At 46.6% G+C, this 133,118-nt stretch overlaps 2 protein-coding genes across 3 annotated transcripts; both read right to left on the reverse strand.

Annotated features, from left to right (window-relative positions):
- Positions 1-16,656: 16,656 nt before the first annotated feature.
- LOC135373783 (uncharacterized) lies at positions 16,657-19,550 on the reverse strand. Its single transcript, XM_064606858.1, has 2 exons — positions 18,915-19,550; positions 16,657-18,587 (listed from the first exon to the last, which is right to left on the reverse strand). The coding sequence occupies exons 1-2, from the start codon at positions 19,350-19,352 to the stop codon at positions 16,707-16,709; spliced, it is 2,319 nt and encodes a 772-aa protein (XP_064462928.1). The 5' UTR covers positions 19,353-19,550; the 3' UTR covers positions 16,657-16,706.
- Positions 19,551-74,998: 55,448 nt separating this feature from the next.
- Positions 74,999-121,326, reverse strand: LOC135373791 (uncharacterized). 2 transcript variants are annotated; one of them, XM_064606861.1, is made up of 11 exons: positions 121,277-121,326; positions 114,753-114,791; positions 112,148-112,269; positions 111,404-111,472; positions 108,093-108,277; positions 102,510-102,556; positions 101,010-101,121; positions 90,203-90,358; positions 85,940-86,063; positions 79,904-80,008; positions 74,999-75,093 (listed from the first exon to the last, which is right to left on the reverse strand). In XM_064606861.1, the coding sequence occupies exons 1-11, from the start codon at positions 121,317-121,319 to the stop codon at positions 75,034-75,036; spliced, it is 1,062 nt and encodes a 353-aa protein (XP_064462931.1). In that variant the 5' UTR covers positions 121,320-121,326; the 3' UTR covers positions 74,999-75,033. The 2 variants fall into 2 exon arrangements, with proteins under 2 accessions (XP_064462931.1, XP_064462937.1); XM_064606867.1 differs by having other exon boundaries at positions 75,007-75,093; positions 85,972-86,063.
- Between the last annotated feature and the right edge of the window lie 11,792 nt (positions 121,327-133,118).

Here is a 133,118-nt window from a genome sequence, read left to right on the forward strand (position 1 = left end):
AAATTGTATTGTAACTTAGAGGTTCACCATCTCATTAAAGCAGATTCAGTTCATACTTACGTAGTGCACAAAGACGCATCACACCATACATAATGATGCTGGCATTCACAAGTTATGATTTTATGGGGGTGGACTTAAAGTTGCTGAAAGTCATTTTGTCCCCTTTTAAATACTAGCATTGTGATTTCTTTTTTGACCCGTCTACATCAAACTTGCACTGTGATACCACGTTTATGACATAGTTTTATTTGTTTTGTGCGCAGCCAGCATGGGTAGTTTCTCTTATGCGGTTATACTTTGGTGAAATCTTCAGCAAACTTGTGCTGTGATACCACATATACAACAACTTCATTTTTGCTTCTGAGCAGCCACCATCGGCCGTCAATGTAGATTACTTCCTGGCATCCTCTGTTTTCTCTTATGTTTGTGTGTTGTTTGTTGGCTCAAGTAGCGACCTACAAGCTTTTTTATGGTACAAAATATTTTTGTGTTGTGTTCAAAGCGATCAGTCGTTTGCGTGCTCATGAATACGTTCTCCATGCGAGAGGTGTTGCCAATATGTTTTGAAGTATCTTGAACTAGTCTCATGTTTATCCATATACATTGCTAGGAAAAAAGTGTGTCCACTGCTAGAAAAGTCTTCCGTCATTCCAGTGCTATTCTTGAACAAGTGCAATTTTTGTATTTGAAAGTATTTTCATTTATGGAGTAAAGTCATGCTGCAACTAGTCTAATAAATTACATTATTTTTATATGCTGTGTCTCACTGTGTCACGTGTACAAAGCGCAGAAAACATGTATATTTTATAAGTCATATGACACGTTAACGGCATATGTAGCGTTTTTCAACCTAAAGCCTAAATATGTATAGAAAAATAAAAATATTAGTGGGGTATAAAAGAAGGTGCGACACATCCATTGCAAGTCCTGTCTTGCTCTCTATATGATCCCACATGACATCCCTGGAACCTCCATAAAACATACTTCGGAGTTTCACTGGGAGTTAATACGGACTGGTGTCGAACGAAATGATGCAGTCCCAGGGACGTCCGCGCACTCTGAAGACGGACGTCCCAGGGACGTCCCTCGGACAGGCTTGTGTTATCTGGGGAAGTCTTACAACGTAAGGAAACTGAACAACGGAGACATACAAGTCGAAGTGCAAACTAGGCAACAAAGTACAGCGCTCTGTTCACTGAAGACCATTGGAGAAACTCCAGTTTCTGTCACAGTACATCGCAGTGAAAGGGGTCATATCTGCCAGTGAGTTGCTACCATGTTCTGACTCTGAGATGACGGAGGGCTTAAAGGACCATGGGTTAATCAATGCAAAGAGGATCATCATACGCAGAGAAGGAAAAGAAATACCTACACTACATGTCGTTCTCACCTTTGAACTCCATAAGTTGCCTTCCAGTATCAAGGCAGGTTATGTCAGCTGCCCGGTACGCCCGCACGTCCCCAACCCGAGACGCTGCTTTAAGTGTCAACGGTTTAGGCACGGTTCGCAGGTCTGTCGTGGTCAGGCTGTCTGCCCAAAATGTGCAGAAACAAATCACACGTCTGACTCGTGCCAGAATGTCTTAAAGTGTGCAAACAGTCAGGGTGGGCATGCAGTCTACTCCAGGTCATGCCCACGTTGGCAAGAGGGGAAGCAAATCTTGAAAGTAAAGGCAGAACAAAATATAACATACAGGGCGGCAAGGGCACAGGTTGAATTTCAAAGAAAATGTACTTTCTCTGAAGTGGTGCGCAGGGGGTGGCACTACTCAGAGTTTCAGTGGAGACTCAGACGTCTGAGCCTCCACCCCACACCCCCCAACACGAAACGCAGGACACGGAAGTGTCCCTTCCAAGTTCCCTGGCTTGCCAGAGGAGCAGCCAGCAGACTGCCTCAGCTTCCTTTGAAGCTTTCTTTTATGACCACTATTTGCCCTTCACCCATCACTTTTGCTGGGTGATGAGGCTCTCGTTCCCTTTGAAAATGTTTTTAATTTTTTTAGAGAGGTGAATGTAATCAACCAGTTGTGAAGTTTTAGTACACCAGTTTTACCTTCGAATTTACACAGAAGTGTAGTTACACAACTCTCTTTTTAATGATATCACTATACTCTTAACATAACCCATTCATGTATCATCATCGTATTTGGCGCATTATGATCTCAGCTGTCGCTGCGCCATTAAACTCACAATCAATCAATCCTTTGAAGCTGACGGCACGCAGTCTATTTGGGATGGGGCCACACAGGCCTCATCTCAAGGTAAACAACAAAACATGCAGGTGGAGGACGACGACTCTCTGTCACAGAAGTCGTCGAACAGTCTGTCAGGTGTTTCCTCTCTTGGAAAAGAACAAAGAGAGAAAACGGCTAACAGAGGTAGGGGCAAGAAAGTAAAAGAGACATCGAAAATGCCTCCACCGAGAATTACTCCATCCCTAAACTAAACTTTCATGCCCACACACTCCAAGTTACACATCCAAGTTATGACAAAGTTGTTGCTTCTTTTTTCTTCCCTGACCTTCCTAATGGGTGCTGGCACCATACTTCAATGGAATTGCCGAGGTCTTTTTTCTAACTTGGATGACGTAAACGACTTGTTTGAGGAACACAATACAATTTGTTTCTGTCTGTAGGAAACCTACTTAAATCCAGAAAATTTCAACCCCTTTCGTAGGTGCAATATATTTCGAAAAGATCGTGTAGGCAGAGCACGTTCGTCGGGTGGTGTAGCCATTGCCCTTCCCCGCTCTGTACCTGCAATGAATATTCTGCTTACAACAGTTGCTGTCCGTGTGTGTCTTGAACAGACTATAACTCTATGACTGTCTGTTCATTATATCTCAGGGCAGCGCAAAGGTTGATAGCCGTGGGAAAATAGTTGAGAGATTTCTCTTTTCAATATCACTTTGCCTCCTAAACACAGGGTCAACAACCTGCTTAAACTCTGCAACACAATCCTTCTCTGCAATTGACATCTCTTTTTGCAGTTCTTCGCTTTTTTCATCTGTAGATTGGAGAGTGGATCACGACCCGCGCGGTACCGACCACTTCCCAATTGTGACATTTCGTGGCCCCACCAACAACACTGCAACACGCCCGCCTCGGTGGAAACTACAAGAGGCAGACTGGGACCTCTTCACCAAAGAGGCAAATATCTTGACCCAATCTTTTCAACATCTTGATGTTGACAAAGCAAATACTGTAATTACAAATACTATTATATACTCGTCGATACCACCGTCGACTCAACAGTCGATACCACAAAAAAGGGTAACCTTCCAAGACGTCCAAAGCCATGGTGGACGAGTGACTGCGAGGAGACCCGCAAGCAACAAAATCGGGCGTGGGGTATTTTCAGGAGATACCCCAAACGTTTACCCCATCAGTACCGCATCGGTTTTTCTGTCCCTTTACCGCAGGTAAACGGTAGTGTTTGCCAGAACATGGAGGAGCAAGCCAATGTTCTCGGTGAAGACTTTGCAAATGTGTCAAGCTCTTCACATTACGCTGATAACTTCTTGAGAGTTAAACATCATGCCGAAAAACAGAACATTTCAAGTGGTACAGGTGATAGGTGTGCCTATAACCAGCCCTTTACAATGCAAGAATTGCTCAGAGCCTTGTGCTGCCGTAAAGTCACAGCACCTGGCCCTGATCGTATCACTTACTCTATGCTCAGTCATTTATCAACTACCTCTTTAGAAAGCCTTCTTGATTATTTCAATCTTGTCTGGCGAGAAAGCTCCTTGCCTACCAGCTAGAAAATGGCGACCATCATCCCTCTTCTCAAGCCTGGCAAAGAAGCTTCGGATCCAGCGTGTTATAGCCCTATTGCCCTGACCAGCTGCCTTGGAAAAACCTTCGAGCGCATGGTCAATGCCCGGCCTATATACTACCTGGAGGAAAATCAATGCCTTGACCAGTACCAATGTGGGTTCAGATCCTCCCGTTCTACCTCAGATCACCTCCTGCGCTTAGAGACTACCATAAGAGAAGCATTTATTTGGAGGCAACACTGTGTTTCCATATTTTTCGATCTCGAAAAAGCCTACGATACAACCTGGCGATACGGCATTCTAAGAGACCTGCACTCCTTGGGAGTACGCGGCCGGTTGTTCCGTTGTATCTCCAACTTCCTTCAAGGACGAATGTTCAGAGTCCAACTGGGAGTTACACTGTCTCGCCAATTCGTGCAGGAGAAGGGGTCCCACAAGGCTCCGTTCTCAGCGTTACACTGTTTATAGTGAAAGTGAATTCCGTTGCAAGCGTTATTCCGCCAACAATCAAGTATTCCTTGTACGTTGATGATTCGCAAATGTCATGCTCAGTTTCAAGTTGGCTGTTTGTGAGCGACAGGTTCATCTGACTCTTAACATGTTAGACAAGTGGTCATGTCAAAACGGCTTTAAGTTTTTACCGAGCAAGACGGTCTGTATTTATTTTACAAGAATTAGGGGCCTATTCCCAGAACGACACTCAAAATGAGCGGCTGGAATATTGCCGTTCGGGGTGAACACAAGTTCCTGGGAGTGACTTTTGATAGAAAGCTCACCTTCTCAGCACATATAAAAAACTTAAAAGAAAAGGGCCTCAAGTCTTTAAATATCCTGAAAATCCTGTCACACATGTCTTGGGGTGCCGATCGTGAGACCCTTCATCGCATATATACGAGCACTGCGCGCTCCAAGCTAGACCATGCATGCTTTATTTATGGGTCAGCACGGCCTTCTGCCTTAAAATGTCTGGATACAGTGCACCACCTTGGCTTAAGGTTGGTGCTCGGAGCCTTTAGGACGCCCCCAGTTCAAAGTCTCTATATTGAAGCAAATGAGTGGTCTCTAGAATGGCGACGCTTTTATCTTGCAGTGTCGTATGGACTGAGAGTACGAGGATACCCTCAACACCCCGCTTTACCCTGTGGGGAGGGCTACCGTTTTGAACGGTTCTTTATTAACAAGCCCAGTGCTGTTGTACCTTTCAGTCTGCGGTTACAACGCGACATCGAACACTACGCTTTTCTGAGCTATACAACCTGGCTTCCTTGCAATGTAGCAAAATGCTCCCTCCCTGGCAACCTGCTATAGCATGCAATATCTCACTGTTGAAGTTCAACAAATGGGGAAGTCATGCTGTTGAAATACAGCACGAGTTTGAACTTCTCAAGGAGAGCTTCGGTGATCACACTGAAATTTACACCGAAGCGTCCAAGACGAGCTCAACGGTATCATGTGCCATGGTGTCTGGTGACTGCACAAAATCCCATTGTCTTAGCAGTGTCTTGTCCATCTTCAGTGCAGAAATGTACGCTATTGTCGTGACACTCAACCATGTCTTACAAATGCGCCTAATATCTTCTGCTATATATACGGACTCACTTAGTGCCATCCATGCAATTAATACTATTGTCCCTTCTATGTTGTTCCAGCCTCAGAACATCAGTTGTCTCATAATACTATGAAAACTCACAAACACCTTCTTGTGAGGCGTGCACAATACTTAGCGAGTGTCGTACAGGGTAGAGGTTACACCTTAACATTTTGCTGGGTACCTAGCTATGTCGGCATAAGTGGAAACGAGAAAGCTGACCGAGCAGCAGCCTCTCCCCAGGGAAGCGATGTCACACCTTTTGAAGTTCCCTTATGTGATCTAGTCCGTCAGTTAAAGAGAGACATTAATAAAAAATGGCAGGACTTCTGGGAAACACAAACAGTCAACAAGTTGCACACCGTAAAACCGCACATTGAAAAGTGGGTGCAACACTTTCAGAGCCGACTGCACGGAGTTTTGTTTAGTCGGCTGAGATTGGGTCAGACTTTCTTGACCCATAGACATTTGTTACAAGGAGAAGACCCACCAGCGTGCACAGAGTGTGGAGCTGACCTGCCCATTTTGTATTTAGTTATTAGCTGTCCTTTTCTCGAGGTACATCGTCAACGCCATTTTTCTCTCCTCTATGAACGCTGTGTACCTCTCCATCTGGCACTGCTGCTGGGTGATGAGGCTCTCGTTCCTTTTGAGAATGTTTTTAAGTTTTTTAGAGATGTAGGTATCATTAATGAGTTGTAGTGTCACAGTTCTCTTTTTATGTAGAGATTTACACACCCATTAAATATTTGAATACCTTTATCCTTTTAAAACAATCAGTATATTTTTAAATTAAATTTATTTTACACATCAGAGTTTTGGCGCATTATGATCTTTGTCGTCGTTGCGCCACTAAACTCCCAATCATCATCATCAGCACGCAACTAGCCGCCTGAGCGGCTTTGACGTCTTTACGCTACAGCCCGCTGCTTGGTTTAGACAAATATCTTCTGCTAAACAGGGAGAGAACGGAGAGAGGAACAAAAAAAAAAATATTGCATACATGGAATTGTTTGTGCTTCTTTTCAAGTACGGTCACATTCTTTCATCATACGTCAGAAACAAAATACATTTCTGATTGTTTCTAGGCTCCTTTAATGCAGTAACTGTCTCTGTAACTGCTTCCATTAACGAAAGACGCAACTGTTATAACTCAGTTACTATTTTTGCTGGTTAACTGTAACGTAGTTAGATCTGTTATGTAACTTACCCCAGACCTATCGCAAGGCGATCACGCACGATAATTGAAACCGTCGAAACTCCGCTTTCTGATAACATCCAAACGAGTACAATGCATTGAAGGCACGGGGCATAGGGACGGCTGGTGGGTGTGTTATCAGCGCGATGCTCCACCTAGAGTAGGTGTACTAGATAATACAACCTCGGTCTACCGGTCTACCGACATGAACTTACACTATCAATACACACGTGCGAGTGACTTGAGAATTTATGAGCGAAGCGGACGAAGCGCTGCTCCGCCGTCATAACAGGTTCTTGTCTGTCTCAACAGTGCCACAAATTACTTTGTAACAATAATTATGAGAGTTACACTGTACGTTGTTGACGAATAAAACGTAAATGCATAATTTGTTCGCTGTGGTTCTGATGCCAAAATGGATGTCTTGGATCTATTTGTTTCGTTGCAGAAATCTGACGTGCACGGATATACCGATCGAGGTTACATACAAAATCAACGAAACAATTCCATACCCTGGCAAAGACTTGAGTCATGACGCCCAGTGTAAAAGGCTTGACCCCCATTATTCTAAGACTGGGGTAAGTAGAACGTCCACTGTAGAACATTTTGCATTCCATCTGTAATGTAAGTTTCCCTGGAGCTATTCTCAAGGGGAGGGGGTCAAAATATTTTTGGCCGCCTTCACCAACCATCTGGAGCATAGGTAGCCTAGACACCATAGCTAATTTGCTTTGAGCTTCTGGTACCTATGTCGTTGAAATGTAGTACATCATCCCCGACCTTCGTGGTCATGTGCCAGTTTCCGGGCGGGCTAGAAGGGATGCCTATTCCCTAAAGCATATATTAAAAGAGTCAATAAGTGGAGGGGGTAATAATGGCAACGACTTTGGACGTTTTGCCTGCCCTTAACCGTGCGCTGACCCAGGCAGCACACCGATGTTGGGCTGACAGCGGCCCAGTGTTCGTTTGCCGACACCCATCATGTCGGCCCAATATCCGTTTTGAAACATCCCCGAGGTCGGGCTGACATTACAGCTGTACACAGGGCCGATGTCACAATGAGGCCGATGTCAGTTGTGGATGAGCGACCGATGGCGGGGCGATACCTCTGTGATCCTGGCTCTCGGAGGATCCGCCGCCTGTTGCCGCAGTTTGGGACGACACGCGACTAACCAGTGGATAATCATATATACTCTGCACTACGTATAATTTGTGAGATGTACCAGAAGTGTGTGAGCTACCTGTGCTCAAATTGTTTATCCCAAGCAGCACCCCGATGTGCTCTTGCCGACACACCCGATATCGGCCCAACATACACTTTGCAACACCGCCCGGAGTTAGGCAGATATCGGGTCAGGATATTAGTCCGATATCATTTGGACATGTTGCCGATGTCATTTCGACATGCTACCGATTTGTGACCGATGTTGTGCCAACATAATTTTGTATTTGTATTCGTGTGTTGGCGATCGTAACTAAACGTTAGACTGGTTATTTGCGACGAAACTACGTTTTATTTCTGCCATTGTTTCTTACTCGTTTCATTTTCTGATGGTTTCCTTTGTTCCTCGTATTTCCGGCCCGTGGCGGACAATGAGCGCGGCGTTACAGAAAACAAGACGAAAAAAGTTGAAAAGCTCCTAGGACCAACCTTTTTCCATCAACATTGAGCCGACATTGCCAACTTCTGTCGTACATCGGTCACAAGTTGGCAGCGTCGGGGATATGTTGGGCCAACATGCCCAACTTGCTGCTGATATCGGCCCGATGTCGTGTGCTGCCTGGGGAAGGTCTATTTCCCTCACAAAGCCTAGACTCTGGGCATCTGCGGTTGCTGCCGCTTGAACAAATTTTAACTTCAGTTTTCGAACTCCCAAATAATAGGCTATTCTAAAAACCCGGAGTGCCCTAGTCAGATAACTTGGGTGTTTCGGTTACTAATGTCAATGGTGGCGGATGCGTAAAGTGCTGGAGTGTTGGCTCGTGTCGGATGTAGCTAAGCGCGCTTCTTTCAAACGCTGACCGCATCAAAATCAGCGTACTTAACGCCGAGAAGCAAGAAGACGAATGCCACTCTGAATAAGGTTCCCTCTATAAGAGGGTACGCGAACAACTTAAATTTTTCCGCTGGAACAGTTAGGTCTACGCAGCACACCTGAAATCCCCAGCTGACCCATTTTCAAGCCCCCGAGGTCCTCGACAAAATCTCTATTCGCATGGTCAAGATCGTAGCCGGCGGGGAGAACGCGAACAAACAAAATGAGATCAAAACCGGAGCTGCCAAAAAAGATCCGAGGATTAAGGATTAGCAAGCCGGCACTTGCCTGGCTGACATCTCCTTTTTGTGTGAATAAACATATACCCCCACCCCCACCCCACCAGAAATACAGGGCGACAAGTGCAATACATGGCTGTATCTAAAGGAAACACGTTTCGAAACCATTAGTGAGGCCAGGAAATGCGACTTTCAGTGCAAAATGCGCGGACTAAGGGAACTAGGACTTGCAGAAATAACAAATGAAATCAAGGAAAACAAAACATGACAAAGAGCACGCCGAGCAAAAAACGGCCCCTGGAAAAGGTTAACTCTACGCTCGTTGGGTACATAAAAGAACTCCAGGAGGAATGCCTTACACTTCGAACAGGAGGACGTAGTGAAAGATAAGCCAAATGCACAATGCAATGGGCAATGAATGTATGCAGTGAATGCAATAACAACTGCATTTTGATGATGATGAATGGGGAGTTTCATCGCCAGGGGTGATGCTCTACCCCATTGTTGATGGTGATGCATAGAATGAAGTAATGCGCCCCTTCACAATAACGTTTGAAGTCTTTTGGTGTCCAGACATGTGAAAAGAGCTTTGACGGCACAGTGTTGGTGGGCTGGATTTGGCCAGGGACCAAGCAATTTTGGGAGAGAAAGCGAGTGAAACTCCAGCTTGTTAAGAGACCCGGAGAGAGCGTTCGGGAAGTTTGGGAGTGTGGGAAATGAGGGAGAATGTGCTGAAGATCTTCTATGGGCACCGCAATGACAGCATCTGGGAGAGTCTACTTGTCTCAAGCGGTAACTCCACTGAGCAGTAAAAGCCACATCGAGTCGCATTCGATGAATTAATGCAGCATCTTGACGAGAGGTGTTTCGTGGCATGCGGAAAGAAGTGTGGCATCAACTCTTATCAGCATAGATGGGGGAGAATGTCAGTTGTCCATTCCCGGGAAGCAAGGGGTGTCATGAGGCGTCGAAGAATGGAATGACGGTATCCTCTCAGCAGCGCAATACTCGTCTGTCTCCGAAACGAGAGAGCAGCGTCTGCTGCGACTGTCGGCCTGTTCACTCCCCACGACACCACAATGAGCCGGAACCCACTGGAGAACCAGCCTGTGCCCTGCTTCGTACACGAGATGGTAAGCCATTAACAGATCCGTCACTATGGGTGCGGATAAGCCTCATATGCCAGATTTTTCAATAGCTTTCGGTGTAGATCTTGAGTCAGTGAAGACTGCCCATTCCCGCAGGGTAAAATAAAGGATGTGCTGCGTGAAGTAAAGGACGTCATAGAGTTCCGCAGCTGTTGGTGAGGTTGGATGCGAAAGCGGGACACAAAGCATCACTGAGGCCCAATCAGAAGCGTTCCTGGGGACCACCGTTGTAGTCTTTGTCTCGGACTGTTGTAGTAGAGGTAGACTGTAGAAGACTACAACAGCACTGCTGTGACAGGGAACACAAATGAAGCTGTGGCAAGTAAGAACAACAGGAGAGTACTCGACTTAAGAGGACATATCACATACGTCTCAACTCAAAAATGAACTTTTTTCTGCGATAGATGGCGCCACAAGTCGGAGGAGTGAGGAGGGCCCTCACTCCTCCGACTTTGTAAGAAGTCCAAGGCGTCTCTGATTGGAGGACACGACAAGCCCACGTGACAGGCGGAGACCTATGAGCTGGGTTGTGTTTCCTTTATTTTTAGATTTTCTCCTTTCCCCGATTTGCTTTTGCGCGGTGGATTTCGTTGTCTCGCGTTTGCTGTTTACGTTTTACTGGCATTTCTCGAACATGCCGTGTGACTGTCGCGTACCGCCGTTACCACCTCGCTTTCTCGTGGATGAAGATTGCTCTGATCGGTAGCAGCGGGCTAAAGCTTTTCACCCGATACGCAGAGACTGTCCGTGGAGGTGTCTATTCGTGATATAGTAATCGTAGTTTTCAGTTTTCGTGGTGTCACAGGATCACGTGTCCCTGAGAGTATCGGGGGACTCCAGTTGAGCTGAATAGCGATTTTTGTCAGAGGCAGCAGTATCCAGAAAGGACGCGGGGTTGTCGACGGTCATATGACACTGCAACATCCCGTTGCAAAACATCCCTGCTTTTCTTGCCAGTGACACTTACGCTGTTGAACCATGACGTTCGTTGCTGTCGATTGGTGTCGTGAAAGCGCTCCCATTATTTCATAGTAGAACTCAAGGCCGGTGCGCTCGCACAGGACTGCTAGCAAATTTCGATAGGGTTTCGCACTCCCCTTTAGAGCATTGCGCGGGCCTTGTCGGGCCGGGCTTTACGTTTTTCGCACGTGCCCGTGCCAGGTTCGGATTCGACAACACATGGTGCGGCATGTACGTCAACAGACTTCATGAGACTCGACAGCTGAATGTTTGTGTCGGGTCTCGGTTCTTCTTCTACATAGGGGTTAGGAGATGTCAGCCAGATGGCTACGGCTTGCTACTCAAAATTCCACACACATGCACTCACACACGTTGGGGCCCACAGGCGTGGTGGGCGCGTTTGAACAGCAGAAGGAGCGTCCTTCAACAAAGCCAGAGAGGAGCAACCGCGTACACACGACACCGCTCTCTCCGTGAAGCAGAGTGAGACGCTGATCAAGAGGAAAGCCGAAGTGCGGAGTTTTCAGGCGTAGTGCAGGCAGGGTTCTGCACGACACGCTCTATCCTGCGGTGCGGATCCCGGTTTGGAGTTTCCCGCGGGTAGCGGGTCGGTTGCGGGTGATATTATTGACACCCGCGCGGGTAGCGAGACTGTTGCGGGCAGCGTTTTTGGCACAAGCACTGCTGGCGGGTCGGCCACGAACAAGCAACGGCTACAGCAACAACAACGAAGAGAAAAGATCATACCAAATAATAAGTAAACAAAGGCGCCGCAGCCCCTGCTGGTCGGGTCCGGTTGGGTGTGGATTTCATTTTCTGGTAGAGCGCGGGTGGCGGGTCTTGTCAGAGGATTTAGGGGTCGGGTATGGATTTCACCCTCAAATAATGGGTTGCACGTCATACGGTCCAAGTGCCCATTTCGTCGAACTACCAAGTGTCCGTCTGGCTTACGCGAACATTTGGGAAAACAAAATGCGTGATAGCGCTTTTCTATAGAAACGGCTGTCTTGTCCCCCGTCCCGAGTTTCTTCAGCTATCAAACAAACCAAACAGTGCACGTATGCACAGGTCATGCGCATTTTGGCACTGTAGTTGCCTCTTGAGAAGGGGTAGAGCACTGCATGGGCCGGATTTTTAGGCCCGTGCCCTGCCCATACACCAATATTTCTATACTGAGGCCCTATCCAAACCCACCTCTGCTCTAAGTGTTCCCCAGGCTCGCAGCGGGCCCGATGGCCAGTCGCATTTGTCCATTCCAATTTTCTTTCTGTGTTCTCGGGAAGGATAGCTCCATAACATACCCGAAAATCGTGCCAAAATTTTGGCGGCGATTTTGAGTAAATGGCCGCCGGATTTGGCCAATTTCGTGATACAGTGTGCGTGCAGACGGCAGGTATCGATTTGTTACTTCCTTCACTGTATTGTTGTTACTTTTTTATGGGGTTTAATGCTAGCCGGGCCTTCCTCAACCACGATAAAAATTTCATAATTCCAAGATAAAGCAACCTGTCTTCCAGTCTGTTCAGGCTGACGTGTTGAATTGTTTGTCTGAATATTCGATATTTCGGACGCGACTGTTTATCATAGTGTAGTTTGCATCAATTGCGGACTATCCGATTCAAAAATAAAAGAAAGTGTTTATTTCCGCGGCAATCGAACTATGATTTCATTTTCACCGTCAGAGATCGCAGGCGAATTTCCATCCTTTCCGCGGTGCATATACAGTTCATAAAAGGAAGCTTTTGACCGCTCGATAAATAATTTGTTGTTTTTAGTGTTTAAACATATGATCGTCCCACTACAGCGAAGGATTCTTAGGAATACATGCAGAATGCTCATGACAAATAAATCCGGGTTTGGGTAGCGTGCCGCGAAATCTTGTGGCAAACGTCCCCACCCTCACGGTCATCCCACTATATTTGGTTTTGCTGGTCCATAAGGCCCTAAACCAATGTGCAAAACACCACAAACGCATTTGATTTTATTTATATTTTTGCATGCGATGGGTTTGTTGTGTGGGCCCCGTCACATAACATCCGCGTCTGCACGAGCGGGCTGCCAAAGGCTTGGTGGTCGCGTCGACCTCAGCGAGCAGACGACCAGACAGCTGTGGAGAGGAGGACTACGCAACGGCGCCAACTGCGTCTCGCGCACGCCACAGACGCACGCATGGTTCTCCCTTGCAGCTTCTTCGGAGATCAACTGACTTTGCAGTTCGCCGCACAACGCATTGTGATCCCAGAGAAACGTAAACGATGAAAGGCGCGTTGGTTGGCAGTAGCCAGCTGAAGTTTATGACGCGCGACAGGCTGTTCGTAGACTCTGACGTGGAAATCGTCACTTTTAGCTATCCCGGAGCTACAGCGGCCCGTCTGAGAGAAAAAATCCATCGACTGCACCTAGCAGTAGACTGGATCGTCATGTATATCGGTGGCAACGATATCCAGGATGGGAAGAGTGCCGCAGCTGTTTTGCGGGAAGTCTCAGTAAGTACAGATTGCAACGATTTCAATCTCTGTGCTGCTAAAACCCATTTCCTCTGACACGCCAGGGAAGATTCATTTCCATGAATGGTCTTCTTTCACAGGATACCGTTGAGGTGGCGAAAGGCTACGCGGAGCATATATTCCTGTATAAGCTGATGCCACAGACAAGGCGGCCTGAACTTTCTGGCACAATTCAGGGATATAACGCGATGCTGCGCACGATTCCAGCTGTCCGTGCCGGTGACGCTACGGTGTTGAGCATTGACGTGAGTAGTCGCTTCTCGAACGCTAACTCTGGAACTTCCTGGTGGTCATGGCAGGTATTTTATAATGCTCGTTAATTTTGGAAAAACAGTGCGACAAAAAGTAACTGGGGCTACCTTTGTGGTGCTTGAATTGCAAACAGTTGATGGTCTTGATGCGGTACCTGTTTGTAATTCAAGTATCACAAAGCTAGTTTCCAGTTGCTTTTTATCGCGCAATTTTTCCGAAAATAAAATGCGTACGAAGTACTGGCACATGCCTACCAGGAATTCCGGTTTATTTGTATTGCTGTCTTTGTGAAGTGCTGTTTGCAAAAACATTCCGTATATATGTTCAAATATCTTTTCCAGCACAAGGTCTTTACCAGGAACAAGGAGGTGAAAGAGGGGATGCTTTCACGGGATGGCTATCACATTTCGACGGGACGGGGGTTATCGTGCCTAGCAGGCATCCTCCGCACAGCCCTCGTGAAACGCTACGGACCATGGCTGAAAGCACCGGGTCCGCGTCGTGGCATCGTACTCAAGCCAATGGAGTCGTGTGAAGAGTGTCGTGCTAAGGGACACCCCACGAGTGCATGCAGGCCTGTGCGCTCACCGTGGTGAACGCTCACCATTTTAGCCGCCATGTCATGACGACACAGAACGATGTTACCACTGTTACCTGCTGTATTATAACAACCACGTCATCTGATCCCCAATCCTATGCTCACTTCTGTCAGCAGCAGCAACGTAGTCAAAGCTTTTTCTAACCTGTTCCTCCTGCCATCGCATACTTTGTCCCATGATTAGTGTACAAATGGCCCACATCATACACAAGACCTGCCCGATAAAATTTTGTAAACAACTATCATCATTCCGATGGAAATTTTGTAATGGCTTCATGCCGTCTGCCAGCTTCCGGCTGGGCTGTCTGCTCGTTACCCTAGGCACCCTGAGACCAGTAGTTTCCTTAGAAGTTGGTCCAGGGCACATATGCCCCCCTCCCCGTGATATTTCCTGGAGCAGAAACTCTAAACACAGCGAGGTGGTGCATGATAATGCGTGTGAAATTTGAAATTGAAAGACTACTGCATTGCTTGCCACTATGAGTGCGAGTCACTGATGCCCACTGTAGCCTGAATGAGATGGCTGGGTATTTTCCTACGGGTGCAACTCGTGCAATATATTTTGGTTAATAAAATATATTATGCTTCATAGCAAGCTTTTCAAGAGAAAAAATGTATTTCTCCTCAAATTCGTATTGTGGTCCGTACAGATGTGTTTGCAGTGTTCCCCCGGTCTCAAGTTTTTCTTCAGATGAAATCTGGTCAAGGTGACCAATAGCCATTGTTAGTAACCACTGGTTCACAGATTACTGCAAGCAGAAAATCCTAGACAGCCAGCACCCGAAAGATTAAAAAGAAATCAGTAGCACGTGTTCACTATTGGTAGATTGGAGATATTTTATTGAAGAACGCAGCATGTATACATCGTCACGTTTTCTGCATTACTTATGCGTATCAGCTCATGCTTGTAGCCTCAGAATGTTCATTCGTGGATACAGTATCCAACAGCACATTTCATCATTGGCGATGTGGCATACACACATAATGAAGTACCATACAGTCCGCTGCATGTAGGCGCACTTTGACATGAAGGTCTCGCACATACGGCATCAACATATAGCATCCTGGTGGACAGAGCCAGGTTCATAATATGGGAATAGTAAAAACTTGGAACGTGTTACTCAGCAACGAGTTTCCTTTTTGGGCAATGAAGTAGCAACTGATAGTTGCTTTTGCCATGCTTGTCAGTTGGCAGCTAAAGCCTCAGAGTGTGTGTTTATGGAAAAAAAATGTCCAACAGGGCACCATTCATCATTGGCCACATAATGCTGAACCAGGTACAACACTGGCAAGGGCAGGTGCTTCATAATCAGGGAGAGAGTAGGAAATTTTCAAATGACAGGTAAAGACAGTAACACTTAGGAAGTTTGACCTTTGGGCGTCTGGCCATCATATTTGCAGTAGTACTGGATACCTGAATCTGAAAATACAATTTTCATATGTTGAAATGACACCCAAGTAAAGGCAAGATGGCAAGAGGACGTAACGCAGAGCGACATGTTGGGATGTTGCTCGTGCTCAACAATGCGGGGAACTGGCGACAGTTGGGAGACAGCTCTGCACAATGATACTTACCGACCTTGTCAAAATATCAAAATGGATTCATACTCAGGATGTCGACATCTGAACAGGCTGGTGGAGCTTCAAAAGTGCTAGGAATACCATTCATGTTTCTTTCCACAATTTTCATACACTCAAGCAAAGGTAGAATACCGTGATGGCCTCACACATATAGCATCAACGTGTGGACGTGTTTCAACCATGCCTGGGAAGAACGACGGTTTGGGGACAGCTTTGCTATATCTTCATAAACTCAAGCCAAGGCAGAATACCATGATGGCCTCACACATGTAGCATCAACGTGTGGACGTGTTTCAACCATGCCTGGGAAGAACGACGGTTTGGGGACAGCTTTGCTATATCTTCATAAACTCAAGCCAAGGCAGAATACCATGATGGCCTCACACATATAGCATCAACGTGTGGACGTGTTTCAACAATGCCGGGGAAGACGGTTCTACGGTTGGGAGATTGTGCACCATTCTCATACTTAGATCCTCACGTGCTGATGGCTGGATTCAGATTTCACACTCTTACGCCATGTTTAAAATATGACAAGCATCGCACGACTAGTCTGTGGATTTATACATAGAAATATATTAATATAAATATTTAGGAAAATTGAAAAATATGCACAGATATGCACAGTAAAAATGGAAAAAGGTAACTTAAATATGAAACACAAACGTGAAGATATGCAGCCTGAGCCAAAGTCGAAGACATGTATATGGAAAAACATTCAGTAAATTATGAAGCAAAATGGATGAATATGCATTAACAACACTTGGCAAAGGTGGAGCCGCACAAACTAAATGACACGTAAATCCACAGTCTAGCCATAATTACAGAACAGCGGCAGGTGAGTTATCTTTACCAGTCTTCCGTCTCTTTCTGGATGAATCGCCCTGATTGGAAGTTGTTTTGGCGGCATCACAGAGCGAGGCAACCTGATGGTCACTCTTCTTGTTATCTCTGAGCTGCAGCCCACGGGACTGACGAGGGTCAACCAACTCCGGTAGAAGGCTATGCGAGTAGAACAGTTGAAGGTGGCCAATCATTTTGCTCCAGAAGCCATCATTTCTCTCGATCTTCTGGACAAAAATTTCCTCGCCAGAATATACCACAAAAAGACAAAACTGACGTCGAGTGATGTGGAGCTGTCCCTGCACCTGATAGTGGTAGTCATGGTTTTCCTTCAACGAAATATTACCAGAGTTATCAATAGTGCAAAAGGTGATTTTTTTTGCCCGCACTCCCTCCACAGGGGTAAGGGGCCGAGCCGAATAAGGGCACTTCACTTCCACGACAGTGTCATCACCGACAAGCCCATCAGGTGTTGCAGCAAGGTATGCAAACTCCTGATCAACAACAAGGCCGCATGGTGAAACAGTCACCCCTAACTCATCCTGCAGCTTAGCAATTGCAATGGGCTCAGTGTCGCGACCATATCGGAGAGCCTCAGTGTCAAAATGACCATAGAGCAAGGAACGAACAGTACTTGCACTGCTCGTTGCATCTCGCATCTTGCATACCTTGCCAAAATTAGAAGCGGTGAGTCGCTTTCGCCTCTCCTGCATCCACAAAGTTCTCCCTTCTTGACCTCGAGTATCAGCCTCGAGCTGCTCTGCATCTGGTTGGGAGAGCACAAGGGAATCCTTGTACGCCGCAGCAGCTTCAACATAGTCATCGTGGTTCATGTCTGGAGCATCCACTATGGAACCATAGTGGTTGTCGCTGGAAGCACGCTTGCAAGGCGCACCTTCAAGTGAACGCTTACAGCGAGCAGCCCCAGAACTCCGATGCCTTATGCAAGCAGCACGAACAGCTGCTTTACGCTTCAGCATAATTTTTGCATACTTCCCAGGGCTGGTGTTGTACACTGCCTTATGTAGAGCACGATGGTACTGCTTAGAGTTGAAAGACACGACAGCTCCTGAAGCCCGCATTCCGAATGATCCCCTCTGGGAAAAGTTTATTCTTTTACCGCCAGAAAACTTTGCAACGAGAGAATTGAAATGTTCTGCAGCATTATTGTTAACGTCAAGGATCAAGCTGCTACCATTGTTTGCCAAACGACTCATCGCTACAAGGATTTCATTGAAAAGTCCGCATTTCCTGAGCTCTGGGACGTGATTGACTTCCCCTTCTTTTGGACCACTGCAAAAGTAACCCGCACATTTTGCGTGGTCGCCGAACACATGGAGTGGCCCATTACGGATATCAGCCACCAGGTTCCGAATCTGATCTTGTTTGCTGAACTCGGCCTGCTCTTTGCGATAGTGAATAGCCCTAGCAACTCCAACTCTTAGTCGAACAGCATTATCCAGAAGTAGCTTCTTCAACGATGGGGGAATGGGGGTTGTTCTCTTTGCCAAAGCAACATCTCGAAGACGACTTACATAGTTTCGAAGAAGGTGGTTGCGACATTCTACCTTCTGAACTACCTGATGCTGGTACGGTGCAGCTTCAAGAATTGACTTGTATGTGCTCGAATCACCGTCAGCGATCAACTGCAAGTACTTTACCCCGTGCAACTCAATGCTGCGCCTGAAGCCTTCAACGACGATATCCTTCTCCATACTGGTAGAGCTGCTGTCCCAGTTCTTGAAGCACAGATGCTTTTTTGGGCTCGACCCTGCCTTGGAACTTGCGCACAGTGTACAAAATTTGTTCCGGACGCCTAGGAACAGTACTTTCTTTGTGCGGTACCCAACAATTACAGCCTGCAAAAACGAAAAAATGTCAGGATTGTATTCCACAAAACTCTACCCCCAATGACAATGTTTCGAGGAATTATGCATTTGTACGCGTATCATACGAATTAATGCCACAGGATGTATACCACTCTAGAAAGTGTGTTTACCAAAAGACAGCAGTGCCACTAATAGCACCAGAGGGGTCAACTTTTTCCTCCAAATAAATGCTCATAGTGTTCTTTCCACAAATGGTGGGCACAGACTTCCTGTATATCCCGTCTGCCAAGCGGTGTGCAAGATAAATCCTCCTTTTTCGGGCACCTTTATTAAGTGTAGATAAAAATTTTTACTTACCAAGCCAGAAAGAGCGTCGTACTTGTTCTTGTATGAACGTTTGCACCAAGCACCATCGGCAACGACCGTAATTATAGGAAAACCGTCAGCATCGACGTCCCCAGCCTCCCTAGCTAACCGAGCTTCCTCAATGCCTGCTTTTCTTATTTCTTCCCAAGCTGTTTCGTCGATTCCTTTAGCAACAATATCCTGATACTTACTGTACGTGCTACCAGCCATGCCGGGTATGTCCAGAGCACCTAGGAGCTCGCGAAGGCCTGAGAAACCAGAACCTATAGACACGATACCGTTCACTGCTGAGGAATTGACGTCCATGCGTTGTTGAACAAGTTGATCAACTGGTGCCTCTGTTGTGACTACATCTTTCCTCAGACACATCCTGCACTTCAAACTGAAAGAGCTACACAGACCTCGCCGATGTTCTGATACAATTTCCATGTCAGCCAGGCCGCAACCAAACGGACTATGTACCGACAAACTTTGCAAAGACGAGAAGAAGTGATCAATCTCCACTATACGCCGACCATTCACACTGCTTGTGCGCTGACTCTGTGTCTGGTGAACATTGCCAGTATCGAAAGATGAAGATCGACTGGGTGTAACAGCGGCAGTGATTGGAACGGGACTTGCTCTGGAACCGGCAAGCTTGGTCACAACCTGAACTGCAGGGGACTACATTATCTACCTCAGCTGAATCAGCAAATGACGAATTTGAAGGACGAATTTCGCTTGTGCTCGAAGCGAAACAAGCATTCCGACCGGCATCAGTTACAGTTTGAGGAACAACACTACCACCAAAGGTTGAGCCTACAAGGGTATCTGCGCGATGTGGAGTCGTCGAAGTGCAACGATCACTGGGAACAGCACGGCTGGAGCATCCTGCATTACCAAAATCTCTCAAATCCGCAGGCTCCGTCACATGCCTGCCTCTACCACGTAAATTCGCAAAGTCCTTCTTCTTACGTTTCCGTTGTCCGTAGACGTGACTTCGAGCCATAATGGGTAAATACTATGAACACGCAGAAAACACACAAGGACAGAGAGGAAATGAACAGGACAAGAAAGTGAAAAAAACGCGTAACTTAGCCACGAATTGGTCACTTCAGGACGAACCGCCGAAACCACGGACGCCGATCAGCTGCTGCGCAATACGCGGATGGTTACGAGCGGACTACGTTCGGGCGCTGCGAGCGGACGGCGCCACCTTCCGGAATCAGTGGTAAACGCCTTGGATGCATGCCTGTACTCACTTTTAATTCTTTTTCGGAAAAACAGAATGCTAAAAACACACAAAAAACGCGTCATTTGAATCCTGAAACATGTCCCCGGTTAACCTCAGAAGCGGATTGTTTTTATTTGCTTTCATTTATTTATTTGGATTTTTTGAAGCTGTAGCGACAAAATTCATTTCTTTTTCTTTTTTAAAAAAAAATTACAACGCTAGAGCGATATTTCAGTTCCCAGAGTTAAGATGTCTTGACGTCACCTTTCCGATGAAAGTTTCCGCATTCCGATCTGTCTCGTAGTTCAGCCACAAAACCTATGCAAAGTTCACATAGAAAACAGAGGGGTTCCCACCTTCAGGGGTCCGTAAAAAAAAATTACAACGCTAGAGCGATATTTCAGTTCCCAGAGTTAAGAGATCTTGACGTCACCTTTCCAATGAAGGTTTCCGCAATACGATCTGTCTCGTAGTTCAGCCACAAAACCTATGCAAAGTTCACATAGAAAACAGGGGGTGGTATGTCCTCTTAAAGGTGAGACGATCTGATAAATATCTCACCGACCACTGCCCTTGTGGGATCCGTGGCCCACAAACCCGGGGTGGTTCCGTGTCCGACCCGCCGTAACCCCGAAGAACACGAACACAGTAATTAACAAAGAGACATAAGGTTTATTTCTTTAGGACGTACGGATCAACTCGACTGCTCCGCTGCTGCCTCCAGACTACCTCCGCCTCCCTCGCTTCCTTCGTCTTAAATGCGCACTGCCTGCTTCGGGTGATTGATAACGCAGGTGCCGGTGCCACCACGCCCACATGAATCACGACACTTGTGTGACTTGCGATGAGCGTTCCGACAGGGCGATGGCGTCCCACACCCTAAGGACGTAAAGATGATAGCCCTCCCAGGAAAGGCAATCAAAGCTGCGGGAGACATCCTAAGCAAAGAAATGCCCCGGATGAGCCGCAGTGAAGGCCTGTCGATTATCGTGCATGAAACGCCTAGACATGGGAGTCTGGGACGACATCCAAAACAAAATCGAAAAACTGGCACCAGGATATCCAGAAGCTGCATTCAAGGTCTGCACAATACCCTAGGTGACAGACTTTGGCCCAGAAGCCCAAACCATTATCATAACAGCTAGCGAAGCCCTTGAATGCCTTTGCCTGAATAGGATACTCTAATTGGTGGACCTGCGCATAATCCCTTTCCAGGTTGTTTACCCATTTAACTAAGTTTACTACAGCGTAGAGCCGTGCACGGGCCGCCTTTTCCGGTCCCGACTCGGCCCGGGGGCATCGAAAAATGGACCGTCAAATTTTTGTGCGGCCCAGCCCGGTCCGGCCCGGTGGCCCAGGTAGTAGAACCGGGTGCGGCCCGGGCCGGCCCGGTGACTCGGCGAGTTGATCGCGACCTAGTATTTCCAGCTCTGAAGTATGCGTTTCTTGCGGTAATCAATCAAATTTATTACAAAATTTATAAGAAGAGAAGACAAAGCCCCAAACATACAAGTGCTGGCGGTTTAGCACCGTAACAGCACGAGACCAAATTAAATCCAGAACGCACGCGGGCATGGGCGTTATCGTTACACTGTCAAGTTTTTGCGGAGGTAGAGGATGCTGTCGACAAACTCCTTATCCCAGTCCCAACCCCATCTCACCAAGCTTTGTCAACGTGATCGTGAAATACGTGAGGAGTGAGGAGCAATGAGAAGTGGCTTTGAGAATGTTCTAGAGGGTCGAATCATACGCATAATGCAGTGTGTTTTGCTTGTCTTTGCAAATATATGCACAGGAATGACGCAAGCGCGTGATGATATGACGTAATAGTCTTCCATTGTGTGGAATTAGCTGCGTAACCCGGACGAGCCTAATTCTCGGAAACATGTTTGTCGGCCCGGGGACAGCCCAGGCCGCGGTTGTGGCGTATTTTGACGACCCGGCCCGCGGTGCCGGCGTATTTTGTCGGCTCGGGCTCGGCCCGGCCCGGAGCACACAGAACATAACAAGCCCGGCTGGGAAGGCGAGAAAAGGCTTTTTTAGCCAAAAGAAAACGGGTTCCCCCACCGCCCAGGCATACAACGTGACATGACCTCACTATTCCGGCGTACGGTGTACAGGAACAATCGAGGCGGCACAACTGGCGCCCGTGGTGGCGAAGGCAGCCACAGGCAAGGACACACCGGTACAGCTACCGAAGATCCCGCGAAGAAGCAAATTGGAATACGTTACGCAGAGCCGCGGGCAACAACAACGACGCACCAGCCAGAATGAACACAATATGCATCCGCGAGGACGCTTTCAGCAGCAGCAACAACTATACGTCTAAAATCCCTCGACCCACAGACAAGAAAGCCAGAGAACGTCTCCAGGAGAGATGCAACTAGCAGTGGAACCACCAAGCTACTACTACGGTCAAGGGGGGATGCACTACTCAGATACCGCTTTGCACATCCAGCCCAACCAATGGCCAACAACGGTCAATCAGCGCAGAACATCCAAAACGCTCTAGCCGACATGCCGTTTGGCTGACCTTTGCTCTTTTTTTTCTTCTTTTGTTCTAATACCTATATCGCCCCAACCCAACTGGGTGACTTACGCTGAAGGGCAAATGGAAGGTCGAACACAGAAACCTATAGAAAGACACTCCAACTAGGACAGCATAGATTATTAATCGTTGTGTAGGCACCAGCTAATTAAGGCTAAACAGACAAAGAGGCACAAAGAGCATATGTGGGTAGAGTTCGCATTTAAAGCCTCACCATACTTAACTTAGAACATGACTGCTGCGGCCAGAAGATTCAGCATGGGGAAGAGCAACGTAGTGAAGTTCCGGGATGGCACGAACTTACTACGGATCTTGATGCAAAATGCACATGTGGCATACTATACCTCTTACACCTACCTCGCAATAATAATAGAAAATTCGGAACTCTAACTGAAAAGACATGAAATGTCGCTAATACGGAAGCTCAAGAGGAGCAAAGGTCACACATGGCACTTTGGTAGGCATTCCTACTAGCCGTGTCAGGTGGGACGATTACACTGTCAAACAGCCGTCCCAGTGGCGATGTACGCAAATGAAGTAATAAGCCCCAGCAATTTACAGTAGATCAATTAAACCTCCTACAACGAGGAATATAGGGGTGGATACTACAATGATCTTTCGCCACACCCAACCCGGCCACAGAAGGCGAATTGGGATGGTCTTCTTTCTCGTACCGCGGGGCCACCTCGAAGTCATGAGACTTGGGCAGGCTAGTCCACGGACCGAACGAATCATACATCACCCGTTTATTGAGGCACGTTCATTTTGACGAACACGTGCTTATTAGATTCAAATAATCACTCTGATAGAATTTATAGCCAAGACGCAAAACGGTCGTAGCAGCTGCCGTTCACGGCCGTGGTTGATATAGAATATTTTCATTATTTGAGCGACTTTAAACTTCGTATTTCGCAGAGCGAATAGTAGAGAGGTATCTCGCTGTATATCGTTTCATGGTCCCCTTAATCCACCCTCACAAGAAGCAGAATCTCCTGATTCTAAACAAATTGTGAATTGGTTAACATTGAAATACACTAAAGTTAATAATGAAGAGGGTATGTTAACACATGTTAAAGGGACATGTAATGCATACAAGGTGAATGATGCGAAGTTCCGTACTAAGATGAGTGGAAAAATACTTGAACTGACACTATATTCGAAATGTGCACAAAGAAAACGTTGATCTGAAGAGGTCAGTGGAGGAGAAAAGCCAAACGGCAACCATGTAAATGTGTGCGAGTGTGTGAGGTTATGATTGAGCGTGTTGGTTAAGAAGTGTGTGACTAAGTAAGAGAGCTAATTCAAAAACTCAAATCGAAGAGAATATGTATATGACCGCAAAAAAGATGGAAAGGAACGTCACATTGCAGATACTGCACACATTGAAAGAAAGGAAGTACGAAGTACAATGTCATTTATGGACCAGAGCGTGCCCTGTCCGTGAATGAACCACATTCAATAAGGCGTCTCTATGAAACGCGTGTACTTTGCAACGCTTGCACGAAGAGTGAACGAATTCAAATAAGGTCGTAGATACGTACAGGTACGCTTTGTTTGGTAACACGTCCATACCTTGTAGTGTATGGTGGACTAGGATCAGATTCTGAAGAATCGTCTTCATAAATAGAGACATAATCGCCATAATGCAGTGTCGAACGCAAAGGCAAGACGAACCAAGCCGAAACAAGACGTATGGGGCAACACGAAAAACATTAACATATACTTGTATGCGCACAACTTGTGTGTGTGCACAACTTGTGCCACGCGCAACTCGCTACGATCCAGGCCCATATGAACAATATCGGTCTCACCGACGCGGAGGCAAACTCTCTCGAACTACACATTCAACAACTCAACCGCGAGTTAGCTAACAAGGAACACTCAAAACTCGGAAAACCTAATTCCAACAACGACACGGATACCGGACCCACTAACACGACGCACGCACCAGCCGAACAAATAATTTCCAGCACCACAACCACAACTCCTCGCAACATCGCTGAGTCACTCCGAGAAAACGCTGACGCAAGCACCGTAATAGATATATCACGTTCACTAACCAGCGACGAACTACAAGTCCTCTCTAGGGGGTTAACATTCTGCCCTACACTCAATTCTGTTAACGAATACGAAATCCACAAAGACATATCAGACTTTGCGAGACGGCTACGCCTTAGAGCATTCTTCGCTCATACAACACAAGAAAACAACAACGACCTCCGACTACCATCAACCTGGACACCAAATCACGGCCGAGAACCCGCATTAGACCTGTACATTAAACAAGTAAGCAACGACATCCTTCGCGGTATTTCCCAAAGCTCGCGTGGTCACAACCTCACTAAAACACAGCGTGACATCATCAAAGCGCTAGCTGACAGAGATGATATCATTATCAAGCCCGCAGATAAGGGTGGGAGTATCGTCATCTGGCCCACAGATAAATATATTCTGAAGCTCATAGGCAACTCAACAATACGCAACACTACCTCAAACTGGACCATGACCCAACAAAGGAGTACACGGCGCTAATAACCCATACCATACAGGACCTCCACGAACGAAAGCTCATCACACGTGATGACCTCAGATATCTCACCCCATCAAACACAGGCGCAGGTCGTTTCTATTTACTGCCCAAAATCCACAAGGTACGCGCCAACGAGCTCTATACGGCTGACATCCCCGGCAGGCCAATTGTATCTAATAACAACACACCAACAGAAAGACTCTCGAAATTCCTGGACCACTATTTAAACCATATTCCGACAACACTGCCATCGCATGTACAAGACACACCCCACCTCTTCAGAATAATCAGAGATATAAACAACACTCGTACATTTGGTAGGGACACAATACTAGCCACGCTGGATGTGACATCACTGTATACTAAAATCCCACAACGACGGAATCACAGCCCTCTGCAATACACTTTCTACAACAAACACCAGAAAAGACACAGAAACTATACTCGCTCTAATGGACTTGGTCCTTAAACTGAACTACTGCGAGTTCAATGGCGAACACTACCTACAAGTACACGGTAGAAGTATGGGCATGTGGCGGCCCGTGTGTGATGACGAAGACGTGCCTCTGCTGCCACGCGCTACGGCGCTGGCACGGCAGTTCTACCGGCACCGTCCTAGCGTGAGGCCACGACCATCTGCCCGCTGGGACATTCCATCATCGCCGGTCAGGACTCATGTAGAGGGACACCACCTCCTCTACATTTGGTGACCCGAACTATGAACACCATGTTCGGCGTAATTCGGCCCAATACCATCCGAAATTCCTGCAAGCCCACCTCTGAAGTCATCTCCGAAGGTGCGGTGCATCGTTCAACCGAGGAACCGCTAGGCGACGACGCCAATCCACCGCGGCTCTACTCATCGCAACGCCCGGCCGCGAAACACCGTGGTTGTACCCATCTACCCAGCTCACGTCGCAATGGTCCCACACTCCACGTCACGTCGCCACACGCTTCGTGATGGCACTCCTCGGGCTTCCACAAGCGGCACTTTCCCGAGCATCACGCTCCTGTACCGGTCGCGGTACGCCGCTGTCGACCGCCCCACACGCATCTGCTACGCTTGCGGTCCAAGAACCCTGCCCGCCTCGCCTTCCCACCAGGCTTCCATACAAGACACTGGCAGCTCGTCCAGATGCGGTCAAGAGGCTCCGGGACCAACGCTCCACCGGGGACACGCACGGAGGCCACAGTGAGTTTTACTCCCGGTCTCCCCGTGCTTCACGATGGTCCTCCCCGCAGTCTCCTTGACGACAACACTACGAGCCCAGCGCTCACGAACCGGTCGCGGTTCTGTCGCCCCTCTCTGAATTACTTCGACATACCTGCCCTCACACCGCCCCTGGAACCCGCCCGGTCAGCGCTTGCCCGCACCAACCATTCTGCTGCTACTGCGATTTCTGAACAAGTCGTCCCTGTTCCACCTGTCGCCCGTCTTCCTCCTCTTCATGTATCGACGCGGACCCCAACCGCTAGCTCTACACCGCTCCACATCTGAGGGGGGGAGTGATGTGGCGGCCCGTGTGTGATGACGAAGACGTGCCTCTGCTGCCACGCGCTACGGCGCTGGCACGGCAGTTCTACCGGCACCGTCCTAGCGTGAGGCCACGACCATCTGCCCACTGGGACATTCCATCATCGCCGGTCAGGACTCATGTAGAGGGACACCACCTCCTCTACAGGCGCACCTGTTGCACCCACATACGCAAATATCTTCATGGGGTTCTTAGAAAACAAAGTTCTCAGCGCCCTCTCATTGAAACCCACGGTGTACCTTCGATACATCGATGATATACTGATAATATGGGAACACGGGGAACATGAATTTCAAAAGTTCATAGATCTACTGAACACCGCGCATAGCAACATAAAGTTCACATCACAACAGTCAACTCACTTAATTAACTTCCTCGACACCACAATATCACTAGACAACGGCAACCTCATCACAACCCTGTACAAAAAGCCAAAACCTTCACTTCAAGAGTCACCACCCGCGTCACTGTAAGGTTGGAATTCCTAATGGGCAGAGTGTAAGACTACGCAGAATTTGTTCAAACGACACAGATTACGCTGAGAAGCTTGACGAACTCTGCAGTACACTTGCCCAAAGGGACTATCCAGACTCCCTCCTAACCGAATTCCATCGTAAGGCACTCACACTCGATCGAGACGAGGTTCTGGAAAACCGAAAAAATCCTGACGCGTGCCAAATAAGCTTCATCACAAGATATTCCAACGCACTTCCAAACATCAAAGCCATTCTACAGAAGCACGAGCCCCTCCTTCAAAGCAGTGACCGACTTAGCAATATATTCACAAATCCCATACAGGTGACATACCGACGCGCAAAAAACCTGGCAGACTCCTTGGTCAATGCCAAAACCAGCAAAACAAGCACCCCGTACACGGGAACACGACCCTGCAACCTCCCGCGCTGCAAAACATGCAAGCACGTTCAACACGCTAACTCCATCAAAAGCACTGCGAGCAATTACACCCACCCCGTTAACCACGCATTCACATGCACAAGCTCCAATGTCATATACTGCATTGAATGCGGCGACTGCTCATGCAATACATTGGTGAAACCGGCCAACAAATGAACAACCGCATTACCGGACACAGAACCGACACGTCCAACAAACTCCCCAAAGCAGTCGCCGAACACTTTAACGTTCCTGGTCACAATTTTGACAACATTAAACTATATATTCTAGAAACCGGGTTTAGATCCACACGTGACAGACGTGATAGGGAGTCTTATCTCATATACAAGTTCAACGCTCTTCACCCGTCCGGTATCAACAAATCACAAGGCACCCTAGAAACACTTCTGCTAGGGGACTTCAATGCACATCACTCGGCCTGGGGAAGCCGAAGGACGGACAGTAGGCGAAGGAGGTTGTTAGAGGCAATGGAGAATAATAACATGTGCCTGCTGAACAACCGCGAGCCCACTTACACGCGATCCCCAATGTCACTTGATGTATTGGACCTCTCGTGGTCCTCAACCGACATAATTCGCCACTTGTCGTGCGCTACGGACGTCGACACTAGAGGTAGCGATCATTTTCCTCTATATATTTCGCACGACAGACTGCCCCTCTCAGCAACTGCTGGACTGATTTCTTTCACAAACTGGAGACGTTTTCGTGCGGGCCTCAGAACATCTGTGCACACCGGTATGTCCCCAGAGGCTCTCTCTCAAGCAATTACCCGTGGTCTTCAGGACGCGGTGGTCATGTCTAAAAGGGTAACATGCCATATCGGCCATTCCCCCGCTATTAATCACCTTAGAGCATTACGTCGCCGAGCAGAAAGAACGGCTCGTCGGACAGGGCAACTTACGGACATTGTGGAATACCGCCGGATGAAAGCTAAAGTAACACGAGAACTTAAAAACGAGGACAGGAAGCGTTGGCGTAAGTTTTGCCACCACCTTTCACCGTTCGATCCGGCCACGAAGATCTGGCGGACAATCCGATCTCTGAAGGAGGCGCCCCCTCAAAAGAATCCTCTCGCGGCCTTGGCTATCGTTCAGCGTGTAGACGAGAACACGCTTGCGACGGACTTCTGTGTGGTACTAACGACTCCGGTGGCTGCCTCGACCACGCCCCTACACCACAGTTTTGTCCACAGTTTGACGGCTGAACTTCACCACGACTGGCCCCGTCCCCCGGAAGTTATGGACCGCGACTTCACACTAATCGAGCTAAAGGCAGCGTTGAAGCTTGTGAACGCCAGCTCGTCCCCTGGGCCCGATAAAATCACCTATGCCGCCCTACGAAACCTTGACGGGCGGTCACTCCAAGCTCTCCTTCATGTCTATAATACGTCTTGGCAACAAGGATCTTTACCACATACATGGAAGGAGGCCTTGGTTGTTCCCATCCTGAAACCAGGCAAGCCCCCAAATGCCCTATCCTCCTTTCGCCCGGTGAGCCTGACAAGCTGTGTGGGGAAACTGATGGAGAGAATGGTTTTGCATCGCCTCGACTGGTGGCTCGAAAAACGACGTGCGTTCCCTCACGAAATGGCTGGATTTCGTCGCCACCGAAGCTCCATGGATCCAGTTCTCGACCTAGTCTCTACAGTTCAACATGCTCGAGCCCATCGACGGATCGTCCGATCGGTCTTCCTTGACATCAAGCGCGCCTATGATACCGTCTCGCACATTTGTGTGCTGCATGCCTTGCGCTCGTTTGGAGTATCCGGTCGGCTCTTCATCTGGCTCCAAGACTTCCTTACGGACCGAACTGTCGCTGTCCGTACGTCCCAAGGCCAAAGCCCTCAGCATCCTGTTCCCCAAGGAGTCCCCCAAGGAAGCATTCTCAGCCCGACACTCTTTAACGTGGTGATGGCCGGCCTACAATCAGTAATTCCTCGCAAAGTGTCGTTCTCCGTGTATGCAGATGACGTCGCCCTTTGGACAGTAGGAAAATCACGCCCGGCTCTCCAGCGCCGCCTGCAGCTCGCTTTAAACAACATCCATACGTACCTGACGCACCTCGGGATGGACCTTTCACCCGAAAAGTGTGTCGAGCTCCCTTTCACGCGTAAAGCTATGGCCAATTTCCCACTTTGGCTTGGTTTAAAGAAGCTAGAACCAGTACGCTTTCACCGCTTCCTTGGCGTGGTAATCTCGGACTTGCGCTGGGCTCGGCACATTAAACACCTTGAAACTAAAGTGCAGCGATGGCTCCCCGCAATCCAACATCTTTCTGGCCCAGGATGGGGCTGTGATCAGCGTTCCCTGCTCGCGGTTCACGCGGCATTGGTAAGGGCAACTGTGCTTTACAGCCTTCCTATTCTGCACAGGATATCAACAACTTCATTAAATACGCTTCGGTCCCTGTTTGCTCGAAGCCTTCGTCGATGCCTCGGAGTTCCAAGAATGGCTGAAACACGACAAGTACTGGCTGAAGCTGGTGAGCTCCCGATTGAAGTTCTCCGTGAACGGGAAACGGCTCGGCAGTACCTCCGTTTGCGTGCTCACATTCCCCGCCACCCGCTACTCAGGAAAATTCGATACCGCCCTGGAAGCGACTTCTATCGAGTAGCGCAGAGGACACGCCAGACTCTCACTGGCTTCATAACTAAGGACACTATACCGCCGGAAGCCCCCTGGTCTCTACCGGTACCGCCCACTTTTGTACGCCTCCCAAACCTTCTGCAAAGAAGAGATCAGGTCCCCCTCAAGTCCTCCGAGCCCATTTTCATGCTCTGGTAGACGAGAAGTTTTCTACGTTTACGGCAGCATATACTGATGGCGCATCCCGAAACAACAAGTCCGCCTCAGCCTTCGTCATTCCATCCGAAGGCGTCGTGCACGGAAGACGCCTTTCACATCCAACCTCCTCCACAGCTGCGGAACTCTATGCCATCCTTTTCTTTCTACAACACATCGCTGATTTTCCACCCCGGGAATGGGCAGTCTTTACAGACTCCAAATCTGCACTTCAAGCAATTGAAACTTCCGGCATACGAGGCCCATCCGCACCCCTAGTCACAGACGTGTTAATGGCTTACCACACTATCTACGCCGCAGGCCACAGGCTAGTTCTCCAGTGGGTTCCAGCCCATTGTGGTGTCGTGGGGAACGAGCAGGCCGACAGCGCCGCAGAAGCAGCACTCTCGTCTCGGAACCGGACCCGTATTGTTCTGCTTAGAGGAGACCGCCGTTCAATTCTGCGACGTCTAGTGACACCCCTGGCTTCCCGCAAACGGACAACCGACATTCTTCCCCCTCTATGTTGAACAGTGTTGATCCCACGCTCGCTTTCCGCATGCCACGAAACACATCTCGTCAGGATGCTGCATTAATCCACCGCATGCGCCTCGATGTGGCCTTTACAGCTCAGTGGCGTTACCGCTTGAGACAAATTGATTCTCCCACCTGCTGCCACTGTGGTGCTCTTGAGGATCTGGAGCACATTCTTCTTCATTGCCCTCACTACGAACCTTCCCGAACCACACTCTCCGAGTCTCTTCGTCAGCTGGACTCTCGCCCTTTCTCCCTACCGAAATTGCTTGGTCCCTGGCCCAATCCAGCCCAGCAACGCTCTGCGCTCAAAGGTCTTCTGACATTTCTGGACACCATCGGACTTCGATCGTTATTGTAAAGGGGCACGTTATTTTATTCCCCCCATTCCACCAAGCACTGGGGTAGAGTATCGCCTGTTGCGATGAAACTCCCCACTCTCCAAGGCCGAAAATAAAGTTGTTGTTGTTAGAAACACTTCACAAATAAAATATGCTTTTCCCTTCTACCTCCATTATCATCTGTTATGTTCTGCATGGCCACTGCTTTCTACTTTCTTTATTGCATGCCACAACTTTGCATTACAAAAACCAAAAGAAAAAAAACCGTTGCTGGTTCTGGAATTTTCCCCACGTAATCACTAACCTCCTTATCTTTCGCTATGCTTGCCAATTCTTGCCTGTTGTCCCGTTTCGTCCACGTGTTCGTGAACCTTCCATTTTTCTGTAAGCGGTCTGTAGCCTAGATCACTACGTTCACATAATCCCCTCCACACTCTAACAAAGCAGCCATTCACTCCGGCCGTAAAACCCCGTACGGAACCTTTCTTCCCTCCGGGCTGTTGACCCACAATTCGCATGAACCTTTAAAGACGTCACACCTAACCCTTTAAATACCATGCCAATGATGAGGACGGTGCCCAGAAGAAGAACAGTCTCTGTTCGAAATATCGGCGGCTTCTGTCCTGAGGCAACTCCTTCCTACATTCTACCGGTTCGCTGGATTTCTACCCATCTACTTGTATATTCCTGTTTTTCATGTTGCCCATTCTCAGGTTTGTTTCATCATGGGTTTCGTCCACCAGCTAGCCTGCGTTTACGCTATTTTATCAATCGCGGGCGCAAAGTCTTTAGCTCTGATTGATATCTGTGACGCAGGTATTCTATGTTGGGTGCAGCAGAACGAAACAACAGCAACAACTTTATTTTTATGGTGATGGGGAGTTCCATCGCCTGGGGCGATACTCTATCCCATTGCTGACGGTGCTGTGGGAAAGGACAGCAGAACGAAGGCGGCTTTATTTTACCATGTTATTCCTAATAAAATACTCATTTTTTAATTAGGCAAATAGGCATTTGGTGCATTGCTTTCGTACTGGTTGAAGCTGGTGAACTCTCAGTGGAGGCTTTCTGTTAGCGTGACACGGCTGGACACTTCCTACGTTTGCGTGTGCATATTGCCCGTCACCCACTCCTCAGGAAAATTCGATACCGTCCTGAAAGTGATTTCCATCGAGTAGCGCAGAGGACACGCCTAACACACCTACTGGCTTCATAGCTAAGGACATCGCACCGCCGGACTCTGCCTGTGCCACCCACCTTGGTACGTCCTCCGGACCTCCTGGGACGAAGAGATTAGGATGCTACTCAAGTCCTTCGAGTCCATGTTTATGCTCTGGTAGACGCGATTTTTTCTACCGAACTTTTCGACCTCTGCCGCAGCATACACCGATGGCGCATCTCGAAATGGCAAGTCCGCCTCGGCATTCGTCATCCCATCCGAAGCTGTAGTGGAAGGACGCCGCCTTTCGCATCAGACCTCATCCACAGCTGCCGAACTGTATGCCATCCTTTTCTTTCTGCAGGACATCGTTGATTTTACCCCGCGGGAATGGGTAGTCTTCACTGACTCTAAATCAGCGCTCCTCTAAGCAACTGAAAATTCTGGCATCCGAGGTTCATCCGCACCGTTGACGATGGCTGTGTTAATGGTTTACAACCTTGTCTACAAGCTGGTTCTCCAGTGGGTTCCAGCCCATTGAGGTGTCGAAGAGAATGAGCAGGCCGACAGCGCCGCAGAAGCAGCTCTCTCGTCTCGGAGACGGACGCGTATTGCGCTGCGGAGAGGAGATAGTCGTTCCGTACTTCGACGCCTCGTGACAACCCTGTTTCTTCCCTCCAATGGACCGCAGACATTCTCCTCCCAGCTATGCTCAGCAAAGTTGATCCAGCGCTCCCTTTCCGCATGCCTCGACATACCTCTCGTCAAGATGCAGCATTAGTTCATCGAATGCACATCGATGTAGCTTTTACAGCGCAGTGGCGCTACCGCTTGAGACAAGTTGCCTCTCTCCAATGCTGTCACAGCGGTGCTGTAGAAGATTTAGAGCACATTCTTCCCCATTGCCCACACTAACCACCTTCCCGAACCGTACTTTCTCGATCCCTTACGAGCTAGACTCATGCCCCCTCCCCCCCCCCCTCTCACACAAAATTGCTTGGTCCCTGGCCACATCCAGCCAACCAACGCTCTGCCCTCAAAGCTCTCTTGACCTATCTGGATACCATAGGACTTCGATCCTTATTGTGAAGCGGCTGATCATTTCATTGCCCGCATCACCACCAACAATGAGGTAGAGTATCGCCCCTGGCTATGAAACTCCCGATTCACCATCTCACAATAAAGTTGTTGTTGTTGCTTTCGTACCAAGAACAATGACGAACATTGCATATTTTGAGGATTTTCGGTGTATAGTTGCATGAATATTTCGGAAGGTTTTGGTGCTTATTTATCCGCGCTCTAGATCATCACGGATATCAGCACAAAATCAGAGACAGACAGAATAATGAAACACCGACTGCTGCTGCACGGACACAGGTACGGGGTTCTAGAAAGGTGAGGAGCACAGCATTCACCCCATATGGGTGAATGCGGTGCTCTAAAAGCGGGTGCCGTTGTATGGAGCTGTCGTAGCTCCCTCGAACACCAGACGGTGTGGCGGTCGCATTGTCTGAACTCGTTCTCACGCTGGCGGCATCGTCGCGTAAATATGTATTGCATCTGCTTTAAAAGTACACACCATTCTATGTCGTGTGCAGACACATGCAGTTGCAGCGAAGGAATATAACATCAATTTTTACTCTTTCAGAGGATAATTCGTGCCTCAATGGAAATGATTGATGGAGCAGGTCTAAAAGTAGGGTGAAAATGTTAGGTAGTTGGTACTTGATATCATACTATAGATACGCAGTAACGGAGAACACAGGACAAAAGAATCAGACAGCGAAGCAGCCGTCCTGTCTGATTATCTCGTCCTGTTTTCCTCGTTGCTGCATCTCTACAATGTTATGAAGAGATGCAGCTGGTTTTATTTCCGCTGCTAACCTAGAATGTCAGTCTGTGTTAACCAAAAGAAGATGACATCCACAAATAAATACCTCGAGAATTTTTGTTGCACAACCTATTACAATTTAAGGGGGAGTGCTGACACATTCTTCCCCCTTTTGGTGGATAAGAAAGGCTTCATATACCTCTTTATCACGTTGCAGTCGCAGCCTAATTTCTATGGAAGTCTAGCAAACGAAGGCGAGCATCCGCATCTACCATCATCCACAGCACTCCCTCTATCACCCTCACTCCGGAGGCAGTGTGTTATCTAAGAAAATAGGTCGGATGGGTTGGGGGGGGGGGGTGTAGCTGCTCTGGTATTTAAGAGTTTGTGCGGAAGAAGAATGTGCGGGTATGCTTGTGTAAACGCGCGTTGGCATTATGAAAGGCGTCACTATTTTTCTCATATACTTTCAGAGGAAGCAGTACATGTGTTTGCTAGAATGCCACCACAGTCACGTATCAGTCGGAGGAGACTTTACATATCAGATGCTTGACGGACAGCCTTGCCAAGAACCGGTACGGTATTTAGCAGCTGTATCATTTCCTTACGTTCCACATGCCTAGGGAACGCCATCGACTCTAAACAAGGTGTGATCGTCAATCGGCGTGACGTCCCAGTGTCCTCCAGTCCTTACGGCTGACCTCTCTCCATCTGCTCATATCTGTACTCCACTCATAGCCACAGATGCTTCGCGGCGCTAAAGCAGAAATAGAAAAAAAGTGCTATGGCCCAGGACGCATACTAAGCCCCCTGTCCCCCATTCCTTCCTGCTGTCCTCTCTCCATCTGTCCACGTCTGTATGCTGCTCTTAGCCACAGTTGCTTCGCAGCGCTAACACTGAAATAGAAAAAAGAGCTATAACGCGGGACGCATACTAAGCCCCTGTCCCCGATTCCTTCCTGCTGTCGTCTCTCCATCCGTCCACGCCTGTTTGCTGCTCTTAGCTACAGTTGCTTAGCGGCGCTAAGACGGAAACAGAAAAAAGAGCTATGGCCCAGGATGCATACTAAGCCCATGTCCCCGATTCCTTCCTGCTGTCAACTCTCCATCCGTCCACACCTGTATGCTGCTCTTAGCCACAGTTTCTTAGCGGCGCTAAGACAGAAACAGAAAAAAGAGCTATGGCCCAGGACGCATACTAAGCCCATGTCCCCGATTCCTTCCTGCTGTCGCCTCTCCATCCGTCCACGCCTGTATGCTGCTCTTAGCCACAGTTTCTCAGCGGCGCTAAGACGGAAACAGAAAAAAGAGCTATGGCCCAAGACGCATACTAAGCCCATGTCCCCGATTCCTTCCTGCTGTCGCCTCTCCATCCGTCCACGCCTGTATGCTGCTCTTAGCCACAGTTTCTTAGCGGCGCTAAGACGGAAACAGGAAAAAGAGCTATGGCCCAGGACGCATACTAAGCCCATGTCCCCGATTCCTTCCTGCTGTCGTCTCTCCATCCGTCCACGCCTGTTTGCTGCTCTTAGCTACAGTTGCTTAGCGGCGCTAAGACGGAAACAGAAAAAAGAGCTATGGCCCAGGACGCATACTAAGCCCATGTCCCCGATTCCTTCCTGCTGTCGCCTCTCCATCCGTCCACGCCTGTATGCTGCTCTTAGCCACAGTTTCTTAGCGGCGCTAAGACGGAAACAGGAAAAAGAGCTATGGCCCAGGACGCATACTAAGCCCATGTCCCCGATTCCTTCCTGCTGTCAACTCTCCATCCGTCCACACCTGTATGCTGCTCTTAGCCACAGTTTCTTAGCGGCGCTAAGACAGAAACAGAAAAAAGAGCTATGGCCCAGGACGCATACTAAGCCCATGTCCCCGATTCCTTCCTGCTGTCGCCTCTCCATCCGTCCACGCCTGTATGCTGCTCTTAGCCACAGTTTCTCAGCGGCGCTAAGACGGAAACAGAAAAAAGAGCTATGGCCCAAGACGCATACTAAGCCCATGTCCCCGATTCCTTCCTGCTGTCGCCTCTCCATCCGTCCACGCCTGTATGCTGCTCTTAGCCACAGTTTCTTAGCGGCGCTAAGACGGAAACAGAAAAAAGAGCTATGGCCCAGGACGCATACTAAGCCTATGTCCCCGATTCCTTCCTGCTGTCGCCTCTCCATCCGTCCACGCCTGTATGCTGCTCTTAGCCACAGTTTCTTAGCGGCGCTAAGACGGAAACAGAAAAATGAGCTATGGCCCAAGACGCATACTAAGCCCATGTCCCCGATTCCTTCCTGCTGTCGCCTCTCCATCCGTCCACGCCTGTATGCTGCTCTTAGCCACAGTTTCTTAGCGGCGCTAAGACGGAAACAGAAAAAAGAGCTATGGCCCAGGACGCATACTAAGCCCATGTCCCCGATTCCTTCCTGCTGTCGCCTCTCCATCCGTCCACGCCTGTATGCTGCTCTTAGCCACAGTTTCTTAGCGGCGCTAAGACGGAAACAGAAAAAAGAGCTATGGCCCAGGACGCATACTAAGCCCATGTCCCCGATTCCTTCCTGCTGTCGCCTCTCCATCCGTCCACGCCTGTATGCTGCTCTTAGCCACAGTTTCTTAGCGGCGCTAAGACGGAAACAGGAAAAAGAGCTATGGCCCAGGACGCATACTAAGCCCATGTCCCCGATTCTTTCCTGCTGTCGCCTCTCCATCCGTCCACGCCTGTTTGCTGCTCTTAGCCACAGGTTCTTAGCGGCGCTAAGACGGAAACAGAAAAAAGAGCTATGGGCCAGGACGCATACTAAGCCCATGTCCCCGATTCCTTCCTGCTGTCGCCTCTCCATCCGTCCACGCCTGTATGCTGCTCTTAGCCACAGTTTCTTAGCGGCGCTAAGACGGAAACAGGAAAAAGAGCTATGGCCCAGGACGCATACTAAGCCCATGTCCCCGATTCCTTCCTGCTGTCGCCTCTCCATCCGTCCACGCCTGTTTGCTGCTCTTAGCCACAGGTTCTTAGCGCCGCTAAGACGGAAACAGAAAAAAGAGCTATGGTCCAAGACCCATACTAAGCCCATGTCCCCGATTCCTTCCTTCTGTCGCCTCTCCATCCGTCCACCCCTGTAAGCTGCTCAGAGCCACAGTTGCTTCGCGGCGCCTAAACAGAAACAGAAAAAAAGAGCTATGGCCCAGGACGCATATTAAGCCCATGTCCCCGATTCTTTCCTGCTGTCGCCTCTCCATCCGTCCACGCCTGTATGCTGCTCTTAGCCACAGTTGCTTAGCGGCGCTGAGACGGAAACAGAAAAAAGAGCTATGGCCCAAGACCCATACTAAGCCCATGTCCCCGATTCCTTCCTTCTGTCGCCTCTCCATCCGTCCACCCCTGTAAGCTGCTCAGAGCCACAGTTGCTTCGCGGCGCCTAAACGGAAACAGAAAAAAAGAGCTATGGCCCAGGATGCATACTAAGCCCATGTCCCCGATTGTTTCCTGCTGTCGCCTCTCCATCCGTCCACGCCTGTAAGCTGCTCAGAGCCACAGTTGGTTCGCGGCGCCAAAACGGAAACAGAAAAAAAGAGCTATGGCCCAGGATGCATACTAACGTCCCTGTCCCCCATTCCTTCCAGCTGTCCTCTCTCTATCCGTCCACGTCTGTGTGGCGTGTCGCAGAAAAAAGTAGACAGGCAGACAACAAGGAGGCAACAGAATGAGGGTGCACTCGGCTCGCTAAGAACTGGAGCCGGTGAGCGCGCGTCAACGTTTATTTTTGGCGCGTATCTTCCGGTTGGGCCGACCTGCGGCCGGTACATCTGTATCCTGCTAAATAGCCACAGTTGCTTCGCGGCGCTAAAACGGAAACAGAAAAAAAAGTGATATGACCCAGGACGCATACTAAGCCCCATTCCCCAATTCCTTCTTGCTCTCGTCTCTCCGTCGGTCCTCGTCTGTATACTGCTCATAGCCAGAGTTGCTTCGCGGCGCTAAAACGGAAGTAGATAAAATCACTATGGCCCAGGATGCATACTAACCCCCTGTCTCCCATTCCTTCCTGATGCCCTCTCTCCATCCGTCCACGTATGTATGCTGCTAAATAACAACAGTTGCTTCGTGACGCTAAAACGGAAACAGAAAAAAAAAAGAGCTATGGGCCAGGACGCATAATAACCACCCTGTCCCCTATTCCTTCCTGCTGTCGTCTCTCCATCCGTCCACGTCTGCATGCTGTATGCATGAGCATACATTATGAAGCGGCAGGAGCAAGGCGCTCCGAAGCGGTTTTTCGCTGTTTAATGAACGCATGAATTCCATTACGTGCAATATCTGCCGCCACTATTCATCATCGTGTTACCAAAATTAATCGGTGTGCGGTATTTCATAACCGTTGTGATACGATGACAGAAAAAGAAAAGACCCGAGAAAAAAAAATCATAGTGGAAAGTTTAAAACCTTTTCATACGGATTAAGCTTTTTGCTGTCCTTTTAGTTTACCTTACACTGAAAATACCCCTGTGCCATCTTCTAGTTGCGATCTAGTACTCTTTGGCGCATGTTAAAGTCGGTAAAACAGTGCAATAAGACGAGGACTAAAAAACAACGACAAGCACCGCACTTCCAACACCTTATTGCACCGTTTTACCGATTTTAATGATGAGTACCCAACGGGCCCAAGTTGATGCAGTATTGGCACATGTGTTTTAATCTAGCACCGATCTCATGTATCCCAGTGTTCAATAACTTTCTTTTGTTGCATTTTGTTTCTGAACTATAGCGTCACACAGTGCGTGCGACATCTTGCTATTGCTGTCTTTAAATAGAGAGGATAAAACTCCAGTGCAGGGGACACGGACAGACGAAACACAGACGATGCACTGAAAAAAAATAAAATAAAATAAACGGAAAATGAAACACAGACGACAGTGCTTCGTCCGTCCCTGTCCCCTGCACTGGGGTTTTATCGCTTTTAGAATGTACCACCAAACAGCCCGGTTTTTAAAGCTTTTTAGATAGAGCCCAGTATTCAGTACACTACAATGGCAACATAATGTCTGCCTGTGTGTCTCTCGTTTTTTTCAGCAATTCTGCTACGGCGGCCTGTGCAGCGATCACGCACCGGCCGGTCACGAGTAGCACGACTGCGGACCATGCCCGTGTGACAACATGCGGACCATGCCATTTGACCTAATTAACTGTACATTATGCCTAATAAACTTTATAAATTTAGAAGAAGCAGTCTCTCGGTTTCTCTTGCGCATCGTGCCATAGTGCTGGTCCCGCGTAAACAAAATACTATCAAATAAAAAAATATATAAAAGAACAAAATAAAACATATACTAGATTTTCACATGTACTCCGCGAAATTGGCAGAAAATTTGTCCTTTTTATACGCTAGTTAGAAATCATTCAAACAACACAGCCCTAAGCAGTGGCGTTTGCGTTAGTACACCACAGTGCGACAAAACTTACATCGGCGAGACAGGCAGGAAGCGAGTAACATGTTTTAAATAACAGAAGGGACGTTGCCAAGGCCACGAATGCCACACGAATGATGACTGAATTCGATGATGAGTGGAGTGTTGGGTAAGTGGACACGTGTGTGACTTTGATAACGCAAAAAAACGTTGGCACGGGCGGCAGAATGGGGCCCAAGAAAGTTGTTAGAATGCTGGTTTATTAGATGCGACATATCGGCATCTAACAGAAATCGCGGCCTCCTACCTACAGTAGCAAACGAATGGCACACCTAGATATCACTCCTGATATTCGCTGGCGCGTCCCGATCACCCCTCGGATCTGAGACATGTGTACTGCGATAACGCTAAAGACGTGTTCGAGCAGCCGGTTTTGCGTTTGTGTAGTGATATTGGTCATATGTGCTCATCCTTTCTTCTATTCGAGCGCCATTTACCTTCTAGGTTGCGAGGTCCAGTAACGGGGAATTGTGATAGAAATGTTTTGGGCCTTGAGCGTGAGATATACTTATGTAAATTGCAGCTAACCAACGGAAGCGATAGAATCGATGATTACAGTCTGTATATGAGCAGTCTGCAGCAGGAAAAAATCCAGAGGACAAAAAGGACTATTATATAAAGCTACAGGTCATGAATGAAATGAGGCAGGGACGTGACAGCGGAGTAATCCCCACGAAATCAATGCTACAAGGGAGTTAGCAATCCATTTTCTTCCAGGAATGGTGTTACTTGATCATGATGCTACTTGTTTGGAAAAGATGTGCTCTAATAATTCACAGCTGGAAAGAAGAGATAATTCAAAACGAAAGACTGATCTGCTGCCGTACATATTGGTTTTACACGAGGGCATTTCCATACGTTCGGGAGAGTCCCTTCGTCTAGCGATATCTGGAAAATAATTGTGAGGAATTGCACAACCCATACGGCGTACATTCTAAGAAAATCGTTCGGAATATTGTCTAACCCAGTTGACCTCAATAACACGCCCTGTAGTAACCAGTCCCGAATCTTTTCGGACTAGCATCTCCACTTCTTTTCCTTTACCAACCAACTCGCAGTAGACTTCTTTATATTTAGCTTCCTCAGTGGCATAATAAGAAATACAGATGCGAGTACCGATTCAAAGTAATGTAATACTAATACTAACTCGGGGCTTTAAGTCGTAAGACAACGGTGATAGGCCTATGATTAGAGGAGTTCGCCACATTTTCTACAGGGTGTCCCAGAAAACGTGTCATTGAATTATAATAAAAAAACTACGCCACCTAGAATCATGCGGTCAACGGCATTTGTTCTCATGAGGTTTTTGCCACCTTGTAAAGTTAATGTCATGTACCCCAAGTTTAATTATGCAAATATTTGCGAACTGAACTCAGAAATTTGCCAAGGGAAGGTCACTTTTTTACCCCACCAATATGAAGAGCGTGCCGAATTGACTCAAATTCATGATAATTTACAGTGATATTCACGAGCTATACCATCGGAAAAAATAGCCGAATATCATGCTTTTCGGAGCACCAGACCATAACGCGAGATGTCTTTTTGAGCGCAATCGCTCGCAGTCCGACGAAAGGAGATTCCGAAGCCAGCCCACAGAGTGATAGTAGAAAAAGTAGCAGTTCCCAAAATTGGGAGAGGGAAAGCATTATTCCAGCGAAAGTCGGACGTGATAAGCCATGCCTGCGTTATCTCTTTCTGCGATGCCGGGGTGGGCTGGGTTTCCAACCTCCTTTCGTCGGACTGACAAAGATTGCGCTGAAAAATTCATCGTGCGCTATTCTGTGCGACCTCCGTAGAGCATGATGTTCGGCTATTTTTTGCGATGGGATAGCTCCTGAATATCCCTGTCAATTATCATTAATTTGAGTAAATTAGACACTCTCTTCACATTGGTGGGGTAAAAAAGTGACATTTACTAGGCAAATTTCCGACTTAAGCTCGCAAAAATTTACATAATTAAACTTGCGTTACACGGCATTCACATGAGGAGGTGGCAAAAACCCAGTAAGAACAAATGCCGTTGACCGCATGACTCTAGGTGGTGTAGTTTTTTTATTATAATTCAATGACACGTTTTCTGGGACGCCCTGTATATCATCTGTTCTCTGCTGTGCGTCGTTATGTTCCTGTTTTGCCCGAAACTTGAGTAATCATACGCCAAATTTTCTGGGGGTATGCAACAAAGACGTGGCTGTAATATTTATTTTTAGCCTCGATTATTTTCATGCTTTAGAACCTTCGTTAAACCTTTTACCAGGCTTAGTTTACATCGCCGTCTAATTTTGGTGATGCGACGTTTAAGATGCTAAACGTCGCGTGTTATCCATGGTCTCCGAGTGTAAACTTTGTGAGACTTCTTGGGCACGAACTTAATGTCTTATCCACATGTGTACAGTGGCCTTGAAAAATTTTCAGGCCATGTCATCATTTCTCGTGGTGCTACAGATCTGGTTAAAATATACAAGGATATGCCCTAGGAAAACCGTAGAATGTATGCAATTTAGGTCTATGAGGCTTATTTTATACGGTGCACCTCAAAAGAACCATTGTGGTCTGAAAGTCCACCAAGTACTTGGCAGTCCCGTTTCAAGTCAAAGGTGTTAGAAACGAGGAACAGATCAAGCATTGACGCAGAAGATTCTTGAATTCTAGTGTAGCTCTTGACGACCTGGCATAGTTCATAGTGTTACACTATCTATATCCAGTGTTGCATTTCCATCCATGAAGTCTCCAACTCCGGTTAAGGTTTCCTAATTTACACATCAAATCCCCCGCAAGGATAACTTTTTGATGGTGTGTTACTGTCGGAAATCATGTAACCATATAATGTGTTCAAGAAATAAGGCATGTAACTGTTCCCGTAGTCGTTCCACGCTTACGCGGGCAACGTCACGAATATCGCCAGGTGGGACTATATTCTAAAGAATCGAGTCGTGACATTAAACCCTTAACCGTATTCAATAGGTTCAATTTGTAACTACATTATACCCTTTTTAATATAACCTGAGGATGGTGATGATGAGGTAAGAGAAAAAGATGGGGATGTGAGCCACAACAGGGTCGGACTGGCTACCCCAGGACGCCTACAAGCGGAGAAAATGCACACAGATACACATGTGGTGAACGGGTTAGCGTGCAAAATGTAGGACAAAGGTTTCAGATCGAGTGAGGGTAGGATAACAGAAGTCATCTCACTGGGGAGGGGGGGGGGGCACCAAGCAGACATTTAGATCGCTCTTAAGCCGCTCAAACGGTGAATAAAATGCATTTAACATGATGTTCTAGGAACCTTTCTATAGCATCGCTTCAATTCAAGCATTTTCAGGTAATAATACAAGTTGGACACTTTTCTTCTTTTTTATATATAACTCCGTTGTTCTATTGATCAACTGTAATATCATGCGCGCAGAGATAATATTACTGCGGTGCTACAGGCAGAGGTAAGGTCCACGCGTGTCCTGTACACGCGCATGCCACTACAACACAAGTATACAATTTCGTGTTTAATCGCCGATACAGTGTTCGTTTATAGCTATATAAGAAGCAAAGGCAAGGTACACTGTATAGAATGCGCTATATTTTAGCTAAACGACAATTTACTTGAATAATCTACCATCGGCCTATATTCCGTGACAAAATGTTCCCAGCTTCCTGCACGCAGCAACTCGATCATCTAGCCTGAAAACAAAGTGAAGAAAAAGTAACCATCAAGAAGGCGAGCTCTCGGAAGGAGTAATCACTCTTTATTTTGTTTTTCGCCCCGTCTGTCATCACCCAACGAAGATAAGACATGTGGGCACGTGCTTCCCAACGTTCCGATATCTTTCGCTTGCAGGGATCGTCGGCTAGGGAGACGTGACGGTAACAAATGCCACGTGGTTTCGTTACGAAGAACCACGAATGCTAGGAAACGGTCAGCACGGAAGTCAGCGTAGTGCTGGTCCAAATATAATCACTATAAAAATAGCTAAGCATAGACATGCCGTCACACACTGGACACGTTGGACTAGTTCAACGATAATCCGCTTGGTTCGCAGCGAGCGTATATCGCCGGAGCTCTGGAGCTTGGCTTTAAAACAGGGGCATCGTGCATTTCATGTATGGAGTATGGCGGTAAACACACCAGTCTTTCTATCCCACCATAAAACAACAGCTGTAACCGGAAGACCAACGGGACGCACACCCAGTTGTCGCGCATTGGAGTACCCTGGCGTCACGAGATGGTCTGACACCAGTCTTTCTAGCTCACCATAGTTTGTCTGCCATACCATAGTTTGTAGCACGTGCCACAGGGTAGGACTGCGGATAGTTTGGACAACCCGGTGTTCTTTTGATGTGCGTCCACAATCTCCGACGCACGCTGCTGGAAGCAATGTTTACCTCCCCCACATTGCTACCGTCCTCGGCCGGGAGCTGCGGATAGATGACGTTAAACCTTCTCTTCCTTATCCTCGAATCTTCCTGCCTCACATGTCCTCGTGCTAATATGTCAAGTTGACTTTATTTCATAGTTATCTGCTATCATGCGAAGATGGACTTTTGTGTCGTGTCCCTGAATTCAGATCATGGCTGCGGAATATGGCGAGAGACAAAGCTCAGTCTCGAGTCTCCCACACTCGAAGAAGAAGCCTGCGACTTAACCTGTCCGCTTCTGGTGCCATGGAAGGCACCCGTGTTGGGTTTGCTCAGAATGTACTAGTAATATCGATAAAATAAAAATCACACATAGGGACTGGCTGAGAGAGTCATCAGCGAAGACGACGGAATCAACACAGAGGCAGAAATGGAACGTCCAACTTTCAATCTTCTATCATATGATTAAAGGCTGATTAGGATAAAATGTTGGGCTATCCTTGTTTTACATTTGTCGTCACCGTTGTGGTCACGTGCAAACTTCTACCGCTCCTCTCTTACAGAGTCATCGGCTGTTACACGTCAGTGACAACAGTTTTCTATCACTGATTAACCCAAGATAAACTGCACCAGTACTCACTTTGTTGTACTCATTTTGCACTCACCTCGTCCATGATAACGACACAACCGTTCATAAAGCCTGGGCCGAATATCGAAGATTTTGATTTCCTGCTGAGGGGCAACGTGGGCCGCATAGCAACCGCAGACACGTCACACGCGACCCGCGGTCCCCACTTTGGCACCCGTGCTCTATACCCTGCTGTCGGGTCGGGTTCACTTGACTCAACGCGGGGTCGACACGATCCGACAGCGTTTAAATGAGCTAGTCGAACCCGTCATCCCAACTCAACCCGCTCCTGTCGAGTTCATGTAAATGCGGCTAGTGACGGCCTTACAGATACGCACGATAATGGATGGTCCGGCTACCTTTCTAATTATCAGAGAGAAATCAAACCGTCGATAATGCATTCTGTTGTGTTCTGAGGAGCACTGAGCGTCACGGAAGGAAGAAGAAGGCCAACTACGAAGAGAACTGGAGAAGAAGAAGAAGAACTGCAGCTCAGAAGCCGAATAACGGGGGTTCGTTTCTATCTTTATCACATGAAAGCCTGGTCCTGCTCATACAATGCCAACCGGGGAACTACAATTCCAGATGTCCGCAGAGGAGGTGCAGAGAATGCCATTTCCGCAGCCTTGGAAGCTCAAGTGCGCTATGTGCTACGGGATAGTCTGTATGTTGTTCGGAACTATTTCCATCTTGTTATTCGTCTACCAGACTAGATCGTCATCCGCAGCGCCCTTCGCTCCGATCTCGTCTGGCAACACAACCACGACGAAGCGTGTGAATACAAGTAGAAAGGTGGCACCCACTCGGAGGAAAGGTTGGTGGTTTTGGCGACCAAAGAAAGCAAAGCCCCAAGAGTCGATTTCCTCGCCGCAGCGGCACGACCAACTTGTCTTGAGTACGACAAGGCGGAGGGATGTTACGACACCTTCGCTATTCCACATAAATGTGAGTGCTTCGCGAGTTCTTCGAAGTGCGTACGCCTCTGCGTTTCTAGGCTCATCGAGGGTTCACAAAAGGACTTCGTCAGGGGCCACTTCCGGCAACGATTTTGTCCCCTCGCCGACCGAGCATATGATTGTAAGTTCTTCTTACAAGTCAACACGCGCCAATTACAGTGGTGAAGGCAACAGCACGGAAGTGATGAATACTACCCGTAGTGTGTATATCCAGAAATCAACGGCGCAGCCTTCATTCCCTACCGGTACCAGATACAACGCCCCTTTGTCTTCGGTGATTGTGTCATCGTAAGAACAGCTTTCAGAAGACCTGCGAAGCGATTAGAACTCTCTAGTGATAGGTATCGTTGATATGTTTTGCGCCCAAATGAAATAACGTCGTAATATGCCGTCGTGGAAGACTGAGACAAGCGCGACACAGTGCCCAATAAAATGTGGAAGTATCGTTGCCAATAATGGCATTTTTGATTAGAAATTTCGTTTCGTTTACCCTCAGTACACCCGCGCTATTTTCTCAACACTGTTAGAAACTTGCAACGTCGGTTAATAACAGTAAATCGTAGTATAGAACAACACTGAATAATAAGAAGCAAACATATATGAGACCAGTCATGTGCGTTCATATGGAGGACTGGACTAGTTCATTTATTTGGACCGCTTCGACATCGTCACTTCCGGGGGTTTTATAGAAATCACCTACGACTCCACCCAGCCCTACTGCAGGGCGATGCTCTTTTAACCGTTAGCAGAGTCTACAATTTTATTAGAGACACCGTTTTTAAATGCGCTTTGTAATTTTAAACGAGCCATTTTCTTAAAAAACGGAATACTTTCATTAGTTTGTATCACGTACTGCTTTTAACCTAATAATTTCACTTATAACTCATGACACACTCTTAGAAATGAACTTCACCGCATAGCACGCTCCTAGACAACCATTCTCTCGAATAATTTGTTGAAAGGCAGACGCCTTTTTTGTGACAATTATGAAGAGCATAAGTCACAAAAAAGGCGTGCGCCTCCCGTTTTCAACACATCAGTGCAGGTAACGATATCATTCGAGAGGACGGTTGGCTAGGAGCGTGCTATGTGGTGAAGTTCGTTTTTAAAGGGTCTCTGACCAGAACCTGGTCAATGTCTTTGTTTGTATGGATAACGAACCTACATGGTGCCTCCAAGTTACCACTGAAACGTTTCGTCTCTGCGGAGCCGCCAACTATTCCAAACAACGAGCCGAAAAGCGGCTTCGATTTCTGCCCTCAACTCGTGCGATCAGCGCAAAACTCTAGCTATTATGCAGTGGTTTCCCCATGTATATGACGTCAAACGCTCGCGACGTTTATTGGTGGAAAGTTCACACAGGAAGTTCGGGTGGTTTCCGCAACTTCCGTATAGCTGGGTGCTTTTTCAATATGGACGCGGAAGCACAGCGGAGTCGACAAGTCAGCTTTTCAGCTACCTTTCAGCAGCTGAGAGGCACCTGCTACGTGCAGCAGAGTTTGGAGGTAACTACTACATGCTTTAAATACCCAAGATACTAGGTGGAAGTACCCCCTACAGAGGGTGCCCTTGCAATTTCAGCTGTAGACTAATGATGCAACTATAATAATGACCCCCCTCCCCCCGAACTTTTTTCAACACTCCTCCATGCTTGGGATTCTGGATAAACCACTGTGCTGACCCCTGACACAAAGCACGATCTCATCAGCCTGCTCCGCCTGGTAAGAATTACATTGGGCTCTCAATTCCACCACAGACACAAATCCAATCCTATTCTGACGCATCCTTTTGTCCACCCATTCAGTCAATGTCGTAAGTGTTGTTCGAACTCTTACTGTCTGATAGCACCCAAATAGTATTGTTTAGGCACCTCAAGTATTTTAATGATCGTTATGGTGGAAGTAAATCAGACTGTTATGCAGGTTACCCTGTGTGGGACCTCGGTTCCTGCTCTCAGTCCTCCAGAAGTGCTCACTACACAAGTTGACTATCGAAAACCTCAATCTTCCATGCATGATGTAAAACCCCAGTTTGCTTGCTTCCTAGCCATTTTTTCATTCTCAATCTTCCTTTTATGTGCAAAGTGCACACCCAGTTCGAGTAGGATGTAGACCTTGAGGAACCAAGCTTTGTATCTTGGGCTGCTCGAATACTCAAATAGGCATGTTGTAGTCAAAGATGATGTAACATGAAATGTGGTTCATATAGTTTATTGTGGTACTCAGATAATATCTTCATAATATGTCTGCAGAGATTGCCCCAAAATAGCATATGTGATGCAGCGTTATACATTACTGGGCTTCTGGGAAAAATCATGATTCACCTGATACAGACGGCAGCCTTTTTAACGGTGTCTGACACATTTTTAGCAGCCACTGTTTTAAAATATGCATTAAAAATGCTCCAATTATGAAAGTATCACGAAGTTCTTCATTTCATTTGTTTACTTAAAGACCCTTGTGAAGGGATTTACATAAATGCGAGAGGTTTTTTATCCAAAAAAGACAAATACCAAACTGATGTGCACAAAATTCGTTCACTCATCACAAAGAAATTTATTCGATCTGAAAACGATCATAGCACTTGGAAATAAATGACGATACATTTTGTTCTGATGCTATGTGGGCAGGAACGTCATTCCAGTTTGACACCATCAGAGGAGGAGGAGGACACCATCAGGAGAGTAGAGGAATTTTTTTGTTTGTGTAGGTGGAGCAAGTACTTTGTGCGAGTCATCAAGTCTTGGAAGTAACTTGTGAGGGGATTGACAGTAAGTGGGGTGGGGAGGAGTGTGACTGTAATATAACTTATGAAAGAATGCCAGGCCTGATACGTTTCAGCTGGTAATCAAAGGAATAAGAAAGAGTTTGGCTTTAATGGCTGAGACGCTGGAAAAAGGATGATAATCGCGAGCAACAAACCGTGCGGTTCTGTACAAATTCTACTTTGTCGATTAAGAGATGTTGAGATGGGTTCCAGATTGCAGAGGCATATTCCAGTTCTTTTGAACATGGCAGTTGATGTTCTGAGACTGGAACACATAGAAAAGGCAAATACATACAAAGCATCAAGTGCCTAAGAAATGAATGATGAAAGAAGGCAGTCACTGTAAAGGTTAGCCAGTAATAGGACTTGAACCCACATCTTCTGTATTACCGATCCGGAGCCCTTACCTAACCTAACACTAACACTAACACGCTAACACGCCTCTCCTGTGACTTCCAAGGGTGCAGATGTAACCTGGGAATAGGTTTATGGGCAGGAGAACATTAGTCACTGTTATTATACAGGCATAGCTCTCTGTCCAGTATGATCACCGCAGAGCACATTTACAGGAACTCACAGGCACAAAACTTGCATAATAAATATGTAATAACCTCAAACAGCTATTATATATAATAACTGGGACATGGAACTCCAATAGCAGATGGTCTGGCAGTACAACACAGGTAATCTTGCCATCACTATATTTTTCCCAAAATGCTGAAAATAAATCGATAGAATTACTGCAGTGAACTGCTGAATTTTTCACCTCAGATATATTTTTAGCACTCTGTCTTTCATGTTTCAAAATATACATGCATCGAACCTGCAGAAGCTTGTGTGTGTAAGTAGAGTCACACATCTCATGTGCAACAGGCAGGTCTAAGTTGTATTGAGATATGTCAATTCCTTACGCGTGCTCACCACCTGTAGATTCCTTTAAAGGGAACCAAAAACTTTTTGTTAGTAACAACTTCACTCTATATGCCACATTTATAAAAGAAATTGGTCTCGTACCTGACGGACAACTGTCATGACCATTGCCAGATGTCTTCCTCTCCTGTTCCTTCCACTTCCATGAAGTCATCACCCTAACATTGTTAAAACAAAGCCATATAAATGCGATAACTGAGATATTACCACTACGAGCATACAGCAAATCACAACCACATAAATAAAATACACAATTGCACCGAGCTGTCCACATTTTCACACACACACAAATACATAACAGAGTGGACTGTCTCTAATAACACTTCAACAAGTTTGTGTAACTCTGTTTTGAAACTGGACACAGGAAGGCCATTTCCAGTCAGCTGAAAAAATTTGTTCGGAAGAGGAACAGTTTCTGCTGATTTCTGTAGTTGGTCCGTAGCAGTGGAACCTTGTAAGGTGGTACAGTGATAGATTTCATACCGTAATGGCAAGTGTTTGGGATGGTGCTAAAAGATCCTGAATTTGCAAGGCAATTTTGTGTAAATGTCTGATTTCCAAGTGAACGCTTTGTCTACTGTATTTTGCATGTGTTGAAGGAGCTGAGGGGCTGGATGGATGGATTGTAGTGGCACCCCTGGTGGGCCTCTTTGCAACGAGGGTCCAGCACATTGCACCTGTAGACAACCTGTAGACATGGTTGTCGTATACCAGGCTTTCTTTCTTTTTTTGTGCACTGCAATTTTATTGTAGTTGCCCTCTGTGGTGTTTCCCCAGATTAGACAACAATAGTACAGCTTGGGGTAAACTAAGGATTTCAACTGCGTCGGTTTAGAATCCAGAACCCTTCTTTACTATGTGCAGTATGCTGCATATTATAAGGAAAACAAATAGAAGAAAACTTGTACCTGATCCCTGCCTTGTATTTCCAACATTTGGTTCCACATCTTGTCCAAGGAAGTCATGAACTACATTGGTGCATGCACTGCTGTGACAATTATAATGTTACATCTAGATGCGGAATACACAGCTTCATTTAATGTACTGTGAATGTTGCTTACTGCATGGCTGCATGCTGCTATACTGCATGAATGTTGCAATTGGCATGGCTGCATTCAACAACACTCGGAATTGTACAGTAATCGTTTGATTTAGTGCGTAAACTTCAATTTTCTTTAATCCGTATTTTGCTTTGTTGCGTAAATGGTATCCTAGCATCTGCATGCCACAACGTAATTCTCACAAGGAGAGTAATCACTGTATAAATTATACAGAAGACACTAACCTCGTCCCCGGCGTCGGGAACTTGGCGTCCCATCGCCCAGCAGCAGCCGCAGTAGCCCCCTCCTGCACCAACGGTTGGGTCGCCGCAGGAGGGAGACCCCCACGTATAGCTGTGCGTGGCTTTCCCGTGTCTGGGGAAAGGGGGATCCTGGCGGTTGAGTGGACCCGGAGGTTGTTTTGGACCCTTCGGGGCCCCTCTGGGAAAGCAACACACCGCTTTGGCCCCTGCTTCCCATAGTCGGGTGGTCCTGGAAGGCCCGGCCAGGATTATTCATCTAGTCGCCATCTCTCTTTTCATTACTTTCTCTTCCTTGGTCTCCTTCTTTCTCTCCTTTTCCTCTTTTCACCATCCTTGGCGGCAAGGGTAAAACCTTGGGCAGTCTTTCACTCTCCAGAAGCTGCACTTGGGTATAGTGCAGAGGCAAGTGTTAGCGTGTGGGACACGTTCCCTCGTTGGGCTCGATGGTGGGCGACGCACCTCCTGCACTGAATCAGTCTTCTCTTTTATGGATTCTTCTCATATAAAAAAAACATGATCAGCGCCAAAAGAGGCGCTGCACCGATGCACCAGCTATGCAAATCCTCGACTTGACTCCTGAACCTTGGTTTGCGAAGTTCCTCATAGTCCACTCGGAAGATGAGACCAAACCTATGGCTAAGGTATCACCATTCACGATTGCAAGAGAGTTAGAAAAGACAATAGGGAAATCTTATAATGCTCGAAAGCTGACCACAGGAGATCTGCAAATTGAAGTGACCACAAGGCAACAAAGCTCCGCTCTCCTTTCACTTAATAAAATTTCTGATATATCAGTCACTGTGACCAGACACCGAACACTTAACATCGTGAAGGGCGTCATCTCAGAGTCTCAACTCCTTGACTGCTCAGGCACTGAGATCGAGGAAGGGCTTAAAGACCAAGGCGTTGTGACGGCGAGGAGAATTGTGATGCGTCGGGATGGTAAAGACATCCCGACGAGGCACATTGTCCTTTCCTTTCAATTGCACAGGCTTCCTCAGACCATCAAAGCAGGCTATCTTAACTGCCATGTACGTCCGTATATCCCGAATCCGCGACGCTGTTTCAAGTGCCAGCGTTTTGGACATGGTTCGCAGGTCTGTCGAGGACACGCGATCTGTCCAAAATGTGCTGGCATGGACCACTCTGCAGAGTCCTGTGCAAACGAAGTCCGCTGTGCAAACTGTAAAGGGAGCCACCCAGTCTACTCCAGGTCCTGCCCCCGTTGGCAGGAAGAGAAAGAAATACTCAAAATGAAAGTAACACAGAATATCTCATACAGAGAAGCAAAGACACAGGTAGAATTTGCCAGAAAAGGCACGTTCTCCGAAGTGGTGCGCCGGGGAGTGGCACCACTGCGGAAATCTGTGGAGACGCAGACTTCTGGGTCTCCACCCCCCACTCCCCCCCCCCCCCACAAGAAAAGCCTGCGGAGAGCTTGCTTCCGCTGGCACCAGCTGCTCAGGTGGGCAGCCGGGAAGTAGTGGCCACAACCTCTACGGAGGTTGATGGCGAGCTGTCAGTTTGGGACGGGCTCACAGGGGGCTCATCCCAGGCTGCCACACACACGATGGATGTTGACGATGATGACTGCATGTCGCAGAAATCATCGTCAAGCCTTCCCCCCAATCCTTCCCCATGGAAGGAACAAAGAACGAAAAAAGGAGGCCGAGGCTGGGGTAGTACGTCCCTAGGGAAACATAAGCCCTCAAGGGTTACACCTCCCACATAATGTACAGTCTCTCTTTGTTGCTATTTATCACTACTTTCTTTATGGGAGAGGTAATCCTTCAGTGGAATTGTCGAGGCCTCTTTTCAAATATAAATGACATTCACGACCTTTTTGAAAAATACAATGCAGTCTGTTTTTGCTTACAAGAGACATATCTGAATGAACAAAGTGTAAACCCATTTCGCAGACACAATGTTTTCAGAAAGGATCGTATTAACACCACACGTACATCTGGAGGTGTGGCTGTGGTCCTTCCACAATCCACACCTGCAAAACAGATCCCACTCGTGACACATTTGGAAGCAGTAGCTGTCCAGGTATGCCTGGACAGGGTCATTACGATATGTTCACTGCACCTGCCCCCTTCAGTGGTAATACAACAGAGAGATTTGGAACAGCTCTGTGACCAACTTCCTCAGCCATACCTAATTCTAGGTGACCTGAATGCCCACAATCCCTTGTGGGGCAGTTCAAAGGTAGATAGCCGGGGAAAAATGGTAGAAAGGTTATTCCTTTCACGACCAGTCTGTCTACTAAACACAGGATTACATACATATATAAACTCCTCAACACAAAGTTTTTCATCCTTAGACATATCTCTTAGTAGTCCTTCCATTTATAATTGTATTGACTGGACCGTTAAACAGAACCCTCGTGGGAGTGACCACTTCCCCGTAGTCCTGACAATTCGTGGTTCCACAAACACTTTTCTTACACGACCACCACGATGGAAACTGTCCAAGGCTGACTGGAACTTGTTCAAAAAGGAAGCCAGTCTTGTGGCATCATCCTTAGCTGGTAGGTCTGTTGAAGATGCAAACCGTTTTGTCACCGGGATAATTATAAATGCTGCTGAGCGATCTATCCCGCAGACATCTGGCCGTCTCCCCAAGCGTCTCAAACCTTGGTGGACAGATGAATGCGGGAAAACGCTGAAAGATCAAAATCGAGCGTGGGGTATGTTTCGTAGGTACCCGACTCCAGACAACCTGATCCAATTTAAGAGAGCTCGAGCGAAAGCTAAGTGGACAAGAAAATAAGCTAAACGTGCATCATGGAAGAACTTCTTGTCATCTTTGAGCAGCAACACTTCTTCTAAAGTGGTTTGGGACAGAGTTAGAAAAATTAAGGGCGATTACACAGGATTCACAATACCACTCTTACAAGTTAATGGAGTACCTTGCAAAAACATGAGTGAACAGGCCAATGTCCTTGGCGAGCACTTCCAAAACGTCTCCAGTTCGTCACATTACAGTAGAGACTTCATAAAAATTAAGAAAAGCGCTGAAAAAGCAACAATTCAAAGCAGTGGAGGTGACAGGTGCCTCTACAACATGCCTTTCACAATGATTGAACTCTTGAAAGCTCTGTCAATAACAAAGCAAACATCACCTGGACCAGATCGTATAACATATTCATTGATCCAGCATTTGTCAAAAACTTCCCAAGAAGCACTACTATATTTCTTCAATTTAATTTGGCAAGAAGGGCACCTTCCTTCCAATTGGAAGACTGCAACAATCATACCGCTTTTGAAGCCAGGGAAAGAAGCTTCAAACCCAACAAGCTGCAGGCCTGTAGCACTCACGGGTTGCTTAGGAAAGACATTCGAACGAATGGTGAACAGCCGCCTCGTGTATTACCTAGAACAACATAACCTGCTTGACAGATACCAGTGTGGATTCCGGGCTGGCTGTTCTACCACTGATCATCTTGTTCGTCTGGAAACTAATATTCGCGAAGCCTTCGTTAAAAACAACTCTGTGTATCAATCTTTTTTGACCTAGAAAAGGCATATGACACAACTTGGCGGTACGGCATATTGCTTGATCTCAAATCGTGCGGAATACGCGGGCGCCTTTTCCAGTGCATTTCGGACTTCCTCACTGGAAGAACGTTTAGGGTGCGACTCGGTACAACTATTTCCCGTCCGTTTGTACAAGAGAATGGCGTACCGCAGGGATGTGTGCTGAGTGTCACCCTGTTTCTTCTCAAAATGAACTCTGTTGCCAAAGCGTTACCCGCGACTATCACATACTCACTCTATGTCAACGATTTACAGATTTCATGTTCATCCTCTAACTTAGCCACATGCGAAAGACAGTTGCAACTTGCCATTAACAAAATGAATAAATGGTCCACTGAGAACGGCTTCAAGTTTTCAGCAGACAAAACTGTGTGCGTGCCCTTTTCAAGGCGGAGAGGGGTGCTTCCTGATCCATCTCTTCATATGAACGGGATATCTCTTGCAGTCAGGCCGGAACACAACTTCTTGGGCCTGATTTTTGATAGGAAACTCACTTTCTTGCCACATATAAGTAACCTGAAAGTGAAATGTACAAAATCTTTGGATCTGTTAAAAGTCCTCTCGCACAGGTCTTGGGGAGCAGATCAACAGACTCTTCACCGTATTTTCACCTCGGTTGTCCGATCAAGGCTAGACTATGGAAGCATCGTCTACGGATCGGCACGCCCCTCCACATTGAAACGTCTGGACCCCATACACCACCAAGGGCTACGACTAGTCCTCGGAGCTCTCCGGACCTCACCAGTACAAAGCCTATATGTTGAAAGTGGTGAGATGTCCCTCGAGAGGCGACGTACTTATCTCGCTATCCGTTATGCGTTGAGGACGAAAAGTTACCCTCAACATGCGGCGCTTCCATGTGGCAAAAGTACACGTCTTAGACAGCTGTCTCTTAACAGACCCTCTGCTACATGTCCCTTGTCCATGCGTATTGCACACCAGGTTCAATGGTATCATTTCACTGAATACAATTCCTTGGTATCCGAATCTGGCAAAGATCTTCCTCCATGGTCAGCACCAACACAGTCAAACTGATCATTAACCAAATACAGAAAAACCGATACCTCCTCAGTTGTACTGCAACAAGAATTTAAACACCTCAATAACAGTTTTGGTGATCATGTGGACCTTTACACAGACGGATCAAAAACAAGCACAGGCGTATCGTGCGCAATGGTAACGACAACATCGACAAGGGCACATCGCCTAAATCTGGTGATGTCGATATTAAGCGCTGAAGTTTATGCTATAATTTTGGCGCTGAACTTTATCTTACAGAATCATATCACATCATCAGTCATCTACACTGACTCTCTTAGTGCCTTGCATGCGATATGTAGCTTCCATAAAACAAAAAACTTCCTTATTCAACGTGCGAGACGTTTAGCATCATTGATCACTAGCAAAGGGTACAAGCTAACCATTTGCTGGGTGCCCAGCCATGTGGGCATTGCAGGAAATGAATGTGCTGACCGGGCTGCAGCTGCCATCCTGCAGTCCGATGATGTTACCCCTTTTGATGTGCCGTTTGAGGATTTAGTTCGCGTGTTAAAATACAAAATGAAGGTGAAGTGGCAGCAGTTTTGGGAAACTCAAACCAATAATAAACTCCGTCTCATCAAAGGTAAAATTGGGAGGTCTACTTATCCTCTTGAAAACCGGCTTCAAGAGAGAACACGTTGCCGGCTAAGGATAGGACACACATATGTTACACATGGGTTCCTACTTGAGGGAGAGGAGCCACCACATTGTATGAACTGCGATACACAACTTCCATTATACACATTCTCATAGAATGCCCTTTGTACAATTTTCATCGTCAACGCTACTTTCAACACTTTTATAAGAACTTTATTCCTTTTCATCCAGCTCTTTTACTGGGTGATGAACCTCTTGTTCATTTTGAGAACGTTTTTAAGTTTTTTAGAGACGTCGGTATACTCGACAAGTTGTAAATTTTTAATCGCGTTTGTTCTTTTATCTATGCTACCTTGTGGTTTTAAATAAATCACTACAATTTTAACTTTCACCAACCTTGGCACATTATGACCTTCGTTGTCGCTGCGCCAAAAAAATCCCAATCATCATCATCATCATCACTAACCTCGTCACGTCCAGATGCAACAGTCTTGGAAGATAGATTCAAGGAAAGCACTGCGGACTGCTGTAGGCGGAGGTTCTTTGTACTCAAACTGAGGGGTCCGTCTCATAGTCTGCATTCTTCAAATACGATTGGCAAACTCCACTGCCAACCATACCTGCCGCTGCGGTTGAACGCGCAGTATCGTACGGAACTGAATGCCCGCCGAATAATCTCGATTTGAGGACACAACCGAGGCACGTCAAATGAAGTAAGGGCTGTACCTCCATAAATTGGTCGTTGTTCCAAAAGATATAACTAAAGGAAAACTTGGAAATACACACACTACGCTAACGCAGTGAAATAGCGCGCTGGATCCTGAAAGTCGTCGTAGCTCGTAGCCTCGTAGCTCCTCTTTCCACGGAAGTCACTAATTAGATTATCGCAGTTATAAAACAGGTCGTAGATTTTGAAGTATATACATACTTTTTATTTCCAGACATTGTGACAACAGTATATCGGCGTAAAAATGTTGGTTCTTGCTGAAAGTTGTTGTTGTAGTGCTTGATCACGTGACGTCATTCTGCGCGCTGATTGCATGGGCGATTGACGTCATCCCGGTGGGATGACCAGATGAGTTTTCTATATATGCGTACGTTTTCTTGGTTTGACGCTAGGTGTGCCAGCGTCGGCGTGAACCGCGATGTTCAAAATTCGAGTTTACGAAAACTACGAGGTGTTGAGGCATGAATTTTCGTATATGAAGTTGCTTTTGCGTTTTCTATCGGTAGCCACTGCGGAAAACGCTCTCCAGCTTCTGGTCAGAGACCCTTTAAGAGCGCACTTTTAACAACTCGGCATAATATGCAACAAACATAAATCAGACCAGTCCTGTGGATGCATATGGAGGGCTGGACTGATTCATTTGTTTATTTAGACTTGGTTTAGACTCAGTTAGTTTGATTTGGACAGTTTTTTGTTTCGTTTCTTGTTATTTGGTTTCGGACGGACGACGTACAAGAATTCAGGGAACGTTGCGCGCGTTGTCGCGACGACAGCCGAATTCGGTCGGGTAAGACTTCATAGTGGATTTCACTGACGTCGAATATCTTTTATGGGACAGGGGAAACAGTTCCTCGATGGTGCCTCAACATCTGATGGGTGACCGTATCCAGACTCCGGGCTGACACTGTGAGCGTATGCGTCAAACGTTGCAGCATCTTGTATAGTGGCGTTGCCGACAATTTATATGTCCACTGGCGACCCTCTTTTGTGCGTTGAAGGAAAGGGTATAAGCCGGGTTCCAAGTCGTCATCTTCAGCATCCGACAGCATTCCTTTATGTTGACTTCCCTGTCACGAACAAGCCTGAACGGAATGAGTCCTGTGGTCTCTCGGACAGCTGTGCTGTACCCGAACGTCATGTACAGGTTAAATGTGAATATCGAGATACAATTTTGTTTCTTCACTTCCAGCTGAGCAGGTCGCAGGGTGTGTGGTTAGGATGATCGCTTCCTACGCCGTGACTGGGAGGTGACACGGGTACCCCGGCACTGGCTGTGCTGTGCTGTTTGAGGTTTTCCCCTGGGTTTTCCGGGAGACTTTCCAGACAAATGTTGGCACAGTGCCCCTGAAACGCCGGAAATCTCCGACACACGGCGCTCGAAGCAATGTTTACTTCCCAAAATTTTTACCGTCCTCGGCCGGGAGTTGCCGGATAGATGACGTTAAAAGTTATCTTTCTTATCTCTAGCACTGTTGATAGTTGGGGTAGTTGGTTACGTGACATAGTAGATATTATGCAGCAAAAAGACAGGGACACATACAGGGTGTCCCAGAAAACGTGTAATTGAATTATAATAAAAAAACTACACCACCTAGAGTCATGCGGTCGACGGCATTTGTTCTTACTCGGTTTTTGCGACCTCCTCATGTGAATGTCGTGTAATGTAGGTTTAAATACGTAAATTTTTGCGAGCTTAAGTCGGAAATTTGCTAGTGAAGGTAACTTTTTTACCCCACCAATGTGAAGGGCGTGTCTAATTTACTCAAATTAATGATAATTGACAGGGATATTCAGGAGCTATCCCACCGGAAAAAAATAGCTGAACATCATGCTCTACGGAGGTCGCACAGAATAGCGCACGATGAATTTTTCAGCGCATTCTTTACCAGTCCGACGAAAGGAGGTTGGAAACCCAGCCCACCCCGGCATCGCAGAAAGAGATAACGCAGGCATGGCTTATCACATCCGACATTCGCTGGGATAATGCTTTCCCTCTCCCAATTTTAGGAACTGTTACTTTTTCTGCTACCACTCTGTGGGCTGGCTTCGGAACCTCACTTCGTCGGACTGCGAGCGATTGCACTCAAAAAGACATCGCGCGTTATGGTCCGGTGCTCCGAAAAGCATGATATTCTTCTATTTTTTCCGATGGGATAGCTCGTGAATATCACTGTCAATTATCATGAATTTGAGTGAATTCGGCAGGCTCTTCATATTGGTGGGGTAAAAAAGTGACCTCCCCTTGGTAAATTTCTGAGTTCAGTTGGCAAATATTTCCATAATTAAACTTGGGGTACATGACATTAACTTTACAAGGTGGCGAAAACCTAATAAGAACAAATGCCGTTGAACGCATGATTACAGGTGGCGTAGTTTTTTTATTATAATTCAATGACAAGTTTTCTGGGACACCCTGTATAGAAGAAGGCACAACACGATGACTGCAAACTCACAACTGAAGATTTATTCACAGAGAAGAACAGCGTGAAAGGTTAGGGAGGGGGAGGAGAATAGGTTTAAGGGGAAAACCAGGTCGCTCGGTTTTGCGGGTCAGCGTCCGCAGTGTCCCAAATTCTCCAATTCGGGGACTGTCAGGGCAATGGACGGACAGCTTATGCATTGTTCCGTTCCAGGCTCGGTAATGAGGGAGGCTTCTATAATATCCCGAGTCGTCTTGTCTTCTGCCCTCGCTACAACTGAAGTCAGTTGGAAGAGGGGATGGCATCGGTAAATTCCGGCAATGTAGTGCAAGATGGCCCGATGGGGCTACGTTGGACACCAACGTCTTGTGCTTATTGAGTCTGGTATTCAGGCACCTCCCCGTTTGCCCGACGTATTTCCTACCGCACGACATAGGAATCGAGTAAACGACCTCTTCCTCACATTCTAGAGCGTGGAACCTATGTCTGAACTTGGACTCAATTGGTTCCCGTGGTTTATTTACCCGCAAGCACGCTTTGCAGTTTGGACGGTGCTGAGATGACTACTGGGACTCCGTGTCTCCCCCTACTTTCTTGAGGTTATTCGAAAGCCTATTTCGCGCGAGTTCTTGTTGTTGCCTCTCAACTTCCGCAGCGGTTTTTCGGCAACGTCGAGGAGAAGCCCAGTGGGATATCCTGCTTCCTGCAATTTATCCTGCATTTATCTTTCCTTCTTGTCCTTCCCCGAATTTTCCTTCCTCACTTATCCTGATGCTAATACGTCGAGTTTGCTTTCTTGCATCTGCTATCATGCGTAGCAGGGTTTCAGTGTCGTCTCCCTGAATCCTGATGATGACTGCGGAATACCGGAAGCAAAAAAAGCTCAGCTTAAACTCTCGTCTTTGTTCGAACTTCGGGAGATCACCAAGCCCGCGACTGAACCTGTCCGTTTCTAGTGGCATTGAAGGCACCCGTGTAGGGTTTGCTGCTTGTAAATTGCACCAGTACATAGAACATGCTAACGCCACAACCGTTCAGCTTGGGCCGAATTTTTTAGAATTGTTTGCTGAGGGGCTACGAGGGCCGCATGGCAACCGCAGGCGGGTCGCATGCAACCACCTTGCCTCCGCTTCGGCACCAGTGCTGTATACCCTGCTGTCGGGTAGACTCGACTCGACGCGACGCGGGGTCAACACGACCCGACAGTGTTTAAATCATGGAGGAAGGAAACACAAGGAGCGGCCGCTCCGACAGTTTTCTATCGGGACGAGCGTAGCCGGCCTCGCATTGCATTCTGGGATGCTCCTGTCTACCACGTGACCGCTCACGTGACCGTCCAGACAGCATGGCTCCAGCAAAGCAGACGACGCGAGCTGTAGTTGTGTCGCAGTTCAGATGGCAATATTACGTTGAACGCGTGCTTGCACTTCATTTCTGTGTGTTCGAGTGTTTATTGTTCTATTACAAGACCAGTCACAGTGTGCAGAACGCAAACCGAGTATGCGGGACCGGAAACATCACGTGTGGCAACGGTTACTTCCAACGTATTTACCTTCTGGACTAAGTGGTAAAGAATGCCGTTCCATTAATCAGATTTGTACAACAACAGAAGATATGAAATGAATCTGCGGCAGAGTTTGAGGTCCCAAATGAACAATTCAAGATGACTCGAACACACACGGGCGACTAAAGCAAGTTACCGTGTACTTACGAACAAAACGCGTTCCCGTGACAGAACTGAGAGCCGCAGCCGGGAGAGGAATGCATTACCATACGGCGTTTCTACGACGGTGCTCACATTTTCACAATAAATTACTTTCAAAAACCAAAATCATACGGAGAGCAGCGCGAGAAATAAAGCCTTGCAAAACCGAAACTTTAGAGGGGATCACGTGGTGGACAGGAAGCAATGGCGATTTTGTCTCGACCGACCGCTAGAGGGTGGCTACGCTTGTCTGGCGGGAAGAGCCGCTCCTTGTGTTTCCTTCCTCCATGGTTTAAATGAGCGAGTCAAACGCGTCAATCCAACTCGACCTGCTCCAGTCGAGTTCATGTAAATGCGGCTATTGACGGCCTTAAAGAAACGTACGATAATGGGTGATACGGTTACATTTCTAACTATCAGAGAGAAAGCAAACCGTGGACAATGCATTCTGTTGTGTTCTGAGGAGCACTGAGCGTCACGTGAACAAGGAAGAAGCGGCCAACTACGAAGAGAATCGAAGAAGAAGAAGAACTGCAGCCCAGAAGCCGAGTAACGGGGGTTCGCTTCTGTCTTTATCCCATGAACGCCTCATCCCGCTCATACTATGCCAACCGGGCAACTACAATTCCAGATGTCCGCAGAGGAGGTGCACAGAATGCCATTTCCGCAGCCTTGGAAGCTTAAGTGCGCTATGTGCTACGGGATAGTTTGTATGGTGTTCGGAACTATTTCCAAGTTGTTATTCGTCTACCAGACTAGATCGTCGTCCGCTGCGCCCTTCGCTCCAATCTCGTCTGACAATACAACCGTGACGAAGCGTGTGAATACAAGTATAGAAAGATGACGCCCACTCGAAGGAAAGGTTGGTGGTTTTGGCGACCAAAGAAAGCAAAGCCCCAAAAGTTGATTTCCTCACCGCAGCGGCAAGACCAACTCGTCTTGAGTAGGACAAGGAGAAGGGATGTTACGACACCTTCGCTATTCCACATAAATGTGAGAACTTCGCGAGTTCTTCGAAGTACGTACCCCGCTGCGATTCTGGGCCCATCGAGGGTTCATAAAAGGACTTCGTCGGGGGCCACTTTCAGCAACGATTTTGTCCCCTCGCCGACCAAGGATATGATGGTCTTTACAAATTCTTACAAGTCGACACGCGCCAATTACAGTGGTGAAGGCAACGGCGCGGGAGTGATGAATATTACCCCCAGTGTGTATATCCAGAAATCAACGGGAGAACCAACATTCCATACCGGTACCAGCTACAACACCACTTTGTCTGCGATAGTTGTGTCATCGTAAGAGCCGCTTTCAGAAGACAGTCTGCTAAGCGATTAGGACTCTGTAGTGATAGGTATCGTTGATGCGTTATGCGCCCAAATGAAATAACGTCGCAATATGCCGTCGTGCAAGATTGAGTCGAGCGCGACACAGCGCCCAATAAAATGTGAAGGTATCTTTGCAAATAATGGCGTTTGTGATTACACATTTTGTTTCGTTCGTCGTCGATACAGCCGCGCTATTTTGTCTACACTGTTAGAAACTTGCAATGCCGGTTAATAACAGTGAATCGTAGTATAGAACTACACTGAATAATAAGAAACAAACATAAATCAGACCAGTCCTGTGCGTTCTTTTGGAGAACTGGACTAGTTCATTTATTTGGACCGCTTCGACATCGTCACTTCCGGGAGTTTTATAGAAAGACCTACGACTCCACCCAGCCCTACTGCAGGACGACGCTCTTTTAACCGTTAGCAGAGTCTACAATTTTATTAGAGACCCAGTTTTTAGATGCGGTTTGTAATTTTTAACAAGCCATTTTCTTAAAAAAACAGAATACTTGGATTAATTTGTATCACGTGCTGCTTTTAACCTTATCATTTCACTTATAACTCATTACACACTCTTAGAAATAAACTTCACCGCATAGCACGCTCCTAGACAACCATTCTCTCGAATAATTTGTTGAAAGGCAGTCGCCTTTTTTGTGACAATTATGAAGAGCATAAGTGTCAAAAAAGGCGTGCGCCTTCCGTTTTCAACAAATCAGGACTGATAACGATACCATTCGAGAGGGCGGTTGGTGCAGCTCGAAGGGTGTGTGGTTAGGATGTCGCCTCCTACGCCGTGACTGGGAGGTGACACGGGTACCCCGGCACTGGCTGTGCTGTCTGAGGTTTTCCCCTGGGTTTTCAGGGAGACTTTCCAGGCGAATGTCGGCACCCTTCCCCTGAAGTAAACCCAGGACGCATACTAACCACCCTGTCCCAGGACTTCTGCCACCTGCCCTCTCTTCATTTGTCAACATGTCTACTCCGCTTATAGCGACAGTTGCTTCGCCGCGCTAACATGGAAATTCAGAAATTCCAGCTGAGGTTGTCGTTGTTGGCATTGTTCGTCTTTTTATTTCCCTTTCGCCATTTATCTCCTCAGAGCAGAACCAAATGAAATTATCGACGCTTCACTTTTTCTGGTGCAATTTATGTTTCTCTTGTCACACGTAAAGCTGTTGTATATGAGGGTATATGTTGCTGCCTTTACTGTCTACAAAATGAGAGCCTCTAGCTTATGTTACGGTTTTGTATCTTACATGCATACGGTATTTCAGAATTGTCAGGTAATGTTTTTATATAATTTTTATTTATAAAATACTACAATCCCTGCAAAGGGTCCTAGTAGGAGGGGCACAGAAGGTCCAAAATAGCTTACAAGGGGCACATATCACATCATGCAACAGCCTTTATGTCTTTCACAAATGCCATGACAGAGTGGTGTGAGACCTGTGCAGATGACAGAGAATTCGATTCTTCGACGGCTCGAGGAAAGAATAAATATTTAAAGCAGTCAGTCTTGCAGTGGAATGCTGGGCGCGATGGCTTAGCACTGTTGACCTGGGTACATGTGGAGTGATGTAGTCCTGACGATCGATTCGAAATTCACTATTAATGCGGCGTCCTGACGATCGATTCGAAATTCACTATTAATGAGACAAAACCTACATCGGTGAGACAGACAGCAAGCGAGTAACACGTTTTAAAGAACATAGCAGTGACGTTGCGAATGGCTACGAATGCCACACGAATGAAAACCGAATTGGTTGATCACTGTTGGGTTAGCGGACACGTGTTTGACTTTCATAACGCAAAAACCTTGGCACGGGAGATACGATGGGGCCCAAGAAAGTTGTTACAATCCTGTTTTTAGACGGGATATACCAGCGTGTAACACAAACAGCGACACCTACCAGAAGTGTACAACGCCCTCCTGGAAAAACAGGTTGACGTGCACCATTGTTTGACCATTCGTACTGATGATTCATTGATGATTCATTGATGATTCGTAATGATGCCGCCTGTATATGTCGAAACGTCAACTGTTTCGTTTTATATTGTTGCGTAAGGGGGAAGTAGTAAAAGATTTTGGATTATGTATTCATCTCCCGGGTCTTGGAGCATATTTTCGTCTACTGATTAAAGGTTACGTTAAAGCGGGTGGGTGGGGGTGGGGGTGGTGATAGGGCTTGCCGTTGTCGGCCTCACGTATGTGGGCAACGTCACGACTCACGCCCTAGGGGAATGTGCGTCCTGGGCCGACTTCTAGGGGAACTGTGCCGACATATGTCTGAAAGCCGATACGTTAAAGCGCTAGCTGCTTTTGCATCATGAAATTGTTCGCAAATAGACCAATCAATCTACAGACCATCCACTGTAGCATCGCTCATGGTCATAATCGGCTCGTGACGTAAAGCCGTCGTCGTAAAGCCAAACAAACGTATAGTCGTAGTAGTGCTCATGAAAGAGCTCGCCGTAAGCGTAAACGTAAAGCCAACGAATTATTAATATTAAGATGGTGCATTTGTCACGCGTACCAATCATTTCTTTTCACGAGCTTCTGTAGCGTGAATTTTCATTTTGCAATGATATTCGAGCACAATAAATGACTTGACGCATGTTTCCAGTGCGTAGCCACGCACTGCATTTTTTTTTTTTTCATAGATCTGAGCACGAGCCCTTGGTGCGTGCCCCACTGCCTTCGTTGTTGTTGATCATCGTGTGCGTAAGCGCTGCCGGATAATAACAATGCTGCCGTGATGTTACACGTATTGGGTTTGTCTGCCCAGTGTAGTGACCTGTTGCACGTGCCGCATGGTAGGGTTGCGGACAATTTGGACCACCTGGGGTTCTTTCGACGTGTGCCGGAAATCTCCTACACACGGTGCTGGAAGCAATGTTTACTTCCCCCACATTGCTACCGTCCTCGGCCGGGAGTTGCCGGATAGATGACGTTAAAAGTTATCTTGGTTATCTCTCCTTCTCGTCCTTCCCCGAATTTTCCTTCCTCACATATCATCGTGCTAATACGTCGAGTTGGCTTCCTTGCATCTGCTATCATGCGTAGCCGGCTATCTGTGTCGTGTCCCCGAATTCTGATGATGGCTGCGGAATATCGGGAAGAACAAAGCTGAGTTTCAAGGCTCCCGCGCTCGAAGAATCTTTACTGCAATTTCGAGAGATCACCAAGCCTGCGACTGAACATGTCCGTTTCCGATGGCACTGAGGGCACCCGTGTAGGGTTTTCTGCTTGGAAATTGCACCAGTACATAGCTCATGCTAATGCCACGACCGTTCATAAAGCTTGGGCCGAATATTTTTTCGATTTTTCCTGATGGGCCACGCGGGCCGAATGGCAGCCGCAGGCGGGTCGCATGCGACCCGCATGCCGCCGCTTCAGCACCCATGCTGTATACCCTGCTGCCGGGTTGACTCGACTCGATGTGACGCGGGGTCAAGACGACCCGACAGTTTTAATGAGCGACTGGAACGCGTCAACCCAACTTGACCAGCTCATGTCGAGTTCATGTAAATGCGTCTTGTGACGGCCTTAAAGGGACCGAAAAGTGAAAAATAACCCCAATATTTTTGCCCACTGTCGTGCACAACATCGTTGTTTGATAAGACACAGAAAGCATTACTTCTCAGTTCGGCATATTTTTTACGTATAAATATTTTGAAGATTGCCGGAACATGGACGGTGCTGCCAGCGAACGGCGAAAAAGAGCAACTTGGGTTTCGGGTACAGGGCTCCCAGGGATTGGTCAACCCTTACCACGTGAGAGTTAATTTTGTAGAGAACAAAGTTGACGCACATTATCTTACAGCTAGACGGCATTTTAAAAATGACGCTCACTTCCATAGCTTTTACGTTAATAAAGCATTCAGCTACTTCGCCGCTACGAGCTACGATCCGCCGCGCCATCTGCAAGGCCATCTGTGTTATCGCGTTTATTGTTTACGTCGTGGGTGGTTATGCTGGTCGCGCGTAAAGTGTAAGTGAATGACGTTCGTGGCTGTTGTGTCAATTATTCGAGAGACCTACATATGCCTGGTGTTGTTTTGGTGTTGAGGGATGCAAAAATCATGTTCGTTCACCATCGGCGGCGGGCGTTTTCTACCACAAGATTCAACAGGAGAGTGCGCGAAAACGAATGTGGTTCGAAACACTCGGTTATTAGATGTAGCAGTCGTGTCGTGTGTGCTGAGCTTATTTTGCTGCCGATGACTACGAATATGCCGTAGAAGGCGAATTGCGAAGACGTAACAAAGCACACTGATGCTCAGTACCCAGTGATTTTGGTTCACCGAGGTGACGACTTCAACACAACGTCTTAGGTACGTACAGGCGTCACACATGTATGAATTATGATATAGCGATGACGTATTCCATTTATGTTATCCTACTTGTCCCGTACTCAACATTATGAACATCAACAAATTTAATTTTAGGGCCTTCCAGTGTTGAAGTGGCGCAAGACTGCTTCGTGTGTGTGTGATCCAGGCACTCAAGTTGACATGACAGAAATAGCTGAAAGCAGGTATGCAAAGTCCACAGATGGAAGCAGTAGATTTGTTACGTGTTGCAGACTTTGTGACATTTTTTTTTAGTCTTTGGACAGGTGCAGAACATTAGTATGACGTCAACAATAGGAGAAGAAACCGATGAGTACTACTATAGCTTGTTTGAAGGGTACAAGAATACTTCCTGCTGAGGTGTAGTTATGACTAAGGAACGCTCATTAATTTTCTAGAGATGCATCCTCTACACTTGAATGCCCAATGAAACAGCGAACGTTCATTGTCTTTGAAGTCCCACTACTGGAATTGTTCAATGTGTGTAAGAGCTGTAGTGAGCCATGCAAGGTTACCACATCATATTGGTCCGAAATTTGCAAAGTTCCCCTATCTCGGACGCAACCGTCATTGCTCTTTATTGCTCTTCCGATCCTACCTTCTCAGAGGTTAGTGTGGTTCACCATACACTGCATGGGCACTGCCTTTCTCTACTCATGCTTTCGGTTTCTTGTTCTGTTGAATAAATCTTCACTTTTGTTTGCAGCCGTCACGCTGTCTACTGTGCCCTCTTGTCTACTGTGTCTACTGTTGTCCCTTATCTATATTTATGTGCTATAACGGTATAGCACATCAACATGCCAACAACCTGCCAACAGCTACCAAACAACCTTGCCTAGTCTTACTTTTGGAAGGAAACTACATGATGTGGTAATATCCACATATATAGAGTTTTAGTCGACTGAGATTTGCTGTTTTTGTGCAACCTTCATTGTAAATTTCTTTGTCTCACTTAGCATGCCTGAAGAAATGTTCTCATCTTCATCAAGATGACAGGTCATTGTTTGATCTGCAGCATTATTGTTCCTCTAATCTTTTCACCAACAGAGAACACAAAAGTGAACAAATGGTAAAATATAACTAGCTTGTTAAATTCAAAAGCAAAAGGCAAAACTGTTTATACGTCTCTTGTTTATTTTGTTGCAGGTTTTACAACTCTATCAAGTATGTCAAAACATCAGAGGGCAAGAAGTCCTACTCTGTTTCCTAAATCCTTGGACGATAAAGAAGAAAGATATAGTTTGAGTTGTGACAAAACGTTGCTTCTGCTCTTATATTATATTTCAATCAAATGTTACGATGCATTTGTTGATGCCAGTTTCAATTTACAGGGCTGTCAAAAGTACTTTACAAAAGTACATCTCAATTACAGTGACAGAGAACTTATGCAATAAATTATTTAGCCACTTTGGAGTACTATGCACAACAATGGTGCATGGTTAACTTTGAACCCAGATAAAGGGTTAATAATAATTGAAGTCAGCCTTCAAGTCCTTCTTTACAAACGTTAGTTGGTGACGTGATAATGAATCAGTTACAAGTACTCCATTTATCAAAACAGAGTTAAGTGTTAAATCCCAATCTTGGTTCAAATATTAATTGACATTTAGAAACGCGGTCACTGAGAAGTATACTAAAAGGTTATGAACACAGTTGAGCTGAATGACACTGATGAAAAGTATCTTACTTACTCCCCACATGTACAATTGAGACATGAGTATAACCTACAAACACATCTATGCCCACAGGTTAACCCTCCAGGAACAAACTAGAAACTATAATATGCTGTGACAGCAAGGAAAAAGCAATGACAAAAACTCGCAGCAAGCACGAAATGAAAATATGCTGACATCAACATTTCTACAAGTCTGCGCACTGATGGGAAAGCATCCCTAATTGCATGCATGACGCAGATCGAGATCCAGTGGAGTACTTTCTATTGTATTTTCTCGGAGCACCCCATATCATTCTTGTGAATGGAAGACAGGTGGTACAACGGAATTTCCTGCAGAAATAAGGGCTTTACGTCCAGTTTTCTGTTCAAGTAGCGCATAAAGACCATGCTCTTCAGTTTCTCGGATGTATGTAAAAGACACTTGCAGTACTTCGGTGTCAAGGCACAGTATTTCGAAATATTCGTTAGTTCTGATGCAATTGTCTGTCTGCCTTCCACACGCATTCTCTACATCTCGGCAGAAAAAACTGTAGTATCCGTCGGTTTGCATTTCACACATGAACACCTGCACGACGAAAAAACAGCGCTTGTTTCGGCTTACACAAGTGCTTCTCCCTGATACATGGAAATTTCACAAAGCAGTGCATGTTCACGACACCGTGAGCTACTGCTGAGGACGAATGTGACTCCGATTAATCTCTGGACGAGGAATCTTCTGCTGCGAAGAACACACTTTCCACCACGCTAACGCACGAACAACAGTTCTGTGTGAGCGACAGTTCTCGAATGTGGAATTCCAGCGCACTCATGTTCAAGAGGCTCGACATTCTCGACGTAGTAAGTGGTCACAAATGCCCACTGCCATTTTCGTTTTCGCCGGATTAGCGCTCGGAAGTGCGCGTATTACATGCGTCCTCGACAGATGGCGCGGGGTCATGCAATTGTTGACAGACTGCTCGGTTTCCTACTAGGTCCCTGGACATACAATTATGGAAAATTCGATTTCAGAAAAACTACAGCGATTTCAGCGGAGTTCTTTGATGTTTGAACTTTTGAAGGTTCAAGCTTTTCGCTGAACATAAAGTTTCGATAGGTTTATGTTCACTTTTCGGTCCCTTTAAAGTACCCTCAAGATAATGGATGATCCGGCTACCTTTCTAATTATCAGAGAGAAAGCATACAGTCGACAATGCATTCTGCTGTGTTTTCTGTGGAGCACTGAGCGTCACATCAACAAAGAAGAAGAGGCCAACAACGAAGAGAACATGCGAAGAAGAAGAACGCAGCTCTGGAGCCGAATAACGGGGGTCCCTTTCTATCTTTATCATATGAACGCCTCTTCCTGCTCATACTATGCCAACTGGGGAACTACAATTCCAGATGTCAGCGGAGGAGGTGCAGAGAATGCCATTTCCGCAGCCTTGGAAGCTCAAGTGCGCTATGTGCTACGGGATAGTCTGTATGCTGTTCGGAACTATTTCCATCTTGTTATTCGTCTACCAAACTAGATCGTCGTCCGCTGCGCCTTTCGCTCCAATCTCGTCTGACAATACAACCATGACGAAGCGTGTGAATACAAGTAGAAGGGTGATGCCCACTCGGAGGAAAGGTTGGTGGTTTTGGCGACCGAAGAAAGCAAAGCCCCAAAAGTTGATTTCCTCGCCGCAGCGGCACGACCAACTCGTCTTGAGTAGGACAAGGAGAAAGGATGTTACGACACCTTCGCTATTCTACATAAATGTGAGTGCTTCGCGAGTTTTTCGAAGTGCGTACGCCGCTGCGTTTCTAGGCTCATCGAGCGTTCACAAAAGGACTCCGACAGGGACCACCCCCAGCAACGATTTTGTTCCCTCGCCGACCGAGCATATAACGGTCTTTACAAATTCTTACAAGTCGACACGCGCCATTTACAGTGGTGAAGGCAACAGCGCGAGAGTGATGAATATTACCTCGAGTGTGTATATCTAGAAATCAACGGCGCAGCCATTTCCTACCGGTACCAGCTACAACACCAGTTTGTCTTCGGTGGTTCTGTGATCGTAAGAACCGCTTTCAGAAGACTTGCGAAGCGATTAGAACTCTCTAGTGATAGGTATCGTTGATGTGTTTTGCGCCCAAATGAAATAACGTCGTAATATGCCATCGTGGAAGACTGAGACGAGCGCGACACAGCGCCCAATAAAATGTTGAACCATCGTTGCAAATAATGGCATTTGTAATTAGAAATCTCGTTCCGCTTACCGTCAGTACACCAGCGCTTTTTTCTCAACACTGTTAGGAACTTGCAACGTCGGTTAATAACAGTGAATCGTAGTATAGAACAACACTGCGTAATATGAAACAAACATAAATCGGACCGATGTATTCGTATGGATGAATATGGAGGACAGGACTGATTCATCTATTTCAACCGCTTCGTCATTGTCACTTCCGGGAGTTTTATAGAAATCATCTAACGCTCCACCCAGCGCTACTGCTAGGCGATGCTCTTTTAACCGTTAGCAGAGTGTAAAATTTTATTAGAGACACCGCTTTTTTAAATGCCGAGTAATTTTAAGCAAACCATTTTTAAACAGAATACTTGAATTAATTTGTATCACGTACTGATTTTAACTTTACCATTCCACTTATACCCCATGCCACTTTTAACAACGTTTCGTAGCCTTCGTCGCTGCTGCGCAACGAACTACTAATCATCATCATCATCATGATTCATTTATTTGGACCTCGTTTAGGCTCGGCTGGTTGGACTTGGACTGTTTCTTTTTGGTTTAGTTTTTGTTATTTGGTTTTGGACGAACGACGTAGAAGACTTCAGGGAACGTGCGCCCGTTGTCGCGACGAGTGCCGAATTCGGTCGGGTAAGTCCTCACAGTGAATTTCACCGATGTCGAATATCTTGTGTGGGACAGCGCACCGGCGAAACAGATCCTCGATGGGGGCCTCCACATCTGATGTGTGGATCCACACTCTGGGCTGACACTGTGAGCGTATGCGTCAAACGTCGCAGCATCTTGTATAGTGGCGTTGCTGACAATTTGTATATCTGCTGGCGAACCTCTTTTGCGTGTTGAAGGAACCTGTATACGCTGCATAGGCCGGGAACCATGTCGTTGTCAGAGTAGCAACGACGTGGCTATTCTACCGTAGACAAGCCATGACGGAGTGAGTCCTGTGGACAGCTCCGTCCAGATGAGGCCTCTCGGAAAGCTGTGCTCTGCCCGAACGTCACGTATAGGATAAACGTGAATACAGAGATGAAATTTTGTTTATCTGTTTCCAGCTGACCAGCTCGTTGGCGGTTGGTCAGGAGGATCATCTCCCACGCCAAGACTGGGGGGTGGCACGGGTACCCTGGCACTAGCTGAGCTGTTTGAGCTTTTCCTTCGGGTTTTCCGGTAGATTTTGCAGATGAATTCTGGCACATTTCCCCTTGAAGTCGACCCAGGGCGCATATTAACTACCCTGTCTCCCACTCCTTTCTGGTGCGCTCTCTATTTGTCCACGTTTCTATGCCACTCATACCCACAGCATGCTTCGCGGCGCTAACACGGAGTTAAAAAAAAATTGAGCTGAGGTTCTCGTTGTGGGCAGTCAAACGCAAATAATAATCGACGCCTCACTTTTTCTGGGAAAATTCAAAAGGTAATTTGTGCATCTCTCGTCGTTTGCAACGCTGTTGTAGAGGAGGCTGCCACTACCGTCTACAGAATGAGAGCTTCGAAGTTATGATACGGTTTTGTGTCTTACGTACATACGGTGTTTCGGAATTATCGGGTAACTTTTTTCAAATAAACAATGCACGCTACGACAAAACGTGGAACTAACTGAATTGCTCTAACTGAGATCGAACGTTTGCCAAGTTAGACACAGTCGACCACACAAACGTGTGTGCGAAACAAGCATCAGAATATCTGACATCACTTGACATCGCTCGACAATCTATTTGTCGTCAGTTTCCAGCACTCTCGGAGAGTGCTGAGATATACAACGTGGTCCACCAACCATGATAGAAATTGATAGTAAAAAACCGTAGGCCCCGGAGAGATATGCGAGCAAGGAATTTTTTTCTGCCAATAACTTTTGCCATATATTGGCAACATTTTTATTTCATTTCAGTTGACGGGAAGTTAATTTCTTGATTTGAACTCCGAAATTTCCCAAGGCAACCGAACGTTTTCTTTGCGGAGATGGGTTCCTCGTGATCATTTTACTCAGTATAGCACATAAACTTGTAATGCAATGGCAATTGCCGAAATAAATTCGCCGAAAATGAGTCCTTGGCTCCGCCTCTTTTTTGACGGGTCGTAGTTTGAGCGCAAAGCTGCGAAGAAAGGAGGTTACATTGACACGCCAGTCGAGGGGGGAAAACGTTTTAAGTCTTACCCACGGAACAAACACGGCCGGTGAGCGCGGGAATCCGAGTTTTCTTTATTAAAAATGAGGTCACCCGACGGCTTGCCGTAAGCCCTCTCCGGGCTTATGTTTTTACTATGAATTTCTCTCATGGTTGTTGGACCACCCTGTCGATATGGTTCCGGGTTTTCGGAGTTTATTTCTGGGCGTTACCGGAGGATGTTTTGCGGAGTTTATTGTATTTGCAAAAAACGGAGTTTTTCGGAGTGTATGACTTACAGCTGAGTTAATATCCGAAATTCGTAGAAAACTTGACGACGCACGCACAGTTTTGCAGTGAAAACGCAGTTGTCACATTAATTGCTTCAACACTATAGACACACAAGCTTAACAATACATTTCGTGCGACGCACACTGAGGTGTTCCTGAATTCCAAATGCACCTTTTCCCTCACTATTATGCGGGAGTACTTACATACGACAACCTCTCAATCGCGATCGCGGGACGATGTGAAATGACGTAGTCGCAGGGCAGCTTTCGCTTGCGTCTCATCATGTCGCCAGCACTGCAACTAGTGGGACGTGATATGTAGCAGGAAGAAAGGGGAAGTGAGAAAAACTTGGAGCGCTTGATTGCTAGTAATTTAGGTTCAGAATGGCAAAGGAAAGGTGATTTTCACTCATTTAGTAAGCCTATGACATCGAGGGCTTCACGCTACGATATTTTTGTTGCAGTTATTCTATGGAGGAGCAGCAGCAATTGCCATAAAGAGTAGAACGCAGCATGTCAACGCAGACTTGGCACACTAACCATAAGAGAGTGGGAGGCGTCGTTGGCCAGGTGGCTCAAAGTTGTTACTGACGCGAGTTCCTCTTTCACTTCCTGGAAGGAAGGCTTGTTTCCATGGTATCTGGGGACCACGTCATGTTGTTGGGTTGTGCTGCCATGAGATCTTCGATAGGACGAAGAATGGCTGCCAGTGTGGGATGATACGGAAATGAAAGTTTACTATGCCCAAGGAATGGCGGAGTTAGTTCACTGATGTGGGCAAAGAAGATGTCATCTTGTCGACTTTGCTCGAAAGAGGAGTGATCCCTTGAGTGTCAACCTGATGACCGAGAAATTCCATGGCAGAAACCAGGAATTCACACCTGTAAGCGTTGATCAACAAGCTGTGATAGGATAAACGTTAATTCAAACGCAGAAGTGGGCAAAGCGAGCGATGAGAACATGTCCGGTGATGGGAAGGGAAACGCTCCAACTTGTCGGCTGTGCAGCGCATCTCTGTACGCGGGTAGGTGAGGTCGGAACTGTCCGACAATGGCGTGGACGCCTGTTGAGCATGCACAGAGGAGTTTGCCTGCAGAATGCAGGAATGTCCATTGTCTACAGCTGACAGGTTGACAGGCTGACTGGCGCTGTCCATGACATAGAGCGTGAGTTGGACAGCAGGAAGAAGCTTGAACAGGAATAGCTCACGAAGGAGCTTCTGGTCCAAAAAGGGCACTGCCAAGTACTGCTGCATTCGGTGAAGTTGATGAGAAGGCTTGGGGTCTCCCAAGGCTTCCCTTCCGTGGAAATAAGCTCACGGTTGAGCTGATCCGATCACAGCAGTCTTTAGAGAGCTGAAGGGGTTTTCAGCAGCAGGGGCGGTCAGAACGTCTGGAACGTGAAGAAGGTTGTCTTACGGCAGCACGGATAAACGTGGTGTAGATTTGTGACCTACGAAGTGACACAGCCCAAAGCAAACTGATTCGGCCTGCTAAAACCATATATCTGGGCGCGAGCGTATAAACGATGGCGAGCACATTGCGAATTGTGCGACAAAAGCAGCGGCTGCGGGCTGTCGTCCACTACCGCTACTGTCCGCTTCGTGCATGTCGCGGATGTAGGCGGGACGTCCAGTACAGACAGGGCGTAAGATAGTTGAGGCGCATACACTTCGAGCACTGAGCTCGAACCTTTATTCACGGAGTGGCCTCTCCCTCGTGACCACAACGTGTTTTGTCCTTGTCCACTACTGTCCACAAATTTGGCTCAGATGGTGTGCAGTTTTAACGAAACGTCATATTACATTTTGTTGCATTGTTGTGTGTGTCAGTGTGTGTAAGTTTCCTCAGTTTTAAATACCGTAATTTAAATCTAAATGTGATGTACTTGTGGTTTGTCAATACTACTGGTTACATGGAGTTTGCGAAGGGCTTCATATTTTCGGTAGAAAGACAATAAGGCTAGCTCTGATATGATCGCTGGAAATAAGCAAATAAATATTCTGTCGTTGAGGGGTGTTGCTGCTGGTGTTGTGTGGCTGGTTGGGCAGAGTCGGTAGGGTACCAGATGAAGAATCCCACAGGATCAAAGCTTCTTTATGTAGTGTCACAGGAATTGTGAAAGCATTACATGTCTGAGGGAAAGTGTGAGGGAGTGAAGAGTTTAGGTCGCTGCTCGAATAGCTAAACATTGGCAATGTTATTGTTCGAGAACGAAGCTCATGTAACGCGTGAGGCAAAGAAGTCACAACATTTGAAATGTATGCACTTTATTGCACTGACGTCAAACGGAGTCGGTTGGACTTGTCGTATCCGTGGTCCTGCTAGTATGAAAAGTTCGGTACGTCTGTCCTGCAGTCACCATTATAGCAATGACCATTGCTCTGAAACAATGATTAGGGAAGCCTTGTAGCGTCAGATACCTTGTGTCGCATGGCAGCATTTGTTAATGTCCACGCTCCAAAAAGTTTGTGCAGAATGACAAAATGTGATGGAGGAATCATGACTCAGTGAGGCATCAGGTAAAGCACACCTTTGACCAAGCTATAAGCTTCTTGTATTGCGTACACTGCTACGCGCATAACGTTATTGCCTTGTGGGTAACAGAAATCTTCACGAGAATTGTTCAATAGGGGATATAAAACAGATTAAGTTACCAAATTCGAAGCCTATGCAAAGAATTGTCCCAGTTCTACGGAACTACTGCTCTAATGCAGTGTTTCTTAACCGCGGCTTCACGAGCCTTGCTCTGAGCTTCCGTGAACAGGATACCGTTCAGCAGCGATGGCCAGTAGTTGACTACATGTATCGTTAAACTACTAGTTAAACTACCTGATTGTAGTTAAAAAGTAGTTAACAACTACTTGCAGAAATGTGGCAACCACTAGTTAAACTACTATTTCGAGTAGTTCACTGCAGTAGTTAGGTTACTGCAGGCGCCAACTACTTCCGATTTTGTCGCAGCTTTACGGCACGACTGTGCTTCCGACTTTTACCTTGAGCTACTTGTTTGATGAGAATGGAGGTGCAGAGCAATTGTGTCGTGCATATGTACTAAATCTTCACTTTTATCACTGCTTGTTTCATATTTAGGTGTCCAAGAACACTATAGAACGGGATTCGTGTTGATGGACAACGTTAAGTAGTTATAGATGTAGTTAAAATACATTGCAGTAGTTAAAGAAGTAGTTTTAACTACCTCCCATGAAAAGTAGTTGAACTACTAATTAAGCTACTCAATCGCGATATGGTTAGTAGGTACAGTTAAACTACAGTAGAAGTAGTTAATGGCCATCACTGCCGTTCAGTACCCGTGAGTACGATTTGACCGCCAACCCAAGGCTCGCTCTCAGGCAACCTTGTTATCGGAACGTGGTTGGCGTTTGACCGTTGGGATCAGAATTGCCATCAATATCGCAATACTAGGTTTGCGCTGCTGACGGTACTTGTTCAAGAGTCGAACTCGTCGCTGTCGTTTTCATCGGTTTGTTCAATCTGTGAGTGAATCTGGCAATTCTCCGCACCGAGCTGACTTGACTCTCGAAAAGATAACGAACAGTTGCAAAGTCGCAGCTACCCTCCTGCCTACATGAACTTTGGATTTACCGGTATAAGTGTGAACTCACGATTGGTTATCATACGGGAAGGTCTTGTGAAACGGTTGAATCAATCCAAAACCCAAGAAACCTCTTGTAACGAAACAGTAAACAATTACACAAATTGTAACGAAACAATTAAATAATCAGTTATGGGCACATTTGCCACTTCTATGACATCTATTTCGCCTCACCCATACACTTCTGCACGGTTGCCCCAGGGTGATTCCACTTAAGATCAGGCAGGCTGGGGGACGTGGTCTCAGATTTTGCTTTAGCATTTCATGTTGTTGTAAACTCGACGCGTAAAAAACGCCGACAACGTGAAGGACGGAAAACACACGCAACACATACGAGCTACTGTGCGTGTTTTCTGTGTATTCATGTTGTCAGCGGTTTTTATGCCCATACAGCCATCGTTGTTATATGTTGATCGCAATGATATTTTCTCGTGGATGCCTAAAGCCTTGTGCTTGCATAATATCCGAAAATATGTTGCATTATATGCGTGGCGTCGGCGTTGCGGGGCTTCAAAGCAGACTTGTGGGTATTGCGTTACTAGTAATTGCGTTATTTGTAATCAAGTACCTTTTGAGTGAGTTTTCGAGTAATCAGCTACTTGATCGTCAAAGTAATTTTCCAGTAATCAATCACTATTATGACTAATCGGTTACTCAGTAATTGATTACTTTTCCGGCAGACATTAACTTATTAACAGATATCGGATGTTCTGCCACAAGTGAAGCCTCTCGTGCCGTCAACCTTTGTTGGGTTGTTGTTGGGTTGGAAGGTCATTGTAATAAAGTTATGGAATTTCAGGGTCTCTCTCCCTGATCTCCCCTTACACCAGTGTAGTGGCACCTGGAGCTTTGGGGCTTTAGTAAGTAATTGGGAAGTTTGACGTAAGGTCTTCCCGGAACAGACCTACCTGTCCTACGCATTTTTGTTTTTCGTGTTATTTCAGCTGTTCCGTTGTTGAACACTTTTTTTTTATTTTTCTGAGACACACAAAGACGGGTATGATTTGCGTGAATGCACAGTAACGATCGGAGTAACGCTCGCTTTACTTTTGTTCTCTTACTGAATTACATTTGGAGTATGTAAGTACATTTGACTCATGGTAATGGTAATCAATTACTTTTTGCGTGTAACGGGCACAAGTCTGCTGCAAAGTGAGCTTTCGGGCCACATTACGCACGTGACGGCAGGGATCAGACCCGGAGCTGAACCGGAATCGACGCACGCTAAAAATTCTTATTTTTGACTGAGCCGAAACTAAACGGAACCGAATTAAAATGTTTATTTTACCGCTGAACCAAACCGAAAACCAGAAATAAATCTGAAGCACCGCTTCACGAAACGGTTCAGGTAGGATATTTGCACCAGCAAGCCAGCTCCACAGTGTTCGTCTTACAAACTATGTCGCAGAGTTTCAATAGTGTCGCTACGTTATCAAAAATGTTGTACTTAGAAAAAATCCAGCGCATTCATTCGACGGAGTCATGAACCGAAAAGTGCGTAAACGAGAGTTCATTGATTCCCTTTCAGTGTATCAGGTCTCCTGGTGTTGCATGAAGGCACGCTAGAAATTACAGTTTCTCGTATGTGTTTTTTCTTTCTTTTGCTGTTGCTTTTGGGGGCACGTTGTTTGACGCTCTTGCCCTTCATGAACGAAAATGTGAATCGGGTACAAAGCATACATGGCAGTGTGTAGTTTATCAAAAAGTTAACAAAGAAACGAATGGCAACTTGCTTGATTCACTCAGAAGATTGAGCATGCATAAAGGCAAGAACTACCCTGTGAAACTCCCTGTCTTTAGTGCGGCCGTCTCTCTCTCACGCATTTATCTATTTGTTTATTTGTCAGCAGATATAGCCAATTTGTTGTAAATGTAGTATTTCGTATAACCGCCAAATTCGCTTCTTATTTCCCTTACAGGGAGAACAAGACATATTCTATTCCGCGTGGCATTACAACTGCGCATTCGCTTTGGTCCTGTACCTTATTTGCTTATATGGTGGTACTATCTATAACGCACTGATAGCTTTCACGCTGTACTACACTGGACTACACCAAATTTCTTCTTGCGGGAGTGCTACGAAATACACCTGATACAAACTAATGTTCTGTGTGCTTAACATGGACTAAGCTATGTGTGAATTGTGATATCAGTAAACTGAAATATTTAGCTTCGATGAACTGGTTTGAATCGCCTCAAATTGGTTCGAACCTTTCCTTTCTGTACTCGAGACCCGAACAGAACAGGTACACAAGAAATGGAACTCGAACCGAATACTCCCCCAAAATAACAGCTTCAATCCCCATAATTAAATCCCAGAGTTTCAATCCCAGCGTCTAGAACCGCTAGTACGCTCATCGTTTGCCCGCTCCATAACACACGTACCTAGTATGTCACTTGCTGTGTTTGTGCACTACATGGTAGGGAAAATAGCTATAACCATGAGTGTACCTACTACAGGAGGAAGGGTTAAATGGACTTAAGCGAATTGTTTAGGAAGTCGGACAAGGATAAAACATATGTAAATAGAGAACCTCTGCTGCAAGGATGCAGCACCCTGATGAATGAAAATGCATTAGGCGTTTAATGTCTTTTCATTCATGAGAAGACCTGTAAGTAGTAAACACTTGCTTCAAGTCTCCTGTAATATCTCTTAACGTGCGCGGTGCGACAGCAGATAAAAATATTCCTACGTGTGGCGCATCCACCAAAAGAACACAATGCTTACAATTAACATCTTAGCTTGCTGTGAGACATTGGAGTCTGATAACCGTAGACCGTTTACGTATGAGGTCGCGAACCTTCCACGCCGATATTTCAATAGAGAGGCAGCCACGGCACATGGGGAGGGGTAACGAATTCCCATGACCACTGCCTTTATGATGGTTGCTGTTTGCTGTCAGGAGTAACATCCTCGCCTACTTCCGCTTAGTATATTGAATTAGGAACCTGCACGAAACCTAGAAGCATCACCATCACCTCTGGTCAAAGGTGCATCAGTCTCTCTTATGTGGTGAAACCTAGGAGGGATTATAACCACCACATGCGTAATGTCGCCGGAGGGCTCATTTTGGAGCCCTGTAACGTTGAACGCCACGCAAACAATGCAACATGTTTTTGTATATTGCAACCACAAGCCTTTACACAATCACGAGAAAAAAAATCAAGGCGATAAATGATGTGGCTTTTCAGAAGTTGGCTCGAATGTATGACCTCCTTTCCGATATTTTTTTCTTGATTTTTGCCCCGGTAGAGGCCCGCGACACGTTGCAAATACAAATACCAAGCTTATATCACCGGGAAGTACGCTTCACGACGAACAAAATGAGATATTGCTTATCTGAAACTTTACAGCGGACGCATTGATAAGTTGGAAATGGCGATGGCGCGCATCTGTCACATCCGCGGGGCCACGTGACTTTGACACTTCAATCTCCAGTCCAGCAACGCGCAAAAGTGCCGCGGTACGCTACTAGATACAGTGGCTCTGTTGTGAATTAGCGATCAATCCTAATTTCGTCGCGATTACGTTACTTATACACGCGAAGAAGAAATAGAAAAGTTTCCAAATACCGTACCCTGTCGTAGCAAGTCATTCCGTCAAGCAGCGGGTACACCTCCACTGGTCCGCTTGCACGTCGGGTCTGACATCCAACCAAACATGTGTACCAATACCACTTTGACTGAAAATATAGAGCAAAAATAGGCGCGACGCTTACGTTTTGACCATTTGAGGCCACCCATGACAAGCACGATTCGACCACCGAAACGAGAAAGAAACATTCTACAGGGTGTTTCATCTAACCGGTAGAAATTTTTTTATGAAAACCTCCGCCGCAAATAACGTGGGGAATGATATTTAGCTTTGGTGAACTTTTGCCACGTCTTGCGAACACTCTGTTCAGTTTTGTGTCGCGAGGAATTGATTTTTTCTGAATAGACATAGGAAATCCTCCAAACCCACGAAGTGTTTTTTTTTTTTTTTTTTACCGAAACAGAAAGAGTATGTGGGATTTACCCCATTGCACTACGAAATGCATTCTCTACTACAATGGGAGTAGAGGGAACGCAGCCAAAACTGTTGTTTCGAATTCGAAATTCAAAATGTTTGAATTCGTTAATTTCTGGGCGTGTGAGGTTTAGGTATCTGTGTCGTACCTAATTGTGGCGTTCCTCGGCCAATTATCGTTGTTTACTGTTGTTTTGAGACACACAAATTGGCGGCTGCCGTGATTCGTCCGTCAGGCGAATTCAAGCAGCGTCAATACGAGGACATGGACCTGTTCCTTCAGTGTGCTTTTCGGTGATTATGCTTATGACGGCTGCAAGGCGACAGGCCAGTTAACCGAAACAGCAGTGAGAAGGTGACAGGACGACGCGCGTAACATCGCTTGCTTCTGTCGTTCTTGCATGAACTTCACGGACAACTGAGGGCGGTGAACGATTTGCATGCCACGAAACGACGGTTTTCGCAATTCTTGTTTTTGGAATGAAATCTGGTAAATCCGACACTGGCTCTCGGTCCCTGGGAAAATATGTTTACGTTGATTTTGCAGATTTCAGGGTTCGATTCAGAATATTCGATTTCTTGGGACAAAAATTTTCCAAGTTGTAGTATGATGTAGCAGACGTTCGGCAAAGGTAAACACCGTTGACCCCACAATCTTCGGACAATTATATTTTTAGTACAAAATTTTCAACGCATGAGGTGAAACGTTATAGAGGGTGTTCCTTTTTGGCTGCAACAAATTTTCATAAAAACGGGAGTTTCCTTAGGACTCTTTTACTTTTGTCATTGGATTATCCGATGAGGCTGCTGCTATGAAACCATATTCTTTCTCATTTAGCGGACTAATTAACAAAGATAATTTAATCAACTTTTTAATGAGTAGGTTTAGGGTGCACATTGCAATCGCGAAATCACAGCCTGATCTCCACATGATCCGCTAGTACCACGCGGATTTGCGGATGATTGTGTAATTTTTCGTCGAATCACTAATCCTAACGATATTTTTTTGTTGCAACAAGATTTAACTGCTATCTCTGAATGGTGTGACACTTGGTTAATGCAATTAAATATTACTAAATGTAAAGTCTTGCGCATATCTCGAACAAATATGTTACCTCCTTCTACTTACTATCTTAACGATATTACTCTTGAAAATGTTTCATCATACAAGTACCTTGGTCTTCATATAACTTCAACTCTATCCAGGTTGTTTCACATAAAGAGCATAATTAACAACGCAAACCGCATGTTAGGCTACCTTCGTCGCAACTTCTCTTCAGCCCCCCTATCCCTAAAAACATTGCTCTATAAGTCTCTTGTGCGTTCAAAATTAGAATACTCCGCCACCATATGGGATCCTAGCTCAGCGACACTAATTAATGCAATCGAACTTGTCCAAAATAATTCTGCGCGTTTCATTACTGGTAATTATTCTCGCACAGCGAGTATTAGTACGATAAAGAACACTCTTGCCTTACCTTCCCTTGCTTCACGTCGTAAAATTTTTCGTTTATCTTTGCTTCACAAACTTCACTATGACCTGCCTGGTTTGCGTGGTGAACTTCTACCTCCGCCCACTTACATTTCATCTTGGATTGATCATCAACATAAGATAGGCCTAACGTCATACCACACCAACACGTGCCTGCAGTCTTTCGTCCCCCGCACATCTGCTGAGTGGAACCACCTTCCTAGTGACATCATACACATTCGCGATCACTCCCGATTTCGCTCTGCATTATGTTCCTTTTTTGACTCACAATAACACCACTTAGTGTCATATCAACCTGTACATCTTAATATAAACTCTCACAACTCACTGGCTTTTGTATTATACACTTCATCATCAATTTGTTACATTTTAACTTAGCATCTTGATTTACTGACCTTTGTTCACTGTTATTTATTACTGTTTTGTATTTTCTTTTCCCACTCCCCTCTGTAATGCCCAACGGGCCTTGAGGGTAAAATAAATAAATAAATAAATAAATAAAGAAGCCCAAAAGTAACCACAGCGTGCGCCACAGATCTCTGAGTCAGAACTCTGCAGTCTGCTGCAAACCGCAAGTGATCGACAAAAGAGCGAAAGTGACGTCGATATCTCTGCCCTTACTTAACGTCACAGAAAAACGTCATACGCGATTTAGGCAAACCCATGTCGCGGTATGTTTCACGATCTTTGTTTCGCTTTTGTTTTTGCTTGGGGGCTTATTTCGCTCCCCCACATCGCTATCAATGGGGCAGAGTATCGCCCTTAGTGATGAAGCTCCCCATTCATCATGTTTAAAATAAAGTTGTTGTAGCTTTTGCTTGCAAGGAGCTTTGCGGATCGCTACTACATATCAGCGCTTGTGGTACAGGTGAAGTTCGAGAGCCGTGTCCAGCGGGATGAAATGAGCGATGCGGCAAGCGACAGCGAACATATGAAAGAAGAAAAGAATGCAAAAACAAAACAAAACAAAGATTGTGAAACATACCGCAATAAGGATTGCCTCAATCGCGTATGACGTTTTTCTCAATCGACGTCACTGGCGCTCCTTTGCCGATCACTTGCGGTTTGCAACAGACGGCAGAGCTACAATAATTAGGTCTGTGGCAGGCGCTGCGGTTGCTTTGATGCTTCATTAATGGTTCCAGCGAATCATGTGGAAATAAGGCTCTAATACTGCAAGTTGCTATGTGCTCCCTAAAGTTAATAATTACAAAGTTGATTAAAATATTTCTGTTAATTAGTCCATTCGTTGAGAAAAAATTGTTTCCTAGTAGGAGGCCCGACAAAATCCAATTCAATGTTAAAAGTTAAATCGTCATAAATCAACACCCCTTCTTATGAAACTTGGTTGCAGCTAAAAAGCAACACCCTGTATATCATTCTAGCATTTGTACCCTTGCTGTTATAGCACATGTTCCGTCGAATCTGTCACCGATTGAGGACCATTATCGACCTGACAAGATCACGTCTCTAAATTATACGAAGAGGCACCTACAACAATGGGGGCATCTAAAGCACCACGAAATATAGAATAAGGAGGAAAAATGTGTCATATAATAAAGAGGTAGGCAGACGATAGTATTTGGAAGAGAAACAGTATATGCGTTGCACAATGATCAATAGAGCGTTTGCAAGATGTAACGCTTAAGCCAAGGTAACTTCAATTTTAGAAGAAGGGCTTTCTCCGCCTCCTGTTTGTAATAGTGAGTCTCAGTACATCCAATGCTATCTCCTTTGCGTACGTAAGGGATGGCGCTTGTGGTTCTGCGACCGCGCAGCACATAAACACAGGTTTCCGTATTGCTGAGGGCCACCACGCTATTCGGGAGCACCTGGATATTTCTGGTCAGCGAAATCCACCTCGAAATCGAAATCGAAATTCGAAATCGAAATTTATAGCGAAATCGAAATTCACCTCGTATTGCCAACTGCCATGGTCTCCAAACAAGGAAAATGAAGGAAAATGCTTGATTGCTTCCTAAGAATATATGCAGTGTCTGAAAACACTACATCACTGTTTAAACACTCAAACTCATGGGTTTTCGATGTCTGTCCAGGTCGTTTTAGCGAGCGAACGCCACATTTCAGCGGCCGTTCGGCTTAGAAGGGCGGACACGACAGAACAGCAGGTTGGTTAGTTTATTATTAGGTTAGTCCAAGTTCGGTGTTTGCATTTAGATGTCCAGGTTGGCCTAAGTTCGCTGCTGCAGTTTCGCGGGTGCGACTGCGCGTTTTATAGCGAGATAACATCTATTTACAATTTTACTATTTTTAAAAAACGGGGATTTCAATCACTTTATTTCGAGGTACTGTTGGTGACACGGTTGTCTAAAATCTCCAGCCAGTGGCCGAGCAGACCCTATCGGCGATGTCGCGCACGAAGGAACTATACCATTACAGTCTTCGAGGTAAGGCCACGCACGCAGCGCCACCTGTCGGAAGATAGTACCATCGCGTTCTCAGCGTCATCTGCTAGAGACAGCAGTCCAGCGCGGCCTCCCCTCGGGGACAGTATTGGTATAGTTCCTTCGTGCAAGACATCGCTGATAGGGGATCGCTCCGCCACGGGATGGAGATTTTAGACAACCGTGTCCCCAACAGTACACCCAACTATTCCTTACGTACGCAAAGGCGACATAGCGTACGTTATACTAAAACTCCCTATTAGCGGAACAAATAAATAGCGCGAAACTGATACCAGTCCAAGTGACCGTAGCTCGACAGAACTCACGATCGCAATCATATGATAACGCGTGAGCTCAGCCACGTGCTACAAACTCACGTGAACGTTGACGTGGCGCATCGCTGCGTGCGATCATGCCGCATATTAGCGCACTCACCAGGTAACATCACACCTAGAACCAGATTGGCAAAAGAACCCGTGCTCCTGTCCCCAGTGAGATGTTATGAGGTGGGCGCGCTAATATACAACATATTAAGCTCAGCGATTCGACATGTCGACGTTCTCGTGAGCTTGTAGCTTGCGTTCGCAGCCTGTGACTGAGCTCGAGAGTGATAGCGAGTTCCACTCCCCGAAATGCCGAACTATGCAACTGACACACAACTCCTGTCGACCTACACACAGGGAGGTTTTTGATCCTTTCTAAATATTTTCTAAAAAAAATCTACGACAGCAGCATATATGTCCTTTTTGCAGTTGAGTTGTACGGGCAGACAACACGCTCTCGAAGACAGTATGCGACAACGAGATAACTAAGTACACCAAATTAATTTCAAGAGCTTTGGAGAAAAAATGAGAGAGCAGAATGGGAGACAAACTTCGTTGAAAGCTGTTTTTTTTTTAAGTCCGGAAAGCCGCACGTGCGTTATCTTCTAATTTCGCTACGTAAGTGTGACCAAACCGGGGCAATCGGGAACGCAGGGACGACAGCGCTAATTCCACTTCAGAAGACAACGTGCTTTGGAGCGATGGAGATGGTTGGAGTAGGTGCAGATACCCTCGCCAGATCAACCGCTTTATGGCCCAGATAAGTCACAGTCGGCGAAAGTTATGTGCTCCTGAGGAGCGCAGTTTTGGGTTCGGATTGTTTGGTTTCGGCAGTATGAATATTCATAGACACGCGCTTTTTTTTCCAGTACGTTTAAAAGACGGAATAGCTTTCAACGAGGACTGTCTCCCAGTCTGCTTTCTGGGTTTCGCCCATAATTCTTTAACTGAACAAGTATTTAATGGATTTTGGGTAATTACTTCTCTTGTAGCTACATGTTTTTTTCGAGAGAATGTCAGCACTGCCGTATAGCTCAACTGCAAAAAGAACATACCATACGTGCTGCTTTCATAGCTGTCTTATCAAAAATCTGTAAGTGATGTCAAACATGCAGTACAATATTTTGCTGAAAAAGAGACATGGTAAAGGCTCGAGGTTGTGGAGGTGGACTTTCCTGGCCCATTGAACTACAGCGAAGCAGAAGCAAACGACGTTCGTTGTCAGGTGGATGCAACTTAGCCTATGGGCAACGCCGACAAAAAAGGATAAGCCTTACGAGCGCACGGAGGATTCCAATAAGACGATAAATTCCCCCACCCCACCCTTCCACCATTAGGTTGGTTTACACACATGACAAATCAAAGCGACGACATGTTCCATATACTTGATCATAGAGCTTGGGGTCAATTTTTTTACACTGCATTTCACGAGTCATATCTTCTCCAGGGTACTTCACGTCGCTGCCGATAGTAACCTTCTTGGTGCGCGCTTTATCACACGTGTAGTTCCTGCAAAAGGAAAGAAAGAGCTCGAAATTAATTACATGCCTAGGCCACGTTTCAGTATACAGGATATCCGTCCTAACTGTGGTGAGTATTTCTTAACAACTCATAAAATGTATTTAATTAAGTACAATTATTGGGTAAGGCGGCCATCTTGCGCACTAACGACTTCCTGGAGCTCCGCCCTAGTTGATTTGCGCAATTGAACTTTTTAGGTACGAAAGATGAAAGCTCGACCAAAACACGTATGTTCCTTCGGTGCGCTGCTGCTATTGCTGTTTTCAAAAAGGAAGTAAAGAGAGGATCGAAAAAAATACAGGATGTTTTCTTTTTATTTATTTATTTTTTGTTTGACACATAGGTTTTGTAAAGCTTTGAAAGCAGAGTCGATGCTGTCTTTGCAGGTGGCTTACACGGCCAGTCGGCCAGCCGACTAATTACTTAAAATTAATTGTCTACTGTTCTTGGTAAATGTTCTTGGGATAGCAGAATTGGAGCCAGTCATTGTTCGAATCCATCTTCTCACTAAACACCCTGAGAAGAGAAGGTACCATGAGATATAAATTGCCAAATTTCGCTACCCGAATGAGGCAAGACCAGAACTACGCGCTACAAGTGCCCAGAAAGAACCACAGGCATTCCACGTAAGAGAACCATGCGCTTTGTGGCGATGCAGCTGATTCGAGTAGGGGCTAATCTAATAGCCAGATAGACAACTCGCCGACCAAGATAAGGCGAAGGCCGTGTCGATCCTCTGCTCGAAAAATGCGTGGTTCTAGTTTCAGCTCATTTGCATAGCGGAATTTGGCAATTTATATATCAAGGCACGTTCGTTTCTGAAGGTGTTTAATAAGGATGACGAATTTGAATAATGACTGGCTCACATTCTGCTGTCTCGCATTTCCCAGAAAATATCTAATTATGCTAATAAGTCAATTACTGAATTTTAACTAATTAGTCGTTCATTATTTGCATACACTGTCCTTCAGGATGTCCACCAGGCCTCATAACCCGCCTGTCAGGATGGCATCGGCGCTTCTCTCAGACCAATTTTGCAAAAAATATCGGTCGCATAATGATATTAATAATAATAATAAACACCCTGTATATCGCAAGGAAACAGCCCTGGAATAACGACACGTTCGGGCAGCGTTTTTTTTTTTTTTCTGTCGCACTTCGCGAGAAAAACTGACACATTGATTTGTGGGGAATCACTTCATTTTACCCGTAGGACTGACCACAAAACACCTCAACTGAACCGTGTTTCTTGTCCATCTTGCAGTGTACTTGCTCACCTGTGGCGAGCATTATGCAGGTCAGCCAGGCAGTTATATGACTACTGTGTAGTTCTATGCCAGTTCTGTGTATGCAATGGAGTTATGTTCTGTCCAATGAATATATAGGACATCGATCATTTTTGTGAAGGGTCTCATTATTTCATTCCCCGCATCATCACCAGCAATAGGATAGAGTAACGCCCCTGGCGATGAAACTCCCCATTCATAATCTTGCCATAGAGTTGTTGTTGTTCTGTTCAGTGTTACGTGTAAAATTACAGTATCTGGGGAAACCAACATCCAGATACAGGTGTAATAATGATGTATCATCTCATACAAGCAACTCAACTTTTTCTTCTTTTTTAGTGGTTGATTAATGTGTTGTCGCGTGACTGCATTGGTCTTGTGAGCCAGCTGAAGTGAGATGTAAAGATATCCCCCATAATTGCGCTTTCACTTTGTATTTGTACTGTGCCGTGTATTGTGCTTTTTTTTTTGCTTATTTCTGCCTTGTTATGCCTCTCTTGAGCTGCCATATTGTATGTATGCCGTCATGTAAGTATCTTGCTTGTTCTTATATCTGGTTCTCGCTGCCTTGCTATCTCGGCAATGTACTCGTTAATTTCGGAAGCCACGAAAGTTTTTCTCATGCCTAATCCTCACGCACATACATACAGTGGGTATACGATGCCATAGCATTGCCACGTAGAACTCGTTCGCACGATTGTAATGCCCTTAAAGAAGTGTAATTACTGTTCCTAGAACGTCAAACTTCTCGCATTCGAGAGAGATTGTGCTCAGTGCATGACTTCGCAAACAGCGAATGATGCAGCGGCGGTGAGCCATAACGACACGAGAGCGAAGTGCTGCGACTAAGCAATCGATCGACTTACTTTAACAATGGTATGTCTATAATAGAGCAAGATGTTGGAAAGTAAGACAAAATACGCTTTTGTTGGAATTGTTGTTATAACTATTATTCTAGCAAAAACAACTTTTTCGTACGCAGGCGTAGCACAGCTGGGTGGACAACAATTGACGTTCATGCAGTGGCGGATCTAAGGCGAGAAGGCGATCGACCCTCTCTTCCCTCCCTCACTGTGTACTTCAGCAAAGAATCTGCCCAAACGCAGTGTCTGGATCTACTGCTCCGTTCATGACGCTCTTCTCCAGTTAGCCGCAGGCGGGCAACGCGAAAACATACTTGCACGAATCGTAACTCCACAGGTGGTATCAACAACGTCTTTCGGCATTGGCAAACCGTCACACAAACAAAAGGCACACTGCGATCAAGAAGCCTACGTCGATTGAGCAGGTGCTCCTGGCCACCATCGCCAGTCTACATTCCCTTATGCTCCGTAGAGGGGGAGGGATGTCTCGAAAGGACACTGATACCACTTCAGTGAGTGGTAACGACCACCTGAACCACTGCCGTCATAATAATGGCGGCGCATATGTCTGTTTCACGATAATTAAGTTACGATTACTTGAAATATGGGGCCGTTTTCTGGAAATGAAGGGTGGTTTCATACTTCAGTTTGATATGAGCTTCCATGATATTGTGTCTGCTTGAAAAAGTGAAGGTATTACTGGAGACGACCTTTAACTTGAATCTAACGCATAACCCTGCTTCCCTAAAGGGAATAATTGTCACTGAAACATTCATCACGTCACTAACAGACGTTTGTAAGAAAGAATGGAGTGTTCACTTCAAGTTTCAGCGATCCTTGATCTCGGTTCGAAGTTAACCAACCTTGCATTGGGCTGCAAGATGGTGAGCTGAGTGGTACTCTGAACGACACTACGAAAGAGACAAGCGAAGCACTAGAGGTTGTACGGTTATGCTTTGAGCAATAGAATGGCATTTATATGGAGTGCACAATTTATGATGCTATTGTCCTTTCAGGAAACTTCATTGGTGATAACTGCTCCAAGTAGACAATAGCTGTCTTCGTTTCGCGAGAAAGTGCAAGAGGCAGTGTAAAGTAGTGCAAAAGACGTGCAGGTCGGCTGCTGCTCTCCTGCAATGTGCACTGAGTCCAATCGAATAGAAACGTGTAAACCTCAGATAGTTTCTCAACAATTTTTGCACTGCATCGCTAGTGATTATTACCTGTAAATAATTGACCCCAGGAGTAACAAGAAGTTCACCTTAACAAAATTGATTGACAGTATGATACGTATCGACGATAAAATGTCGCCCAGAATTACAGCTACCCTATTCACGTCATCTGCTCCACGGTGCACGAAGCGTTGCATAGACGTCAAAGACGGTGCGCTTTCCTGAACTCGTGCTGAACTCCCGTTGCGCTTTTCCCAATCGAATGATCGTATGTAGTGCAGCAGCTGCACCTCTGGTGAATCGAATGCTGGAACTTGCACCGTTTGCACTGGTTCAGAAAATGCAACCGAATCAAATACAGCTAACGGGAACTGACTTTTTCAGAAAATAGACCGTCATATGTACATAGGTGTTGAGGTCTGTCCCGAGGGTGCGTTTTTCGTTAGTATGACAATTCGCTTTACGATCAAATCCACACGAACGGCGGTAGTCACACTAACGTGAGTTCACTGCATATCAATAAGCTCCATGTTCGTAGCGCACAGTTTCATATCATGAAGGGAGTTGCCCCAGGACGACAGCCGACGATATTTCGAACAGAGACTGTTCCTCTTCTAGGCCCAGAAGAAGAACATCCGCTGTTCAAACTATTGACGGCTCTCATCCGGAGGTACCCTCTTCGTACTTCCTTACCGGTTCTCTGGATTTCTACTCGTCTACTGTTTCATATTGCTATACATTAAGTATTCGGGCAAAGCCTGTAATCTATTGTAACAGGAACAGCTATCCCGGTCCAACGAACTTACTTCAGTCTCGTTTCCATCTCAGTCAATGAACAGGAAGAGAATTTATGGGACTGCGCAACGTCTTCGTAGTATGACATGACATGGTGGTTGACTCGGTGGCAATCAGTGGCACGTGTATGTTCATTATCTCTCCAGCCGTCATACTGGGATCCCAATCTGAAAGAGAATGTAATGTAATCTGATAATGTAATGTCGATGCTGAGGGCCATGTTTGCTGTAATATGTTAGCAAGAAGCATTCCGTGCGAGATTCTTTCGTCATTTGAATACACCGTACTCACCTTCGCACAAATCATGCTGCAATGCTAACACTTCAGAGGGCATTAAATCACAGGGGCAAGCCGGATAGAAACATATGAGAACTTTTATATTGTGCAAAATCTGACGTAACAAAAGTTCGTTGCAAAGCCTCCAGCAATAAGACACGCCCTCCGATTATTTTTATGTAGTTTCTACTCGTTAGGCCGATTTAGTTTCCTTGCTTGAACACAACAAGCATTTTATGTAGCTTACACCATGAAGGTGATGAAACGCACCTGCAGGATTGCCAGGTGTCGCTACTTTAATCGAAATTGGCTATTTTCTGAGTGCGAAATTTGGCCAATGTCGACTCTGCTTTTTCATGCTAGTTTTGCGGATACTTTATCATGCCATAATGTAAACTCATGTGTACCTAAATTGGAGTAGTTTTCAGCGTGCACGAAATTAAGCTCACCCTGGATAATCGGCCTTCTCTCAGTCGATACGATGTCCTTCGGGATGTTTCTTTTTTGCTGGGTTTTTAATAATAATAATAACGATTTTTTATTACGTGCCCAAGAACAACCTCGAGAGCCTTGGTGTTGGCGCATGCTTACAAAGTTATGCATCATGCCGAAAACATCAAATACCCAGGAAATGGACAATATACTAACAGCTTACGTAATACACACTTAGGTCAAAGAACATATATGCTTATATATATAATATTACAAGCACGACATGAATAACATATTGCACGTTACAGATAGGTGAAATTATAGCACTAAAAGATCGCAAAAAGATGAGTGAATGATAACAGAAATTATATCTAATACTGATAAGAAAAACTGCAGGATGGCATGAAAAGATAAATTGGCACAAGCGACATACAATTATATACAATAATGTAGGTGGACAAATTGCTTGTGTCAAAAATCACAGGCACGTCTTGCATAACTCTCACAGATGCTGTCACTGCGGTTCTCTTGAGGATCTAGAGCACATTCTTCTTCATTGTCCACACTATCAACCTTCACGAACCGCACTCTCCGGGTTTCTTAGTCAGCTGGACTCTCGCTGTTTCTCTCTATCGAAATTGATTGGTCCCTGGCCAAATGCAGCCCACCAACGCTCTGCGCTCAAAGCATTTTGACCTTTTGGGACACAGTGGGACTTTGGCCTTTACTGTGAAGGCACTCATTATTTCATTCCCCACATCATCACCAGCAATGGGGTACAATCTCGCCCCTGGCGATGGAACTCCCCATTCCTTACCTTAAGAATAAAGCTGTTGTTGTTCCTGTTGAGTGACATTTTGCACATTACAGATATGTTAAACTATAGGACTAAAATATCGCAAAAAGATTAGTAAAAGATCGCAGAAATAGTATGGAATACTGATAAGAAAAACTTCTTCGAGCGTGAAAAACAAGACTTCACAAATGGAAAGCTTTAGATACAACTTCTTTGCATAGAACGAGGAGGATTACACAACAAATATCCCATGACAGCGAGTTTGTTAGGGTCTTGCCTCGCGCTACAGGGTCCCCTTACAAACATTCGGGGCAAAAAAAAAAGTATGATGCTTTCGTAGAGACAGACGTGGAAAAGCAAAATTCACGGATCCTAGGAACTGTGGGCAGCCCAATTTGAGATTAAATGCACTTGTATAACAAAGTGGCATCGGTAATATCGTGCTGAGTTGAAAGGGAAATGAGACCAATGTGTCGGAGTAGGTCTTCGTAATTTTTCGACTGGATACCCGGGGTGTGACAGAAATACAGGGTGTTTATTTTTAGCCGTTAGAGAATTTTTATAAAAATCATGGTCCAAACAACAACAACTTTATTTTGACTTTGGAGAGTGGGGAGGTTCATCGCCACAGGCGATACTCTACCCCATTGCTGGTGGGAATGTGGGGAATAAAATAACGAGCCCCGTCACAATAACGATCGAAGTCCGATGGTGTCCAGAAATGTCAGAAGAGCTTTAAGCGCAGAGCGTTGCTGGGCTGGATTAGGCCAGGAACCAAGTAATTTCGATAGGGAGAAGGGGCGAGAGTCCAGCTGACGAAGAGACTCGGAGAGTGTGGTTCGGGAAGGTTGGTAGTGGGAGCAATGAAGAAGAATATGCTCCAGATCCTCAAGCACACCACAGTGGCAGCAGGTGGGAGAGTCAACTTGTCTCAAGCGATAACGCCACTGAGCTGTAAAGGCCACATCGAGGCGCATTCGGTGGATTAATGCAGCATCGTGACGAGGTGTTTCGCGGCATGCGGAAAGCGAGCGTTGGATCAACTCTGCTCAACATAGAGGGGGGAAGAATGTCGGTTGTCCATTGGCGGGAAGCCAGGGGTGTCACAAGGCGTCGGAGAATTGAATGGCGGTCTCCTCTCAGCAGAACAATACGTTTCCGATACGACAGTGTTGCTTGTGCGGCGCTGTTCTCCTGCTCGTTCCCCACAACACCACAATGGGCTGGAACCCACTGGAGAACTAGCCTGTGGCCTGCTGCGTAGATAGTGTGGTAAGCCATTAACACATCTGTGACTAGGGGTGCGGATGGGCCTCGTATGCCAGAATTTTCAGTAGCTTGAAGTGCAGATTTGGAGTCTGTGAAGACTGCCCATTCCCGCGGTGTAAAATCAGCGATGTGTTGTAGAAAGAAAATGATGGCATAGAATTCCGCAGCTGACTTCCGTAGCGACTTCCGTGCACTACGCCTTCGGATGGTATGACGAATGCTGAGGCGGACTTGTTGTTTCGGGATGCGCCATCGGTATATGCTGCCGTAAACGTAGAAAACTTCTCGTCTACCAGAGCATGAAAATGGGCTCGGAGGACTTGAGGGGGGACCTGATCCCTTCTTTCCAGAAGGTTAGGAAGGCGTACAAAAGTGGGCGGTACCGGTAGAGACCAGGGGCTTCCGGCGGTATAGTGTCCTTAGTTATGAAGCCAGTGAGAGTCTGGCGTGTCCTCTGCGCTACTCGATAGAAGTCGCTTTCAGGGCGGTATCGAATTTTCCTGAGGAGCAGGTGGCGGGGAATGTGAGCACGCAAACGGAGGAAGTGCCGAGCCGTTTCATGTTCACGGAGAACCTCAATCGGGAGCTCACCAGCTACAACCAGTACTTGCCGTGTTTCAGCCATTCTTGGAACTCCGAGGCATCGACGAAGGCTTCGAGCAAACAGGGACCGAAGTGTATTTAATGAAGTTGTTGATATCTTGTGCAGAATAGGAAGGCTGTAAAGCACAGTCGCTCTCACCAATGCCGCGTGAACCGCGAGCAGGGAACGCTGATCACAGCCCCATCCTGAGCCAGAAAGATGTTGAATTGCGGGGAGCCATCGCTGCACTTTAGTTTGAAGGTGTTTAATGTGCCGAGCCCAGCGCATGCCCGAGTCGATTACCACGCCAAGGAAGCGGTGGAAGCGTACCGGCTCAAGCTTCTTTGTACCAAGCCAAAGAGGGAAATTGTCCATAGCTTTGCGCGTGAAAGGGAGCTCGACACACTTTTCGGGTGAAAGGTCCATGCCAAGGTGCGTGAGGTACGTATGGATATTACTTAAAGCGAGCTGCAGGCGGCGCTGTATGGCTGGGCGTGATTTTCCTACTGTCCAAAGGGCGACGTCATCTGCATACACGGAAAACGACACTTTACGAGGAATTACTGATTGTAGGCCGGCCATCACCACGTTAAAGAGTGTCGGGCTGAGAATGCTTCCTTGGGGGACTCCTTGTGGAACAGGATGCTGAGGGATTTGGCCTTGGGACGTACGAACAGCGACAGTTCGGTCCGTAAGGAAGTCTTGGAGCCAGATGAAGAGCCGACCGGATACCCCGAACGAGCGCAAGGCGTGCAGCACACAAATGTGCGAGACGGTATCATATGCGCGCTTGATGTCGAGGAAAACCGATAGGACGATCCGTCGATGGGCACGAGCATGTTGAACTGTAGAGACTAGGTCGAGAACTGGATCCATGGAGCTTCGGTGGCGACGAAATCCAGCCATTTCGTGAGGGAACGCATGTTGTTTTTCGAGCCACCAGTCGAGGCGATGCAAAACAATTCTCTCCATCAGTTTCCCCATACAGCTTGTCAGGCTCACAGGGCGAAAGGAGGATAGCGCATTTGGGGGCTTGGCTGGTTTTAGGATGGGAACAACCAATGCCTCATGGTCGATCCATTGGTGGACCCGACGGAAATGCGTTAACATTAACAATTGAAGGCCCTTTGGGAACACCCCTTCACAACGCTACACAACGCTTCACCCAACCTTCCTCCGATTCAGCTTGGCGGCGCCGTTCTTTCCTCAGCCTTCTTTCACCGCCGCTCCTCCACACAGCTTTTATAACCCATAGCGCGCCCACGCAGACACGTCCGAACTTGCTGACTTGCTGACCGAACTTGCTGAAGGTGCTGAGAGTAGTGCTTGCTGACCACCACAGTTGCACTACCGGCGCGCCGCGTCGCGCTCTGCACGTGCCCCCTCCTTTTATCCTTCCCTCTCCACTCACCGCGTTCGCCGTTCTCCTCTCCCTGTGACCTATTTCCGCGTGCGATCCACCTGTACGCTCCTTCTCCACTGCGCGCCTCCTCTCCCCAACCTTCTCTCCTCCTCTCCCCTCGGAGCTTCTATCTCCACTCCGTGGCTACAGACAGACCACGCCGCGATTCGTTCGTAGCGAGGACTGTAATGCTAACATATTAAAAAGGTGTGTGAGCAGCACATATATCGTTTTTTCAGTTGAGTTCTACGACCAGCCCGACATCCTCTTGAAGTAAGTGTGCAACTATAAGATGAGTAGTTACATAAAATTCATTAATTAACTTTTTAATTAGGGGATTTCGGGCAAAAGCGAGATGGCCGTTTGAGAGACGTCCTAGCGCAAGCCATTTCACGTTTAATAAATTCTGAAACACGCACATACGTTAAAATTTTCATCCCCGAATTTTGATATGCAAATGAATCGATATCGAAACCGCGGCGAGTACGGCGCTCATAACACGTCAGAGGGCCATGTGGCTTGGATCAATATACAGGGTGTCCCAGAAAACGTATCATTGAATTATAATAAAAAAACTACACCACCTAGAGTCATGCGGTCAATGGCATTTGTTCTTACTGGGTTTTTGCCACCTCCTCGTGTGAATGTCATGTACTCCAAGTTTAATTATGTAAATATTTGCGAGCGTAAGTCGGAAATTTGCCTAGTAAAGGTCACTTTTTTACCCCACCAATGTGAACAGCATGTCTAATTTAGTCAAATTAATGATAATTGACAGGGATGTTCAGAAGCTATCCCATCGGAAAAAATAGCCAAACATCATGCTCTACGTAGGTCGCACAGAATAGCGCACGATGAATTTTTCAGCGCAATCTTTGTCAGTCCGACGAAAGGAGGTTGGAAACCCAGCCCTCCCCGACATCGCAGAAAGAGATAAAACAGGCACGGCTTATCACGTCCGACTTTCGCTGGGGTAATGCTTTCCCTCTCCCAATTTAGGAACTGTTACTTTTTCTACTATCACTCTGTGGGCTGGCTTCGGAACCTGCTTTCGTCGCACTACGAGCGATTGCGCTCAAAAAGTCATCGCGCGCTATGGTCCGGTGCTCCGAAACGCATGATATTCGGCTATTTTTTCCGATGGGATAGCTCGTGAGTATCACTGTGAATTATCATGAATTTGAGTGAATTCGGCACGCTCTTCATATTGGTGGGGCAAAAAAGTGACCCTTACTTGGCAAATTTCCGAGTTCAGTTCGCAAATATTTACATAATTAAACTTGGAGTACATGACATTCACATTAGGAGGCGGCAAAAACCTAATAAGAACAAATGCTGTTGACCGCACGATTCTAGGTGGCATAGTTTTTTTATTATAATTCAATGACACGTTTTCTGGGACACCCTGTAGATGAGTGGAGTAGGTGCTGCTCAGGTGGACAGATCCGTTCGCTTTTAAGGCATGCTTCTGTCGCAGAAACGCGTTCGTCAGCGAAGGCGATGCGCTCCTGAGTAGATTTGCAAAAAAGCCGGAAAAATTGATTGAGCGTAAAAAAATGTTTTTCCTGTTTTTCCGGAAAAATTGGAAAAATATAAAAATATGTCGTGCGCAACGAAAAGTGTTTGTTTTCTATCAGGAAACAAGAAATAAAAACAAAATGAACACACCCACATACACACGTTCAGGAATCAGGATGCATTATTCCGGTCCCTCGCTATCTGAGGAAATGTCTCCAGTACATCTAACATCACGTATGCCTTCGCTCTTCTTTTTGAAGTTCAGGTAGGAGTGAACAAACTCCCGCTTTCCAAGTCTGTCATTTTTCAGTCGGTTCCTAACTGCTGCGTGGATGTTGCCAAAGTCTGGCCAGTTCCGTTCACATGCAGCCGACGGAGGCGGGATCTTCAGAGGCGAGACGCAATGTCTGTGAGTTGATGCGACGTGCAAAGACTGTCCCACCATACAGAGGGGGAACTATGATCCGCTGATTGCCACAGCGAAGGTCTGCTCCAGATTCCACTCGATGTGCGGCATTCCGCGAGGTTCGAGAGCACTTTCCCAACTTCCTGTCCACGACATTGACATTCCTGGGTGAGCCAGTCCATAGCGTCTACCACTTCAGAGTCATCAAGGTGTCTCCCTTTGTACCGATGGTCAACAATGTTCGCGGCTGCGTGTATTGGCTGAAGACAGAAGAGCTTACGGTTGTTAACAACGTCTGTAACCTTCTGTAAGTCTTCATCCGCGAGCTTCAAAACCGGAAGCTGAGATACCATCGCCTGCTGATTGTTCCAAAATGCATCTGGCATATCAGACAGGTGAGCTGTGTCTGCCTCAATTCTGGCAATCTCGTCGCACGTCGGCTTCAAGTGAGAAAAGCAAGGAAGGCTGGTCCAGAAATACTTGTTGTCGAGAACAACATCTCTTATGGGCTTGCTGACACAAAGATCCTCTGAACTAAAAAAGGTCCTCTAAAACACTCTCCTGTAAGGGTTTCTTGTTTTGCAGGAGGCTTTCAAATCACAACACAATCCCTCCCCACCTCGTCATGCTGAGCAACTTGAGCGTGATAGGAAATGTTTTGCCTTGTTTCTCTTTGAATGTCGCAGCAACTACATGCGTCCTTTTAACGTAGGTGATAATTTTCTTTGCACCATCTTTAAGCTTCTTTAGCGGTTCAATCTTGGCAGTGCCATTAACAAGAAGGTCAAGTCTATGTGCAGAGCAGCCCGATGGAGTTACACACCATGGGGCTTCACCATTTTCTAGGTGGCCTTCATGTTGCTGGCATTACCCGTGACAAGAGCAACCACCTCCTCAGCACCCACACTTTCTATCACGCAGCAGATTTCTGTGCCCATATATTCCGCAGTGTGTCGGTTGCCTCCTGAGATCAACGACTTGTAGAACACAGGCTGGGGAGTTGCCACAACGAAGTTAAGGATGGACTTGCCGCGGACCTTCGTCCACCCATCCGTCAGTACTGTGAGACTGAAGCGCTGCTGATAATGCTGTCGATTTCAAGTTGAGCCCTCTGGTATTCAGAGGGCTCAACTTGATGTCAGCATGTATCGCGTCGACATTTTGAACGAATGCCTTATCACTCGAAATAAAGACCCCCAGTGCTCTAAACTATAGGGCAACACCATAATGAACAAGACGTCAATTATAGAAGGGATTTGTAACAGGAACAGGACGGGGCTTATATGATTTGTATGGTTTTGTCACGACACTTTCTTTTCTCACTTAAGGCGCTTGAAAAATAATAAAAGAAACGTTTTTTATAATGGGTTTGCAACACCACTCCTGAGGCGAGCTTTTTCGGTTTCGGCTCATTTGCATATCAAAATTCTGGGATGGATAGTTTAACGCACGTGCGTGTTTCAGCATTTTTAAAACGTGGAATGGAGTTGAACGAGGATAGTCTCTCAATCTGCTATCCCGCTTTTTCCCGAAATTCTCTAATTAAAAAGTTAATTAATGAATTTCAGGTTGTCATCTGGTAGTTACATACTCTCTTCCAGAGGATGTCTGCCTGGCCGTTGAGCTCAACTGTAAAAACAACATCTGTGCTGCTCTCAGAGATTTTTAATAAAAATTCTGTTAAGACTAAAAATAAACACCCTGTACAGATAATGCAAAATGTGAAGCACTTTCTTTTGGGCAACTTCTAGGCGGTGGGAGTCAGTGTTACTTAGACAGTTAGATAGTAAGGATGCGTATGCGAGGCGGGCCTGAACATATATCTTAAATAGGCAAACAAAAACATCAGGATTTGGGAATAGCTTGCATTTGTATGACAGAAGTCCTAGAGTGCGCAATGCAGATGAGCGTACAGGAGCAGCATGTTCACTGAAGTATATTTCGAATCGAATGTGTTGCCAAATCTCATTCTTAGGAAGTTGCTAGTGCCGTCCCCCAAAATGGCTAAAAGTAGTTAAAATTGAAAGTGGAAGCCTCAAAAGAGTGGCTGCCACTACTGTGCACCTTTTGTTTGTTACATGTTCTGAAGTAATTAATGCGGTGACAGACCCACCGGGTATTTCGGCGAATGCGCGAACGCGGCTAAGAGAGGATGTGAAAAGATGGATGGAGCGGATAAGAATGAGAGAAAGTAAATGAAATTAGGAAGTTTGAGCACCTTCTGCATAACTACTTCGCGTTTTGTCATCAGAGGCACCGAACGTGATAGTGGTTTGCTTGGTGCTTGCGAAAGGTTCCGATGCCTTCTCGTGTTTTTGCGACCTACAATGCTTCTGTACCAGCTCCCGTGGCATAGTGGTTAGGATGATCGCCTTCCACGCCGATACTGGGAGGTGACACGGGTTCGAATCCTGTCACCGGCTGTGCTGCTTGAGGTTTTCCCTGGGTTTTCCGAATACTTTCCAGATGAATGTCGGCACAGTTCCCCTGGAAGTCGGCCCAGGATACGCATACTAGCCCCCTCCCCCACTCCTTCCTGCTGTCTTCTCTCAATCTGTACGCCGCTCACAGCCACAGTTGCTTCGCGGTGCTAACACGGAATTAAAAAAAAACAATGATTCTTTATGTCTGACAGCCTCGCATAAATCTACACTTGCAATTCATGCACCGTGCCCTTGCGTGACGGTCTGTGACTGGACGCAGCTATCCCTCGAATACTGGCAGCATCACCCAGCTCTTGCGGTACTTCTGGCATACTTGGGAGGCATTTTGGAAAGCGCATGCGCCCGTCGCGTGAGAAAGTGGGCAAACTGGAAACAGCTCAACGAAACTAGCGCTGCGAAGAGCAGCAATGAAACTGCACGCTCAGCGACAGGTGATTGAACCTGAGCAGAATGGCCGGCGAAATGTAGAGCGATTTCATATTATTCTTCGACAGAGCGTCTACCGACACGTAATAGGAAAATCACGATTCTCGCTGACTTCATGAAGGAATATTCGTGTCGCTAAACACATTGGAAACTCACCAAAAAATCCGCTAATCCCAAATACAAACTTTTGTCGCTAGACAGACCCCAAAATCAGCTAAATTTAGCGACCTTTCCCCAAGTTTGGCAACACCGAGTGACACCAAGGTCAAGGTACTATTAAGCGGCAGGCATACAATGTTATAGTGCTGACTGATTTGACAGCCTGGGTGCTCAGTATACAAACGGCACAAATTTCGTTAAAATCCACCTCGCAGTTTTTTTTTTTTTAGAATATTCAGGTTTAGTAGTATGGGCAACCCTGTGTCTTGGCCTGGGACGAGCTCCGCAGATCCCGCCATGTAGGGTGGCGAACATAAGCATGCCAATAACAATGGAAGCCTACAGCGCGCGCCGGCTTGCCGGACGTGGTGCATTTTTGCATAGGCTATTCTCGTGGTAATTCTGCTGACAGTTTGTTATCATTTACACGATGTACCAATCTTCTTGCATTTTGAGAAAATGTATGTCGGGAACTCTTTCGTTTGAATGTTTGAACAAACTTTTCAAAGAAAGTTCATGAAGGCAGCCACTTTAGAGTCACTAAATAAGCTACGCTAAATAAGCGTAGCTTATTTAGTGACTCTAAGCCACTTAGCACACGACTTAGCCGATAGAGGGTTGGGAGACATGTAACACTGTTGCTCGACGAATAGGCGATTGCTTCCCAGCAGGCGTCGCCCCGCGTCTTTTCACCGCAATTTCAATCGTGATTAAAAATTTTTAGATTTTTCTCTCGCGCATCAAATTAGCAGTGTGCGTTTCTCTCGTTATAAGCTTTCAAATGCCCCTATTAACACCTTGCCTGCTGCTTTACCGTATCTTTAACGCACCCACTGATTCCTTATGATGGAGGTCAATTCAAATTAATGCTTTCGCTAGCACAGACGTGCTTTTTGAGAAACATTTTCAGTCTTCCACTTCTTTTATTGTGTATTTTTGTGATGCGAGAGCCATGCTCGTGCCATGAAGCAACAGCTTTTATATTTGGTAATCCATCAAGAGTGATATAAAGTTCTTTCTCTACATACACTTTTCCCGTTATCTTTTCAAGCATCTCGGTTACCTTTCATAGTTACTGTATCGATAGTAGCGGAAAATGACACTCACAAGTAACCAATCAATCTTACGGCCGAAAGGATCCCTAGGAAAGTTCCTGGCTTGTCCGGTCCGATCGCCAGATTGCTCTCGCTGCATACTCCTCCTTGTTTGTCCGCAGAGCCTGTGGGAAAGATAAAGTGTCCATGAAGAGATACCCTCCCCCAAAATTGAGTTCTCAGTGGATAACGGCTCACAAGGAGGCCTATTATCTGAAATATACTTATTAATGCGTTAGCATTAGAGTCCTTGCTACAAAATAATCGCGGCGTGGTCTGTCTGTAGCACAGTCGTGGCATCAATGTATTCATGAAGAAGACCGAGAGACACGGACACAGAAGACGACACACGTAGGTTCTCAGCTCTGAGAACCTACGTGTGTCGTCTTCTGTGTCCGTGTCTCTCGGTCTTCTTCATGGATCTATACCAGCTAGCCTGCACCTTTTCCCTTGTTTCATCAATGTATTGCTCCATAGCTTCATGTATTGCGTGCTGATCGAATGCATTGCATCCTGGACAGGTACTGGACACACGGCACAGCAAACATCAACGCACACGTGACCTTCAAGATGGCCGCGCCCGTGATCGGCGGCCAAACCGTTTGGAAAATCGCGTTTGTTGTTCCTGTGCGATGTTTTGAACATCTTTCGGCATAGTGCATATTTTACCATATTTTCGTATGGCCAAGTGCGAGGGCTTCTGTGTTCTCTTTTCTCTTCTTCTTCATAGAAATTCTTGCTAGTTTCGGGAAGGTTTTGGGTCCTCTTCCGCGAAAATTCCGCGAAGGTATGAAGGTACCTCTCGGAAACCGGACACGATTCTGGTCATAATCGAACATTTTCTCATGTTTCGGATCGGGATATTTCGGAGGGGTGTGGCGTTCAACTTTCAAGTTCACTTCAGCTTCACCTCGAGGGTCGCCCCAAGGAATGGCGTCGGAGTATACGTTCTTGCGCATGCGTGTTTCATAGGCCGTACTCAGCCTTCGCAACTTTCTTTACCGTTCTGAAGACGAGCGGCATAGAACAAGTTAGAAGATTGGTATATTCAGGGCTTTCACTGCACATTACGAAGATTTTTAGCGCATACTTATCCGCGCTCTGCTGATCACGTCATGTGGCGCCCGTGCTCAGGGACGATCGTCCAAGGCCGTTTGAGTAAGTATTTGCGTAGTCGGTATCTTATTCTCGATGGATCATCATTGCAATTCAAATCATCATCATCATTCAAATAAAGATCTGATCATCAGAATAAAGATCATTCAAGTAAACATAACATTGACTCATCGTCATTCAAACTAATTTGTTGGAAGGGAGTTGCCTCAGGACAGAAGCCGCCAAACAAATTTGTTGTTTGACAAATCACGACATTACAAGCGTAATAAAAAAAAACATAATCTACTTCTTATGATTTCTTGATAAGCGCTTTGTAAGTACGTGAATTGAGGTAACTTTTGAATGAGCACGTTCGGTTGCGCTCACTTATTACACATGATACACGAATATCACATACCTGGCCATCGCTTCCATTCGTTTCCTAGTTTCATTGCCGTGTCGTACCTGAAGAAATACCGACAATATAGACTCCAGATTTTTTTATTTTCTGTTTCATTCAGACATCCACAAAATCACTAATGTCGTTTCATGCATTGTTACATCTAGGAGTTTGAGGAATGCGGGGCAATTTAGACCATGACTTGCACCCTGCTTCTATCTTGGCTCTGAGAGTAAAAATTCCGCGACTTTGATTAATACGTTAATGCAAACGGCTGATATATCTACAGGACAAGACACACTGCTTCACAATCTACATCCTGGCGTTCCCCGAACGCAGGAAAAATGTAGCTTCACACAGAATGGTAGCAGACGCGCACATTGAGAGACTATTTCTAAAAATATTAAGCTTTCCGAACTTAGCAAACTCGTAATACAATGTCTTGATTAACTTTCAATAATGAACTTTTAATTATAAAAGCTACGAAGTTGTCCCAATGAGGACATCTGATCTCTTCGGTCGCCTGATACCAAAACCGTTTTCAGAACAAAAATCCGTTCGATAGATCGTTCGCAAAAAATTCGTGAAGGAACACCATTTTTTCTTTATTTTGTTCATTTGTCTCTAGAGACGCTTCTTTCCTTCACCCCCCAAAACGAGACGATGAAAGAGCACACTAGCGCCTCTTGCGTCCTGAAAAAAGATTAAAAGAAAACAGAAAACGCAACCCAAGATAAGGGCAGTTGCGATAGAGTCACCCGATACATTTGTTTTTGTTTTGTTTCCGCAAGTTAAAACTCATCTACGACAGATGAGGCGGCACTGTGCTCTTTCACTCTCTCACACTGGGGACGAAGGAAAGACTCGTCTTCGAAGATGCGCAATGAACAAAATAAAGAGAAAAAAAGGTGTTCCTTCACGATTTTTTTTGCGGACGATCTATCGAACGGATTTTTGTTCTGAAAACGGCTTTGGTATCAGGCGACCGAAGAGATCAGATGTTCTCATTGGAACAACTTCGTAGCTTTTCTAATTAAATTACCGCTAATTAATTAACAAGGGTCGATGAAAAATTGTTTTTGGATAGACCACGCAACTGCCAAACACGTACAGTTGGTTCCATTTGTGTCCAGCACTCCGTTTTTCTTTAGCCCCTGGTCCTTTTTCGGTGGGACACCCTGTATATATAGGTTCCATCGCTCCTATTGATTTCAAAACAAATTCAGCTGCTCAGAGACTGCCATGCGAGCGCTCTTGTCTGGTCACAAGTAAGGTGTCGTGGAACACAAACTTTGCTAAACAGTATGTATACTCATAGATTATTGTATCCACCCTTTCGACATTAATAGTATTACTCAGGGATGCAGTGTTGCTCAACGCCTGTGGTGTGACTGGAGTGACCCCAGCCGGACGAACGTGTCCATTTGGTTCATCCGTCACCCAATTCCGTCCTTCGCCAAACTGTCACTTGCTCCCCCTCCTATCCCCCTCGTAGCTACTGCACTGTCTCCTTCACATGAAACTTGATTATGCATCGCTGTTCCTCAGGTACAGACACGCTGCTCGCCGCCACGATAGCTGCCGCTGCATGTGCTGCACGTGCCGCTAACACGACGAAGCGAGCGTGCCGCCAGCTTCGATGAACCCTTGTTCAAGGAGCTCCTCTTGCAGCGACTCCCACCAGCTGTACAGATGCTACTCGCAACAGCCAACACCCTTCCCATCTCTCAACTTGCGGAACATGCCGATAAGATCGTGGAGGTGGCAGTTTCGGCTATCTCAACGGTCCAGTTTTCCGAAACTCACTCGCCGTCCGCCGGCTCTGTCCCATGCCCACTCCCCTCTGTACCAGCGGAAGATCACGACAGCGGCCGTCGTACCGCCCTTCACGAGCTGCAGGACAACGTGCGGAACATAACGTCTCTGCTGCCATCCGTTTTGCCACATGTGCAGCCCAACACAGATGGCCGCAGCGTCGCGCGTCGCCGTCGTCAGGCAAGATCCCCCCGCGAAGCCCGTCGTTCCTCGCCGGCAATTCGGCGCCAGAGCTCCAAGGTGCCAATCACCTTGCGCCTGGCCGGGAAACCGCCCCGGGGGTGGCTAACGGCGGCGTGCGCATCCTCATCAACCTGCAGCAGCGATAGCCGCCGTCTTTACGTCTCCGACAGAACGTCCCGACGCCGTTTCCTGGTCGACACCGGAGCAGAAGTCAGTTAAATCCCTGCTACTCGAACAGAACGGTTACGACAACCCATCTACCACCTCGCAGCTGCAAACTGCACCGGCATCCCTGTTTACGGTGAACGTTCGGTGACGTTGTTGGCCGTCACCGACTTGGCCTACGGCGCTCCTTTCCCTGGGTATTCAAAACTGCTGCAATTAAGCACAGCATACTCGGTGCCGATTTTCTGCACCATTTTGGTTTGGTCGTCGACCTCTGTCGCAAATCGATCGTGGACCCAAAGACAACCTTACGTACTCCCAGACATCCCTCTATTGTCCGTCAGCCTCCTTCAGCCGTCACCATCTCCTCGCTCCAGTCGCCTTTTACCGCTGTCCTCAGCGAATTCCCGTCTTTGACGAAGCCTCCGGATTGGACCCAGCCAGTACGTCACGACGTGGTTCACCACATTCATACAACCGGTCCCCCCGTGCACTTTCGACCACGTCGGCTTGCGCCTGAAAAATTCAACATCGCCCAAGCTGAGTTCCAACACATGCTTGCCATTGGAATTGCGAGACCTTCTCAAAGTGACTGGGCCTCTCCTTTGCACATGGTCCCTAAGAAAACGGGTGATTGGAGACCTTGTGGGGACTACAGGACACTCAATGTGGTCACCAAGCCGGATCGATATCCCTTACTCAATATTCAGGATTTCACCATGAATTTGGCCGGTGCCCGTCTCTTCAGTAAAATCGACTTGGTAAAAGCGTACCACCAAATTCCGATGGCTGCCGAAGACGTCCCCAAGACTGCCATAACGACGCCTTTCGGGCTGTTCAAATTTCTGAGAAAGCCTTTCGGATTGAAGAATGCCGCGCAGACGTTCCAAAGATTCGTCGACTCCATCTTGCGAGGTTTGCCGTTTGCTTTTGCCTACCTGGACGATATCCTCGTGGCCAGTGAAACCGAGGAGCAGCACGTCCAACACCTACGCCAGGTTTTCGCACGATTACAACAGCACGGCATCGTCATCAACGCCCAGAAGTGCGAATTCGGCAAGCTTTCGCTGGAGTTCCTCGGGCATCAGATCTCTGCCGACGGAATATTCCCCCTTCCCCAAAAAGTGCGAGCGATCAAAGAGTTTCCGCTGCCAACCTCTGTCCGCCAGCTACGTCGTTTCCATGGGCTGGTAAACTTTTACAGACGTTTCGTCCCGTCCTGCGCGGTACTACTCCGACCCCTCGAAGAATTGCTGAAGACCAAACCAGCTTCCTCTCCCACGGCACCTTTGCCCTGGAACGAAGACCTGCGAGCCGCCTTCAACTCCGTCAAAGACGCCTTGGCTTCGGCTACAATGCTTAGTCATCCACGGCACGACGCTCCCACGGCCCTCGTCGCTGACGCCTCAGATAACGCCATTGGCGCGGCTCTACAGCAAGAGGTCGACGGTGTCCATTTGTCGCTCGCGCTCTTCTCACGCAAGCTCAGTCCCACGGAGTCAAAATATAGTGCCTTCGGGAAGGAACTCCTCGCGACGTACTCTGCTGTGCGTCATTTCCGCCATTTCTCGGAGGGCAGAAGCTTCACCATTTTCACCGACCATAAGCCACTCGTCGGCGCTTTCTCGTCCGCTAGCACGAACTACAGCCCTCGCGAGATTAGGCACCTCGCTTATATTACTGAATTCACCACTGACATCCGCCATATCAAAGGGCCCAGCAATGCTATTATCGGACGCTTTGAGTCGTGCTCACGCTGTGACCGAAGCGACAGTCCTCAGCGCCGACGCCATTGCCCAAGCACAATCTGAAGACCCTGAGATCGCCCACCTTCGTAACGGTCACTCAACAAGCCTCAAACTTCAGGACTTGCCCTTGCCTGGCTGTACGCGGCCCGTTCTGTGCGACACTACCAATGCTGAGCCTCGTCCAGTAATTCCCGCTACCTTGCGGAAGGCTGCTTTTGACTCCCTCCGTGGCCTCGCACACCCTGGAGTCCGCGCCTCCACGGCGTTGATTCTTCAACGGTTTGTTTGGCCAGGAGCGCGCAAGGACATCCGTCGTTGGACATCCGTCATCATTTTCGTTGCACTGCTTGCCAGCTCAGCAAATGCCATAGGCACACCGTGTCTCCTCTCGCCACCTTTCTGCCTCCCAGCGCCAGGTTCAGCACGGTCCATCTTGACATTGCCGGGCCTCTACCTTCATCACAGAGCCACCGTTACCTATTGACCTGCGTCGATAGATATACGCGTTGGCCAGAAGCCTCTCCCATGAAGGACTCGACAGCCGAGACCGTTGCGCACACGTTCCTGTCCACCTGGATTTCGCGCTTCAGCGTTCCAGATGAAGTCGTCACGGACAGGGGACCGCAGTTTGAGAGACACCTCTTCGCAGCCTTCCTGAGCCTCCTCGGGACCGAGCGCATTCGCACTTCCGCCTACCACCCGGCATGCAACGGCCTGGTGGAACGTTTCCATCGTCACCTCAAACGAGCCATTACGGCCCACGGTGATCGTGCGAGCTGGTCGGATCACCTCCCGTCCATCCTATTGGGCATCCGCGCGGCAGTTAAAGTGGATTTTGGCTGTTCGTCGGCGGAGCTGGTATATGGAACCCCGCTCCGCCTGCCCGCCGACGTCTTTGTACCTTCATCCGTCCCCTGCACGGATCAGCCTGCTTACCTCGCCCGCCTTAGACAAGCTTTTGCTACGCTTCAGTTCACTCCGACCCGAGCGGTAGCATCATCACCTGGCTTCGTCCCGTCGGAATTGGGTACAACGTCCCACGTTTTCCTCCGGACGGATCGTCTTCGTCGCGCACTCGAGCCTCCGTATTCTGGGCCTTACAAGGTTCTGCGCCGTTCCCCAAATACTTTTGTCATCGATGCCCACGGCCAACATCATTCCGTCTCCATCGACAGGCTAAAGCCTGCATTCATAGACCACGCTCCTCCCGTTTCCTCCCTCTCCGGACAAGCCTTTCCAGCGCCTCCTACGCCCGTACAGGTGAAGCACGTCACCTGGCGTGAATACCTACCCCATGCGCTCTCTCATCTGAAGACATGATAACCTTCCCGTACCGTCAGCACACTGAGAGGGGGTCAGCTGTGGTAACTGCCGACGACGAAGCCGGTCAGTTGGCGCCGCCCACGCATCGCGCCTCAGCGCGAGGCCGTGCAGAATAAATCATTCTTTCGTTTTTGGGCTCGCTGGCCGGACGCGTCTCTTTTATCTGTAGCTGGGATAGTTTCCCACACACTCACTGCTTTTCTGGGGCAAAAGACTTGGTCAACCTTGAACGACCCTTGTACGTGGTTCGCGGGCAACAACTCCATGTTATTAGTATACGCCACATGTTTCGCTCTCCCCATCCCACCCAAAAGATACACGAAAGTATGCGCACATGTGGTGCGCAGCAAACTACGGAAGTACTTACCCTGTGAGGACATATATTATTGGAGCCTGTTCCGATAAGTATGCACCAGAACTTGTGTTTTTCATGCATTTCTTGAACTTTGCCATTGATTGATTAAGATCCACGTATTTCAAGGTGAATGGCTTAAGAAGACGCTGGGTCGAGTGATCATGATAGACAAAGCAATTGTCTTCCACTTTCGTGTCCTGGGGAAATAAGACAGCCAGACAGTAGAATATCAGTCACTATGAAAGTACTAATGCTCAGGTTCACTACGGTACATTAAAGAAGTAGTGCAGGATCCCTTCACAAATTCTGGCGCTGGTTGTATGACAAATACTGCGTGCTGTTGCAAAAGCACAATAAGCCGACTAAATACTGTACTGTAGTGGACTGTAGTGAGGAATATGTGTTTCTTGGTCCCCTCTCCCTCTGGAGTGGTTTACACTTGTTCTGGGATTCGTAAGGGAAGAGTGGTGTTGATGTTACTCCGTGACGTAGCGACGTAGGTTGGTTGTGCGCCGTGACCGTGCAAGGGGGTACGTACCACACAAACTTTCAGTGGCAAAGTAGAACTCACAGCTACTCGTAACGTTCTTGGATACGTTATGGTGGGACTTGCTACGTCACGATAGCAGATTGGGTTGCGCTTACGAGTTGATACCGCTTCGCTGACGGTTTATTTTTATGGAGTTTTTGCAAATTGGATTGCCGAATGATACGAGGCCGTTGAGAGAAAATCAGGGAAGATCTGACCACCACTGTGATCCTCCCAGAAGACAACTGGTGAGACACTGTATTCCTGAACAAGTGTGAACATCATGCAAAGAATCAGGCCATGGTACGAAGCGTTTTGTGAATCCGTGCCACGACCCTATTCTGAAATCGGAGCGTTCACATGTCGACGATATATATAAATAAATTAATAAATAAATATCCGTTAGCTAGAGAAGAAAGGGCACAAATGGACGAGACGACCTACCGTCGATCTCTTTTGCTCGGATGGTGCCATCCCCAGGCTTTACGTATGGTGCATAATTGTGGCTCTAACGTTTGCACGAATTGAAAGGAAGCGTCGGGCACCGGTACGCACGTGCGCTCGAGATCAGAGCCAGTTTGCATGAAAGTTGAGTTGAGTCTCAGGTTAAATCTCAAGAGCTTCGGCAGCGCTTCCCGTCCGAGAGCAGAGTGCGTGCTCAATTCACTGCCAAGGCTATTGAGAGTGAGTCTAGACTCGTACTCAAGTTTTACGCAAACGAGCCCCGAGGCTTCGAGCTAGCAGCACTTCGCAGGGGCACTAGACGAGCAGTCACATGTACACGCTGAATCTGGTGCCCGTTGTGTACCTCTTGTGTACATCTCCAAAGAAGCGGGGATGTGTGTAATGACGTACACAAGCTTTACAGGGAAGACCTTTAGACACCGGGTACAGGATCATTCCGAGACGATGGAGCTGCGGAATCGTGAGGTACGCGGCAGGTGCTACACGCTGTACCATATTAACGCGACTTATACCACATACCTTCAAGTATCCCGTGCCGCATAAACCAGCTCTTCACGTATACTTGTTAATTACTTTTCCACATTATAGCTTTTGTGGGTATGGCAGGTGTGAATAAAATGTTTCGTTGCCCGCGAAGTTACGTATATAACTGTCTGGCCCATCATGAGTTATTTCGGAAAGGCTCACATTTTAGCTATACGAGCCATGTATAGCTCCTATCTCAAAACTACATTTTTCACGGCATTGGAAAAGCTGTTTTATTAATATTTCGGTATCCTATATCATTCCAAGTTCCGCCCGCCTAGGGCGCATACGAGGGGAAACACGGTGCCTGGTCTCGCCACGAAACAGCCATTGCCACTGATATCACCCGAGTTGTACAATGCATGTTCCAAGTTGCTCGGCCGCCTAAAAACAAAGGAGGATATCATTTACGTGGGGGTAAGCTCATTGTGTATGTTTTTTGGTCGTCTCTCAGCTTTCACCAAGTGTGTCATCACGCGTCAGATATATTCACCCACGGCTGTTTTCTATCGAGCAGCGGCTGTAGCCTCGCGCTTCCATCCTGTCCGGTAAGCGTGTACAGCTTGGGACAAAAGTTTACGGAACACCGGGGTGTCGCATTTCTCCAGTGGAGCGATAACCTAGCAGCAAAAAGGAGTGGACATACACACTGAGAGATGGACAGAATAGCCCGCCACCCGTTTCCTATTCGATCGCTTCGTGATAGCTAGCAGGGAAGCGCTCCGATGAAGAAATACGCAGGTGCCATGTTCCGTAAACTTTTGTCCCAAGCTGTACAAGTATAAGTTCGTGGCCAGTGTTGCTCCCGCTAATTTGAGCCTCGATTTTGCAGGCTTCGCTTTGTGGAAGGGCAAGTTGGTGAACCAACATACGGTTGGAACATTAATAATTTATGATTGAACATTCCATCTCAGACACCTTTCTGTTCAGTACTTCAGAGACTTAGATTTCTTCACGCGGCAATTCAATTGGATCCTGAAATGCCCCGAGAGTCATGCTTCATCGTAGCTAGATCACCAGAAGAACGCGGACTACAGCCTGTACATGGTGCGACACTTTGTGACATTGAAACGCGTACGTGTGAAACACTTCGCGACCGTGCGCGATATGGTTTCAACGTAGTGCCAACAATGGATACCACTTTCCAGGTATGAATTTATTCTCGTAATAAGATAGTGTGTTGCACAGTGCCTCGTTTCGTGTGTGTGTGCTTTATGCGCGTGGCGAGCGAGTGAAACTATATTTCAAATTGGGCTTCGCTGATGGCACGATTTCGTTTTCCACGTCACGTTTGGAGCTTGAAATGACACGGGCGAATGAGACCTGACAATCTGATACGTTTGTCTGACCATGCTCGTTCGTGCATATAGCTTTCTCCATTACGTGACACAGGCGCATCGCATCGCATGTGCACCTCATGCACGATACGGGACGGGGTACCTTATATTTTATCACGTTCACCGTACCTCGTCAATCATGAAGCGCATTCTTTCTTTAAATATACCACTTTCTCATGTGGTACGTAGGTGTTACTGGGCTTGGAACGTGCGGAGGCCCAGCTCGATCCCGATGTTTTGTGACTCGATTCCTGCCTGGTATCTTTTAGAACGTGATAATGACGCTGGGTACAAAAAGCACTACCATACGAAGTCCCGGCTGGGATACTCTGTCTTCTGGATCTCCCTTCCTATTAGTTTTACCCATCGGAGCCCATTATACCCGAGGTACTGCGCAGTAACCACGGAGATAGTCAACCTTGATTAGAACGTATCGTTCCATCCTAACCTCTACGCAGTGTACTCACATTTAGAATAGTTATGTTCACCAAATGGAGTGTCAGGTTTCTATGCGCAGATCGAAACCTTAGGAACACCTGAAAGAGATATCACACGTTACCGTGCGTGTAACTGAAATTTGTGGAGTTCTAAACCTGTTCTGAAACAGTGAAACAATGGCGAAAATTACAAAGCGAACAAGAAAAAAAAACAATGGTGACCATCAAGGGCTAGAAACATGAAGCTCATCTTTTGTTCCATTATTACCAGTGTTACTACATCACCTAGAGCGCGGGGATTCCGGGACAAAATGCCGAATATGCGAGTACATAGGGAAGTCCCCAAGCGTATTTCTGTCTTGCAGTAGAGTACCCATAGTACCCCAATTCTCGGCGTTTTCATCGTGTATACATATTAGGTTGTAACTAGTTCCTAAATAGTTGAGGAAGTGCTAAACCTCAGAGTTTTATAGAGGTAGTAAGAAATGCGTGAGAGATTTCTCACAGAAAGGTAAGAGCTGAAGGGGAGAAGTCCTCGTGAGACTTGGTTGCTCAAAAATAGTCCATTCTGCAATACACATGCGTCACGAACGCGTTATCTGTAGTTAGCGGACTTCATGTAAATAGGAATGAAATAATAAACAATCACTAGGATATTATTGATTGCCCAATGAACATGGAGTTCAAAATGAACAGGGGACTGATAGTCAGTGTAGAGTAAAAGTACGCAATTCGTTTCGGGCCAAGCTGCGGAATGGAGTATCTTTTACGTACCGACTTGAAGAACCTGAGCACGCACTGCTGTACCTCGTCAGAAGTATTGAAATGCCTCGTGAAATTGACATCCGTGAAGACGTGCACACCAAGGTTCATGCCTTGTTTAAAATACGGTGGTGCTGAGGGAATCCAGAAGAAAACATAAAAGTTGCAAATTAAATTTCGCTGAAGCGAGGAAGTGTCCCCTCTCTCTTCACCCTGGCTTTCTTAGACTCCATTCAACATGACGTAATACCTGATACCCCTGTGTAATCTATATTTTGCGACGATTGCAATCTGTAATTCTTCAGCAGCAATACCTGTGTCACACGGACTAATTTAGTGTCACTTTGGGCGAGTGTCACTCGCGCTTAGCCTCAGTCGTGTGCTGTCACACGGCATCTGCTAGTGGGACTCGGCGGAAAGTGCGCTAAATATTTAGTGAGTTTCCCACACTCACTTCACTTCACTGCGGCGGGCCGAGTGCGTAACCTCGACAGCAGGCTTTGACGTGCAGCTTGGGACAAAAGTTTACGGAACACAGGGGTGTCGCATTTCTTCATTCGAAGGGCGCCCTAGCAACAACCAGGAGCAGACTAATTAATTTTGAGCATTTTTAGAAGCTGAGACCAGCGTCATGGCTGAGCGGGTGAAAGCGTCCAGCTCGTTGGTGGTAGCTAAGCTCCTGCTGGAGACTGAGAAGTGGTGGGTTCGAATCCGACCGCTGGCTGTACTGTCTGAGGTTTTCCCTGGCTTTTCCGATGACTTTTCAGACGAATGTCGGCACAGTTTCCTCTGACGTCGGCACAGGACGCGTACTAACCCCCCTGTCCCTCTGCTTTCTCCTGTCCTCACTCCATCTGTCCACATCTCTACGCTGCTCGTAGCCACAGTTGCTTCGCCGCGCTGACACGAAAAAAAAAGAAGAAAAAGAAAGAAGAAACTGAAAGGTGGCGAGCCACAACATTCGCAAAGAACAAAATTGGAGCCGGCTTGGCGACAGATATCACGCGATATTGAACTACAACGTAACACACTTGAGACAGGTTACTAATTACCATTACACTTTTTTGGAAGAGCAAAGGCAACTCTTGGAAAGTTCTGTGTAAACTATTGACGGTTGTAACGTGCGAATTCTGTGCCCTTATGCGATCTGAGCCAGCTGTTGGCCTTTCTCCCTCTCCGCGTCTCTGTGTCATGTGCTCGCTTTATCGCTGCTGTTTGCAGAGCCTCGCATCGCAGAGTGATTGAAACGAATGCCTGGTTTGTGTTCTTATGATCCGGAATACACAAACCATGCACGTTTGCAATTAAATGTGTACTGTGCTCTCGTGAAACGCACGATATCGTCTGATGTATCGTGTAATTGCATGATGCGCGATTCGCCTCATGATTGGGGCACTTCTGGAATAGGCTAGATTGCTTTGCGCAGCAATCTTTAAAATTCGATTGCCGAAAAAATCCTCAGTGTACAATACAAGACGCAAACCACGAGAACTAGCCGAGGCAGGCCACAAATATGGGCCACACAAACACGTAAGCCTCGAACGCCATGTAGCGGTGGCATGTCCGATCGGAAACAAGATGTCCCAGGTTCGATTCCGGTCGACAGCACCCTTTCCCCGAGTTACTTGAATACAATAGAACAATTACGTATCTGAAGCGTCCAAACTACAAGCGTTAAGAAAAAACAAACAATTTCTGCACGTTTGCCATTCACTTTACAGTTCATCGCCTTACAAACCACAATATTTCCAATCAGTAGTTTCAATAGCCAGTATATTTCCTTTAAGTACATGGTCACATTCTGCTGGACAAACGTAATTACTGTCGTTAATAACGTGCGAAAAGCTACGCAGTGTGGAGATCTGCCCGCGGCCATATTTGTTGTTGCCACACAAACTACCCGAAACGGAGCAGCGCTGATACGCAGTAGGCATTTGTGTCATGTCGGAATCTAAAGGCACGCAATGAAACTTCTAAATGAAAGAAAAACGTTCTTACGACGAGATCGTGGAGCATGCCTGAAAATGTGTCTGCCATTCATTCTGGTCTATCGTCATTGCCATCATAGTTTAGTGACACTTACAAAAGCCGTGTAGCAAGCATGTAGTGGAAGTGACATATGCTTGGCATGAGTACACTTCCTGATTGCCCGTGTGACAAGTGTATAAGACACGTTGAGTAACGTCAATACCTGCTACACGGCCAAGACGTAGTGACATTGCATTACACATTGCTCCTCCACACAATGGCGGGAACGTTACTCATTAACGGATGTGTAATGCATTACTTTCCATATGTGCCTTTAATTATCAATCCTTTACGCTGCCCAAAGCGAGGCATTCTGTCGGCACTACACCCAAGCAGGGCACTCAAAGCGCTATGCTGTGCTTTCCTAACGTTGACAAATAAGCTAAAAGTTGACTAATAAGCTATGTGAAAGGAATTAGGTTCATTTTACCAGCGTGAATTGTTTCCCATTACCTCGCGGTCCTAGCACATAAGAAGGGGCAGTTATTCAATTTGCCATGTACCGTATCTTCCCACTTGTATGCAGAGTAGTCTGTTAACTACGCAAATCAAGCAGTATGCAAGTTGATGTTGCAACGATAATACTTACCAGACGGCCCACCGTTGCACGCTTCAACGGAGGTCCTCCCTGCAAGGGACAATGGAGTAAAATGAAGTAAAAATGTATTTTCACATGTACGGGATACTTCACTTCTGCAGATCCCAGAGCACTATAAAAGAGGCAAGTGCAGAAGGCGAAACCAAAGTTTAATTTAATTAAGTAATTTACATGAGTAATTTGCTAAACATGTAGATGTCCAGGCCATGTACAGAGCAAGGTTAGGCTCACATTTCCACACCTCACTTCTCCTTACATAACTGATCTATTGAAGAACATTAACATTAAAAGTATAGACATGTTGGACCTAATCGGGTATTTCAGCGAATACTAGTGAACGCAATTTTCCTAGAACCATGAAATGATAAAATCGCCAAAACACTGCTAAAAACAAGGAGGGCGCCGCAGGACGGACGCACTGCACTGTCAGCAAATGTTTAATGATCCACCACAGTACACACCTTACACAACACTTCAGCGCCACGTCGCGCCACTCAAAAAAAGAAAAAGAAAAGAAAAGAAACGTTTCTAGCTCATGTTTTCAAGGAATTCATTTATCTTATCAGAATAAAATACAGAACACGAACTAACATAATTACCTGCTAACAACCTGATCTGCCTCGTTTCCGCAAACTGTTCTACAATTTTAATTGTATAAAAGTTTGGAAGTTAGGGTAAGTTAAGGAATTTCATACACCACACTATCTTTACAATCCGTGAACTTTTCCTTGTGCCTGATGTTACATCACTTTTTTGTGTAGTTTAACGTCTTTATAGGTGAGCCTAAGCAATTGCTTTTGCGAAACACAACTTTAACTCAAACTTTTTCAGCGTTTTTTTTGCCCGATGGGAGGCTGTGTATATACCTAGACACGCCTATCCTTTTGTAATCTTCCACCTTTTCCTTTTTCTTCCTTCCTGTGACTTCACTAAACAGCCTACAAACAACATCGTAAATAAAGCTGCTAGGATAGCCCGCTTTTTGAACCTATCAATTTGACGTTCAAAACTACCATTATTCTATGTTGACCTACTCTAACGCACCTACAAGAGTAGCTGCTTTTACCGTTTTCGAATGATTTGTTTTGAACGGCAAGACATACTTTTTAATCTTCTGCTTACACTCCCAGCAAATCTCTTTTTCTCGTAAGCTTAACTCTAAGTCTAAAAACTGTATCATTCGTTAGGTACTTCAGCTATAAAACATAACCCATCTGAGTTCCTTTGAAAGATATCCAGAACGCGATCCTTGTGGTCCAAATTTTCGTCAAACATCAAGTAATCATCCCCGTACCTAAATACATTTTTAATTACTCCGTTCTTTGAACTATACCTTTCCGTCGTACGACCCTAAGGCAAAACAACTGAATATCGGCGCAATCCTAGACCCGATACAAATACCCTCTCTTTGAATGAACATGCTTCCTTTCCACTCAACAACTGTGGCCTCCAAATACCTAAATATCAAAGTCAGGAAGATTTCCACTGAGCACCCTACCTCGTTCTGGAAACGAATTACTCCAAACTTATCAATACTAGCTTCCACACACAGTCTTATGTGTATAGCCGGTATGTCGTAATCAGGGATGGGCAGTATTTAAATAAATTGTAATCAAAATACTATTTAAAATATAAATACATGTATTTATATTTTGTATTTAAATACAGACTAGAAAAATGTACGAGGAGTGTTCAAGTCAAACCGGGACTTTCTGCCTCCTGAGTGTCCAAATGGCTCGCGCGACTTCTGTTTCGTCATTTTCACACGCGACAGGCCTCCGCGTTCACCACGTGGTGGTCCAAAGTTTGTTCAGAACAGAACACACGTGCTGGACAAGATGTCCGACAACGATGTGAGCGCGCACATCGAGTAGCGAATTGTCATGAAGTTTCTCGTTTGCGTTATGACGTGAAAGCTTTTTTCTTTTTTTGCCGCAAAGACGGGGAGCTGTGGGGGCCTAGCCGAGGCGCCAGGCACTTTGAGGCTCGTATTGTGTTTTCCCTCTATGTGTTCCGGCCTCAGAAAAATTACGCTCCATCATGTTCACCAGATGCCACGCCTCCTTGTCGTGTGCATGTGTGTGTGATGGGACGGGGACTGTAGGAGAGAGTGTGAGAGTGAATGCGTGTCCCATCAGTCAAGTCGAGGCTCCTAGGCAAGTCGTCGGAAAGCAGATGCAAGCGTGGTTGAATTAGAAGAAACTGGGTGCACCAATCGATGAACTTTCTATTTTACAAATATCTGTCCGATACTACCTACAGGCTGCGTGCTGTGTGACTGAGTGGGAGGCGCTCATTATTTAAATAAAAATTCAAATGAGTTTCTCGAAAAAACATCAAACTTCTAAGGCAGGGCGCCGTCGGCATTAAAATTGGCGCTACCCCTTGTGGGACTTTCAGTGGACACCTTTTAGAGCAAAATCTGCCACTGAAGCGGGTCATTTGTTGCAGTGATGTATAGGTTTCGGTTTACATATTTTTGTTGTGGCTGGTAGCGGCGAAGCGCAAAAGGACGCTCTTCCACTCCCTTAGGGCCAGTTCTCAATTGGCGACGCCCGACGCGACGTTGCGAGCGGGCGGCGGAAATAGACGTGCATTTCCGGCGTTGGAAGAGGACAGACGTCAAGCCAAAAAAATTGCCATGCCGGTCTCTTTCACGACGTCGGCGAGAGGTGGCGAGAACGATACACTGACGACCAATAAGATGACAGAGAAAGGCCACGCCTCTTCAGTTTTCGTCTGCTTTGGGCGACGGAATGCCAGTGTGGTGGGAACATGAAAATCATGCGCCTTGACGGGGCGGCGGAAATGCCCGTCTACTTCCGCCGTCCGTTCACGACGCCGCGTCGGGCGTCGCCAAGTGAGAACTGGCCATTATCCACCAATGAATTACGTGTTCTTGAGCTTACTTCGCAACCGGGAGTGCTGAAGGAAAAGTAACAGCGTGAGACAGGCTACGCCAGTCCCCACATCGCTTATCTGACTGATATGCGCCCTTTCTCTGTTATGATCGCACGGACGAAACACAGATAATCACATAGTACCTTGATATCACATGCTTTCCATTTTTCTTCAGCACCGGCCTCGGTGGCTCAGTCGGTAGCGTGTTCGCGGGTTCGAACCCGGCCGATGACGCCAGCAACTTAGTGGCAGGGTACAAGTTGCTTAGACACGCCGTCTTCCGCGAGAGACGTTAAATACAGGGTGCCGTGTGCTGAGCTTTCATCGCACGTTAAAGAACCCTCAGGTGGGCAAAAGCAATCCACAGACCCACCGCTGTGGCGTCGCTCATGATCTCAGTTGTCTCGCGACGTAAACCCCCAATCATTATTATTATTATTTTTCTTCAGCACTCCCCTTTGCGAAGTAAGCTCAAGAACACGTAATTCGTTGGTGGATAAGGGAGTGGAAGAGCGTCCTTTTCCACTTCACCGCGACCAGCCGCGACAAAAATATGTAAACCGAAACCAATTAATTACTCCAACAAATGACCCGCTTCGGTGACAGATTTTTCTCTAAAAGGTGTCCACCGAAGGTCCCAAAAGGGGTAGCACGCATTTTAATGCCGACTGCGCCCTGCTTTAGAACTCATGTTTTTCACGAAACTCATTTGAATTTTTATTTAAATACTGAGCCACTCGTCCTCATTCACATGGTGCGCGGCTTGTAGGTGGTATAGGACAGATACTTGTAAAAAAGAAAGTTCTTCGATTGGTGCACCCATTCGCGAATTATTTAGCCCGGGGATTTAACTGAGACACCCTGTATATAGGTAAGAGAAATATTAAATGAAATTAAAGATTACCGAAGGTACCCCCAGGTTACCGGAGGTAATTAAAAGTATGTAACGTCAATTTAAGGTAAACTGAGAGTAAATAAACCAAGTAAACGTAAGTAAGCGCCTCCGACCTTCACAGTCTCGCATACATGCATTCATACTTCTGCATCAGGTTTGCCGTTTTCATTAATTTCCTTTTTACCTGTGCGAATCGCTGTTTAGCGATGCGCTCGTTGTTACCGAGCAAAACCTTTTACTTCCATCGGAGGGACATACAGTAACGATTGTCCTTGAAGGCTTTCGTCTTTTGGAACTCGTACCACGTACTGTTGGTGTCATGTTCGTCACTTTCGTCAGCATGAATACCAATACTGTCCAGGCTCCACATGTTGGTCATCAAGTCGTTGACCTTGCTTTGCAGCCCGTTGTTTACGTGCAAAACAAGTAAGATGGTTGCAGCAATTGTTGCAAATCATGCTATTCGTAGGAGAGCGAGGGCTTTGAAAAATCCATTCGAGGATCGTCTCCGAAGCTCGGAGTCCTTGGCATACGTTTTGGTTTTTCCCGGTGGCAAAACCACAGTAGTGGTCCGATCCGATAAGGATTGCGATTGGTTGGGGACCAGTCACTGTAGAAGTGTCAGCAAGCACCCTCTACGCATCTCCACCCTTTATCCTCTATCCTCCATCCGTCTTTCTTTCTTTTTTATTGGCTATAGTCGTGACGACGCCTACTTCTGTGTGGCCAACAACGACGAGCCGATCCTGCCGTTATCCCCCCCCCCCCCCGCCCTTCCAGCAACCACAAGTTCATTTTCTTGCATGTGCTCCACGATTTCCGTTTGAGGCACAGCCAGTGTTTGTGCACACATCCTGTGGACTACGAGTGCGACGATAGTAACTAGCTGTCTCCTGGATAATGGGAATTGATTTTTACTTAGACAGCGTCTAAGGTTTGTGGACGTCGAGGACAGTGACCAAAGGCACCAATTGACGCTGATTCTGTACGTATCTCCTGCAGCCGATGGTTTCAGACAACGTTCAGGTAATTGACCTGCGTTGACTTCCGCCGTCAAAAATGGGTGTAGCGTGTAGATGTACCTTTTGCCCCTGTGCCCGTGCAGTTGCGGTTTGCAGCAAGACATAAGGAATAAGGCCATCGTTCTTTACAAGTGCTTTGAGCGTGACTGGTTGTGAGGTCCTGGGGCTGTGTACCGTGGACGAGGGTGCTGGTGGCGTGTCGGCCAGAATAAGCTTTACACTTTGGATGTCTACGGCATTTTTTGACGGAGTGGTTTGGGTTCGTGCACCGGAAGCACAAACGATGTTCGGTCAGCAATTTCTTTTTTCTGGTCGAGCGGTTCTGAGACAGTACAATCGGACCGTAGAAGTCTTATGTCCTGTGACGCCGCAGAAGAGACATGGCTGTCGTTTCCATGGCTGTGTGACGTTTCGAAGGGTCGTTATTCGCGGAACGTTGTGTTACTTTGGACGTTGATTTTGCTTTGTCGGGTGCGGTAGATGGGCATGTTCCGCCATGCGTAGACCGACTTCGTCAAGGTATTTTAACTTCTGTCGCAAGAAATTGTATCAGCAACCTCGAGCGCCTTTCGTTGGTAGGTTGGTCCAGTTGTTGCGTTCAATGCAGGACTTTGGTCATGTGCACCCTGTATACGATTAAACTGCCGTGCCATATCAGGTGGTATTGCCCCCAACAAAAGTGGGTATAACATGCAGAAATAAGAATTCATGGTTGGGCCCAAGCAATCCAGTCCCCGCATGTGCGCTTGCACTGAATCGTATATTTTACGTAAACCGGATACATGTGGGCTTGAACGTATCGGCTGGAGGTCGAGTATTTTAAGATGTTCTTAAATTAGTAGATTATCATTGCCGTAATGATCACGTAGAATTTTGATTGCCGTGTCATGAAAATCGGCGGATGGCTGTAGACCCATGACTATCGCTGCGGCTTCACCCTTCAATGCACTCATGATATAATTCATTTTGTCAGCTGTCGGTAGGTTGTCGTTATCGTGAATCGCGGACTGAAACTGGCTTCAAAAAGGCCATCAAACTAATAATTCAAGCTTAGGAAGTCGAATGATTGCTATTTGACGGAGGCGCTATAAGCTCGAAGGAGGTTGTTGTGACGTAGACGACTCTTTATCAGTTGACAGTGTAGACTGTGGTACAGTAGCCGGTAAACCTTGAGTGCTTGCAACAAGTCTTTTAGTCTTGAATGTTATACTTGCTAGTCAATTTTGATATTTAAGCTGACGTGTGTATTCAGCTTCAAACTCATCTTCGGTCAGTTGCGGCTCAACTTGTCTGTCAACTTCAAGAAGCGTAACCTTAAGCTGGTTAAGAATTTCGATGCGTTCCTCAATCGGAGTCACATCTTGATTTCCCTCGGTAATTGTTATACATATAGCGGGTGATATAACACCATATGTACTGCTCGCGATACGGTTGTCTGAAATCGCCTGTCAGTAGGTCTGCAGCCTATATTTCCTTGACTGCCCTTGTCTCGCACATGTTGTTCCAGTATTCTATTTAAATGTGGACCATATGCTGCACGTGTTTCTTACTCCGAATAAATGACCTTGCAAACACCTGAAGATTTTAGATGGTTTAAACCACGGGGTTTCTGATTTCAGGCAACCGTGTCGACAGCAGTACACCAAACTGTTATGGGCTTTGCAGCGGAAAAGGCTGAGAATCAAATCACTCCTTACCCATGAACGGGGACAGCAGAAGGAGCAGTGCAATAGCATACATTCTGTCTTCTGAGGTATCGATTCATGTGAGACGAATTGACTCACTCGACAAATATATCTCATCGTGAGTTTTGATATTTTTTTGCCGCTATTGCAACCGTTTGCAACACCAGGACACTCTGTAATTGAATTTTCCGTGAAATTCACCAGTGCAGTAGGATGCAGCTCAAATAACACCGTCTCTGTGATGTCTCTATAGCACTACCCGCAGAAGAATATCGTGTTGCGAAAGATAATGGGCTTTGAATGACCTTTGTGACCGATGCAACGCCGTTACCCTTAACATTCTGCGATTGAATTCCAGTTAGAATGGACAGTGCGCGCTGACGTATTTGAAATTGGAACATCTGTTACTTTCTTCACATTACTTTCTTCTAAGAAATTAATTTCTTCAGAAGAAATTAATTAACTTCTTCTGAGAACTAGACCTGTCGACGTCAGGCGTGTGCTGCCGACATGATCCCCATGATTTTACCTCTGTGTTAGTTCCACGAAGCAACTGTAGCTATGCAGCGGCGCGCACACGTGGAGAAATGGAGAGAGGACAGCAGGAAGGAGGGAGACATAGGGGGGTCAGTATGCGTCCTGAGACGACATCAAGGAGCTACTCTACCTACATTCGTCTGGAAAACTTTCCGGAAAACGCAGGGGAAACCCCAGACAGCACAGCCGGTGCGTGTATTGGAACACGGGTCATATCCTTGTCTCGACGTGAAAAGCGGTCACCCTAACCACCATGCCCACGGGAGCTGGTCACCTGAGCTGCAGCGAAGTAAAGACATGCTAATATACAGGGTGTTTGCTCTAACGTGTCCAGAAATTATATTTAAAGCGACCGATAAAAGAAAAGCAAGTGGTACTTTTCTGCTACTTGAGCAAGAAGCAGGTACTGCTTCACTAGTATCTACTTAGTAGCTACTTAGTCAAGTAGCTGAAAAGTAGCGCACGTTTCTCTTCTATCGCTCGCTTTAAATAAAATTTCTGGACACGTTAGAGCAAACACCTTGTATACATTTACCAAAAGCAACAGGTTGGAGACCATATTAGTCCTATTGGTGCTATTACTGCGCCCAAGACATAGTCAAAGCGTTAATTCTTAGTGTAACATGGAAACGCGGGGGGACATGTCGCTCGTACTACGTTACGTCGGAGAGATGACCCAATCACATTGTTAATCTTCTTCCACTGCCCTTTTGACGCCCTGCGGACTATTTTATTGCGGTCAGCGGGGACGGCGGAATGATCCTATATAGATCCAGCTTCTTGTAGCGCTCCTTTTCACCTTGTGGTCTGTGATTGGGCGCGTTAAGTGGCAGCTGTCTCAGTCCTACTTCGGCGCTCCGAGTTTCATGCTCCTGGAGCAGCTATTCAAGAGCACATAGACGCTTGAACGCGCTCGCTGTGCTGCCGTTTCTCCGTTTCTTTTCTTTTTTTTTTCTTACTTTCCCTATTCTGCTTCCGCGTGGCTGTCCTGCGTTCTCTTTCTTCGCTTTAGTGGAGAGAAGAGGCCATCTGACAGAGCATGATACCTCTTTTCGTGCACCGTCCAAAAGTAGGTGCGTGAAGAGCTTGCTCGCGTACGAAACTGGGAGTACGAGCGTAACCACTTAACTGTAGGGGTGACAGCACTCGCGCTTCGGATCAACCACTTAATGGGCCAGTTTTCACATCGGTTCCATCGTCTTTGCATGCTCACTATGCGATTCAAGCGCCTTTGTTTGAGATACCTGGTGCATTCCACGCAAAGTGATCTAGCGGTGCTGCTCGACCATCGCCGATTATCACCGTTTGACGATAGAGATTCAAGACCATTTACGTCTTTTTGCCCGTTTTGAAGTGACAGGAACTGCTACCGTCGACTTATCGCCTACCGCAACGGCATTTCAAAAACACGTACAGAGGCAGGTGGCGCTCAGTCTGCTCCTCCAGTCGACGACGAGCATATCGACATTAAATGTTCGGTTTCAAACTCAAGTTCGAATTTGGTACTCTGCGCGAATGTTTCTCGTATGTTTGCTACGAGAAAGTAACTTAGGCGAATTGCGGTAGGTTCATATACGATTAATATACATCATGCAATGTAACATGAGACAATTGATGTTCTGAGGCTGGAACACATAGAAAGGACAAATACATACAAATTCTCAAGTGAATGAATCATGAAAGATCGAAGTCACGGAAAAGGTTAGCCAGCTTTAGGACTCGAACCCACATCTTCTGGATTACCGGTCCAGGGCTCTACCAACTGAGCTAAGCTAACACATTTTTTTTAAATCAAGAAAGTTTTAGTTCACACTGCTACAGTACAAGACGTAGATGTTATTTTCACTGCAAGATGCGGTATGAGATTGAGAGGGATGACACAAGAATACATTCTTGAGATGAAGTATGTACAAAAGTGTGGGTGTGATTTGAGGACTAGGGCCAGTTCATTAACACACCTCCTCAGCAACTTTCAAGGCTGCGTCATCTGAAGGGACAAACCAACCACTCCCTCACTCATCCCCCTTTCACTCTTACATTTTTCTCACTCATGCACACATTAATACGACGTAAGCGGCATCAGTTGAACATAAGACAATTGATGTTCTGAGGCTGGAACATATAGAAAGGAGAAGTGCATACAAAGCCTCAAGTGCCTAAGAAATTAATGATGAAAGATCTAATCTTTTCAGTGACGTCCATCTTTCATCGTGCTTTGTATGTATTTGTCCTTTCTATGTGCTCCAGCCTCAGAACATCAATTCTCTCATCTTCAAGTGATGCCGCTTGCGTCGACCCCGTCGTATGAATGTGTGTATGAGTGACAAAAATGTAGGAGTGAAAGGAGGATGAGTGAGAGAGTGGTTTGTTTGTCCTTTCGGACGACACACACTTGGAAGTCGCTGGGGAGGTGTGTTAGCTTGGCTCAGTTGGTAGAGCCCTGGACCTACAATCCAGAAGATGTGGGTTCGGGTCCTACAGCTGGCTAACATTTTCAGTGACTTCCACCTTTCATCATGCAATGTAAATTAAGATTCTCATTTGTTTTGCAAAAATGTAGGGTGCACGTATCTGCACGTACTAGCTATCTGGGCGGCTCGGTGTCCCGTAGCATGTCCCATATCCCCCTCAAGGGTTTTTGATCTTAGGTGACCGGGGGCTTTCACTATGTGGGCACGCCAGTAACACTGTTTATATTTTATAGGAGAGCAAGCTGTATAGCTTGCACTCCATCTTCGGTTGCTGCTTCCTTCAAGTCACATATTGTTTTTTTTTTTGTTAGGTTCGTTCACAATAATGGTGCTCATATAATGACAAAGCAAATTCCTCTGCACAGGAAAATTCTAAGTTTGCGGCAGTTTTAAAAGGACATTGTTTCAACTCGAGTGCTTTGAACATGTGAGGTCTGCTCATCCTGGTTTGGTAAACTGAGCACTTCTTTTTAAAGTGGGTGTGACGGAGCTGTCCGCTATTTTGAACCTATGGAAACACGTGGATGAAACTTCGGCTATGCTAGCACACCAAATAATATCCGCAGGAGCAACCGTTAAATCGCTTTTCATGATTTGCCGTAGCTTGTTGTACTATGAACTTTGCTCCGGAGACAACGAATTAGAGTTACATTCGATTATTGGGGTTCTCTACCCCAACAACACCGAACGTCTGTCAGATGTACATGATAGATCCGAATGACCGCAGTCCGCAGTCCGGTGGACGTACTTTTAGGAGCCGGGTCCGAGCGAATCACTAAGTGCTGTCCAGTGCGCGATCTGGCGCGCGGGGAAACGTCCAGACGGGATCTATCACGCAGGTCGGGGACAAAAAGTAAAAAAAGTGTGGCCGCATTAGGTGTAGTAATAAGAGAAGCTCAAATGTGTCATTAACAACTCAAAATGAGGTGTCGTTTCCACTGACGGACGCGTAATTTGAGAGAACATATCCGACAGCATAATTTGAAACTGCACGTCTACATGGCGCGTTAGCGTCTGCTCCTCTGTTCCTTTCCTACACTTGGTGCTGCTGTGTGTGGCGGGCTTGCCTTGCCGTTGTGACGCATCTGCGTGTGTTTCAGGAGCTCATAGTAACATAAATTCGTGTTGTAACTGCAAGGCACGACACGAAGGGTGCGTCAAATAGTGGAACGTAAAATTTGAACACTGTCGTGAGAGTTACGTGGTACGCTGCGTCGACGCCAATGTGGTGCGCGGACAGATGGACGCGCTACATTCAAGTAAACGCCGGTTGGAAATGACCCATCATAAGTCAACGATTTACCAAAAGCTGCAACGAAAGGTTCGTCACACTTTGTCAAATGCGTGTGCGGATGCTTCTAGCGGTTTCGCATGATGATTTTTTGCCCACACCAGTTGCCACGACATTTGGAGCTGCAGCGAATGAGCAACTGGGGGAAGCAACCAATTTCTACACAGTGCATCTTTTTCCATAATAAAGAAATGTTACCAATGAACGAGTCACGAGTCTTTCTAGAAGAATATAGAAGTGTGTAAATTATGTCAACATTAGGTTGCCCATACCAAACAAAAACCAACATAATTATAATACGCGAATATACGTCCCCTGCGTTGCCAGTTTTGATTCGATAAGGTCCGCACGGGACATCCCTGGGCACTCCAATGGCGCTGTCTTCCTGTCTCATTCTGCCCTTCTCTCACACATTAAACGGACCTAAAACGGATGCGCATGGGACGTCCGAATGTCCGCTGTCGGATATTCCATGCACATCCATACGAGTGCAATGTGTTGTTGGGGTCTCCTTCCCAGTTGCTTTCGATTGGCACTTGTCTGAAAGTTTTCTTTTTGTGCCAATAAATCCCGCCCCCCTCTCACAGTGCCTGGCACTAGAACCTATCATTATTTTGCTGCGGTCTCCTGTTGTCAGGTTGCTCCAAAGCTGACGTCATTCTCACCAAAAACGACAGTATTCCTTGACCATAAGGGGACCTTCTAGCTGTAGCGAATGTAGTTTGCATATTTCCTTCTTGGCGTTATTCACATAACGCATTAGAAAAACTTCAGCTTCGTTTCAGCAAGGTTTTCTTTGGCACAGAATATAACATATATAGGTTATAGCGCAAAATAACAGATAACTCAGTGAGAACCGCGATCACAAAGGAGGAGCCGAGCAAACCAAGATGAGCAAATTACACATGTCCAAGATAGTCGAGTTTAAATTATGTTCTCTTAAAACTGCCGTAAATATATAATTTTCGTTTGCAAAACAATTTGCTCATTTTCATCCGTCAAGCGCCATTGTTGTCAACGATGGCGAAAAAAATCTTTTGAAAACGCATATATTCGCATGCATTAACTTTGGTACACTTCAGGGGGCCAGATCCCATGGCATAGTGGTTAGGAGGACCGCTTTTTACGTCGAGACGAGGAGGTGAAGCGGGTTGGAATCCCCCCACCGGCTGTGTTGCCTGGGGTTTTCCATGTTTTTTTCGGCAGGTTTTCTGGACGAATGTCGGCCCTTAATGTCGACCCAGGACGCATACTCACTCCCTTGTGTCCCCTCCTTCCTGCTGTCCTCTCTCCATCTCTCCCCGTGTGCGCGCTGCTGCATAGCCGCAGTTGCTTCGCGGAGCTAACACGGAACCAATCAGGGGCCAGTGAGAAGGCAAGGGTGCACAGAACAAAATGAACTTCTACTACATGTACGTATGTCAAACATATAGAAATGAAACTGCAGGGAACTAATTATCAAAGTGCAAGTAAGGCAAGGAAAAAAATATATAACGTTGACTTTTGCGTCCGAATTACACTGCAACCAAACAATGGCTAGCAACTATGTCGGCAGCACACGCCTGACGTTGACAAGTCTACTTGTTAGAAGAAATCAATAGCAATGATAATTTAAGGTTCGACAGATGTTCCGACTTTGTCAGAGCGTACTGCACTTTCCAACCGGGATTCAATCACAGAATGTTAAGGGCAACGGTATTGCAGCAGTGGTAGGCCACTCAGAGCCCATTATCGTTCGCTAGACGATATTTTTTCTGAAAGTAGTGCTATAGAAACGTAGTGGAGACGGTGTTATTTGACCAACATTCGACCGAACTGGTTATTGTCACGCAAAATTCAATTACAGCATGTCCAGCGTACGTGTGTTGCGAACGGTTGCAAGACACACAAAAAACAACTTTCTGTTGTGCTTCATCCTGCTTGTCGTACCCTGGTCACTTTGCGTACGACAGCTTTTTTCGATCGATCTTTCCTTCGCGATGAATCCCACAAACCCGGTTGGACACTCAGTGGCAACTTTCTGTTGTGCTTCCTTATGCTCGTCCTTACCTTGGTCACTTTTCGCTACGATAGCTATTTTCTATCGATCTTTCCTTCGCGATGAATCCCACAAACCCGGTTCGACACTCAGTGTCAACTTTCTGTTGTGCTTCCTTATGCTCGTCCTTACCTTGGTCACTTTTCGCTACGGTCGCTTTTTCTATTGATCTTTTCTTCGCGATGAATACCAGAAACGAGGTTGGGATCTCAGGGCAACTTTCTGTTATGCCTCTTCCTGCTCGTCCTTACCATGGTCACTTTTCGCCTGCCATTGTTTTTTTCTATCGATCTGTTCTTCCCGACGAATCCCACAACCGAGGTTGGGCTCTCAGTGGGAACTTTCTGTTGTGATTCCTCCTGGTTGTCCTTACCCTGGTGACTTTTCGCTAAACACAGCTTTTTTTATCGATCTGTTCTTCGCGATGAATCCCAGAAACGAGGTTCGGATCTCAGTGGGAACCTTCTGTTGCGAATCCTCGTGCTCGTCCTTACCCTGGTCAGTTTTCAGTACGATAGCTTTTTCTATGGATATTTTCTTCGCGATGAATCCCGCACACTGGGTTGGACATTCAGTGGCAACTTTCTCTTGTGCTTCCTCCTGCTCGTCCTTACCCTGGTCAATTTTCGGTACGATAGCTTTTTCAATTGATCTTTTCTTCGCGATGAATCCCACAAACCTGGTTGGACACTCAGTGATAAATTTCTGTTTTGATTCCTCTTGCTCGTTCTTACCCAGATCACTTTTCGCTACGATAGCTTTTTTCTATCGATCTTTTCTTCGCAAGGAATCCCACAAACCGGGTTGGACACTCAGTGACAACTTTCTCTTGTGCTTCCTCCTCCTTGTCCTTGCCCAGGTCACTTTTCTTACGATCGCTACGATAGCTTTTTTGTATCGATCTTTTCTCGCGGTGAATCCCACAAAACAGGTTGAGCTCTCAGTGGTAGATTTCTCTTGTGATTCCTCCACCTCGTCCTTACCCTGGTCGCTCTTCGCTACAATCGCTTTTTCTATCGATCTTTTCTTCGCGATTAGTCCCACAAACCCGGTTGGATACTAGTGGAAACTTTCTGTTTTGATTCCTCTTGCTCATCCTTACCCAGGTCACTTTTCGCTACGATAGCTTTTTTCTATCGATCTTTTCTTCGCAAGGAATACCACAAACCGGGTTGGACACTCAGTGGCAACTTTCTGTTGTGCTTCCTCCTGCTTGTCCTTACCCAGGTCACTTTTCTTACGATCGCTTTTTTTCTATCGATCTGTTCGTCGCGATGAATCCCACGAACCAGGGGGCTTAATCGCTTCATCGTCGTTACGGTCGCTAAAAGCTAACGAGTGGCGGGAAATTCAAGAAGGCGGGCAGGAAATTTAAAAAGGTGGGCACGTGATAAAACACGTGCACGGCGCTCTTCGCGCGATACGTGAAGGCCGGGGTACACGTCACGCGGAATGTGTCACGTGCCCACCTTTTTGAATTTCCCACCACTCGTTAGCTTGTAACGACCGTAACGATGATGAAACGATTAACCCCCAGGCTGGGCTCTCAGTTGGAACTTTCTGTTGTGATTCCTCCTGTTCGTCCTTACTCTGTCCACTTTTCGCTACGATAGCTTTTTCTATCGATCTGTTCTTCGCGATGAATCCCAAAAACGAGGTTCGGAGCTCAGTGGGAACCTTCTGTTGTGAATCCTCCTGCTCGTCCTTACCCTGGTCATTTTTCGGTACGATAGCTTTTTCAATGGATCTTTTCTTCGCCCTGAATCCCACAAACCGGGTTTGGATCTCAGTGGGAACTTTCTGTTGTGCTTCCTCCTCCTCGTCGTTACCCTGGTCAATTTTCGGTACGATAGCTTTTTCAATGGATCTTTTCTTCGCGATGAATCCCACAAGCCGGGTTTGGATCTCAGTGGGAACTTTCTGTTGTGCTTCCTCCTCCTCGTCGTTATCCTGGTCAATTTTCGGTAGGATAGCTTTTTCAATGGATCTTTTCTTCGCGATGAATCCCACAAGCCGGGTTTGGATCTCAGTGGGAACTTTCTGTTGTGCTTCCTCCTCCTCGTCGTTATCCTGGTCAATTTTCGGTACGATAGCTTTTTCAATGGATCTTTTCTTCGCGATGAATCCCACAAGCCGGGTTTGGATCTCAGTGGGAACTTTCTGTTGTGCTTCCTCCTCGTCGTCGTTACCCTGGTCAATTTTCGGTACGATAGCTTTTTCAATGGATCTTTTCTTCGCGATGAATCCCACAAGCCGGGTTTGGATCTCAGTGGGAACTTTCTGTTGTGCTTCCTCCTCCTCGTCGTTATCCTGGTCAATTTTCGGTACGATAGCTTTTTCAATGGATCTTTTCTTCGCGATGAATCCCACAAGCCGGGTTTGGATCTCAGTGGGAACTTTCTGTTGTGCTTCCTCCTCCTCGTCGTTATCCTGGTCAATTTTCGGTACGATAGCTTTTTCAATGGATCTTTTCTTCGCGATGAATCCCACAAACCGGGTTTGGATCTCAGTAGGAACTTTCTGTTGTGCTTCCTCCTCCTCGTCGTTATCCTGGTCAATTTTCGGTACGATAGCTTTTTCAATGGATCTTTTCTTCGCGAGGAATCCCACAAGCCGGGTTTGGATCTCAGTGGGAACTTTCTGTTGTGCTTCCTCCTCCTTGTCCTTACCCTGGTCAATTTTCGGTACGATAACCTTTTCTATGGATATTTTCTTCGCGATGAATCCCACAAACCGGGTTGGACACTCAGTGGCAACTTTCTCTTGTGCTTCCTCCTGCTCGTCCTTACCCTGGTCAATTTTCGGTCCGATAGCTTTTTCAATTAATCTTTTCTTCGCGATGAATCCGACAAACCTGGTTGGACACTCAGTGGTAACTTTCTGTTTTGATTCCTCTTGCTCGTCCTTACCCAGGTCACTTCTTGCTATGATACCTTTTTCTATCGATCTGTTCTTCGCGATGAATCCCAGAAAGGAGGTTCGGATCTCAGTGGGAACCTTCTGTTCTGAATCCTCCTGGTCGTCCTTAGCCTGATCAATTTTCGGTACGATAGCTTTTTTCTATCGATCTTCTCTTCGCAAGGAATTCCACAAACCGGGTTGGACACTCAGTGGCAACTTTATGTTGTGCTTCCTCCTGCTTGTCCTTACCCGGGTCACTTTTCTTACGATGGCTTTTTTCTATCGATCTATTCTTCGCGATGAATCCCACAAACGAGGTTGGGATCTCAGTGAGAACTTTCTGTTGTGATGCTTGCTGCTCTTTCTTACCCTGGTAAATTTTCGGTACGATAGCTTTTTCATTGGATGTTTTGTTCGCGATGAATCCAACAAACCGTGTTGGGATCTCAGTGGTAACTTTCTGTTGTGCTTCCTCCTACTCGTTCATACCCTGGTCACTTTCCGCTACGATCGCTTTTTCTATCGATCTCTTCTTTGCGATGAATCCCACAATCCCGGTTGGACACTCAGTGGCAACTTTCGGTTGCGCTTCCTCCTCCTCGTCGTTACCCTGGTCAATTTTCAGTACGATAGCTTTTTCTATTGATATTTTCTTCGCGATGAATCCCACAAACCGGGATGGACATTCAGTGGTAATTTTCTGTTGTGATTCCTCCTGCTCGTCCTTATCCTGGTCACTTTTCATACGACAGCTCTCTTTTTTCTATCGCTCTTTTTTTTCGCGGTGAATGCCACGAACCGGGTTGGACACTGAGTGGCTAGTTTCTGTTGTGCTTCATCCGACTTGTCATTACCTTGGTCACTTTTCGTACTTCAGCTTTTTTCGATTGGTCACCTCTTCGCGATTAATCCTACAAATCGTGTTGGACTCTCAGTGACAACTTCCTGTTGTGCTTCCTCCTGCTCGTCCTTACACTGGCCACTTTTCGATACGATAGCTTTTACTATCGATCTTTTCGCGATGAGTCCCACAAACCAGGTTGGACTCTCAATGGCAGCTTTATGTTGTGCTTCTACCTGCTGGTCCTTATCCTTGTCACTTTTCGCTGCGATACCTTTTTCCTGTCGCTCTTTTCTTCACAATGAATCCCACAAACCGAGGGGGACATTCAGTGGCAACGTTCTGCTGTGCTTCCTCCTGCTCGTCTTTACCTTCACCACTTTTCGCTACGATCGCTTTTTGCATCGATCTTTTCTTCGCGATGAATCCCACACCGGGTTGGACTCTAAGTGGCAACTTTCTGTTGTGCTTCCACCTGATGGACCTGATCCTTGTCACTTTTCGCTGCGATCGCTTTTTTCTACCGATCTTTTCTTCGCGATGAATTCCACGAACCGGGTTGGTCAAACACCACCTAGATACACAAGCCCCCCCCCCCCCCAACTTTGTGACGTCACCCCATGCCGTTCGTTAGGGAAGGCAACATGGCGTCCGCTTGCTGTGGTTGTGCTCGGCAGACATGCTATTTCGAAGACGATTTCACCCATTTTCTCGATGTGAAACAGCGAACCACTGTACTTCCGAAGAACGGGATCCTACTGCAGTGTTTGTGCCCATAACTTACAGAATAATTGTGTACACAGCAGCAAGCCAGCCAACTTACAGCTTCTTCTGTTACGAGTATACGAAAGCACGAATAGAAGGTGAGTTGGAACAGCTTTACTACTCGTTTCGCTTGTGTAGCTTTTAATACTTTGTCCGGAACACTTCTAGAACGGTCTGTGAGTAGAATGACTTGCAAAAGTTACCTGTAAAAAAGTGCTTTGAGGCATACAATTCCTGGTGCAGATGTCTTTGGATGCAACATTGACTACGTTATGAATGGCGCCCGTAGAACGCTCTGATCAAATAGGACTATTATAGTTGTCGCGAAGTCAAGTCCCGACAATAGAGGAGACAGAGGCAACAACCACTTTACTGCGTGAGTGCCGGATCTCAACTAACGAATAATCGCACGAACAGTCAGCACGAGCAGGGCAGAGACAGGGCTCATCGTTGTCAGCAGGTGCCGCTACAAGTGCCCCCCGCCTAGACCGGAGGTTGACGAAGGCAAGGCCGAAAGACGTGGCGGAAGTCGGGAAGGCCGCGCACGGCTAGGTCGTCACCGCAGATTCCCGGATGGGTACGAAGCGGGAAAGGTGTGAATTTGCGGGGAGTCTGGAGCCCAATGGACGCACCGCGGAGCTGGGAGGGCAGCTTGCGAGGGTAAAGGGCGAGGGGACAGGAGCCGAGGGGTCGGTGCTGTAGAAGTGTCCAGGAATGCCGGCTTGACGCGGTCTATGGATACGACCTCGAGACGACCCGGAAATTTTAGGGTAAGGGTCTTGTCTTGCCTCGAGTGCACCAGGAAGGGGCCGTCGTAAGGAGGCTGGAGTGGACGGCGGATGGCGTCGTGGCGAAGGAAGACATGGGTGGCGGTGGAAAGATCTGGGTGCACGAATATCGGACGAGAAGATGAATGGCGTGGGACTGGCGAGCGAAACTCAGCCACATGTTCTTCGAGGCGTGTGGCGAAATGAAGAGGGTCGGGTGCGGGCTGGGCTAGAGTCGCTGCG

The sequence above is a fragment of the Ornithodoros turicata genome, chromosome 1, assembly GCF_037126465.1.
Source record: "Ornithodoros turicata isolate Travis chromosome 1, ASM3712646v1, whole genome shotgun sequence".
NCBI classification, from domain to species: domain Eukaryota; kingdom Metazoa; phylum Arthropoda; class Arachnida; order Ixodida; family Argasidae; genus Ornithodoros; species Ornithodoros turicata.

Excerpts from the sequence above, each read along its gene's own strand:
- LOC135373783 (XM_064606858.1), bottom strand. The coding sequence starts at position 19,352 with ATGGAAATTGTATCAGAACATCGGCGAGGTCTGTGTAGCTCTTTCAGT. Across the intron at positions 18,588-18,914 it reads ACGACGCTCTTTCTGGCTTG|GCTGTAATTGTTGGGTACCG; the intron begins GTAAGTAAAAAT and ends TCGTTTTTGCAG.
- LOC135373791 (XM_064606861.1), bottom strand. The coding sequence starts at position 121,319 with ATGTATGCTATTGCACTGCTCCTTCTGCTGTCCCCGTTCATGG. Across the intron at positions 102,557-108,092 it reads ATAATATATGTCCTCACAGG|GTACGACACGGCAATGAAAC; the intron begins GTAAGTACTTCC and ends GTATTTCTTCAG. Across the intron at positions 75,094-79,903 it reads GAATGACTTGCTACGACAGG|AGCAATGGTCATTGCTATAA; the intron begins GTACGGTATTTG and ends TCATTGTTTCAG.